The sequence below is a fragment of the Pantherophis guttatus genome, chromosome 4, assembly GCF_059756535.1.
Source record: "Pantherophis guttatus breed Tessera chromosome 4, ASM5975653v1, whole genome shotgun sequence".
Classification (NCBI taxonomy): domain Eukaryota; kingdom Metazoa; phylum Chordata; class Lepidosauria; order Squamata; family Colubridae; genus Pantherophis; species Pantherophis guttatus.
Window position 1 is genome coordinate 60778351 of NC_142066.1, and position 136493 is coordinate 60914843.

The window sequence follows — 136493 nt, forward strand, 5'->3', positions numbered from 1 at the left end:
ATTTTGTGGAGAAAAATAGCACATGAAATAAATATTACGAATAAGCGCTTACAAGCTGGTTGGAAGATAATGCTCACGAAGAGAGCCTCTGAGCCACCGCAGAGTGCTCTTCGATCGTCATCTAGCCTACTTCCCCAGGTATCTCTTGGTAGGTATACGCAGGCGCACTACCGCAGTGGAGCGCGCGTCTGGCTGCTCGGGGCAGCAGGCGGCGGCTGGCGGAGCACACGTGGGCCAGCGGCCAGGCGGCCGGGCGTCTGAGAGCGCAGCAAGTCGTTCGGCTTTGCAGCTTCACCATGGGTGGCAGCCGGCAGTTTTTCGTGCTGCTCTTCGCGGCTTCCCTGCATCTCTACAACTGCAGTTGGTTCAAGCGTGAGTGTCCCGGGACGAGGCGCGTCTCCTTTTAGCTGCATTGCGGCGGCAGCAAGGATCGGGCCGGGCGGGAAGGAAGAAATGTTGCGATGGGGAAGGGTATGAGCCTCGGGCAGAGCCTCCCTAGCGCAGGGGTGTCTGCGGCGCATTTGAAGCAGGTGGGGATGCTGCCTTTCCGCCAGCTGGGGGGATGCTCCTCAGAGACCTTGCTCACTAGGTTGCTGAAGGGACCCGAAATCCTGTCGAGGCTCTCCTTGAAGAACGTCTGGCTTCCTCCCTCTTCTGCCAAAGAGTTAGGCAAGGAGCCTGATGTCTGGGCGGGGAAATGGGGGGAGGATTCCTGATTGCTGACCGAGTGGGACTCAGGGATGAGGTTGATACATTCTAGTCAAACATTAGGAAAGGCCTGGAGGCTTTTCCAGTAATGCTGCCTCCTCATCTTGGCCTCTCCTGTGCCAATAGAAACTGATAAAAGGTGTGCCCCAACATTCCAGGGATGATTTGCAGGAGACCAGGGTTTATATTGGCTTGCCCTCACCCTTCCTTCTCTTTTACAAGACGTAAAGACCCTGGTCTCCTGCAAATGTTGGGACACACCTTTTATTCGACTCCAAGTCTTTAGCAAGTGACGTCTGTTAAATGCCTGGGGCTATAATTTTCATCACTTGTGCTAGTTATGGAGGGTGGTATTTGTAGTGTTAGGTGTAATCCCAAAATAACTTGGTTTGGTAAAGAGGGCTGTGAATTCTTTATCAGTATTGGTTACAAAGGATCTTTTAAAGTATTAGGCCTATTCTGGAGCCTTGGTTGGCAGCTTCCCTTTTCCATCCTCTTTCCATCCATCCCCAAGCTCTGCAAAACAGTAAACATTCTTGGACCATTTCTTTTCTTCCCTTTACCAAGCATCTGTTGACTTTGCATTACTTCACTTTCAAGGAATTTGATAGAAGAAGGACAGTTCTGTGTCCATTTTTGCAGAAGAGGACTTGATTCTACGCAGTTCAAGCAGATTTCTAGAGTGTGGGAGAAGGATCAGATGGCCACCTACTTGTGTCCTTCATTTACTGCACATTTTGCTTGAACCCTCACATGTGTCCATCTCCCATTATTCTCTTTCTCTCTCCATGATAACACCTTGCTGCCTCCTTGTTCTGATGTCTCATAGATGAGCAGGAGGGAGGAATGAGAAAATAATTCTTCATTTTGCTCTCCCGCAGATAAAGGCAAGAGCAGAGCCTGCAAGGGCGTGTCAGCCACTCTCTCTCTGCAGTGGGAGAGGAGGAGGAAAAACAACTAGGGGAAGAGGAGGGAGGGAGGGAGGGAGGGAGGGAGGGACCAGTACTGAATAGCTGGATGGAATTTCAGCCTGCTGTTATATTTGTGTTGTTTCACCATCACTGACAGTCACAAACCCTTGCTTTTACACCAAATTACTTTGGTTTTCTTCCCACTTATATCTTCAAAAAGTATTATATGGGGCATGCTTCTTTCTTGTGGAAATCTATACCCTAATGCAATGTAATGACAGACTAAAAAGTAAAGTCTCCTTCAAGTTGAGCTTGACACTTACTGATTTCATGGACCCATTTCTGCATTTTTCTTGGTAGCAATATGGGAGTGGAACACATGGCCACTTTCTGGGATTTTTTAAAACTTCCCAATCTTGCCTGTAGCCTGGTTTTTTCACCACCCCCAACCTAACTGGCTCCTGGCTTGGCCAGAAGGATGACTTCTTTCCACTTTCTTCTGTAGGTCGCTGTGATTATGAATTGGTTGGGCCTCTCTATGTTTGGAATCTTGGAGCATCCTCTCATTCTAGCATCTTCCGTGCTGCTACATTTGCTCGGATTTATGGTAAGTTCAACAGGCAGAATTCCTGCCTCTCCCCCCCCCACTACCAATTCTCTCTAGTTTAACTACAACTAAATTAATTACATATTACGAATTTCAGAAAGTTCAAAGGACATTCACAAGCAGAGCATGATAACATCTATCCTTTTAATTTCACATATGTGCAAAAGTCAAAATCCACATGGGGCTAATGAAGCATGATAATAAGACAAAAATATAGCCTTTTAGGATTGAGAGCTTCCAACAACAATTTCCTAGCAGTTGTTTTCTAGCTACTTTTGCTTTACTTCTTCTGACAAAGCTAAACAAATCAGGAAGCCTCCATCCTTGAATTACAATTTTTTAACATTATGTCTAGATTGAGATGTATGGCTATTCTTTTTTTTTTTGGTGCCTTCAAATCAGTGTGAACTTCTGGCAGCTGCCCGTATAAATCCCTGCTGCTTTTTTGGGCAAGATTTCAGAAGTGGTTTGCTATTGCCTCCTTCCTAGAGGAGAGAGAGAGTGACTGGCCCAAGGTCACCCAGCTTGCTTTGTGTCTAAGGCAGGACTAGAACTCATGATTTCCCAGTTTCTAGTCTGATGCCTTAACCACTATACTAAACTGGCTCCATTGTTTTCCTAGAAAGCCTGAATTGGGAACCAAGGACAAATCTTTTGCAAATCTGCCTTGTGAGGACATGTGAACCTGGCATCATGGTCTGGAATTAATGAAAAACAAGCCATGGATAAAGATTCTCTGGTTTGGTTAGTTGCTTTGCTTACAGCAAGAGCAGCCATGTAGAAGATGCCAGCATATTTGATCAATCATTATATTGTGATTGCCTGCTATTGATCCAGAACCTCCAGACAACAACCAAATCACTTTGTGGCCATGATACTCTTTTCCAGAACCTGATAGGGTTAGGACAATGGTGTCTTTGACATCATTCATTTGTGGATAATAATGACTTTGGCACTTTACTATACACCATGCTGGCACCTGGTACAAATCCAAGAAGGTTCTTCCAAACTTTTCTCCATCCTCTGCTTGCTTGCTGGATTGGATGGACACAACTATCTGATTTTTTTTTTTTTTTTGAGGAAAAGCAGTATATTATATTTTTTCATTGGTCTCTCATACATTATATATGCTGCTAAACAGTGAAGTAGAATTCAGTGTTTGCTCTGAGCTCTTTTAGTTAAAGGGGATATTGTGTTGCTGGGTAATTCTTCAGAATGCACAAACATATGGCAGAGAGTTTTGAATGGCAGCATATATGTACTGTATCAGGAATATATAGCTTCCTCTATTTCTATTCTAAGCTGTTTCTTCTGTATCTCCCTATTTATATTATGTTGTACAGGTGCTGGTGGTTGGTCACCAGATCCTCAAGACAAGCATCCATGGCTCCAGATTGATCTGACAAGGAAAGCACATATAAAAACCATTGCTACTCAGGGGACCTTCAATACCTACAATTGGGTGACACGCTACATTGTCCTCTATGGTGATCATCCCAGCAATTGGAAGCCTTATTTCCAACAGGGAGGCAACTGGGTAAGAGAGAATTCGTGGCTTCTGCCCTCAGATGGAGAAAGGGGTGCTAGCATGCAGTATAACTGGCCACTTCCAGATATTCCTGCATATATTTACATATACATTTATTCATCATCTGTTCCAAGCAGGGACGCAATACTATTATGAACTGGATGCCTTCAGAGATATTCTGTGGCACTCCAGGGTAAAATGATATTTCATCATGTTTGACTGAAAATGAATCTGGATTGGACTAAAGCTTCAGGAGCAGTAATGTTTTTGTTTTTTATACCTTTCTAATTTCTTATCTTCACATAAATTTGTATTCCATCTTTCCTTTTCTTAAAAATATTTTACTTGTACCTTTCATTTATTGTGCCTGCTATCTGTTTGTCTGCTTTGTTTGGGAGTGTCATTTCCCTGTCTTGTTTTCTTCCTAGGCTTAGCCTAAGGTGCTTTTTAAAAACCTTATTAGAACATTTTTCTATTCTGCTTTGTTCTGCTTTTTAAGAATGTTAGCAATTTTATTATAATCAGATTTACCAAGCTGGCTCGTTGGGGTCTTTTTGTGGCAGATGGGTCAAATATTTAGTTTCTGATGAGGTATGAATTTAATTTGACACTTGCAGACATTATATTGTGATAAAATGTGTATAACCAACCTTGTTAATCTTATAAAATGTGTTGTTTTTTTCACTACCTGAAGATGTAAAAGCTAATAACCTGCATAAGTTTGAAATTACAATTTCCTTTATTTTTTTTACGCAGCCCGGCTGGATGCAATAAGTCCGGATTAGTAGAAAAGCCACCCATAATGACTGTTCAAAACTTAGTCAGTTGGGGAACCATGTAGTATAATTTAATTTTTTTGCAGAAAGTGGCATGCAAATTGTACAAGCATTTAAAATTAATTCAAGAAAAAGATCACTTAATTTGCCTATTAATCTGAACTATAGTTTATAATCAATCCAGTGCTCTTCTAACAATATTGCACTACAGTGTAATATTGTGGTTATGTTATGAAACTAAAATAAGAGAGACCTAGGTTCAAGTTGAGATTCCATCACAGAAGTCTATATTTCTTAGCCAATTTTCTCACAGGATTGTTATGGGAACAAATTGGAAGAGGAAGCACTATCCATACCACTTCTTGATATATATCAAGTGATACACAATTTGAGACACTTAGGCTTAACATTTTTATTTTGTTCCATGTTCTCCTTCCAGGTTCTATTCAATAAAATGGCTGTACCAGACTGACTGTAACTGCCTTTCTGTTTCCAGAATGAGATTCTAGAATCTGTCTTAATGCCACACAGAACAATAGTAGACAGTTTTTTGGGGATTGAGATTGCATGTTTTATTTTGTTTTCAAAATGTTTTGGATTAAAATTGAAAATTAGATAAAATTAGTTAAATAATTTAATTAATTAATTAAATTTAACTAAATTAAATCTAATTAAAATAAGATAAAAATCTAATGCAAACTAAGGAAAATATAAACAAGAAAAAACAAACTATGAAAAGAAAAAATAGAAAGAAAGATAGGGAGGCATTTCCTTCTCACATATCTCATATCTATTACAAAAAATAAAACTTCATCTTTTATTCTTAATCAATAAAACCCATTAATAACTACTAGAAATAACTATAATAATAATTATATACTGGTAGTCCTTAACTTATGACAGTATCTGAGCCCCAAATTACACTTACGTTTTTCATTCAACTGGTCAACGTGGCTGTGACCAATTTTATGACTTTTTTTGTGACAGTCGTTAAGTGAATGGTAGGGTTGATAAGTGAACCCATTGTCTTGTGGTTTGTGCTTTTTACTGCAAATTGGAGCTAAATGCCAGTTTTCTAGCAAAAAAAAAGGAGAAGACATAAATTATAATCATGTGTCTTGGGATAGTGACAATAGCTGAAAATGTGGGCCAGTTGCTAAGTACCTAAAATGTAATCATGTGACTGGGGAATGTTGGAAATTTGAATCTGAGTCATAAGTACCATTTTAAAAATTTTGGTTGTTAAGTGACTGTTTTGTAAATCAAGAACTACCTATACATATTATAAACCAGTAAATCCATTTCATAATTCTTTACACAATGTCTTGTATTTTTTTTCTAAAAATAGAAAAAAAAACCTATTATAAACAATTTTTAAAAACTTCATTATTGAAACTTAATTAAGAAAAATTGGATCAAGAACTACTATGGTAGAAGCAACAAATTGAAAATATTAATCTTTAATCCCTTCAAATGATGTCCCACAAATTAATGTCTTGCCATCTTTCTTAATCTTTTCTCAATTATGATATCATAGTTTATCATTTTCCCCCAAAATACAATGCTTTGTTGTTCCCCTATCTTATCTATAAACAAATCTTTAAGGCTTCATCATTCAGTCCTAGTCAGACTGCAAGTTTAAAAAAAACTTTTTTTCATCCTCTGAAGGGTGCAAAGACATGGGGCTGAGGTAAAGTCGCTGTAAGGTTGGGTTAACCTCCCTTTTGTATATATATTTCTTCCCTCAGTATATTAGGAACATGAGAGGATCCATAACCCTATTTTTAATGGGTAAAATTTGACTCTGATTTAGATGTCAGCCTATCAGCCTGAAAAAAGGGAGCTTATACTTCATACAATTATTTTATATGACATGTTACCACTAGGTTGAAGCTAGTGACAATATCCTGGGCAATACTAAAATTGTACACACATTTCTAACGTCATCTATTCCACAGGTATTTTTATCATGTAATATTAACATTGGAACTTTCATTGCTTATGTTTACATTCCTGTGTCACTTGCCATTCTCTCTTCCCTCCCAGTGCTTCTCATGATCCATTCTTAGCTTTGCATTACCCAGCAGAATATTAATCTGATTCAGGAGATCAAATGTTGTTTTCTTTGGATGATACTAACTTGATCTGTTGGCAAGTGTATCTCAGTTCATTCTGGATTTTTCTATAAATGTGAGGGCTGTTACTTCCACCTGTGACCAATCTGTGCTTTGCCAATCAGAGCTCACCAAGATGTTATGAGAACACTGAGATGTTGTAGGCAATTCACATTCCTTTCTCGGGATGCATGGCCTTGGTGCCTCTGGTACAAACCAGTTCCGGGCTTCTCTGGTCTTCATCACCTGTCATTCCTCCCTCCCTATTTCCCATCACACACACACAATCATACTGACCATTTGTCCACCCTCTCCTCCCTCCAGCCTTGGATGGCGAGAACTGGCAGGAATTGGCAAGACCCGACATAGAGTTTTTTAAAATCAGTCTAGTAACACATTCTTTCAAAAGTTATAACTCAGACTTATAGCTATCAATCATTAGTTGTAGCAGGCTGCACTTATAGTATGGATGGGCCTTGCTTTATTACGGAATAGAACTAAGAATGGATCTTTCTGTGAGAAGAAACTTTGAAGTTTGTGAATAATGAGAGTTGGTTGTAATGCTTCACTGCAAATTGCAAATGCTTTTCATGTAGGGTACTACTTGTTAAGAGATTATCAAAACTTCCCCATTTAGCTACTGTATTCTAAAAACATCATAGCTATAATTTATATTATTTTATTTAAACTTTTATATAGCCAATATGTAGTGTCTCCTCCTATGATCGGGGCCTTAACAAGGTGAAGGGGCTTGTGTGTGTGGTCACATAGCAAGAAGAACTGATGGTAGGTAGACAAAGGCAGTCATAGAATGGATACCACTTGATAAAAGACATCCAAGAAAGAAACGTAAAACAAGATGGATTGATGACATCAGCAAGTATTGTGGGATCAAATGGCAAAAAGAAGCTCAGGACCATATTGGTTGGAAACATGTGACAGGTCTTCATCCTGCAGTGGACAGACAATGGCTAAAATGATGATGATGATATTATGTAGCTTGTAAGATTGTCCATGCTTGCAAAACGGAGATGCCTGGAAAAATAATGTATAGTAACTATGACTTTCAAATTCATAAATAGCAATTTCATTTGTTATCCAGGATCTATTCGGCATATGTGTGATTATCAGTATTTTTTTAAAATGAGAATTATTTTTTGGGGCAAAAATCATGGCCAATTACAAATATTTTAAAACTTTGATTTGACTAACAAAACTCTAGTGTTGCATGCTCTCTGTTTTAATGATATGGCCTCATGACATTTTTTTTTGGTAGTTATAATATTCTATAGAGATAACAATTTGGACACCATCAAGAACTAGACTTTGCCTGCCATAGGCAAAGAATTCAGCGCTGTGTGCATGTGAGGGCTAATAATTTTATATACAATTTAATATTGTTTGCTTCTCTGGACCAAACATTTCTGCTTCTTTTAAAAACTAAGCATGTTTTGTCTGGATGATATTTTGCATGAAGATTATATTTTATCCTAGAGAACTGTTGCTTCAAAGAATCAGTAGTCATGTTAATCCTCAGTAAAACTATAGATGAACATATAATCCATGAAAACTGAAATTCCCTCCTAGTGTTCAAGGAGTGCAGACATTTCCTTTTGGAGCAACTAGTAGTAGCAGAAATTCCAAAATATAATACTTCAAATGAAAGCTTTCAATAGAAGTTAATGAACACAATCCATGTAGGAAAATCTGGATCTTTCTAATATACCAAGTCCACAAGAAGCATCAAGTAGTAAAAATACCTGAGCATTTCCACAATGTAAAAGAATTTCATTTACAAGCATATCTTTCTCCTTTTATAGGTCTATGAATATATGTATCACATTTCTTGAGCATTGATGCTATTTGTGGACATCAGTTTGTGTTCTGTAATTGTGTTTCGATCATTCCTATTTATTTATTAATTTGATTTCTATAGCCCCCTAGCTCATATATGCCACTCTGGGCAGCTTACAATAAATTAGATAAAAACAAATATTTGTTTTTATTGTTTTAACCGTTTTATAGTTTTAGAATTGTAAGCTAAGCCACCCAGAGTCACTTGACTGAGATGGGCAGCTATAGAAATTGAATCAATTAATAAATAAAATTTAAAAATAAAATAAAATATAAAATATAAACACATAAAAGCTGAGCATTGGAAAATAACCATAAACAAAATAAAAAGTATGTTCTCAATCATACTTTTGAAGCACCAGGCACAGGCATAAACGCAAGCTTTTATGACCTTGTGAAAGGCCAGGAAAGAGTAGTCTAATTTCAAGTGGAATGATGGAATTATGTTCTATAAAATGGTATCATAGCAGAAAAGACTCTTCTTCTGAGCTTTGCCAGCCGACACTCTAAGTACATCTACTCTAGTGTGACTTCACTTTGTAAAGAACAGCAATGACATTCTAGCTGTATAGAATGTACAGGGAGCAGTTTATTGGAGGGAAACTTATGGCACCATGGAGAGTTGCTTCCTCATGACACACTAGGACACTGCAATAGATGCCTCTGAGCCCATAAAATTGCTTAACTGTCAGTAGCATGTATTTTTAATATTGTTTGAGTACTGCCTCTAAAGTACTACTGGCAATAGCAAGCGTTGCTGCTTGATCTGCAGGCAGTGTAATAGGAGATGAAGCAAGCCCTAGAAATATTTATAGATGGATTCTAAATCCATTCTTGTCAGCCTTGCTAGGTGGATCAGGGCAGGAAACCAGCTCCACAGGAAGCTAAACATACTTTTTAATTAAGACTGGCTAGTTAGAGCCGAATCTTGCAAGTCTGATTGTGCTCTACCTCCTTTTCCTTCTCTTTATAATGTAATGAATTAGAGGTATCTGCCTGAGTCATTTTCAAATGCAGTATTAGTCTTCTTATGGACTTAAAAATGGTTTCAGCCCCTTTTGCCTAGAAGTAAACCACCTGGGTATTCTCTTCCTTCCTCTTCACACAACTTTATGAGCTTTTGACTTAGCTTTTAATGCATACCTCTCAGTCATTGATTTACAATGATGCTTCCTGTGAGTTGGCAGAAACATACATGCATACAATTACTCCCCCAAATAAATGATCATTGGATCTATTTTTTTCTGCACTTTCTCTCACTGTTCAAATACAAGATAATTTGTTCCATATTCTTACATTTATGGTACATATTCTTACATTTATAGCAATCTTATCAAAATATCTTGCTCCATTTATGTATCTTTTGCCCAATAAGTATCCCTCATGCCCTTAAATTGGATGAATATAGTGCCTTAATCATGAGGTAAAGTTTTTCTTGCCTGGGTTCTTACTAGCACTCTTTTTTCAAATTAATTTGGGTGGCTAGTCTTCGATTCAAATTTCTTGATCTTAGCCCTGGGTTGCTCCTGACCCTCTCAAGCTTTGTTATCATCTGCATAGCTTCTTCCTGATTGACGTTCTTTGGGATACCTACATCCACCATGTCCTGGATAGTTTCATTTCTATAAAGTCATAGAAATCTAGTCATATCTTTCTCATTCAGCTACCTTATGCAGGCGTAGTAGGTTCCCCAGTTGCAGGTATTCTTTGATGGAAGCAAACTTACTCATGAATTAATTTTGTCTTGAGGAACATCATCATAAAAGTGGAAGGTTTCAAAATAAGTTCTGCTTTTCTGACCCCATGGCAGAAAGGAGAGGACTCAAATAATGTGTTTTATTGGGCCCAAAAAATGTGCTTTCTCTGTTGTGATACCTGCTCCTCTTCTCCCACTCCCCATAGATCTCTATAGCTTCTACTAAGTGATGTTCTAAAAATCTTTGAAAACCTGGCTGTGGGACAGAATGACTGATGGGTTGGATGTGGTTTTTGTTTTGATTTGGTTTCTATTCTCTTCTGAATGTTTATGATTTGTTTCTTAATTTGTTTTGTTCTTGCTTTTCAAGCATGTAAACCATCCAAGGTAATTTGGAGTCAGATGATTTTCAAATTAAATAATAAACAAAGCTGGATTTTTCTTTTTGCATTCAGTCTGGTAGCAGTGTTGCAGCAGGAGAACCTCTGCTTCCATTCAGGCCATCAATAAGTGCTAAATTAGCAAACCTTTGGAGTGGAAAATGTTTATCTTGCTAAATCTCAAAACTGCAGACCTTCAGGTTTCATAAGGGAATTCTGCTATAAATTCTGCTCTAGATGCCTGATACCATGGGTTTTTTTTTTTCTTTGTAAGGTGGCCTCAGATTGTCATTTGAACAATGAGAATGCAATTTTTTACTGGAAGAATAATGAAATATCCACAGTGGAAGATAGGATTATAAAATTGAAGGAGTTAATGAGAAAGGCAAAACTGGCCAGTTTGGTCAGGAACAAATCCATTTTACTTATTTTTCTTTTAATTTTAATATTTTTATTATGTGGATAAAAATCTAGTAAAAGTAATAATAAAAAGGAATGTAGCTTATTTATAATATTATTAAAGAATTCTATTTGTATTATATTTAGAAATATCTTTTCTGGTTTTATTGCTTTTAATGTTGTAAGCTATCCAGATTTCTTTGAAGCAAGATGAGTAGCAAACAAATTTAATAAACAAATAAAATAAATAACAGTTGAGGCACCCTTTCTTGCCATAGGCAGAATATTGGCATATGATGCTCCATACTGTATACTTCTATATACAGCATACAGAAGAATGATTCTGTATGAGTGATTTCTACAAGAGTGTAAACTAATAAACATTCAAAAACATGCTGGACCACAGTTGTCGGCTATAGGGATGTCCCTCCCTCTCCTACTTCCTGTGTAGCCTTCTTCCCTTACCTGCTACCACCATCAATTAATTACTATTTAGGCTGCCCACAGCTCTCTGAGCTGGGGATTGCTTCAGAGACCAGACATGTACAGGGTAGTAAGTCCAATTTGGAAAAAAAAAACATTCTCATACTTGTCAAAGTGAATTGAGTCTGGAAGACAGTATTCAGGGCATGTGCTGTGTGTGTGTGTATGTGTGTGTGTGTGAGAGAGAGAGAATAAGTGATGGACTCCTTTTGGGATCATCTGAGTATGCCACTGACAGATATCAGATTGTATCCTGTTTCAAAATAAGAGTGAAAATACTGTAATATGTACTCTTAAGGATGACTTACAGTTGCTTCTGATGTTGCTTGGGAATCAAATGAAAGCATAATAAAAAGAGAAAGAAAAGAAGAAAAGAAAAGAAAGAAAGAAAGAAAAAGAGAGAAAGAAAGAAAAAGAAAGAAAAAGAAAAAAGAGAGAAAGAAAAAGAAAGAAAAAGGAAAAGAAAAATGAAAAGAAAAGAGAAATAATAAGGTACACAAATAAAATAAATAAGGATGCAAAAAAAAAAAAAAGGATGCAACAAGAAATTGGCATGCTTCTGCCTGAGTGAAGTAATCATAATCTCCTTTCCCTCCTTTCCCTATAAAGAAACTTAGATAACACTTTTTGGTTTTGTTTTTCTAGTTCTTTCTGGAAAGATGTACAGAGAATTCTTCACTGGTTAGGGTCAAATTTCATTACAAAGTTCACAAATCTCTCATCCACAGTTTATTTTATTAAGTACTGGGGAGGACAAATTAAGACCTCAGAACAATACAGGTAGTCCTCAATTTATGATCACAATTGAGACCAGATTTTCTATTGTTAAGCAAGGCAGTTATTAAGTGAGTCCTGCCTAATTTTATGACTTTTTTTTGACATAATTGTTAAATGCAGTTGTTAAGAGAATAATGAAATCATTAAGTGTATCTAGCTTTATCCGTTGAATTTGTTGTCAGAAGCCAGCTGGGAAAGTCGCAAATGGCGATTACATGTTCCCAGCTGGCTGCAGCTGTTGTTAAATACAGACAGGTAGCACATGCCCAAACTTCAATAGTGTAATTATGGGGATGCTGCAGTGGTTGTAAGTGTGAGGACTGGTTGTAAGTCAATTTTTTCAGTGTCAATATAACTTCAAATAGTCGCTAAATGAATGGCTACCTGTATGTCACTTCAGACTGAGCTTTCTAACTATAATTATCCCAAAATAATGATATAATTTCCAATCACTTTGAAATAGAAAACATATAGAAACTGTGATTCGAGTTGTAAAACAGGCTTAACGCATGGTTTGTGTGTATTGTTTGTGTGTGTCCCAAAGGTGCTTTTTTCAAGAGGCAACTGGACTTTCTGGTTTTTCTTTGATGACCGTTTCGCTTCTCATCCAAGAAGCTTCTTCAGCTTCTGAAGAAAAACCAGAAAGTCCAGTTGCCTCTTGAAAAAGCACCTTTGGGACAACCATGATCTGGATGACTGAGGAGCTCCATAGACATTGTTTGTGTGTGTTTAAAAGAACTCCTAAACCTTTCTGAAAAACTAAGGAAAAAAATGTTCATGGACCTATCAGTTAATATATTTACGTTCCTCTGCTATTTTAGATATAGATCCTAGGCATGCATTAACATTAGTTTAGTATTTTGTATGAAGCAGCAGTTGAAGTTTCTCAGTCATGATTTATAGCTTGGTGTTATATGAAGCTAGCCAAATCTCACTTATTCAGCAAAACATGATAAACCCTATGACTTATTTGATACAAGACTTGGAAAAGAAAGAAAAGAAGGACATTTTGTTCCACTTCATTCTGCCAGTAATTGCCCAGGGGCATTTAATCCAGGATGAAATCCTTATTCTTGTGGGAAAAACCTTTGATTCTCCTGTTTTAGCAGAAACAATCTACAGTAGGATCAGACTCACGTGCTTCCTACTGCATTGCTCTGTGCAGGCAAGAAAAAGTATTGGAAACTTTTACATCTGCTTTTTGCAAAGTCAAGATCATCATTTTGATTGGAATTTTGAATCATGGTTTGTTGAATACTTCATAGTGATGCAGCATACTAAGCCAGTGTTTCTCAAACTTGGCAACTTTAAGATGGATGGATGTCAACTTCCAGAATTCCCTACCCAGTCATATCTTAAAGTTGCAAAGATTGAAAAACAATGTATAGTGCTAAGCCGTTAAAAATATACTTATTTATGAGTGAACAATACATCAAGAAACTATCATAAATTGGAATGATAAATTGAACTAAGTTTATCATTAAAGCAATTAAATTAACTATACTCTGATAGATAACTGGGCAAGGAAGTAAAGAAATGATAGGGGAGGGACAGAAGGAGAGGAGTACAGTTAGATTAATTATTCATCATCCCTGATTTTGGTCTTCTTCAGAATGGGAGGTGGATAATTACAAATTAAAGACTATGCAATCCAGTTCTCGCATTGCATAGATCCCTAACATGATGTAGCTTAATGTTATTATGCGTCAATACATTATAGGTGGTTCAGAAAGCTATAGTTTTAAAAATCCTTATATAATATTATTTATAAGTACAGTCTAGAATTTTAACTACGGATGATGGCTTGCATTCTTGTATGTTTATGTATGTGTATATGTATATTCATACAATACACACATATACATATATACACATGTATGTATGTGTGCATTCCTATATTTCCCATGTTGAAACAGATTTTTGTTGGTTTGTGTGTGAAGAGACTAATGGACAGGATTAATTCTAAAAATTTCAACTTTCATTTGAACTCAAAGTAAATGATTAATATTAATTTGCTGTTTGATAGTTTTCAGAAGAAAGAGGCAATGATTAAAGGATAAATCTTCTTTACCTTTTTTACTTTACCCAATATCTATTAAAATAAATTATTCAACCCAAAACACATTCAGTTCCTTTGTTATAATAAATTTAATACCTATTGAAAACTTATTTTAGAACCCACGAAAGACTTTTGTGATGGGAATGAATTATATAAGGAGATACCGTAAAGTGAGAATTTTAGTTCTTCTAGTTCATTGTATTAAATTGTGTATGGCTATAAGAGCTGGCACAAGCCCTTCCCCAACTGACTATACATATCTTTTATAAGTGGGATGATAGAGACTGAATGTGAAATATATGTGTTGTTTCTTATCTCTTGTTGGTCTCAGATTTCCCCACCCCACCCCCATTTGTGAAAACCAAGATTTTATTATTATTATTATTATTATTATTATTATTATTATTTATTAATTATTATTATTAATTGAATTTATATTGCGCCTATTCACCCATGGCGACGCAAGGTTACTCACAGAATTTAAAACCACATTTAAAACAATAAAAACTAACAAAAAGAATCAAATTAATATAGTACAATATAACAAAATAATCCCCCACCTCCCACTCCCCGCCCTGGTGACATCAGATCACACGAGCCATTTAATGGGCTCCATCCCACTCTGGGTTCCCCAGGCCTGCTGGCAGAACCAGGTCTTCAGCGCCTTCTGGACAAATATTAGAGTGTGGGCCATTCTAATCTCTGGGGGAATGATGTTCCAGAGAGAGGGAGCCATCATGGAGAAGGCCCTTCTTCTGGGTTTCACCAAGTGTTTCTCCCTCAGGGATGGAACCCGCAACATTCCCTGCTTCCCCGCTTGGATGGGTTGAGTAGATGTGACCGGGAAGTGATGATCCCTTAGATAACCTGGTCCCAAGCCATGAAGGTCTTTAAAAGTGACACCCAGCACCTTGAATTGCATCCGGAAGCAAATGGGCAACCAATGCAGCTCCCGCAGGAGAGCTGATACATGTACACACCGGGGTCTGTACAAAATCAAGCATTTTGCATAAACTGGAGCTTCTGGATGCTGTTCAAGGGTAGAGCGCGTTGTAATAGTCAAGACTGGAAGTGACTAGGGCATGAGTGACTGTGAGTAGAGACTGTTGGTCCAGGAAAGGGTATAACTGGCGCACAACCACAGTTGCACAAAGGCTCTCCTGGCCATGACTGCCACCTGCTCTTTGAACAGGAGTTGTGAGTTCAGGAAAACCCCTGTATTACACACATGGCCTGTTTGGGGTAGTGCCACCCCATCCAATATCAAAGGTGGCAATTCTCCCTGAGCCAATGAACCTCAAACCTAGAGCTGCTCGGTCTTGCAAGGGTTTAGTTTCAACCTGTTGCTCTCCATCCAGCCCCTAACAGCCTCTAGGCACTGTGAGAGGGATGACATGGCATCACTTAACTCACCACAGGCTGTAATTATGCAATATTAAAAGCCCACGCATTCTTAGTTACATCCCAAGTAGCATTTCCAACTTTTGCTTTTCTTCTTTCTGACCTAGACCTTTTTTGGCAATGTAAATGCTAGTGGTGTGGTCAGTCATGACCTACATTACCCCATTTTGGCTCGCTATCTCCGGATCATTCCTGTGGCTTGGAATCCTCAGGGCACTATTGGCTTACGAGTTGGCCTTTATGGATGCTACTATGGTAAGTGATTCCGCTGAGGATAATGTCCTTTAGCTGAAGTATAGAAACAAAAAATGGAAGATGTAAGGCAAAATTTATTCTCAACCCTCCCGCCATTTTTCATAAAAAATGGAGTGGGAGAGATGCAAGTGGAACTTGAAGTGCTTGTCTTTCTGTTTATATTACTTAGAAGGAGAGTAGCTAAGATAATACATGAAACAGATCAGTCTTTTACGGCAGAATTGCAAAAATATCTGTGGGTAAATTATTGAGGCACTTTTTCAGCCTTTTGTTTTGAGGTAGAACTATGATTGCCACATTTATTTTCCCATTTTTCTTCTTAAGTTCTGGGAGTGAAAAAAGTGGATGGAAAGAACTTGTTTTCAAGTTGTGTTTTCCCAGGTGGAGTGTTTTGGGTCAGAATGAGACCAAGTAAGATGGGGAGCAAATGGGACTCAGGAAATTGTATTGCATCGTGGAGAACAGGGAAAACTTGATCCCTGACCTCAATCTCTTTCAGACATGCAAGCTTAGCATTGGCCAGGATTTAAATAGTCTCATTTGGGATTATTATGATAAAATGATGGTCACTTGGGGGAAAGGATTTGACTTGTGATAACTATATATTTGTTCTTTCCTGCAGATTCTGAAATCTTATATTTTGATGGGGATGATGCCATTTCTTACCGGTTTCGCAGCAAAAAAGTTCGTTCCACTGAAGACATCATTGGGTTCAACTTCAAAACAATGGAGCGTGAAGGCATCTTAATGTATGCAGCAGGATCTCAGGGAGATTACATCAGTGTGGAACTTCAGCAAGCTCAGCTGGTTCTGAGCATAAGTCTTGGTGAGATCAGAAGGAAGAAGCATGAGCTTGGTAGATGCCAGGATTCTTTGTTGGAGGAGGAGTAAAATTGTTGATACAATTGATAAGCAAGTCAGAAGAGAAGCAGTCACCTTTCTTTCAAGTTTGAATTGAGGCTAAATGTACTTCTGAATTGTAGTGTATATCTCTATCCCAAGCAATAAGGAGTTTTGGAGCAACATTTCTGGGAGATTTTTGGGGGGGGGATGGTGAAGTCATGGGAACTGTGCATTGTTTTATTACATCAGCTGCAGATCGCAGTCAAGTAGATTTCAAAACTAGTGAGCATACCCACCAAAACCTACCTTGTTTTCCCGAAAATAAGACTCGGCCTTATTTTCTTTTAGGCTTGAAAATAAGCATTTAGGTTTGTTTTCAGGGAGGTCTTTATTTTTTTTTTGACATGCAGGAGGCAGTGAGTGTAGGGGCTGATGGGAGTGGGAGTGCAGCTACCGCTGGCCCTACCCTCTCCATCCCACTGCCTGTTTGCCTGCTGCAACGGGCCAAGCTCTCAGCATGCCCCGGCCTTCACTACGTCAGGCAGGAGCAGCCCAGCAGGGTAGCCGAGAGCAGCACTGCCAGGAGGGAGAAGACCCCACGCAAAGCCAGCAGAAGCAAGGGCAGCTGCTTAGCCACTAAGACTTGTGGATTTCAACTCCCAGAACTCCTTACAGCCCCCCCCAGTTTTTCTGCTGATCATCCTTTCCTTGTGACAAAGACGCGTGGAGTGAGATGTTAAATATTTCAGAAATGTTGCCTGCAGAGGTCTTTCGATACTACGCTCTGCCGCAGCTTCGGAGCACATCTCTGCTTTTCCTGTGCAAGATTGCAAGGCTGGAAGCTTTGGAGAGAACATTTTTTGGGATGTGCATCTATGCAGGGCTCCTCAAGGAAAGGACAATTGGCAGGAAAATGTGTGGGGGGGAGGGATTTTCCTGCTGATCATCCTTTCCTTGACGAGCCTTGAATAGACGCACATCCCAAAAATGCTCCATGCTTAATGCTTAATAACCTTTATTGTCACTGCACAACATATGTACAATGAGATTGGTGGAGCTCCCTCAGTGCACCCCCCACAACACAATACAGCTCACAGTGGAAACAGAAAATCCCTAACCCAATAAATCATATTAACAAACACCCAGTCCTGTTATACCAGTGTGAACATGTTACACATTGCGCCAGCCCTACAAGTCCATCATACTAAGAAATTATAATGTTATTTTGCACTCAGGAGTCTGACAGCCCACGGATAAAAACTGTTCTTCAGCCTGTTTGTGTGGCTGGCTATGCTTCTATATCTCCTTCCGGATGGTAGGAGGGGAAAGGAGTGCTGACCAGGGTGTGAGTCGTCCCTGAGGATTTTTCTCACTCTTCTAAGGCAGTGAGTCTTAGCGATCTCATCTAGAGGTGTGAGGGGACAGCCCACAATGTTTTGTGCTGTGCTCACCACCCTCTGTAATGTTTTTCTATCCACGGCTGTCAGTCCGGCATGCCATAATGTGATGCAATAAGTGAGGACCCTTTATTGTGGACTGGTAAAAGGAGGTCATCAATTGTTGTTCCACCCTGTTTTTACGCAAGACCCTGAGAAAATGGAGTCTCTGTTGGGCCTTCCTGGCCACCTGGATCGTGTTGTTTTTCCAGGTGAGGTCTTCACTGAGATGGACCACCAAGAATTTAAAGGAGGAGACTCTCTCTACACAGCCCCCCTCGATGTAAAGTGGGGCAGGTTCCACTCTCTTCCTCCGGAAGTCCAACACTATCTCCTTTGTCTTGTTGATGTTCAGATGCAGGACATTTTTTAAGCGCCATGTGGATAGTTTTTGAACCTCCCCCCTGTACGCAGTTTCATTTCCATCTGTAACAAGACCAATCTTTTTTTTTTTACAATAATTTTTATTAATATATTCTATACACCAATACACAAATAAAATATACAATCCTGCCACCATGGTATAATGTGATTACATTGTCCATAAATATAAAGTCATTCCTTTATACATACATATTTGCCATCATATATATACATCATCATATATCTATTCTATCCCATCTTTTCTGGACCCAATTGTACCATAATTTCCAACTGTTATAAAATTCTGAATCTTTTTTACCATTGATCAATCTAGTTAATCTATCTGATTCCGCACACTCATTAATTTTGTATATTATTTTCAAATCCATCGGTAAGTATTGATTTTTCCACTCCTGCGCATACGCTAATCTTGCTGCAGTAATAATGTGAATCAACAAGAACCATATATCTGATTTAACATTCTAAGGTTTTGCCCCCAATAGGAAAATCTCGGGCCTTAATTCCAAATTAATCTGTGTAATTTCCAAAATCCATTGCTGTATTTTTTTCCAATATTTAACTGCCTGCAGGCAGGTCCACCATTAAGACCCACCTTAAGACCCATCTTAAGCCTTCAGACTTGCAATCCTGCACAGGGAAGGTGGAGGTTTGCTCCAAAGCTGCGGGAGAGCGTTGCACTGGGAGGCCTCCAAGGGTAATAATAATAATAATAATAATAACAATAACTATTATTATTATTATTATTATTATTATTATTTTATTTCTATACTGCCCTTCTCCCGAAGGACTCAGGGCGGTGTACAGCCTATTTAAAAACACAAAACAAAACAACGATTAAAATTTAAAATCATTAAATAAATTAGGCTCAAATTAAAATCCCAGAAATTTAAAATACCCCAATTTAAAATTATTATGTTGATAGCCCGGCCTGATGGTAACATTGAGTTGTGCATCTTGCTCAAGTGAGAAGGGTGCAGCCTGGGAGCTCAGCAGCAGGGGTGAAATGCTTCTGGTTCGGACCGGCTCGGGCGAGTAGATAGCGATGGTGGTGGGCAGTTGCCCCCGCCCCCCATGCCCAGCTGAGCCGGGCAATCATCAGAGGCTTTTTTTCTTTTAAATGCCTCTGACGAGCCAAGCTCTGACAAGCCAAGCTCTGACGATCCCAGTTGAGTTGCCTGCCGATCAGGCAACTCAGCTTGGATTGTCACAGCCATTTAAAAGAAAAAAACTTTTTTTCTTTTAAATGGCTCTGACGATCCAAGCTCTGACGATCTCAGCTGAGTTGCCTGATCGGCAGAGGGTTTTGTAAACATTTTTTACATGGTTTTACATGTAAAAAATGGTTTTAAAACTAAAAAAAAAGTTGGCCACGCCCACCCAGTCACATTACCCCCCCTTCACTAAGCCACACCCACATAACTGGTAGTAACAAATTTTAAATTTCACCACTGCTCAGCAGCCAGAGAAGTTGGGGTTTTGGGGTGCAAAGGAGGAAGGGGCAATATCCCCCTCCATCCTACGTCCTGCTTCTGGTCCCCCATGGAGCTTGTGCAGGGCAGTGCGACCATTGGCAGAGGGCCCTGGCAGGCGGGCAGCAGGGGATGTGTTCCGGAGATCTGGGCTGAGTTTCCCCATGCCAGGCAGGAGCAGCCCAGCAAGGCTGCTGAGAGTAGAGCAGCCAGGAGGGCAAAGAGGCCCTGCAAGGCCAGCAGTAGCAGGCCCAGCAGCCGGGCAGAGGTGGAGGGGGGGAGCCAATTCCGATGTGCTGCATGGCTTTCTGCCTCATTGTAGCAGCAGCCTGAGCAAGACCCAAGCTCCAGGCCTGGCGTAGCGCAAACTGTAGTCACCTCCTGCTCCAGAGCCACAAGGTGAGCTGCGGAAGAGAGAGGCCCTTAGTTACGAGGTTGCCTAGGACCACAGGTAGGGCTGGGGCTGGCTAGAGTGCCTGGAAACACCTCCAGGCACCCAGAGAGACAAAATGAAAGGCAACTCCTGGCCCTTGCTGGCTCAGCTGATCCCCAGGCTGCGATTAAGGGACTGAGCCTCCATGAGGTGACCAGGGAAGAGCTGCCTCCTGTGCTTGCCATCCCCACCCCCTTCACAAGGGCTTATTTTGGGGTAGGGTTTATATTAGGCCCATCCCAAAAAATCAGGCTAGGACTACATCCCAACTATATATTTTTTTTACTGCTTATTCTCTGTTTTTCCAGTATGTCAGTTTCTAAATTAAGATTTTAATACTTTTAAAGACTCATTTTCTTCCTCTTAAAACACTTTTACATCTTTTCTATGGTCTCGTGCACTACTGGAGCTGTATCAGGATTGTGACTTCCAGAATTTCCAATTTAATTCGGAAACTTTGGGATTTGGGGGAGTACAAAAACACCTAAAAGATCCATGTTGAGAAGATTCAGAGTAAAGGTTCAAAGTAAAACTAGATAGACCTCAAAGCACATTTCACTCTTTGTCCTTCCACTGAAATCAATACTCAGAACAAGAGTTAAACATTGGAATGAGTAGAAGGCAGACTATGATTTTATTAGTAGTATTTGAAGGAAATAGGGTAAAGAAGGGGCTTGACCTGGTTTTAGGTAAGTGTAAAGTTTATAATTGGTTTCATCCCAAGGTGCAAAGGACATTTGAGAGTTCCCCAAAGGCTAGCTGTTTCTCCAGGGGAAAAGATGCCAGGTTAATTTAGCCCTTTACCTCCTTTGAATATTTCATCCATATCATGAATGAAGGAATAAAACTGAATTTTTTTTTGGCTACTTAGTCTAAGGCTATTGCTTAAATTGGGGGATAAAGCACATACTCGGTCCATCAGAAGTGTTCAGATTAAGGCAGTGGTGGGTTTCAAATTTTTTTACTACTGGTTCTATGGGTGTAGCTTGGTGGGTGTGGCTTGGTGGGCGTGGCAGGGGAAGGATATTGTAATATCTCCATTCCCTCCCCAATCCAGGGGAAAGTTACTGCAAAGTCCCCATTTCCTCCTCATAAGCTGGGACTTGGGAGGCAGAGAATAGATGGGGGCGGGGCCAGTCAGAATTTTTACTACCGGTTCTCCGAACTACTCAAAATTTCCGTTATCAGTTCTCCAGAACTGGTCAGAACCTGCTGAAACCCACCTCTGAGTTAAGATGTGTATAAAATATAATATTCCATGCTAACATGTAACTTATTGCCTGCTTCTTCGTAACAATGGAATCGGGCAGTATGAACTCAGTGTGTTCAAGCCATTTAATTGTGACAGCCTATTTAAAGACATGATTTAGCACAATTGTTAATGTTGGTGGTGTGTTGGAGGAAGGCCAAAAGGCAAGGCGGAGAGGGTGAAAATAACTTTAAGTAAGTGTTAATCAAGTAGTGGAAGGAAGCCTCCCCACAACCAGCATGTGCCAATGTCATTACATGCAGGAACGGAATGTGGGAGTGATGTATTACTGGAATATAGGAACAAGGAAATTGTGTTGAGAACTTTTAGAACCTTTGCACTTTTCCTCAGCCAGTGCATATTGAAACTCTTTGTCTTTTCCTTTTATTGTTACCAATATGGACTGTGTGCAACTTTATTTTCTTACACTGCCAGTTAGACTTCGTTTAATCTTTGAACATTGATTAGATTAGTCAAGCAGAAATATTGATAGTCTCATTCGCAACATTCCAATCAGTCAAAGTTATGCATATAGACAGCAAAAATGTGAGTGCTTTTTGGTATTACAATAAAGGCAGATAGATATAATGACCTTGACGAGGTCTGCTCTAAATACCTCCTGTTTCATATCAGGGCAAAATGCTGAAATTTTGCAAAGTCTATTTAAAGAAAATTGGCATTGAATTAGCATACACCTTTTTTTTTAGTGAGCTAGCTAGCACTGCCTAAAATTGTGAAATGATGCACTTATCTCTAAGTACTCTTGCTGAAGGCTAGATTTGTTTAATGAATTTTTTAGACAGAAATGCAAAGTCTTAGAAATGAAATGCCCCAGGATTTCTTTTCTTTTCTTTGTACAGCTTTTTGAAAATGGCACCGAGCAAAAGGGGGGGGGGGGAAGGGAATAAAAAAAGGAGCAGAAGACTTACAAGCTATATAAAACTGATTCGATTAGTACTCCATATAAGTATCATCTTATATCAATTTCATATTTTAAAATATTATTAAAATCAAATCAACATTTGATAGTTAGCAAATGCAGCCCATATGGTAAGAATAATCAATCAGAATAAATGGTTATCTAATCTGAGTATGTCCTTACAATGAATCAGACAGAATCTAGTATTCGTTGACATTATTTCTAAGGGTTTTTTTCGTATGGGTTTCTACCATCAGGTAACAGCTCATTAAATATGAGTGGAGGGGAGACAACAATGAAGCTGGGGAGCCTCTTGGATGACCAACATTGGCACCAATTTCGCCTTGATCGCTATAGAAAATATGTCAACTTCAGCCTGGATGGGGAGATTCTGCAATTGCGCCTCAATGGGGAATTTGAGCAGCTTGACTTAGACACAGAGGTGATGCGCGTTGGAAGAATTGACACTGTGATAATGTTCATTTGGGATGTGAAATTTGAAACCAACTGAATTGTACCCCTCTAATTCTCCATAGAGTTGATACCTGCTGGGAACCTTAATGACCTTTAACCCTACATTCTCTGTCTTTCATTGTGGCCACATGATCTATGTGCAGCCATTAAAAATCAGGAACCTAATTGGCTCCCAGCTGAGTTGTGTCCTCCTTGTTTTCTGCAGATCTTTTTTGGAGGAGTGAGAAACTACGAGAAACAGCGTCTTGTCTACAGGCCAAACTTTCGTGGCTGTATGGAAAACATTGCCTACAACCTGGTTTATATTACTAATTTAGTAAGACGTCGGCATCCCGCCATCCGGGTTGAGGTAAGAATTAACGTAGGTTGGGTCTAGGATCTATGGCAGCCTTACCAACTTAGAAACCCTGCAGTTATCTGGAATTCAGCTTTCAGACTTCTTCAACCTCTGTGGAAAGTTGAACTCCACACATCTGGAGGATATTTTTGGGAAAAGCTGGTCAGTGACAATGAAGATAGAAACTGGCTCTATTGTAGTTGGAGACAGGCTCTTGGCCTGTGGTTGTTAATCTCTGCTGAGTCTGTGCATAAGCTGATGTTGCTTTTGTCCTGTAATTGATCCTGCTACTGCCTGCCACCTGTTTTTCCGTTCTGATTTCATTGTAAGTGAATTGATTTTTCATAGCTATTCCTGGAAAGGAAACTCCAGTATAATCTCCTCTAGGAAAACTGATGTTATGAAAGCAGTCCTGATATTTCTACTCGGTAAGGAAGGAGAAACAAAATTGGAATATTCAGATTGGCTTTAAAATATATGTGAAGAAAACTAACAAAATATCAAAGGGTTCATGTTTTGGAGAGATTGGAATCATATTATTTTTCTGTAAAATATTCTTGCTCCAATTTTTAATGAACAAGACCTCTAGAGTACCATATATATTCCTTTAAAGTGAAAGGATGTGACTTACAGTCTAAAACCTATTATATAAAATTAATAAAAAGAAAAAAAGCAAATTCAGGCATCAATTCTTATAGTTAAATAGTAGTTTTTCTAACATTTACTAACCAACAGCTCAGGATGATAAAGTGGTCCTACTTCCCAGCCTTGTTTGCTGTACCTTGATGGAATAGTTACTGCCAGATGACAGTTCAAGGAAGAGTCTGACGGATCCAGTTACTGGCAGAAATGTATGTGTTTTGCATGCATTATTTGAGTTCTGCTGTGGATCCGTGCTAAACCTAAATGTTTTGAAAGATCTCAAATTGCTTCCCAACTCTGGGAAATTTTTCTTGGCCTTTTTACTAAACTCCTCTATTTCCAAGACTTTCCATGTTCTCAGCATGCAGTAATAGTTCTGTTGGGTTAAGTCCCTCTATTTGAATATAAAGGAAAGATATTATGATGTGCAAAATTGAATGCCTCATAACATCGCTCACCTGTGGAGTAATTTTTTTACAGCCTGATGAGTTTTGCATGTGTAGAAGTGTGTATGTGTCTCTGTGTGTGGCCCCCATACTTGCTCACAAACTTCATTATCTCCCTCCCTCCATCTTCCCTCCCAGCAACTTGCTGTACGTTGATGAATTCCTGCTGCTATTAGCAAACCAGTGATCTAGTGAGTGGGCATATGGGGACCAGACTACTTCCTCTTGCAGCAGCAATCAATCAAACAATCCAGCTGCTCCTATTGGTTAGATGATCAGGATGATCCAGCTGGCTAGTGAGAAAAGTGGATGGGGCTCTCTGTCATTCCAAGGCCTGCTCGATGGATTTATTGGGCAAGATTGCTGAATATTTCAATAGGCAACTAATGCTAAGCATGAACAAGAAAGTAAGGAAGGGACTGAAAGCTCATCTTCCAGAAGGCGATAAGATATGTAAAATAAATATTCCTTACTAACTGTGCCATGTGGAGTCTCTGGAATGTTTCTAGAGTTAGCTAAAAGAAGGTGCCCAACAGAGACCTTTTTGGTAGCCAAGGCAGCAGATTGTGTCACCGTATAGAAGGCATGTAGATATGGGAGCAAATGCATGTGGCCCTTCCTTAATGGATTCGCCTTCTCCCTTTGCTTTTGCTTTCCTCTGCAAATATCACCATGCTTTCTCTCTTTGTTGCAGGGTCATGTGGGCTATTTCTGCCGGGACAACCTCTTGTTCCCTTTTACCTTTGCTGGGGTCAACAACTTCTTGCAGGTCCCTGGATATCCTCGGCGCAATATGCTGGCAGTCAGTTTCAGTTTCCGCACATGGGATGTTGTAGGGCTGCTTATGTACACTTCCTTTGCTGATGACCTAGGATGGCTTGAGATGGTCCTGAGTGATGGACAAGTCAATGTCACAATTGCTCAGCCAAAAACCAAAACCAAAACCAAGAAGCTGGAATTTGCAGCAGGTAGGCAGTAAGTAAGGTAAAGATTTCAGTTAGTAAAAGGGCTCCAAGGTAAGACTCCAAAGCATGTTACATAGTTTGTTCCTAATGTTGGAAAGGTGCCCTATGGGAGAGGGGAAAAGAAAGGTTGGTGATGCTGGATCCACTTAAAGGTGGAATACAACTTGTTGGATTGTTTCCTTCTTGCCCAAAGACTGGACAAATTAGGGATCTAAGGCAGATATTTTTTCTTTTCCAGTTCAATAAGAAACTATAACTCTCCTTGATGCAGGTAAGCTTTCTTGGTGGGCAGATTCTCCAATTCACCCTCACAGTTGGATTTGGTGGTAGTATAGGGCAGTGGTGGGTTGCTCCCGGTTCTGTCCGGTTCTTGAGAACCGGTAGTAAAAGTGGTGGGAGGCTCCGCCCATCCGCCCGGACGTCGTAAGGTACAATCTGCGCATGCGCAGAAGTGTGTGTGTGCTCCTATTGCAAACCGGTAGTAAAGGTAAGTAGAATCCACCCCTGGTATAGGGCTAATGATGGGGAAAGCTATAGTTGCAATGTTGCCTTCTTGGTATTTATGCTAGTTTTCAGCAGAGGCTGTTAAGGATATTGAAGTCTTGCCTCCTCTCCTGTCCAAAGTTATTGGCTGGTCTCAGGTATTCTCATGCTAATTTCACCTTCTCACAAATGGATGTCTGCTTCCCAACTAATTTGTATATCAATGGCTGGACAGGCTTTGCTTTGAAAGAGGACAGGTGGTGGCTGCCAGCAGTGCTTTATGTGAAGAAGCTCTCCCTGGTTGTTAATTGTAATGAATAAAGAGTTATTGAGAGTGTGTGAGTATATGTGTGAGGGGGAGATTTCTGGTGGTAGAATCAACTAGAATGGGGAAGAATCTGTGAGGTCTGGGTGTTGAGGAGTTATCTTAAAATAAAGTGGATAAAATTTAAAAGCAAAACATTAAAAGATGGGTATGTATAAATAATGTCAAGTTTATTAAAAAGTTAATTATCTGCTCCTGCAGTAATAAGACATTCTCAAGCACTTTTGGTGGTGCTTTCCATATACCGTAGATTTAGGTCAGGATGGTCAGTGCATGATGTTTATTTGTGCCACCCAAACTTTGGCCAACTTCTAGCAGGTCAATTTCTAGTATGAAAATACCAATATAAGAATGGAACGTGGTCTGCTGCATCTCTGTATGGAAAATATAACAATTTCTTTTTTAAAAATTATTAAAAATTACAGAAAAAAATATAGCAATATGGATAGAATTGCAGAGAGTAATATAATACATACAGAGTTTTAAAGCATCAATTTTTGCCTAGAGATAGTACAAACCTCTATTAAACCAAATCATCAAAAAAAGAAAAGATTATCCAGAAGAAAGAATTCTCAACTGCCATGCAATGCTCCTATAAATATTTACCCACATTCACACTAAGATTAATATTTTACATTCTTCTTAAGATTTCTTTTTTTGCAGCCAAGCATACCACCGGTCCCAACTCCTATATAACCCCAATTCTTGTCTATCTCGCAAAAGTCCGGTAAGCTTGTCTGCTTCTGCACAGTCCATGATCTTTGCGCTTAACGTAGCCTCCAATGGATCCTGCTGCAATGATGATGTGGAGAGCGAGATACCAATTAGATTTGTTTACGTTCTCTGGTTTCATGCCTAGTAAAAATGTTTCCGGGTTCAATTCTATCCTACATCCTATGATTTCTAAAATCCATTTTTGAATTCTAGCCCAATATTCTCTTGCTCGGGGACAGGTCCACCAGCTATGAAAATAAGTTCCCATAGTGGCGTTGCATTTCCAACAAACCGGAGAGGAACGTGGAACCTGGAACGTGGTCTGCTGCATCTCCGTATGGAAAATATAACAATTTCTAAACTGCCAAATAGAGACTCAATGATAACATGGTCAAATTTTTATTTAACAATAACATTTTTATAGCAGAACAATTATAGTGCAGTGAATGATGGGCAGTGAGCAGTAATGTCTCAGGAAGAAAAATACAAATAATAAATTCACATTCAAGATCAGCTTCATGGCAAAGTTCAAAAAAGAAACAAAATTCTCTTTATTTTAACTCCTAATATTTCCACTGAACTTGAATTAAGGCTTTTAGCCAACATTAGTGAATAATATGAAATATTGACTAAAATGTATAACTGGATCATGGATGGTTTGTAGAATGAGTACTTTCATTGTGCAGGTGCTTTATTTATTTATTCATTTATGATACATGATCCTTGGAGGCTAATAATTAAAGACAGAATAAAATAACCCACAAAAATATAAGTAATGCAAATAATAGCTGAACAATTAACCTAAAACAATACTAACAATCATCTCATTTAATACAATTTAAGAAATGGGCTCACCGATTCCATTAGGACTCAAGGCTCAAAATCAGTCTAAAAGTTTATGGCAAAAGATAATATCTAAATCCAATCTCAGTGTTTGGCTGGATGAATCAGTGGTATGAATCACTGCAAGGGAGATTCTGCTTTTTCTATATATAAATATAATATGAAAATAAATCACTTGGCTCTTTTGGGTAATATGTCTTGCCCAGATTTTGAAGCCAACAAAATGTGACAACTTTGCAATTAATAGCTCAACATCCTGTATTGACTCTTTTTAAACAAGAGCATTTTGAAGAGAAGAGTCTGGTTGGCAAGAAATTGTGGCCAATTCTGTAATTGCTTACCAGGTCTATGACTGATGTTAGCATTTAATTCTGATAAAGTCTTTGGTTTCTGCCATTTGTTATTTTAAGGGAGAAACTGGAAACTGGAAACTATTAAGTAAAGTATCTTTCAAGTCAGATTGATATCCTGAGGATTTTATTAATATATCCATGTAGTTTTCTTGTAAATAAATTGGGTATAATTTGTCCCTGTCTTCTGCTTTTTTTTTTTTTTTTTTTACTGTGTATCCTCAAAAATAAGACACTATCTTATATTTTTTTGAACCCTGAAATAAGCGCTTGGCCTTATTTTTGAGAAGGTCTTATTATTTTGGGACGTGTGAAGCAAGACGGGGCTCTTCTTGTGGTCTTACCTGATTTCCAGCTCTGTCTCCCTAATCCTAACCAGAGGAAATGGCAGGGACCGGCTGTGCATGCGTTTAAATATTTTCGGGGAGGGCTTATTTTAGGGCATGTGCTCAAAAGCCCAATTGGGTTTATTATCAGGGGATGTCTTATTTTCAGGTTTCATATTCTAGCTTTGAGCCATTATTTGTATATTCCAAACTGGGCTTTTCTTATTGCTGTATGCAATAGAAATGAAGTTACATGACAAAGAAAGGTCAATATATTTTAAACAACCATTTCTTCAACATTTCTCCTTATTTCTAGAGCACTCTTAAAATGGCTGTGCAGACTGGAAATTCAGGAAGTTATTGTCCCTACAGAGCTGCAGCACAAAAAGCTACAAAATGATTAATATAATTTCTCCAGGAACAATTACAATCTTTAATCTGCTGTATGTTTTAATAAATTAGAAAAACAGAAGTTCAGTTACGTGCATATTTTTAAATTAATGCTGCTTGAATTAGGAATTAGAAAGCAGATTTCTCCAATTAGATTTTAAATTGATTTTGTGTGTATATATGTGTACATACACCCACAGATATATAGTACCCATTGTCCCTTAGATATATTGACGTGGTTCACATAATGCCACAAATTATTTGTAATGGTATGGCACAAAGTGGCTGCCATTTCCTGATATTTTTTCCACTTTGAAAAAAAAAGCTTCAAAATCTCTGCTTTATAAGATAACTGTTGCAAGATTATTATATGTATAAAAATGAAAAGATTCCGAAAGACCCACAATAGAGGAATGGCTGGTGTAGATGACAGAATTAGCAAAGATTGTTTGATTAAAGTTCACCATAAAGAATAACAGAGTTGGAAGGAACCTTGGAAGTCTTCCAGTAGTCCAACCCCCTGCTCAAACAGGATAGCCTACATCATTTCAGACCAATGGCTGCCCAGTCTCTTTTTAAAAACCTCCAGTGATGGAGCACCCACAACTTTTGAAACCAAGCAGTTTCTCTTGTTTATTGTTCTCATTGTCAGGAAAGTTCTCCTTAGTTCTACGTTGAATCTTTGCTTCATAAATTTCCATCTGTTACTTCTTATCGTGCTCTCAGGTGTTTTGAAAAATAAATTGGTCCTCTCTTCTCTGTGATAGAGAGTGTCCCTCCTTCTCTCCCTCCCTCTCTCCCTCCCTCTCATTTCTGTTTTTCTTTCTTTTTCTCTGTCTCTCATTCTCCCCCTCCATCATTTTCTCATTCTCTTTCTCTCCCCTTTTCTCTCTCTCTCTCTCTTTCTCTTTCTCTCCCTCTCATTTCTGTTTTTCTCTCCTTTTTCCTCTCCAAATCTCTCCCTCCTCTCTTTCTTTTTCTCTCTGTCTCTCTCTTTTTCACTGCCCCTTCTCTCTCTCATTTGTTTCTCTCTTTTTTTCTTCTCTCTCTCTCTCTCTCTCTCTCTCTCTCCTCTCTCTCTCCTCTCTCTCTTTCTCAGAAAGCCAAGGCTGGGCCAATCTGGCGAACTGTCCTTGGAGCTCTTCGTTACTCCTTTTCTTTCTTCTTGGCAACTTTTCGGAAATCTGGGCTGGTTGTGGAGCGAGGGTCTTTGGCAAGGGTGCTACAGCTTTCTCCGAGCAGGGCAGCAGGAAAAGGGGGCTGTCCCATCGAACCTTGCACGCCCACCCCAGGGATCAAGCTCGGAGAAAGCCATAGCGCCCTCACCAATGACACTCGCCCTTCAGCCAGTCAACCCGCCAGCTCCGCACACCTTCGCTGCACTTTGGCTGAGCCTGGCCACTCGCTTGAGGAGGGTATCCCCATTTGTGCATACCCTCTTGGACACGCAACAGCCAGCCAGGGGGTCGCTTGAGGAGGAAGCCACTGCCATGGCTCATGCTTGCTCCTCAGTTGCAGGGCTGTCCCCCTTTCTGTCGTACCCTCTTCCCAGATCCCATTTCCACCCTGCCAGCCCTCGTGTTAGCAAGGTTGGCATCGGCCATGGCTGGGTTGGGCCAGTATCTTGGGGTGGAGACCGGGTTGGCAGGGAGTTGCAGAAGAGTAGTCAAAGAGCCGCATGCTGCTCGGGAGCCCTGGGTTGCCGACACCCGATTTAAACTAAACTTGCCTAGTTCCTGCAACTGTTCATAGTATGTTTTAGTCTCCAGGCTAAAACATACTATGTTGATGATACTAAGATGATTATCTTTGCACTCTTTCTAGAGTCTCAACATCTTTTTTGTATCATGGTGCCAAAACTGGATGCAGTATTCCAAGTGTGGTCTTTCCAAAGCAGTATAAAGTATACTAGCATTTCATGTGATCTTGATTCTATTCTTTGTTAATGCAGCTTAGGACTTCGGGTTTTTTTTGGCAGCTGATGCACATTGCTGGCTCATATTTAAGTGGTTATCCACCAGGACTCCTAGATCTCTCTCACAATTATTGCTGTTCAGCCAAGTACCACTTATTCTATACCTTTGCATTTGGTTTTCTTGCCTAAGTGTTATTTTTCTCACCGGTGAATTATATTTTATTGATTAGAGTCCAGGGTTTAAATCTGTCAAGATCCATCCTTCTGGATCTTGAGCTTACCTTCTAAAATATGGGCTATTCCCCCCAGCTTGGTATCATCTGCAAATTTGATGAGTTCTCCTAGCTCCTCCTTTGAATCATTTATGAAAATGTTGAAGAGTACTAGGCCTAACACAGAACCTAACTACATTTAGTAGTAATTCCAAGCCAATAACTACATTTAGTAATGACTAGGAACCCCTTTTGGATTTTTCACTGTAAAAATTAAAAAATATATATTTTATGGCTTTAAAGTTTAGAAAAAATAGGCTATGGAAAGATGGAAATTATTGTAATCTTAGAGAAAGATGGTAAAATATAAATGTACTTGAAACTGCTGTTAAGAAGACCAGAAACTGTTTTCTTCCTCTCCTCTCCTCTCCACACCTCCCCTTCCCACCCATTTCCTGCCTGTCCTCTCTTCTATTTATTTTTCTGCACTTTTTTCACTTACTACTTTTCCTTACTTCCCTTACTTTTCTCTTTCAAACAGAGATTTGTTTCTAGTCTTTTAAATTTTTCTTTAACTTTATACACACATAAACGTGTGTGTATTTGTGTAAAAATCTGTGGTGTCTACTGGATGTTACCCTTGCAGATGGAATTGGGGAGTCTTAGTCACTTTGACTTTTTCCACCCCATTTCTATATATCCTATGTGGCCATAGGAAGTGTAATATAAAATGAGTGTTGAACTGACATTCTCAAAGAAACTCAGGTATTTAAAACTATAATTGCTTTTGGTATTAATTTCACCACTCAAATCAGATCTGTTTGGATCCAAGATGTATTCCTTTTGATCTTGCTATTGACTGGGTTTGGGTGTTTAAATGGACTATTAGCTCTCTATGATTAAACTCGTTAGGCAAACAGCTCTTGGATACTATTCTAGGCATGGAAAACTGTATAATCTTTGCAGTTCTTGTGAAATGAAAGTGTAAAATGATGGCTTACAAATACAGTGGGGATAGTGTAGGGGTGAAATATAAAATTTGTTACTACCGGTTCTGTGGGCGTGGCTTGGTGGGATGGGATAATGTGACTGGGTGGGTGTGGCCAAATTTTTTATTTTTTATTTTTAAAAGCATTTTTTCTACAACCTTAAGAGGTTGCAGAAAAAAATGCTTTTAGAAGCCTCTGACGATCAGGCAACTCAGCTGGGATCGCCAGAGGCTTTTAAAGGCATTTTTTTTCCCTACAACCTCTTCAGCCGAAGAGGTTGCAGAAAAAAATGCTTTTAGAAGCCTCTGACGATCCCAGCTGAGCAGCGCGATCATCAGAGGCTTTTTTTTTTTTACTTTTAAAAGCATTTTTTCAGCCAAAGAGGTTGTAGAAAAAAATGCTTTTAAAAGTAAAAAAAAACCAGTCTCTGATGATCGCGCGGCTCAGCTGGGCATGGGGGGGGGCACAGGGATTTTTGCTACTGGTTCTCCGAACCACCCGCTGCCATCGCTACCGGATCAGGCGATCCGTTCCGAAGAAGGAGCATTTCACTCCTGGGATAGTGCATTGTAGCTAATCTTCAAAATATATATTTCTTATAATAGACAAAAAGCAAAATGGCTAGCAAACTCAAGGAAACCAGGTTTTTTTGGGGGGGGGGCGGGCAGGCTTTATGGATTTTAAAGTTTGTGGCTTCAGTAGGATTGGTGGTGAAATCTTAAGGTCCAGCCAATTTATTCATAATCCTATCACATGTTCTTAATTTCTTGTATTCTATCATTCTTAGGATATCGTCTTAATGATGGTTTCTGGCACTCAGTGTCCTTGATGGTACGAGAATCCTCGGCTGTTATCACTATTGATGACCAGAATGATGCCAGCTTCCGTGTTGACCGAGACATTCAGTTGCGTACTGGGAACCAGTACTTTTTTGGAGGTACGTAGTAAATTGTTATGGGAAAAATGCTCAGATGAACTTCGATAACCATGTGACCTTTAGATGCGTTTGGCTGTGGGACCTGTAATCTAATTCATCTGCTGAACATTCAAATGGGGAAGACTAGTTTAAGATATGTTACAATTTGTAGCAGCTTCTCTCTGTTTTGGAGTGGATTTTTGTAGATATAGTGATTTCGAAGATAAACATTAAAAGAAATAATAAAGCATCTGCAAAGCTTGGGATGCACAGCTGTCCAGATATAGAGAGCAACCACACTACGTGTGCATGTCAATTTTGCACAATTTAGCATTTGGATTTTCAGAATGGGTACTTCATTTGATTTTAAGATGTAAATTGGAATTACTGGATGGTTAAACCTGAAGATATAGTATTTGAATAATTTCAGGGTGATGGAAAGCAGGATTGTGAACTGAGCAGGATAAATGATCATGTTATTTGTTCCTAGGAAAAAGCACCTCTCTTTAAAGAGTTGCAAATAGATATGTGCATTTGCACATACTCTAAAGCACCCTTTTGCATTCAAGACAAAGTTGCACTGCACAACCCTAATGATTAATTGAAAATTATGACGTTTCACTTCTGCAAAACATTATTTGGTTTCATTGTTTGGATTTGGGATTAGAGGAGAACCATAATAATCAGTGTCCCCTGAGGCCCATTGTTTGTTAAATACAAATTAATATGGGCCTAATCCACTGAGATATATATAATCTTTGTATCTCTTTCTTGTGCGTGTATGGCTGGGTTGATGTTCTGTAGGGTGCCCCAAGCCAGCACTACGGACTGGCTGCCTGTCCAATCAGACAGCTTTTCATGGCTGCATGCAGATGGTCAGTGTGGATCGCCAGCCGATAGAGTTGGATATGGTTCGTCAGCATCGGCTTGGCAAGTACTTTGAGGTGTACTTCAACGTGTGTGGCATCACGGACAGGTATGTCTGTGAGAAGCAAAGTCTGGGTGGGCATAATTGAGTCATAAATGATGGTGTAAATGAGAGATCCAAGAAGTTCTTCTAATTTGTAGCATTAGTATGGTGATCTTATAGGCTGTAGGTCATTCTTAGTTGAAAAGTCTCTCTGTCCACTTCATGTGTCAAAAGGAGGTTGATGAATCTAAGCAAGTTTCAATCTTGCCAATGTCCACATAGCCAAATATGTCAGGAGCATGTAATAATGACCAAAAAATATAAATAAAATTAGGAGCCTTCTCTATGCTGCTGTGAGTTAGGTGAACTAAAGGTAAGAGACAAATAAGTATCAGTTTTGCAGAAATCCTAAAGAACTTCTTCATGTAGTACTTACATGCTCCATGGAGCTCCCCACCTAGGATGTTAGGATAATAGTTGCTCTCAAGGCAGATAGTTACAGAAGGCACCTGCATTGTCCAAAGCAGAATGCTTTTGGATTTGGCAATGGGTCATAGGTCAGTTGCTAATGAGATAATATTTCAAATAAGATTACTATTAACAGGATTTCAAAATTGTTATGAGTGGATTTAAGCGCAGTTGCTACTAAAACAAAAAAGGTAAAGGTAAAGTAAATTGAGGGTTGCACAACCTGACTTCCTTTTGACACATGAGATAAAATGGATAGAGAGACTTGTTCAGCTAATCAAAAGAATGAAAAACCAAGATCTTAAATAGTTCTAACTAATAATAGAACGTTATGGAAAATAAATTGATATATGAAAAGATAAATCAATAACTCTAAGATGCCAAATTCAGTAATAAAGAAAGAACAAGAAAAATATAGTTAATGATGCCATGATTGATCAACTAGAAGTAATACAGACCAGAATCTATATAATGGTTAATGGTTAATGTTAAATCTTCAAGGGAAGAGAAAGTTGAAAATCAGTAAGGTAGGGGCAATTTTAAGTTTGTAACACAGGTAGCTGGACATTTTATAACATGTGAAAATTTTTGAAAAAGTGTCCTGCACGTGGATCAGAAAAAAAGGAGTCACATTTCTCAAAAATGTAGATCTGTGCTGGCAGAAGAGTTGCTGTGATAACTTGCTTTTTCTTTTGTCCCAGGTGTACCCCCAACATGTGTGAACATGGCAGTCGATGCATCCAATCCTGGGATGACTTCACTTGTATCTGTGACTTGACGGGTTACATGGGAGAGACCTGCCATACTCGTGAGCCTGATGGGGCGAGTGAGGGAGGATTTAAAGGGCTTCTGAACATGGATAGCTTTTTCACTTCCTTCTTTCTTTTTTAGCCGTTTACAAGGAAAGCTGTGAAGCTTATCGAATCAGGGGAAAAGTGTCTGGGAACTACACCATTGATCCAGATGGCAGTGGACCCCTCAAACCTTTTACTGTATATTGTGACATGAGAGGTACGGGTAATGGATGGGAATTCAGACTTTCCCCTTGTGTCAGGGAAATTGAAATCAGGGATGGGTTCTACTTGCCTTTACTACTGGTTCACATCGCGCCTGTGCCTGCGCACTCACTTCGCTTGCTTGAGCCCATGCTTTTCTGTGCATGCGCAGATCACCTATGATGACGTCCAGGTCAGTGGGCGGAGCCTCCCGCTGGTTTTAGTACCAGTTCTTGCGAACCAGTCTGAACCAGGGGCAACCCACCACTGATTGAAATGTTCTAGAAGCTTCTCTCCTAGAGATTTGGAGTTTGGCTCTAATTAAATTTGGGAAAGTTATTCAACAGCCACCAGAAACATGAAAGAGAGAAGAGGCAGTTGTATCTGGTAGATGCCCAATTTTCAGGCAATCTCTAGATGTGTGGAGATAAACTCCCAGATTTTTCAGTAATGCCCATTCTGTCTGGGAATTCTGGGATTTGAAGTAAGCACATCTGGAAATTTTTCAACTAGATGGAGCTGATTTTCAGTTTGAACTGTTGCCTGTCCACTTGTACTTTCCAGAGGACCGTGCATGGACCATTGTTCGTCACAATCGTCATTGGCTCACAAAAGTATCAGGCTATAGCCCAGAAAGGCCTTTCCTGGGCACAGTTGACTACTGGAATGCATCATGGGGAGAAGTATCAGCCCTGGCAAATGCCTCTGAGTACTGTGAGCAGCAAATTGAATTCCACTGTTACTTCTCTCGCCTACTCAACACCCAAAGTGAGTATGTAGAACGTTCTTTCATTGTAAGGATGGTATGGATTTGCACACATGCTATGAGCCAAGAGCTGGGAATATATTTGGATTCCTTGCTACCCTCCACTTGGAATTTCATTACTCAACTAGATAACATCATCTAGTAAGTGCGGAGTTTGCTCTCTTACTCTTTGAGGAGCTAGGAAACTCACTAGGGAGCAAATCTAACATTCAGTAGCACTGATGATGTTATCTAGTTGGTAACAAGCAAACATCTACAAGCAAACAAGCCAGATAAGAGAGCACCAAAGATCCAAAGTTCAACCATGAGGTGCATATATTACCTCGTGTTAGAGCTAAGAATATATATTGAGAAGTGATTATAGCTGTTTATTTTGGACAACTAACTTTGCTTTTCAGCTGAGAGAAAGTTGCAATTCAAAGCATATGTATATATCTCCTATACATGCAGTGTAACTCACAAAATTTGGCAGTGTGGGTAAGAAAGGATAGAACTGGAAAGAGAACTTGGAATTCTGATGAATAGCTCTTCACAGTATGAAGAGAGGAAAACATTGAATATATTCCATAAGAATGGGACTGAAACAAAATAATGGGTATATTAATGTTTCATCTATTTTTAATCAGCTAAAAATTGTGTTTTAATGCCCTATGCAATTCTGGTTGCTCTGTTGTAAACATAAATAACTAAAGTTGAAAGTCATTGAAAAAATTCACTAAAGAGCTGGATCTTTCTCTACTAAAAAACCTTCCTACTTTCCCACCCTCTAGATGTGCTAGGAATTCTGGGAGTGAGAGTCCCCATCATATCTGAACAGCTAGGCCTAAGTGTTGGAAGTTTTTAATGTAGGGGAAAAGGGTGAGTTAGGGAACATAATAAATATGCAATTAAATCAATTGTGGTGTTAAGAAAAGCAATGCAAATTATGTGTTTTACGAAATGAAGGAGACAACATGTTTTTTCTCAACTAATTTGTGATCATCTTAAAAATAACTTGATGAGAATTTAGGTGCAGCTTTTGGTCTGAATCAACAAGGGATTTTCCTCTCCAATTTGTATTTTGCCTTATTTTCTCTTAGCTGGGATGCCATTAAGTTTCTGGATGGGCCGAAATGAAGAACGTCATTATTACTGGGGAGGCTCTCCTCCAGGCCTTGGGCGCTGTGCATGTGGCATGGAGAAGAGTTGTGCTAATCCCCTTTTCTATTGCAACTGTGATGCTGAACACTTGATGTGGTGAGATCTGATTCCATCTTCTCTCAAAGGGGTCTGGGTGATGATATATTGGGAGCTGAGTATTTCTAATAAATGATGGGAGTCTGTTTATCATTCCCTATTCCAGGCGAGCAGATAAAGGGCTGCTGAATTTTGTTGACCATCTTCCAGTCACACAGGTTGTAGTGAGCGATACAAACCGTTCTGGATCAGAGGCTCAGTTCTATGTGGGTCCATTGCGTTGCTATGGAGACCGTGAGTAGTGGACAGAGTGGGAGATGATGTAATGGTCTTTTTCTATGAATCTCTCAGACTGGAGTAGGAGTCCTCAAGTTTATGGGTTGTATACCATTCTCAACCCCATTTTTGTAGCCCCCAGGAACCCTTAAGATTATGCTGATGAAATTCAATAACAAATGTTTTAAAAAATGAAGTTGATATTTCCTGTTGCTTTTTGATGGGAAACAAAAGTATGTAAAACTTCTATAGTTTTTTTTAAAAAAATTCCCCCAATCCCTTTAAAAGAAGAAAAATTGACAGTAACAGTAACATCATTATATCACAGCTCACCAACCAAGGTATAAAAACAATCACCAAAAAAATGTTTGTGCTCCATCCCTGCTCATAGTCACCCATGCTCCCTTTTTGACTATCACAACATGCTCTATATGGGACTGCCCTTGAAAAGTATCCCGAAGCTTCGGTTGGTTCAAAATGCAATGGCCTGCATGGTTTTATGCAGGCCTAAATGTGCACATGTGTCATCTCTCCTGCAGGAGCTGCATTGTCTGACAGTTTGCTTCTTGGTCCAATTCAAAGTGCTGGTTGTTACCTTCAAAGTCCTAAATGCCTTGGGACTAAGTTATTTAAAGATTGTCTTTTCTCAGTCACATCTACCCGATCCATCAGAGTGGGGAGGAAAGGAATATTATGGGTCCCCTCTCCTAAGGAGGTTCATGTAGTAGGATCAAAAAGGACCTTCTCTTTGGTGGCTCCCTCCTTGTTGAACATCATCCCTGTGGAGAAAAAATTAGTGTCCACTTTGACACTCTTTTGCAAGGCCCTGAAAATCTGGTTTTATCAACAGACCTGGGGATCTCAAAGTAGGATGATAGAGCCCATCATAAAGCTCATCTGATTGTTATTATGAAGGCATATATGTGTGTGTATTGCTTTTTTATTTTGTATTAGGCTTTTATCCTTGTAAGCCACCTGGAGTCACAGAGTGAGCTGAGCAGCCATATAAATTTTTATTCATTCATTCATTCATTCAGTTTTCTCACTATATTTTTTTCATGATTTGCAGGCAACTCCTGGAATACAGTATCCTTCATCAGGGGAACAGCTTTGCTTTTTCCTACCTTCAAGGTCAATTACAGCCTGGATATCAGTTTCTTCTTCAAGACTTCTGCACCAACGGGCACTTTCCTAGAGAATGTGGGCCCGAGGAACTATATCCGCATGGAGCTCAACAGTATGGAATTTAGGATCCAATGGGGCATACATTTTGCTTTTAACACAATGTAGCATCTTTTTTTTTTAATTAATTCATGGACTTAATTGACTAGGTCATTGAGACTGCACCTCCCAAGGGTCTTGCTGGCATATTTATAATAATATTGCTAATCATTAGCATGTGGGCTGGCAGGAAATCAAAGAGCAAGCCTCTCCAACTTGTATTTAACATAAAGGCTGGTAAAGCTGGCTTCAGTTGGGTTTTTTTGCCTCAGTGAGGGTTAATGATACTGATAATAAGGTCAATTGCTGAAATAGGAGATTCTCTGTAAAGTTCTTAGGGGTGGGTTATGCAGTGGGAGAGATTAGGGATATAAGAACAATTCAGTTCAATTTTATTACAGCCCCAAGGCCTGGTCAAAAACTATAGGAAAAAGGGAAGTTGCACTTAAGGAATGTCCTAAGACATTTCTCTATAGACCTCTAAGATATTCTTCAATATGCTGGCTTTCATGCATTGGCATAAATATCTGAATCATCAGAGATTTCTTTTTGGGCAGACCTGAAATGTTTCTGTAACTCTTCAATTTTCTCACTTCTTCATAGCTTCTCAAGACTTGGTCTTTGCTTATGACATTGGAAATGGGGATGAGAATTTAACAGTGCATTCAGAGATGCCATTCAATGATAATGAGTGGCATGAAGTGAAAGCAGAGATCAACGTCAAAGTTGCTCGGCTACAAGTTGACCGGTTTCCTTGGGTGATGCGGGCAGCTCCGGCCCAGAGTTTTATCCATCTAAACCTCACTAAACCTCTCTATGTGGGTGAGTAAGAATGTTCATGTGCATATGTATGGGAGAGAAAAATAAGCATCCCCGGGAAATAGTTATGAAGGTTAATCAAAACAATAACTTGATAAAGGATTTTTTGATTAATAGTACATCACATTTCAGATTGTGAGTCCAGTTTCCTAAAAGACAGTATTTATTACTCAGTAAATGAATTATACGTAATTATATAAATCTGTGGGTCATGGAGCAAATAACTTGAATGTACAGCTCTCTTGCATAAGCTGCACTAGCTCTCAGTTTTTCTTTTGGGTGCATTTCAAATAGCTGGTTATCACCTTTAAAGCCCTACATGGCATGGAATCAGGTTATTTGCAGGACTGCTTCTCTCTATGAATAATTGCCCACTTCACTAGAATGGATAGGATAGGATAGGCCTATACATTTTCCCATCTAGTGCAGTGGTTCCCAATCTTTGCAGCTTTGTGAACTGGCAGTGGTAATGGGGGGGGGGGGGAATAGTTCTGCACAAACAGTGGGCACATGCACTCATACAAATGGAGCGGAAGCACATTTGCCTGCTACTTTGCCTAGTTCCGAACAGGCTGTGGCCCAGGGGTTAGGGACCCCATGTAGTGGAACCTTGGGAGCTGCCTTTTCTGTTGCTGAACATCCTTCCACAGGTGATCTGGAAGTCCCACTTCCTTTGTCTTCCGGAAGACTATTAGGACCTGGCTTTTTATCCAAGCAAGGAAATGACTGAGGCACCAGGTTTTTGTTTTACAGCTTATTTATTTATTTATTTATTTATTTATTTATTTATTTATTTATTTATTTATTTATTTATTTATTTATTTATTTATTTATTTATTTATTGGTTCGATTTATATGCCGACCTTTTCCGTAGACTCAGGGCGGTTTACAATGCGTTAAGCAATAGCCTTCATACTTTTGTATATACCTCTTAGTAGGGTTTTTGGGCCCCACCCCCCAAGCGGTGTTCTTTTTTATACAAAGTCAGCTTATTGCCCCCCAATCCGGGTCCTCATTTTACCTACCTCGGAAGGATGGAAGGCTGAGTCAACCTTGAGCCTGGTGACATTTGAACTTGCAGTAATTGCAGGCAGCTGGTGCTAGTTAACAGCACTTTAGTTTGCTGTGCCACCAAGGCTCTTTTTAAAAATGTAGTTCTGGGGTTTTGTTGTTGTGAACCACCCAAAGTTGTATTTTAAGACAGGTGATCATACAAATACTTTAACTAGATTAAATAAATAAAATACATAATCTTTGGGCGTCCAACTAAAAAGACTGAAAGAACTAGCTCATGATAAAGCAGTAGAGGGCAGAAGAACTAAGGCTATGGATTATGAGGAACTAAAGCAGGCTAGACAGCCTATAGATAAATAAGTGCTTCACCCTTCCTCCATAGATTACAGTACCAAAATAGTGAGCAAAATAGGTATGCCAAGTTTCTAGTTGAACCAAAATGGCTATTTTTAGTTTCACTTTTTAACATAGTCCAGATCCTCTGAAAGCAATATAAAACTGAACACAACCTATTATTGTACTACTAGCCCTTCAATTGTCCATGAAATAGGGAAATAGAGCCTTGGTGGCTCAGCAGACTAAAGTGCTGTTAAGTAACACCAGCTGCCTGCAATTACTGCAAGTTCAAATCTCACCAGGCTCAAGGTTGACTCAGCCTTCCATCCTTTCGAGGTAGGTAAAATGAGGACCCGGATTGGGGGGCAATAAGCTGACTTTGTATAAAAAAGAACACCGCTTGGAGGGGGGGGCGAAAGCCCTACTAAGCTGGTATATACAAAAGTATGAAGGCTATTGCTTAACGCATTGTAAGCCGCCCTGAGTCTCTGGAAAAGGGCGGCATATAAATCGAACCAATAAATAAATAAATTTTTAAAAAAATCCAATGCTTAGCAAACAAAATATGCTTGAGCTAAACTAAACCACATGGATCTTCTTTGCAGAGGATAATTAGCCTCTAGGTCTATAACAGCTTAGGCCTGTTATGTAACTTGTTTAAAAAGAGAAATTCTTCTCTGTTTCCCATTAGAGAAATATAACTGGACCATTAATTTACCTCAGTTTTGCTTATAGTGGTGATAGGAACTTTGCTTTGTGGAGAGCAGAGCCAATAATATTCAGAGATGCTGAGCAAGGCGTACTGAGTGTAGAATTTTGAATCTTGGAATTTCCTTCTATTGTGTGAACAGTGTAGCTTTTACTTTAAAAAAAAATCTAATTAGTCCTGCGTATTTCTATTTCAACTGTATATTTAGGGCAAGAGTTAATATATTTTGTTCTGTTTATTAGTGTTTAAACAACAGTGAATCAGAAATCATTTCTATAAATCAGACCCAAAACCCCCTTCGAGTTGGCCCAGATCCACCTTTTATCAACTGAATAACAGATGCTTAACAGGATTTTGGACAGAAGCATTTTCTTAATTTGGGAAAGGTGGAACATTTTAAAAGCAAATCCACTGTCCTATCATTGTTCTTAGAATTGGAATCACCCCACGTATTTGGTGACAGTAGGTAAGGAGAAATACAAAAACATATTCTTCAATAGTGTATGAAGTGTGAAGTATGAAGAGCTACTACATAGATTATATAGAAGAAAACAGGTTTTTCTGAAACTTCTAGGATCCAGCCCAATGATTTTTCAAAAATATTTGGTTAAAACCTGTTGCAATAGTTTGCAGTGCAAGATAGACTTGATTAAGCTAGCTAGACTTCTATGTTTTTAAATACAGCCATTTATTTCTCCTTCTGTAGGATCTGCTGAATACAACTTGCATCCATTCTTGGGATGTTTGCGAGGTTTGCACATGAATGGAGTGACCCTAAACTTAGAAGGGAAAGCCAATGAAACAGAAGGGGTTCTGGTAAATTGCACTGGGCATTGTCGAAACCCCTTGATACCATGCCAGAATAATGGCCTCTGCTGGGAGCACTACAGCCACTACACATGCAACTGCACAGTCTCTGCATTTGAAGGACCTTTCTGCAATCATGGTGAGAGCTGGGTCTATGGGCAGGAGGGCTGGCATAATTTGCTTCAGCAGCCTTTCCTGGCCTGATGTCTTTTGGATACACTGGGCTATGCTAGCAGGAAAGTAACCCAAGAGCCACCAAGGTCAGAAAGGGAAGGCTGCAAAAGAGCTTGAGTAGCAAGGGAGGTGGGAAAAAAATTAGTTTTTTCCTGGCTTGCATTTTGTCTTCCCTTAACTGTTGCATTATTCTGTTGTTTTTTGGCAGATATTGGTGCCTATTTTGAACAAGGCATGTGGGTGCGCTACAATATCTTAACAACACCTTTGTATGTGGTACAGGAATTTGCCAACATACTCCATCAACCAATTCAGCCGCTCCCTGGCTACAATGTGACAGGGGAGGAAGTGGGGCTCAACTTCCGCACCACTTCAGCCCCTGCAGTCCTTCTCTATGTCAGCACCTTTGTCCATGACTTCATGGCCATTTTGATCCGTGAGGATGGTAAGCATGACTTGGATAGCTTCCAGATGCTTTGTGGAGTTGACACAGGGGTGAAATGCTCCCGGTAGCGATCTTGGCCATTGGTTTGGTGATCCAGTAGTGAGTGCGGAGCAAATCTCTGCCCACACGCCCGGTTGTCATTATTTCCTGGTTTTAACCATGATGCACGTGCGCGCTTCCGAACCAGTAAGGAAAGTAAGTAGATTTCACCCCTGAGTTGACACTTCCTCCTTCTTCTGAGGTTCGCACTGCACTTACTTTCCATTCTCTTCCTGCCTCTCAGGAAGGAACTCCCATCCTTTCTCACCTTCCAGGATCTTGGGACACTATCTCCACTGCCTCACCCAAAACCTTTCACAATGTTTTCACATGATGATTTAGAGAGGTCAATTAAAAATGTCAGATTGTCCTACTTAATGAGAAGAACATTTCATCAGGATACTCCCAATGATCAACCTTTAACACTAAGACTATTTGACATATGACTGTTTCACCAGCTTCTTAATGGATTTTCTCTGAAAAGAAAATAATTGAAAAAAAAATCTACATTTCTTGTAATATTCCCAAAGAATTGTGGTTTGTGTAATAAAAATATCATCCCAAAACATATGCTTACTTTTTGTTTTGTTTCTATGATGGCTTTCCTCCGGGAACTGTTGGCAGTTATTTTCTCACTAAAACAGCTTTCTGAGTTGAGGAAATGAAAAAATAAAAAGGCAGTGTCCTCCCTAGGAAACATTAAGAAATAGATTGAAAATTAAATGGAGGAAACTGTGCAGTAATATTATGGTCCGTCAGTGATATGTTCCTCTAGTCATTTTGTCTTAAAGAGTGTTGGAAAGTTAGAAAACACAATACTCTAAGTGAACAGAGGGTTGAACATCTGGATAAAAATGTAAGCCTTAAAACATGGACATTATTTTCATAAAAACAATGGCTCAATTTTTGACATGGCAGACATTTATCAAATTGTTAAAGGCTTTGATGCATTGGAGAAATTATCTTCTCCCCATACCTCTCACCCAAGCGGATTTTACTGTTAACCAACAGTGCAAAATGTGCCATTGCTATTTTTGCACTATTATAGAAGTCAGTGCTATACGATACAATGATGGTCATTTATAGAGAGATTTTTTTTCAAGCTTAAAAAAGAAATTATTGGTGGTTGTTAGTGATAATTTTAAAAATTGTGTAGATATTATAGTTCTGTTCTGTGTTAATTTCCCAAAAGTATCTGAGGGACATGTTGGAAGCAAAATGGAGTACTTGGTATATCTTTTGTCCAGATTCAGCAGAGTTCTTGGCCTCTTAAATGTAGAATTCCATTTAATAAACTGAAACTATGTTCAGTCTGCTCAGTGCTCTCAGTGGTGGTGATTTTCTTCTGACTCTGCTGAGTAAGGGTGCAGGAACCTTGTACTATTAATGCTTTTCTCATAGGTACCCTACAGCTACGTTATCAACTGGGGATCTTCCCTTTCAGCTTGACCCTGAGCACACGCTCAGTGGCTGATGGGCAGCCACATAGAATCAACATTACTCGTGTCAATCGGACTTTGTACACACAGGTAACTACAGTTTTTTATCCATCATGTGGGCGTGATAAAAAAGGATGGGATAGGTTTATAATTCTTGATTAAATACAGAAAAGGGTAGTGGGAAGTAAATTATCTTTGAACTGAAAGCATTTATGTACAAGTCTGTATAATTCTCTTTTGGATTTTAAGAGAATCCTCTTAATATCTTTCATCTTTTCTCTCTCTCTCTCATCTAGTTGGATTATTATCCTATCATGATAAATCAGTTCTCTGTCTTTGTGGACAGCAAACTTGATTCTCCCAAGGCGCTCTATCTTGGCCGTTTTATGGGTGAGTAAGAACAATAGGCCTTGTCCATTCTTGATGCCCCTGTTGCCATTTTCTTAGGATTTCTATCCATCCTTCATGTCATCCCTATCTCATATTACAACCCTTTTTATGTTTCTAAAGCACAATGCATCCTTACCTTCAACTTCGAATTTGAATTATTTTCTTCCTTCCGTTTTTCTGTATTCTTCCTATTGTTTCCTATCCTATCTTCTTTGCAGGATACCGGTGTCCCCTTAGCAAAACAATATCAGTTCCAAAACAGAACGGAGAAAACAAACGAACAAAAAATGTGATTCCACACAGGTAGTCCTCGTCTTACAACCACAATTGAGCCAAAAATTTCAGTTGCTAAGCAAGACTGTTGTCAAGTGAATTTTGCCCATTTTATGACCTTTCTTGCCATAATTGTTAAGTGAATCACTGCATTTGGTAAGTTAGTAACGCAGTTGTTAAGTGACTTTCCCATTGACTTTGCTGTCAGAAGGTTGAAAAAAGGTGATCACATGACCCTGGGACATTGCAACCGTCGTAAATATGAGTCAACTACCAAGCATCTGAATTTTGATCACATGACCATGGAGATGCTGCAACAGTCATAAGTGTGAAAAAGGATCAATTCATCTTTTTGAGTGTTGTAACTTCAAACTTTAAGAGAATGGTTGTAAATTGAGGGCTACTTGTGTACATGCTGACAATACTATTGTGTCCACACAGACCTTGTGACAATAGTGGTTTTACTGATAAGTGCCCAAAAATGCTTTGCTACTGCCTTCTTCTGGGATATGTTTGCAATTTCCTAGCATTTTCCTAATCTAGCCTATAAATCTGAGATTTTTTTGGTGATTTCCCATCCAGATACTAGCTAGTTTGATCCTATTTAGCTTTTTCCCCAAGATTTCCCACTTTTGGTTAGATGCCGCCACATCTACGAAAGTTTGAAACACACATTTTCTTCCTCTCTTTCTCTGTCACACTCTCACATACTATTGTTATTATTATGTTTGTAATGTATTGCTAGTAATGTATTCCTTTAATCTGCTATTGGGCAGATTAAAGGAAGGATTAAAAATATAAAGAAACCAAAATGGTCTAGCACAGTGATGGCTAACCTTTTTCTCGTCATGTGCTGAAAGCGCATGCACATGCCGGCACCCATAATGCAATGCGCTCCCCTGTGCATGCACGCATAAACCCCCACACTCCCCTGCCCCCCTGCATGTGCATGCAACCCCCATGCTCCCCCCACTCCCTGGGCATATGCATGTGACCCCCACCCCTGATTTTGGGCCTAGCAGGCCTCCCTGCAGCCTCCTGGGACCAAAAATTGGCCAGAGGGGATGCGCCGCACTTCCCTCCCCCCATTTTGGGCCTAGCTGGCCTCCCTGCAGCCTCCTGGGACCAAAAATTGGCCAGAGGGGACGCGCTGCACTTCCCTCCCCCCATTTTGGGCCTATCTGGCCTCCCTGCAGACTCCTGGGACCAAAAATTGGCCAGAGGGGATGCGCTGCACTTCCCTCCCCCCATTTTGGGCCTAGCTGGCCTCCCTGCAGTCTCCTGGGCCCAAAAATGGGCCATGGGAAGTGTTCCACCCCCCGCTTCCCCTCCCCCCACACATGCACACGTGACCCCCTGTGCATGCACATGCATCTCCCACATGCACCTCGCCCTCCACACATTCTGAAAATCAGCTGGCTGGTGGGAGGTGCGCGCGCATGCGCAGAGGAGCTGAGTTGGGCGACTGCTCTCGTGCCTGCAGAGAGGGCTCTGCATGCCAGCTGTGGCACGCATGCCATAGGTTTGCCATCACGGGTCTAGCAGCTAAAGAGTGAACCTATAGAATGCAATGATAGTTTTGGAAGGATCTGACATCTAACAACTCACTTCTTGGTTATATGATGCTTCACAATACACAATTGCCATCCCACAGATATAATAGGACGGAGAGAACATGCACATACACAACATATGTACACCTGACCTAGTTAGACCTTCACACCCACACATGCAATACAGGCATAGTCATACAAATTAGAACTTCCAAGGATTAATGGAAAAAGAGATACCAGATGTTCAAGCTGGCTTTAGAAAATGTTAAGCAACACAGGACATTATTGCTGATGCCCTCTGGATAATTGAGAAAGCCAAGGAACATTAAAACAAAAACAAAAACATCCTCTCACTTTGTGCTTCATTGGTTGTGTCAGTCACATTAAGCTATGTGCTCAGAAAAATGGGAATCCTGTTTTCCTGATGCTTCATTATTGTAAATATTAAGTCTGATATCTTAACAATTAAAAGGGATATAGAAATAACAAACCAAGAGAATGACCTGAATAATTTTGTTATATTGGATTTACAAAAGAAGCTTGCTAAAGCTTTGAAGATTTTTGTTAGAAGAGGCAAAGAAAAAAATGAAAAGAAATAAAATTCTAGGACCTTATTCTCTCCCCCCCCCCTGATTCTGAATTGAATCTTGTTTTTTGCACATGTGGATCAGAGGTGGGTTTCAGCAGGTTCTGACCAGTTCTGGAGAACCGGTAGCGAAAATTTTGAGTAGTTCGGAGAACCGGTAGTAAATATTCTGACTGGCCCCGCCCCCATCTATTCTCTGCCTCCCAAGTCCCAGCTGATAGGGAGGAAATGGGGATTTTGCAGTAACCTTCCCCTGGAATGGGGTGGGAATGGAGATTTTACAGTATCCTTTCTCTGCCATGCCCACCAAGCCACATCCACCAAGCCATGCCACGTCTAACAAGCCGCACCCACAGAATCGGTAGTAAAAAAATTTGAAACCCACCACTGATGTGCATAATCTGCACAATACACGCTCTCTTTGCCTTCGAAGAGATAATGCTATAATTTCCCTGTATTCTCCAGATTAGGATCACAGCATCCCCCACTGTCTTCATAGCCCTTATCATAGTCCTTTTGTTTTCAAATGGATAGTGCTCACTATAAGAGTAGACGTGGGGAGGATTTTTTCCATATTTTTTTCTATCTCGTCATCCTCATCCCTTTGGTTTCAATTCAGGCTTTTTCTGTGTGTTAAAAGGGAAAGAGAAGAATGAAGCAAGTAGTTTTAATCTGGTCCTCTTCTCTGTCATTGTCCACAGAGACAGGAGTGATTGATCCTGAAATCCAGAAATACAATACGCCAGGTTTCGCAGGTTGCATCTCAGGGGTGAAATTCAACAGCATTGTGCCCCTGAAAACCATATTTCGCTCTAATGGCAACAGTCCCATCACTCCTTACACCATCAATGGAAAGCTGGTAGAATCCAACTGCGCCTCTATGCCTTCCACCTACATTAAGATGCCTCCTGAGCTCGACCCATGGTACATAGATCCAGGTAAGGCAGTTTAACATGACAATTTTGAAGAAGCTGGGCCTGAGTTCCTATCCTGGAGTCTATGGTGATTTTCAATCATCCAGGTCATGGTTGTCCCAAAGGTGCTTTTTAAAGAACTAACTGGACTTTCTGGTTTTTCTTTGAAGATGTTTTGCTTCTCATCCAAGAGCCGAAGAAGCTTCTTGGATGAGAAGCAAAACGTCTTCAAAGAAAAACCAGAAAGTCCAGTTGCCTGTTGAAAAAGCACCTTTGGATTATCCTGGAGTGCCAACTCTATAATCCCCAAAATGAAGAGTGTGTAATTTTTTTTTTTTTTTTTTTTTTTGAGGCTAGGGGTACATCTGTTTTTTCTGTTTTTTCCTTTGAGTGTGAAAGTTTGTTAAAACAAATGCAATGATATTGCACACAAAGGGAGAGGGATTCCTATAGTGGCAATCATCAAATAAAAGGAACAAAGCATGTGCATCATCTTGGGATAACAGGCAGAATGACTGAAGGTGGAAGGTATTCTGCATGTGGAAGGCAAAGAGTTTTCTCCTAGAAGAACCTGCTACACACACCCTGCCCCTCTCCAGATGCCTTGACAGAAAAGCATGTAGGATAGCTAGGAAGAGAGGAGATAGCTCTCAAAATCTGGAATAATCCAAGGTAGCAAATACATCCCATACACCTCCCTCCTCCTACTTTCCCCACAGCAACAATCCTGTGAGGTGGGTTAGGCTGAGAGGAAGTGATTGGCCCAAGGAAACCATCCATGGATGGACTGAGCCAATGAGATCAAAGAACTGAAAGTGGAGGAGTATATCAAATCTAGTTTTAATTGTATATTTTTTTATGCTTGTTATAGTGGACTTCTTGTACATCCATGATGACGGCTGGGTTGCAGTTATTATTGGAGGTGAGTTATTAAGGTGGAAGGTGAAAAGGAAATGAAAGCTATGGGAAGAGCCCAGAGATGGCTAGATTAAGCCCTGTTAGGTTCCATCTGCAAGTACTTATGGTTTTTTCCCCCAGTTATTCTAATTCTTTCCTTTATTTCCATACTTCTGCCTTTCTTCCCCCAGTTATCTTTTTCCTGCTTCTGCTGTTGGCAGCAGCCCTTCTCTTGATGTACCTTCACCATCACCGTTACAAGGGCTCCTATCACACCAATGAGCCAAAGGCTATCCAGGACTACAACAGTGGTGGAAGTAGTAGTGGTGGCGGGAGTACCAGGGGCAGTGGCAGTGGCAGTGCTGAACCTGCCACTCTCCCTGCAGCTAAGCCTGTTGCCTCTCGGAAAGATCAAAACTTGCCACAGATCCTGGAAGAGTCCAAAACAGAATAGCCAACTGGAGCCTAAGGGATTCATCTTCTACTCGTTGGTGCTGGCTGCAGCCTCTTGGCAAGACCAAACCCAAACTGCCAATCGTGCCACTTGCTGGGAGACTGATTTCTGCCTCCACCCTTCACGGCGTAATGAACTGCCTGGTGCTTCGCCTTGTTCAACTTGCACATCCTGTGGTGTTGCTGTATTTCCCAGTTGGACAAAGTCCTTACTGGCAAGTGTCTAATCAAAGATATTTCTGCCTCCCTCCATTTCATTCAGAATAATTGTATTTAGTTATCTGTTTATTCATTCATTTATGGGACTTCCATAATGCCTCAATTGATTCCAACTGGATGTGTTTTGTATCTTTTGAAAAGTTTTAATTGGTGCCTGGGTAGCTGCCAAAACGATATCTATTTTTCCTCAAGTAGTAACCCATCCCCTACCTCTGGGCCCACTTTTTTTTTTCATATCCCCTTTCTCCATTTTGGTCCTGCAGTTTCTTCTTATAGTGGGATGAGAAGGCAAAGGTGACTAGTAGGTCCTGCAGTTTCAACTCCAGTTTGTTAGAGCAACTTATAGCTAAAGTCCGGGGCTCCTTCCACAATTTGAAAAGAGAAATGACTGTCAATATACACTTCTTTTGGGAAAATGCAATGCAAAATTCATGCTGGCCTTCTCATATGCGATGCACTAGCACATAGTCTTCCTGCTTAATTGCTTAGCATAAAAAAAGCCATTAATCAAGCCATGTAATGTAGCATATGTAGAGCCTGGCACATTATATTGTGCCCTGAAAGAAAACAATGTGCAATATAGGTATATTTGCCTGCTGATATATATAAAAACACGTATGTATGTATAGCAATAGCGCATGAAAAAAGAATCACTTGCACTTTGCTACCACTTGCTGCTTCATAAATCAGGGGTTTTGAGAATTTAAAATTCTTTCTACATTTTGTTCGTGTTTTAGTTGTGAGCTATTAGAAGGACTAATTTTTTAATGGTATTGTTTGTATAAAACACAAAATCCTGATCTGTTAAAAGTGAAGTGATAGTCTGTGCTCTGTAGTCTGTTGTATGGTGGGGGAAGGATAACATCCAGCCCTCTTCTTTCCCTAAGTTTACTTGTGGATTATAAGATTCTATAACAATGGCCAAATGTATTTATTTTATCCAAAAGCCTGGGCATCTTCCTAGGCAGTTTATTTTTTCTAAAGAGTTGTTTGGGAAAAAAGTAAAGACTAACTTGTAAAAATAAAGGAAAAAAGCAGGGTGAAAAATTATCTGGTTATATATATTTGGATGTGGGTTAGGGGAGGGAAAAATGCATTTTGAATGGTTATGGCTAGAATTTGTTTTTCTCCAAGCAACATATGTATTTTAATAGATGTACTTGCTGACAAAAATAACAGCAATCATATTTCATACTAACAGTAATTATTACTCCCGTAGCATACTGCATCCTTTCTGTGAGTGTTCAGGTTAACTTGCACATAATCCTTCCAGAGTATCTTATCAACACTAGAGTTAGACTGAGAGTGACTGGCCTAAAACTATGTTTGCTTGAGTGAGGACATGAACTAACATCTCCCAAGCCTGTGGTAACCATATTTCACTTTTCTGATTTTCTGGTTGTCCATAATTAAGGAGAAAAATTAGCCTGTTTCCAGATTATTTTTCTATTCAAGTCTAGTGAGAGTCAATTGTCTGGAGAAGCCTGTGCTTACTTTGAAGGGTTAACTTTTTCTGGGAAACCGGGGGTGGGTGGGTAAGTAGGCAGGGAGCCTGCAGGATAATTTCTAAAGATGACTTTTCATGGTAACCTTGCAAGATTGGGCATTTTTTTGTGAAAAAATTAGATGAATATTTATTTCTGGGATTAAAGAAAATGTCACCACTGTACTCAGTTTTCTGAGAATATTTTGCAAAGCATTTGAATACCTTTTATGCTATTGCTATCAGCTGAGTGGACTTATTGAGCTAAAGAAGTGACACATTCCTCCTGCAAGGCTTACCTCTTGAAAATTAGTTGTGAAAGAGTATTCCAAATTAATAAAGGAATAAGAACTTGGACCATCAGCTTGGACCACCCCACTCAAAACAGTGATCAACCGTGCATTAGGATGGGCCACAATTCATTTTGCAGCCAAAGCCTTGTTCAAAAGTAAAGCTGCATTTCATGTACAGGGAATTTAAATGCAAAAATAATTGATGCCACTGTAATTATGCAAATGGACTAGGATTGCAGTATTCAGCTGCAAAAATCTGGACATCTACTAGATTGCAGCACTTTCTGTTATTGTTGCTTGTGTTTGTTTGGACTTCAGCACACTATTTATGATAGCCTTAAAAAATATGTGATTATTATTATGTGAGGTTTTTCAAGAATTCTGAACATCCTCAAAATCCACTATAACCTGTAAGGATTAAAGTTAGATAAGGATATTCTCAAACAGCCTGTAGCCTTGCTGTTGCAACAGTACTGTGTACATGATCTGTTGTGTATACTTTGCTCCCTCCTTTACTTGAATGTATGGGAATTAGTTTGCCAATCTATCTATTCTCCAATAGTACCAATAAATTTGACACGAGGCAGACTTTATTTAGCTATCACTACACCTTTATTAAGACAAACTTTTACAAGCGATAATATAAAGTGCACATAAGTTACCAGCAGCAAAGCTAAGAGTCATAAGCAATCAGAAGATGGAGGTGCCATGCAGCTGCTGGCTCCTGAACCACCATGCCTAGAAGAAAAGCAGTTCAATGAAGTACAAGGTGGGGGAAGCATAAATGTTTTTGCTGCTATGTAAGTAACTGGAATCTTCAATAGCTGCAGTATATCAGAAGTGCTAAGCAATATATGTTTGTGTTATAAAATATTATGTTATGCAATGCAGAGGTGAAGTCTAAACGTCCATCAGCTGAAAAACCAACCAAATGCTTTGTTGAGTCAAGATGCAATCATACAGAACACCAAATACAGTATTGCAGCATCTACTGGCCTGAAGGTGGTAGTCAGTTCTGCATGCATGAGACTCCCTTTCCCTCTTCTTGTATCTACACTGTATGGATGCTAGACAACAGCTAAGCAATAAGCCTGGTTACAACTTTGCCAGAAACAGTTAAGCTGCATCACTGTGCTATGACCGCAGTAGCTAAAAACTAGGCACCTTGGTTTTTCCCTCTTCTTCCCAATTCAAAAACATAAACTAAGAACATGACTCTTAATTGAACAAAAGATCCACTACCATTTTTCATACTGTCCCTCAAACTACTTTCTTCCAGAAATTAATGTCTCTTACAGTACTAGGTTCCCTTGAGAAGACTTTAACATTTCTAACCCAACCAGGTGCCTAAGGATGCTTTTGAGAAACTAGGCTGACAGCTCTCCTAGAAAATAATACAGTATTCCAACATTAAATTGATCTCCAGAATGCATTCTGCTAGGAAGCTGCAAGTGACAAAAAGATGGCTTTAAAAAAAATCAAACTAAACCTAGCAATTATACGGCATTCTTTTCTCACACCGAAATTAAATTCACTATAGTATTTAGAAGTGCTCTAAACAATTAAGTTTCACTCATACTAGATACAAATTACATTAAGCAGATATTTTTCTCACAATTATTAAGCAGCTAGAAAAGGTGAAGCAGTAGTAAATAGGGTAGTGGAGGGCTTGCTTGCTGCTGCCACTCAATTCCTTGATTTCTAAGAGACCATGAACACCATGTTCCCCCACATTTGTATACTCATTCCCAGAAGCTCCTTCCCTTATGGTAGGCAGCAGGCTGTACTAAGCCAGCAGTAAAGGCACTCTACATATGCTCAACTATACTATTTAGCATTGTTTCATTTGTTCCAGGCTCATTTTCGGCCCAGGAAATGAACAGGTGGAATGTTGTGCGCAGAAGTGCTAACACTTTCACAATTACATGGCTAGCACGATCAAAAGCAAATGAATACCCTTAGGCCAAATAATGCTATTTGCGTAGCTAATACATGATTGTGTATACCTCATTCTACACACACCCTGCCAAGTTCCATAAACTACATTTCTGTCTTCCTTCTCTTCTCCAAGACTGACATTGGTGTTACTATGTCACACAAGGGGACTTACCCATGTAGTAAATCCAAACTACTGCTGGCACCAACAAACACATTTTATCAGTATAATAAGCCAGTTTTATAATTGATTGGTAGCTCTCATATATCAACCTATGAGAAAATCAGTATCTACAATAATCCACACAATGCAGGTGGAATCAATTTTCACTCCCTATAAACCCACAGGGAGCACAACTCCCTGTCTTCATTGAGCAAGTCATTCTAAAGTGCATGCTAATTGATTGTTTTGGACATAAATGGTGGTGGTGTTGGGGGGGAGGACAGGAATATTTTGAAAGGGGGTGACAAATTAAATTGCTCTTAAAAAGACTGTTATACTCTCCTGGGTCACATGTACCCAATTGTTCTGTTTTCATATGTACACTAAGAATACCTCTTGTGGCTTCAAAAAAACCCAAAAACAATTTAATGTTTTAAGAGAAGAGCAGAACTAAATATGTGCAAGTTCTTCAACTAACTAAGAAAAAAAAAATTAATTCACTGCTGAAAGTGCTAGTATGAAGCCCAAGAGGGAAAGAGAAAAGGATTAGAAAATGTTATAACAAGTCACTAACTGAAAGAAATGAACTATAGAGGCTTGGGAGCAAATGTTACCCATAATTAATTAATTAACATTAATTGATCTCCTCCCTTGGCCTCTGTATAATACTTTATGATTTTCTCTGCAAGTGACATTTGTGTTGAAATAATCTCTGCTCTAAATTTGCCCGCAGCCAGAGCAAAGAAATACTTTCTTCAGCTCACATAATTTTTTAAACCAATGAATCAAATTGATTAGCAAGCTTCAATATACAAAATGGTCTTAAACCACTTTGCCTTTTCACAGTCTCCTCATCTTCCTCCTAATTGTAATTCAGCAGAACTCTTCATGATGTCACTAGCTGCCAGTCAAGTGGCCTTGGAATCAGCATCTCAAGTCCATAGAAAAAACTGGACTTTTCTCTAAAGAGGAATCCAGGTGAAATGAAGCCTTCCTAACATATATATAGCAACAAAGAAAGCAGCATTAATAGGATGCAGTGATACTGGCTGGGAGCACCGAGGGCCAGTAATTTCAATCAGATGTCATCAGTTTCTCTTTCAATGCCGACATATTTGAGGGCATCTGCTTGGCTATACCTGGGAGAGAAATGAAACTGCTGTGAATAAGAGCATTGTGGTCTTTGTGAAGATATACATATGAGATACCATACCAAGCAATATCTTGGAAACTTAGAAAACTGATTTAGATTGCACTCACCTGTAATCAAAAAAGAGCTCTTCGCCTGCCTGGATTGCTCTCTTGGCAAAGATCCCAATGCGGTGATCTCCATTCACCATCACCACTGAATCGGGGCAAGAAAGAGACTGAATCAATTGCCCAGATTTTCACAAGAATCACCCCACCAAGGCTCCCATTGTCACACTCATTCCCAGCCTTCAGGAAACAAAACTTCAAATTTGTGTCATTTGCTAAACTAGAGTGGGCATTATATTCACACCTGAGAACGCAAATGTATTCAACTAGCATTGACACAATTGCTACATGATCTAACGAGCCCTTTTTGCATCTTGGAATAAGTTAGAAATGTGTGAGTTATGGTTGATTGTTACTACCAAGTATGATTATTGCTGTTACATTCTTCTTAAACTCTGAGTTCCACGCGACAAAGTAATTCTCTAGAATGTGAATGTGATTCTCAGCAGTGCCTATTAGCAATTGAGGAATTGGAAAAATAAGAAATAATTTATTTGTGTAAGCATTTATCACATCTCATCTCTCATTTAGGGTCCCGTTTCTTTGCCCTTGCCTTTTTTATGATTAAGGGATGATAGAAGCACCACTCCTATGAACAGAATTCTCTGTAACCAGATTTTCTGGTGAAGATATTTATATTCTAATTTTAAAGAAAATAAGTAATTACAATGGCTGGCAACATACCCCCTTTTTTTATAAGGAGCTGAATATACTTGATCCAGGACATACCACGTCACATTTACCTTTTAAGTTTGCATTCTGGGGTAAAAAACATAACAAGGAAACATCTGCCTAGAAAGATTCTAAGTTGGAGTCTATTTTGTCAGAATGAGAGCAGAGCTCTAAAAAGTCTCACCTTTGGCATAACAATTAGGATTGACAGAGTGGTTTGCAAAGCGGATTTTGTTGCCTTTGCGTGTGGCGTCAACAACGAAATCTGTCAGGAAAAAAAGAGCTCATAGGCCTCTGCAAAAGCTCACTTCCTTATGTAGAACCACCCTTGAAAGCCATGGAAGACAGAATTCTAGAGCCTGCTCCCCCCAAGTTGCTTCATCACCCCTTACTGGAGATCATATCATAGAGCGAAGTGCTCTACCTCACCACAGTCAATTACCATTATTGAGATTGAAGAGGAAGCTGGACATATATTTGTCATAGACCTTGCCACGGCGGTCAGCCTCATCTTGAGAGATAAGCTGGGAAAAGGCAAGACAATGGACAAGAATTTGTTAGTTGCAGTAAAGTGACCAAGTCAGACGTTAACAAAATTTATAAGACTTAGTTTCACCCAAAGAATTGGGAGATCTGAAAATAGTGCCTCCAAAGCAGACAAAATTTAGCTATCTTGCTTGGAATAGAAGTGAGATCAGGGATAAAAAGAGCACCTAAATAGAACTTTTCTTCCACTTTGCAACAATAAAGGTGGGGGCAGTAAATTAAACAATTGGATTTATTTGCCAGCTACATATTTTGACAAGTAAAACACTGATAGGCAATCAAATTAACATTTCAGATCAATTAACAGATAAGGAATGAATTTTTTGTTCTTTTTTATCTACACAAAATATATGGATTACTTGATATATTCTCAATACTGGCAATACTTAACAATTGAAATATATATTTGGTCATTCCATCCTTTGTTCTTCTCTTGTAATACCCATACAGGAGAATCAGTACTCCTTAAACTGTTGACTTCTACTACTGACATACAGCCAGAGTTAAATTTGGGACATGTCAATATGTAAAATGAAACAGAGTGGGAGAATTAGAGTTGCTGGGAATTGGGTAGCATATAAATTTAATAAACCATCACCATCATCTTCTCAACCCAAAAAAAGGCTCTAAGTTTAAGATGCTGTAATTAACGTAAGTGGAAATTGTTTTCAATGAAACACATTGGTTTCATTTACATTGTTAACAAATCATTTATAGTTGTAAAAGGAAAATCTGCTACACTGCTCTAATTTCTGTCAATGCAATGATAAATGAATGTGGGACTGCCCTAGTATTGCTCAATTCTGAACAGGAATCAATGAATGCAACAATTTCTTCCTGGAAACAGATCTAAATTTTTCAGACAAAACAGCTTTAGGAGGAATTTTCCTTCAGGGCAGCATAAATACCGTACTTTTTGGAGTATGACACACTTCCCCCCCCAAAAGAGGGTGGAAATGTTGGTGCGTCTTATACACCGAATGCAGCCATTTTTGGCCTCCCGAAACCCCACCCTGTGCATCCCGTTCTTGCCAAAAACAGGCCAATTTTTTGCAAAAATGGGGCCTGTGGAGGGTTTGGGAGACCTGCAGTGTGCTCCTGGGGGAGGGCAAAAACGTGACGCTTGGGGGGTTTGGGAGGCCAAAAGCGGGCCAGTTTTTCACGAAAACAGGCCCATTTTTTGCAAAAATGGGGGTGTTTTTGCCCTTCTGCATTTGTTAGTTGCTGTAAGCCTGCCCTTCTGCAGCAGAGTCCTGCTTTACTTTTCCAACTCACCTCTCCACAGTACTCAGAGATAAATTCATTCTTCTGCACAGACTCCTTAATGTAAGTTCCCCATCCAGCAACATCTGATGGGGCCAGCAGCAAGTGCTATGAAGAAAAGAGGCAGAAGCATATTTTATGAAGTAGATCAAGTGAACAAACCTAGAGTGTTACAAGATGGGGAGAGAAAAGAAACAAACAAATGGAAAAGGAACAAACAAACATATTCTAGGCCACCAGTCATAACAAGATATCCTGTACTTGCAGAATTCTTTGAAGGCTATCTTCAAAACCTCCAAATAAAGGTATATTATAGCCAACTTTATCTTCTATGGAGGGTCCAGTTTAAAAAATCAGTCCTCACAGTTACGGAGGTTGGCAAAGATGGCTGAAATCTCAGAGAATGAGTAGTGGTAAAAGCAACACTACTCATCAAGAACTACCTGCGTCTGAGTCCTTCCTACAGCTTCTCACATTATCTAGCAGAAGCAATAAAAAACACTAAGCTAAATCAGTTCTATGCGATTCCCAACTGGCACATTCCCATACTAGGCTCATAATTCTGATCTCCTGTCCTCCCCTGTTTTAGGACTGAAATGTACCTTCTTGAGGCCCCGCTGGATGCTGCAGTTCTTGCAGGAAACCACCTTGGAGTCCCAGTGCTCTGATGCCCCACAGGTCAGGCAGAGGTCTGGATCACATTCCCGCACAGCCAGATAGCAGGGGCATTGCTTGGTGTTGCACTGAGTCTTGCATCGGCAGCCAGGGAAACGGTTCTGGCCTTGCAAAGGAAACATAAACATACTTAAAGGGATGCCCACCCCCCCACACACAAAAAAATTGCTAGAAACCTTAGCCATTATTTGGCAGCTTGGTAGATTCTTACAATCAGGATTGCACTGGCAGAATTTCTCGCAGAAATTCTGTGTCATAATGCAAGGACAGGAGCTGTCACAAGGATGGTCTGGATGGTCACAGGGCTGGTAGTTGAACACTTGAGTTGATGAATTGTCTGCAGGAAGAAGGAACATCCATGAGTTGGGCCTAGGAAGCACGAATGCTGCATATATCATAATCCCAAAACAGCGCAAGACAGTGTTTCTAGTGCAAAAGGCCATTTCAAGTTTACCAGTCTAGTAAGTGCTGGGATACGCCAGAAGTCAGCAATCAGAATTTCTTCATTTGGAATTTTGAATTCTGCTACTTAGTACTAAAACAGAAATACCTCTCCAATTTAACTACAAACACCAGAGCTAATAAGGAAACGGAGTCTCATCTACTGATGGGAATATTCTGGAGAAAATTATAGAGATAAAGGGAGTGTTGAGGTTTCTTGGCCTAGCCTGGTCTGACTGGCCTTTGACAAACCTTCTATATTCCATTCTGTTTTCTCAGGAGGAGATGGGAATAGGAAGAACCCAGCAGGAAACACATTACCTTTCTTAAGCTGGATCTTCCTGCAGTGAGCAGCCCAGAGCCTTTGTTTGGGTAAGGGGAAGAGAGAAAAGAATGTTAATCTTGGAGACAGAAAAATTTTGGATTTCTAAAATATGCTATTTTATTCTAACTCTCCTTAGCCTCCTTTCTAGATCTCTCAGATTAAAAAAAAATGGAATTTATAGAAGAAGGAATAACTTGGTGAGAGGCAGGAGCTTTTCCAATACAAGAAAATTGAGAGGGATGAGTAGGGTACTGTTATACATTTCAGATCTTTTTCGGAAGGGAGGGTGGGTGGTGAAGAAATCCATAAGACTATGCCAGTTTTTGCCAAACCCAGTGACTAAGCCTTCCCCAAGAACATCTGTACCCAAGAACTATTCCTTGCATTGCTTCTTGTTCGCTAGATTCCCCTGAACACATACCTGTGCTTCCTCTTCTTCTTCTGGGAGGGATTCAGGAGCTCATTAACTGGTAGCTTTGTTATCAAGGATTCCTTTACAGCAAACTGAAAGACCTGCCAAGCAAGAAATGCAGCTTGTTGAAGATGGAGTTCCAAGTGAGGGAACCAGATGCTCATGTCCTGTCCTGGCCTACCAAGGCTCATACCTGCTTGCATGTCTTGGTTCCCAGAAGTCGAGCAATGGAGCAGAAGTTATTGAAGTAAGTTCCATGGAAAACACGGAAGAGAGTCTCCTCTGCCCCTGTCCACTCCACAGGCTCCAGAGGCACATCAGACATGAAGGGCTGAGAAGACGATGGACTCATCTTCGGCTTGGTTGGAGTTTGGCAACGTGAGTTTGCCTCTGGAGCAATAAAAAAAAATGAATAGATGTGGAAAGTATGCATGTACCCAAAAAGCAACTCCAAAACCTGACAACAATCTTGTTTTCTTAAAGACATCTCAAAAATGTTTACCGGTCAAGTGGCATCATTTGCCACAGGATTACTAATCACAGCTGGGCAAGGACTGTTTGTGATGACAAAAAATCATTCTGCATGTGCTTCAACACAGTGATTGAAAGCTTATGCTATCAATCTAAAATAGACTGCCAGCAAGCTCTGGTATAAATTAAATCTGGACAAATTCTGCAGAAGAAATGATTCTTCTTTGCACTTGAGCCTGCCGGAACACATCCCTTTCTAAGGGGAAATAGGCCACGATTTGCAATTTCTCCATCCCTGCTTTCTGTAAGCCATGAGCAGGGGAACCTTGCCCACCTGAGGAACTGGATGCCCAGTCATTGCCTGTATCTCTGTCACTATCGCCTTCTTTTGCTTCGGGACTTGTAGAAGCTGCAGCACTGGTGGAGGCAGTGGCACTGGGATTGGGGTTCCTGCGCCGACGCCGTCCAGCATATTTTGATCGTGGGTTATGCATCATTGCAAATTCTTTGGCTCCCTCCTAAAAAGCAAGATCAGATTAGAAAGCACACAGCCTTGTTCAGATATTACAACTACCCAGGAAGGACATGGATCCAGTATGATGGTGGTGGCACTAGTAGTGTTGAGGATGCTGTCCACTGCCCTGGGGCTAAAAGACTCAAACTCTTCCTGGATAACTTTGGTAGGATGTATCTTAACTTAATTTAACCAGACTTGCACAGCTGTAAATTGGTAAAGTTGAAAATCCTTGGAACATTCACACAATGTGTATATACCATAGATTCAAACTCCTATCCCATTTCCTTCCAAAGTGATGCATCACAGTGAACAATTAAAATGTTAACAAGTTCTCTGGATAGAAGAAAGAGATGGGCAAGTTTTTACAGGAGTCATAAGTTAGTCATGCCCATAAAGGAAGGGAACATGCACCAACCACATGAAACAAAATGGGTAGTTTACAGACTGCATAATATCTTTCTAATGAACCCCTTTTCTAATTTTATTCCAAAAATTCAAGTGACAATGGACTTTAATGTAAAATTTTGGGGCCAAAGTGCTTACTCCAGAATTTTAGGAACCCATTTAGGAACAATATTGTATAGAAACTACAGTATTGTCCTAAATACAGAAATCAAAATATGCAAAATTTTGTTTAGCATTAGGAAATATGAAGCAGTTTTCAAGAGAGAGTACAGATTGAAAATTGAATACATGAGAAACTGAAGGTGTCTAAGATATAGTATTGTTTACTGCGGTCTTCTAGTATAGGAAAATTGTCATTTTGAAGCATCTTTCAGATGCAGATTCTTTTTTTGAAACAAAATCTGTGTTTGATAGAAAGAGGTGAGGATCATGCAGTGAAAAATGTACTATAAAGACAGGGGGAATGGTATGAAACCAAGATATCCTTCCTTCCTACAATGTCACAATTGCATTTATTTTCTTTTGACTAAATGTCCTTTTAGTTTTTTTCCCCAAGGGAGTGTGTGTGTGTAGAAATTGAGGGTTTCCTAAATCCAGACTGCAAAATCTGGACCATTAATTGGCAAGATAATGCAGAAAATTAATGTTTTGCTGCCACCTGCTGGTCACCTGAATTTTTGCACTCCAGATCTAGGAAAAGCAGTTCAATTTTTAGGGTAATGGGGCATGCTGTCCTTTTAGTAATGAAGGACAGTCATATTAAAATAGATTAAAAACAAAAAAGGGGCCTATCAGCACCTTTAATACATTTATTAATGTATTATTTATTATTAGAGCATAAGTTTTAATGGGTTGGAGCTCACACAATCAGATCAGGTGATCAGGTTTGAGATATAGGTAAAGAAGATATTAACATTTACCTGAGAATGTACAATATTTGATGACAACAGTAAGTGGACGATGCATAACAATTCTTATACTATATTTTAAATGAATGGCTATAATATTGGCTTTGCACGCCCAGCAATCCCCATCCAACATACCAACCACAAAAAGCAGTCTGATCCACAAGGTTCTGTCTCAATTTTGGTCTCCATATTTTTCCGCTTATAAACATTTGGAGTTGCATGAAAAGCTGAAAAAGAATAACCATCTTGCTTGGGTTAGAATAAGAACCTAGGAAAATGTCCCTTTTCTTAAAAAAAACCCCTCAAATCTCAGGAAGGCAATAATTACTACTAGTCAAATAATTTTGCAAGAATTTGTACCCAGGATTAGATTTACCCTATATTAAATTCAGCAGAGCATTAAACATGCAGATACACAGAAGGGGGAGGGATGGGTGAAATGGGGAAGGGAGAATTTTTAGAGTGGAAATGAAGTCATAGCAAAAACTGGAGAACTACCGTGTTTTCCCAAAAATAAGACCCTGTGTTATATTTTTTTGAACCCCGAAATAAGCACTTGGCCTTATTTTCGGGGAGGTCTTAGTATTTTGGGGTGTGTGGAGTAAGCTGGGGCTCCCCTTGCTGTCTTACCTGATTTCCAGCTCTGCATTTAAATATTTTCAGGGAGGGCTTATTTTCGGGGGAGGCTTATTTTAGCGCATATGCTCAAAAGCCCAATTGGGTTTATTATCAGGGAATGTCTTATTTTCGGGGAAACAGGGTACTTGTATTCCTGTGTGGTAATGCTAATTAATCTATTATTACTACCTAGCAAACCAAACTTAAGCCTGACTATTTCAGGAAGACATTGGCATTTCAATGGCTAACCCACCTAGATTTTAATTGGAATATTTATGGGGCTTTAATATTGTAACTGAGTATAATTTAAATCATGATAAATGTTCTAAGCCATTCTGGATACTTTAGTCTGATAGATAGGAGGGTAGGTAAGATGATTTTTAAAAAATGCAGTGGGGACGGTAAATGGAGGTAGACATTCTAGGATAACTTTGAAAAGTGGTATTAACTTTGTTATGCATGCATCTTTATAGAAGGCAGGGAGAATCTGCTAACATTTCCCATGAAGATGTTGTACACTGGAACAGAATAAGCAGGAAAGAAGTAGTGATTGTATCAGGAACTTACGATGGAGGAAACAGTCATACTTGAAACAGCGCCTGCAAAAAAGTGTGTGAAAGGAATGCAGAGCCTGCTCACGCTGAACAGATTTGGCATTCGGCCCATCAATATTTGGTGTGCATTGGGGAGGGAGCACATTCATGTCGGATTCTTCTTCTGTCAGATCCCTGTATCTAAAGAAATGAGGTGGGGAAGAGTCATTTAAAGTCATATAGAAACCTTCCAAAGTTGCTGCAAACAATAGAAAGTAGCTGGCTGCAGCTACTCTGACAGTCTGTACTTATGTACTTAAAATTGTTACTTTAGAGAGAATGTCATTTCATAGTCTGAAGGCCACTGGTATATATTAGCTAACATACTGTTCAAGCAATAAAACCACCTCAAATAAAACCGAACACTTTGAGGTAGAAAGCATCTTGGGGTCTGCAAAACGCTAACTGACATTGCAAAATATGAACAGGAATTCTGTATTATGAAGATCAGATGCAAACCTCTGCATATGACAACAAGCATGGTTAGAATGCTTGAGAGAAGAATCCAAAGCAGACAGCAGGGGGAGACAATAGCAAGATCATCATGGCTGCTAACATCCCAGATCATTTTCCTGTGGTAATTAGGTTGCAAACTATACACCGGGCAATGATTCTTCTAGTCAAAATGCATACATTGTTTAACTGTACAAAGAAAGCGCTCCTGTTGTAAAACTTCAGCTGGACTGCAAGTTTGTTTGTTTATTCGTAACAGAAGCATCACAAATAAAATAAGACATACTATCTGACGTAACATTTAAAATATAAAACACAAGATTAAGGCATGTAGAAATTAAACAGGTCTTGCCCAGAAAGTAGCAACATTATTAAAAATATATTAGATTATAGTATTATTATATTAGACTATATTAAACATCTCTAAACAATTTTTTGGCAACATTAAGAGTATAGTTTGTTTTTGCCTTCTTCCGAGGTGTTTTGAACTTCTCAAACCACATTACTGTCCTGAGACTTCCTAGTAGCCTTCTGTTTTAACCACCATTAACCATATCTGACCCTGCTAGGATTTTTTTCCCAAGGCAGTATTTCCGATATCCATCTTGGAAATTAGACTACGATATGCCCAGACTAGAAAAACAAAATGATACTTGGCTTGAATTAAATAATTCTTACCTTTCTTTCATGTCTTCTGGATAGCCATTCTCAGGAAACATCGATGAAAGAGCTGTAAAGATCATGTCATTTGGAAATTGCTTCTTTGAACTTTTCTTGTTACCTACATTAGACATGCAAGAAAGCCTGCTGATATTTTATGAATTAAAATATTTCTCTCCCTGGAATACTGCTCTTCCATGATAGGATTGGCTCAGAAGATAATTAGAAAGAAACCACAACAGATAAATATCAGACAATAAACTGTACTGTAAAACACAGAAAAGACTATTTTGAAGAAAATGCCAACAGGTGCCTTTTTCTCTCAGTTTCCTTGTGTATATTGTTATGCAGTCATTATAATTTCCCCAGCAAACTAAAAGAATATACTTATGGGACTTCTGCAAAATTACAAAGGAATTGTGAATCAAAATTGTATTGTACTTTAAGGGGCTCTTAAAGTTAACCTGTGGTTATTTTGTTACTTCATTTCATTTAATAACTGAACGAAAGTGAAGTAATGGAAGAGTTATGAACTTTGAAGGATCCAGTTGAAACATGTTTCCATTAAAATCTGCTGAAGAACACAACCCAAGGACTAGATCCTAGCCCCCTTCTTGCCAATTCATACTGCCTAGTACAAGAAACTATATGGAAGAAGCACACAGCAGCAAGACTCGCTGCTTAGTATGAATGTGGCTCCAATAAGAAAGGAAATGTGGAAAAGAAGCAAGGAACATACTTTCCATTGTAAGTCGTTTCCTCTTCCGTGTGACAGGCAGGTCTTCCTTCAAAGCTTCTTGTTTGCCTTCTACAGTATCGTGTCCTTCGTCTTCTTCCTCAGAATATTGGTTTAATGCATCTACCAACTCCAGAAAAACAGCATCACTGATCAGAACAGAACCTGGGAGCAACTCTGGAAGGAAGAACTGAAAGCTAGGCATGGGAAAAAATTCAACTTCATTAAGAACAAAGTGTGCCTACAAAGACAAATCTGACTTGTAAGAACAGAATTATCCCCTCCAATTTCCACTCTATACATGATCTGGGGCCCTTCAATCCCAGTGGAAGACTCTGTAGGCTTTACCTTCTTCTCCGTGGACTTTGCCGTCGTAGTTATTAATGAGCTCCTCAATGAAGGTTTCGTCCTCTTCTTTTACTTCATCTCCCATGTAAGGAATATTGCACAAAACAGTTTCATCCTCCACCTGCAAACGGGGGCAGACACAGCCTGAGGGAGGCAGGTAGCTGTCCCTTGTCCACTCACCAGAAGAGCCTGCAAATGGCAGATTGCATGCCCACCTTAACGAGAACCCAGAGGGATGTCTGCTGATCTTACTGAACAGTGAAGACGCTCCTAGACAGCACTCTTTATGCTGACTGGAGGAGGAGCGGAGCTGTAGTCCAACATATCTGGGAGGGAACTAGATTAGGGAAGGCTGACGCAGTATGCCCCAGCATCACAAGGTCTTTCTTCATGAGCACTTACTCTTAAGGGCAAGGTCATGCCATTCAATCAGTGGTCTTTAGAGAAGGTTCTGGTGGCAGCAGTGACTCACATAATTTTATCTTGCTTATTTGCAACAGAAAAACTGGCTTTATCCCTGTAGAAGGGGGTTCAGAATGTTTTTTTCTATCTTGCATTAGGTAGTTTATGTGGGAAGGGAGCTAAGACCATACAGTATGACAGCATGACCTACACAACATCAGCTCACCAAGTTAAGGATTTTTTTTTTTTAATTTCTATCCAAAAAGAGGGAGTGCAGCCTGCAAGAAGTGCCTTTTAGCTTCAACTCAGGGAAGTCATTGGTACGTACAAAAGTACTGACAGAATCCAATAGATAAGATGCTTCTAATGTGGAGCAAAAGTCCCATGAATTGCTTTGTCCAAATGTTGTGCCCTTTGAGAGTGACTGAGGGTGACGCAGCAGCAAAAATTGTGAGCAATTATTACTGCAATAATTTCATGTACTTGTAACATGACAGTAAATTTAAAACATAGATGCACCATCACTGGAATACATGCTTCTGAAGACTCCCACTCCCCACCCAACCCCCAGACTTTATTAGTGATAAGAAGTTTCTGAGAAGGGATGGAGAAGCTCCTCATCAGAAATATTAGAATATAAACTCTGATATTGTGCGCATTTCCCTAGCTCTGGACACTGGGAAGCTGGGATTAGGGATGAAAAAGATTCATTAGAGAATGGCAGATTGTTTATAGGACACACTCATTTTGCAGAATCAAACTGGAACTTCCTTGATCTCCTGTGGAAGACATGGCCTCTAAATGCCATCTTTTCCCATCTGGAATCCAGATGTTTTGAACACTGGAGACAATGTAGACAAGCAAGAAATTTAACTTCTGTAATCAGATGAATAACTGTGCTATCTCTACCCCAACAGACAATTCAGGTATTACAAACAAGTGTGGAAACCTTAGTAAAAATACCATGTACTTCAGCTTCAAAACGAAAAGCAGAAGATGTTCTTGCACTGGGTAGTATTCCACGAAGAAACCCTGCTGTCTTCCAACCAGGCCTTAAAAGATGTTCTGGATTCAAAAGAAAATATTCACATTCAAGCTCAAGAATTACGGCACCAGCTGATTACCTACCATGAAGTTCTGCTGGAGTGGAGACCAGGAATACATGATAGGCACCAGGGCTACAGTGTTTAGAGTCCGCATGAATAAAGTCTGGGTGCTCAAAGTGGGGAAGATGCTCTCAACTGTGCACTGGAGGAGAACAAAAGTGTGCCCCATCAGAAGGAGTAATATACAAGTCACCCCTCTAAAGTCCCTCTGTGCTGAATATATTTTCATCCATTCCTGGTACTAAATGAGACAGATATGATATGCCTCAGTGATCAGGCTTTAGTATCAGATGGGAATCTTCTACTATGGTTTTCTCTCTTGCTTCCGCTAGAGGGCATCATGACCCTCTAAATTCAGATGGAAGAAGATGGATTTTTGATAGGAGCTCTGATTTGATATATAGGGCCATCATCATATCAAGTTAACAATCATATTATTTTCTAGGCCCACTGTAACGCACTGGGTACTTACCAATGAAAATCAGAATGGTTATTACCAAAACATCTTAAAGATAATTTCTTCCCACATAAATCTAGCAATGTGTTGCAGCCATTTTAGGAGACCCTAGTCCATGTTCCTCCATAATTTGCAGGTAGTTCACCTCATCCTGTCTTGTTTCTTTTACCTTCTTGGTCCAGATGGATCTTTCTTATAGTCTTTCAAGCAGATGATTAAGGATATTTTGTGTAGACATATCTTTTATAAACATGCCCCTCCTATTTGACTTATTGGATGGGGATTTTGTTAAGCATCGTATGACTGATAACAAATTAAATGCTGGACTTAGCCTGCTTGTTGGCATACCTTCTAACTTGCAAGCCCTTATCCCTAAATATAGAACAGATTATGATCAGTCAGTTGGCACATTTTCAACATGATCGGAGGCATTAATTTGTATGACTTAGAAAGTTCCAAGTATGCCCACCAGTTACAATTCTGGAAAAAATATGTAACAATTAAACTCATCCTAACCCTTGAGCCTATTTCTCTTCTGTTCCCAAAGGACACACATCAATCGATTGTAGGCTTAGGAAACAGAAGGACTGAAAAAAAATAACAAGAATCAGGAAGTTAAAAGCACAAAAGGACTGCTACAGAGGATCTTGCAGCAACTGGTATGAAGTAAAAGTACTAATTTTGCACAGGGAATATTATCCTTTCCTGTTGCCATTTGCTGGACAATCCTGAATGGGTTTTATTATTCTATAAAAAAACTTCTATTCATACTGATGACTTTACATAACTGATCTAAATTTTCTCTCTGGGTAAATGCGGAACTTCATAATGACATGAAAAATAGGGATATTATAGTGTGGGAGTGTGAATATGAACTTAGGAAAGGAAATATAGTATATTATATGTTGCAACACCTGTTTCAGAAAAGGGTTTCCTCCAACCAGCTTCATAGACTGAATAGGCTGAACTCTAAGCTTCTTCCAGTCATCGTTTAGGATGTTTATCTTTTCCTGAATCTTTGTGAAGTTAGACACAAATAAATTCTACAGGAATAGAGGAAAGAGAAAAAAACAGATCAACCTTTTGCCATCGCGGAAGAGGGATCCCAATTCGCAGGAACCCAGCAAAAGGAAATCATTTTTAAACCTGAATTACTGGCTATCAACTATCTTACATAGGTAGGCAGATTGCAATTATACCATTTCTCCGCTGGTACAATCAAAATAAAGCCTTTTCATATCAAAATACACAATCATGCCAATAGTCTACATCCTGCCTCTCTCATGATAGCATCAAATAGGTTGACTTGGTAAGTCATTTTGTACCCATAAATATGAGGAAGTGGATTTTATTTTTTCCTCACAGATATATTTTACAGTAGGGTCCTTTGTAGACATTGAGCTTGGTTGTTTGGAAATTTCATTACCAAACTAGGCAATATCATCAGTGAGAGAAGGGAATGGGGTTTGCTCCCATTTTATATTCTAGTGGCTTGCCCTGTTAGTGTACTAACAGTGTTTTACTGTTTGTCTGAGTTGATAGTTTCTTCACTGGGGTATTGCTTCTTTTTTAATTGTTGGTCTAAAGTTAATTAAAGTTGGTCTTTGTATTAATCTTTGTTCATCTGGGTGTCGATTGCGGGTGAGAAGGTATTTTGGTCCTTTTATTTTCTTTTTGGCTTTTTGATTATCTCTTTTGAATGGTATGTAAATGTTGTTTAACTCTAGTGCCTACTGATGGCTGATTTGTCTGAGTGCCAGGCTTCCAGGAATTCTCTAGCATTTTTGGAGTTGGCTTGGTCTAGGAATAGATATTCTAGATATTGTACATTTAGTTTTTTAATGTTCTCTTTTTAATCAGAGTCAACCTTTTTCTATCAGAGGCTGCCCATATTGTTAACAGGCATAGCAGTCACATTATCAGGATCTGAACTTTTGTAGCCTCATTATTTTTGTGCTTTGAGACATATTAAACTTTACCACATTTTCATGACTATTACCCCCACCCCCCCATTCCCTCAATAATTGGGTCATGTAATCTTGAAGTGTTTTGATGATTGCAAAAAAGTATCTATACATATTCAGACTGTGGCTCACCTCTGTTAGGCCAGAGGGATTTGCCTCGTCTTTGTGCTGGAAACACCACTGCCCACTACTTTGGTGAAACATAAGGGCTGAGGGGAATTCCAGGTGTCCCCAAGTAAAGTTTTCCCCCTCTCCCTCAGAAACACATGGAAGATGTTGCTACATATTTCTCCTGTAGAATCCCTCAAAAGAAAAAAAAATGAGGTGTATGACATTGATTGGATACTTCTTAGGAGGCAGGATGGATCTGTAGCAGATCAACAGTAGTAAGAAGATTAGTGGGGGAAGAGAGAGACCATCAGAGAGAAAAAGTTTCCATATGGGCACCAATGGCAGTCGCTAAAGTGGTAGGCAGTGTGCTGTTTATAAGTTTGCACGGAGTTTCCTAAACTCCATGGATATAAATTCTGGATTTGCCAAATAGAGAATAGATTGCTATAAATATATGAATAAATGATATAAATATATGAATATATAGACAGATGCAAGAAACATCTGTCTTGCAACTGACTTTCTCTCAGGAAGATGAAAGTCAGTTGCAAGACAGATGTTTCTTTCAATCAGACTTTGTCCATCCCAACGTGCAGAGGTAAAGCCTACTGAAAAAAAAAAATTCTGCTTAAGGTAAAGCGTATCTTTACCTTAGCTCCCATGTTTGCCTGAAGTCTTTTAAGTTGCCGAAGACGCATGTATTCTGACTTGACCTTCCTTTTCCAATACAGAATGCATTTTGATGTGGGTGGGCCTGGAATCTCTACTTTCCTAAGAGGAAAAAAACAAACACATTTGAAAATCTTTGAACTGTATTAACTGGAAAATTATAACTTTATTCAAAGTTTGTCAAGCCTACTTAAGAGTTCCCATAATAAAATGGAAAAATAACTATGACAGAGTTCCAAGATTCTTGGTCAATGCCTATTATTTTCAGTATTCCTTGGCTTTTAATCACTTTCCCAATTATTGCAGCTACTTTGAAGCTTTTCTTTACATTACTATTTTTTCCTTCAAAAATGTAATCTAACACTCTTGAGATGCTGTACAGGTAGAAGCTATACAGAAGAGAACCATTTGTTTAGTGATCATTCAAAGTTACAAAGGCACTGAAAAAGTGACTTACGACTTTTTTTTTCATATTTATGACTGTTGCAGCATCCCCATGGTCATGTGATCAATACTCAGATGCTTGACTAGTTCATATTTATGATGGTTGCAATGTCCCGGGGTCATATGATCCCCTTTTGCGAACTTCTGACAAGCAATGTTAATGGGGAAATCAGGTACACTTAACAACTGTGCTACTAACTTTACTGCAGTGATTCACTTTAACAACTGTAGCAAGAAAAATCATAAAATGGGGCAAAACTCTCTTAACTATTTTACTTAGTAAAATAATTTTTGGGCTCAGTTGTGGTCATAAGTTGAGGACTACCTGCATTGCCCACAGTACCAGACTGAATTGATCTGCTTTTACAACACATTGATAATGATGAGGCCCATATGTTGTCGTTTTATTTAGCATTAACACCTCCAAATGATTAGGGACATGCCCCATGGGAGGGATATATCCAGCATCCTTTGGTCCCCTCACTTTAGAGCTTTCTTTTAGAAATTATGCAAAGTGTTTGGCTAGATTTCTTCCAGATAAAGTCACTTTTATATAACACAAATATTGACTGACCCACCTATACGTTACTTAACCAAAGTATTTGTGTTATCATGTAAACAACACATAGCACTGCAAAACATATAATAAACTAAATCACCAACTTTACTTCAACCTCCTAGAAAGCCAAGTTACCTTCCTCTCAAGTGTTGTGATTAAGACCACAAGTGTTCCTTTTCCTTCCTCATTAACCCAATGAAGGAAAAGCAAAGATGCTGAGTCTCTAGACATGCGAAAAGCAACCCCAGAATTTGTTGTGGAGCCACTTACAACTTTTGGTTTAAGAGGCAAAACCAGTATCTTTTATCATTTCTCATTTAACCAGTCAAATCCCTGAGATATCAAGCAAAGGCCTTTACATTTGGCTCTAACAGGTATTATTATTATTATTATTATTATTATTATCACTCTGGGAATAGCTGAACAAAATGGGAGAGGACATTTCCACGTTTTAGCTTTAAATAGAGGAAAGGCAAGGAAAATGCAAGAACTAAGTCCAGCCAGCATGCCCAAGGCTGCTCAAAGCAACCTTTTGCCATGCCCCGCCCGCATCCAAAGACCTACGGCTGTCATGCGATATCTCAGCACACGTCTCTCCCTCTCTCGCCCTCCCATGTACTGATTTTTAGATACGTCTATATACCCTTTTCTGAACCCTCGTCCCACTTCGGAGTGAGGGACTTTGCATGACGTCATAAGTACTAATGCACCCGAAGTGCGCACTCCACAGGCATGATCCTCGCTACCCCCTCCCATTTCCCTTTAAACCCCTTCTTCGACACTCACTCCTTAGACATCGTACACAGGTGACCTACAGAAAACGCAGAACCCCCTTCCTGAGCACGCATGCGTCACACACCGCATCGTACTCGCCCTCCTCCTCCTCCTCCTCCTCCTTCCCGACGCTGCCCTCTTCCGCAAAGCGACGCCTCCGTTGTCGCAGAGATCCATAGACTTACTAATTGGAGTAAAGTAGCGTCACTTTTGGCCCAGAAAGTTTGTTTTGTTTCTTAGGCGGAAAGCTGCGTTTGGAAGTCCACGCTCATGGTGGCTATGCGGTAATAGGGTCTCCTTCCCGATTCAAACCACGTTGCACTGTTGCGTGTTTCAGCTGTCTCTACGGGTGGTCGCACAGTGCGCTCTATGTACGTTAAATCCACGTAGCTTTATACTTCAGTTAATTTTAGGGAGGTACGAATGATCACAGGTAAAACATAAAGGTGTTCCCAACAAGTAAATCGCTATTATTTTTGCCCATCACATGTGTTGAAATGACCTAAAACTTTCTTCAACCCTAGAGTAATAACGCTGAGCGCGTTACAGTCCAAATCATATGTTACGCACCAAATTAAGACCCTTTTGATGTGGAGTTTATTAACAAATAGAAGAAAAAATGTTGACATGTTGGTCAAGGAAGCAGACCAAGACCATGCAAGAACTGCATTCATTGTTATTGTAAATCATTAAGTGTATTACATGGACAAGTTTTTTACTGGTAAACCAAATCCACTCTAAACGCGATAAAGTTTTAAATTGGCAGGATTATTGGTTTTTATTAGCTAGTTTATTTAAAGCTTTTTTAAAAAGACAAAACAGCAAATATGGTACGCTCATTCACAGGATTAGGTTTTCTTTCACCCATGTTTGTGTGTTGAATAAGTTATAATGGCTGTGCAACAAACTAAGCCAAATGCTAGAGGGAGTTCTTCCAAAACAGATTTATTATTAAAATCTGCAGAGGGGCTCCCTCAGCATCTCAGACCATGAGAATGTCCTTTATTGGGGCACCTAGCTTTAAACGCACTTCTCTGGAGACCAGGCACCCACTATCAACTTTCGGTCCAGGTGTAGGTCTGAATTTTTCCCTTCACATTCCAGACTTGATATTCCCAGTTCAGTTATTCCTTAGGTTTATAGTGTCAGTCTTGTCAACATCACATGTTTATGATTGAATGTTTTAAATGTAATATTGATTGATTGATTGATTGTGTGCCATTTATAAATTATATTTATAAATGAATGTATAATTTTAATATTAATTTATCTAATTAAATATAATTATATTATCTACTTTTCTTATTTCATCTTGGTTTTATGGATGGTAACCATGGCATGGCTTCTAATAAGTAAACATAAAATTCACATTATGGCTTAACATAATTTGTAAAATCATAGAGATCACACATAGTAATGCATTATCCATTACTGCAGAATATTAGAGATGCACACTTAGAATTAGATGAAAGCTGACTAAGGAAGTTTTCGTCCTGTTGTTAATATGCATTCCACTCATCCTTAAATCATCAGAATATTATACCAGCATAAATAAGGATGCTGTGCCGATGACATTACTCTAATGGCCAAAATGAAAATGATTTGCAAGTTCTAGGAATAAAACTCAAGAGTCTAATAATAGAAGACAAAAACCAAAAAAAAAATGGAACCAAAGTTAAACTTAAAGAAGACTATATTAATGACAACAACCAGCCTTAGAGAGGACAATTAATATAGTATAATGGTGAATATCTTCACTATCTTACTTGTTTCTTAATTATTACGGCTGATAGTTAATAGTAAAAAACATAATAGTTAAGAAACAAGTAGTTAAAATACATGCCACAGACTTCGTGTTTGATACAGCAGCCATGTAGTCTTGGAAATGGTATTCAAATGTTGTGATATGCCTATATCAACAAAGATCAAAACTGTGCAAATTATTTGGAATTTGGAAGCAAATATTGGGTTTTGGAGAAGCAAAATAGAAGACCTAGCTCTCTGGCGAAGTAACCAATGCTGGGAAGGAATAAAGAGAAGTGGAGGACAACCAGCAGCAAGATGGATAGACTGGATAGTTACAGCAGCAAAGTGTACACCATGGGAAGACCTGAAATTCCACATTAGGGATAGATTTTCACTGAGAAAATTTGTGTGGTCTATGTAGTCGACTGCAACAACATGATGGCACATAATCAGACAATCAATTAGACGGTCCCTATTGGTATCTGCTATCTTATATCAATTGCCTCCCTTCTAGCTTGTTGATGAATAGTAGTGCCCTGTATTATTGTTTGCAAGTCTGCTTAAGTAAAGCTATTGGTTTATCTCTCTGTCTGTGTTTCCCTCCCTGCTCAATACGGCATCTGCATATAGACCAATCATGGCAGCGTCATAGAGATTGTGTGGATTAAAAGGAAAAAAAAATACTATTTAAAAGCAGAAAGGACAACTTAAATTTTGACACTCCACATTCTCTGTTAGGTAACAAGCTAAAGGCAAGATCAAGGGGAAGAAGAAGCAGATTACCAGATTATTTCTCATATTCTACATCCTTTGTCCCAATATTGGATCTTTATTTAAAATAATGTTAACTGTTTCATTTAAATTATTTTAATTATAATTGTATTGTAATTCTGTATGGTATATCTGTTGTAGTATATTTAGTATTATTCCTTTGACTCCAGCTGTTGCTTTTTTACAGTATTTAGAGAGGCCTTGGCTAAAGGTTTATAGTTTATTAGTGTGTGTGTAGTTGTTCCCTACTCTAGGGTTAGGGTTGTGTGTGAGAGATTTATTTTATCATTAACAAAAAAACAAATAGCCCACAAGACTTTTCTGTACTATAATTTCAGTCAATTTTTCCAAAGCATACCAATTCCCAGACATTCCAGAATATGAAACAATTCTGCTTATTTTGTTTACATTGGAATCTTTTTTGCTTTTATTTTCATTCACAGTAGAAGTAAAACATATGCTGCATGTTTAAAGAATGCTCATATTTAAAGAATGTTCATATTTTTTGTCAATAATTATTCTTTTGCCCATTATGGCAATTACATTATTCTCCGTGTCACGAGTTTAATCAGTTCAGAGTTTGACATTCTAGTGCCCTTTTTTGGTATTGTATCTGTTTTCACAATATCCTTGAAAAAGGAACACATTTTCCAAAACACCTCAGGTCATACAAAACTCTCTTACTGGCCTTCTCAGAATCGCTCAGCTCTCTTTGGTTAGAAAAAAGCTACTGTGTTTTAAAGTCTTAAAATACAAAAATTTATCATCCTTTTTATATGCTTGTTACAAGCTACCAATAATAGCTGGTAATTAGATAGAATAACCAAACTTAATAGCACAATTGCAAGGATTATAGATGACTAATGGAGAGAGAGAGAGAGAGAGGTAAGATACTTTTCAGAGTGGAACAGAAAGGGAAGGTATGCTTATACCGTAAAACAGTATAACGGTTTTAAGGGGTCCCCTCCCCCCCCCAGAAAGGGACAAAATAAACATCCACTTAGGTTTTAGTAATATGGATTCCAAAAAATGTAACTGGCTGATGTTGCACTACTTCAGAACTCCTCCATAACAACGCTACATCTCACAACGTAGAATCATTTAGAGAGCCATTGAGCACATTCAGTGGGGCCATTTCTCAGCACAGATTTCACAGCTGTAACATTCACAAAGTTTTACTCTAAATTAGGAGATACGGTTTCCAGACACATTACCTATCAACCAGGGGATGAAATCTATTTACCTACCCTACCGGTTTGGAAGTGCATGCTCTGCTTGTGTGTGTGTGTGCATCACGTGCAATTTTGGATACGCAGAGGGTCAAAACCAGGTTACTTCCTGGTTAAAACCAGGCACGTGGGCAGAGCTTTGCGCTGCTGCTGCTACTAGTTCACCGAACCATGTGCCGAACCATGCACTGCAAACCGGTAGCATTTCACCCCTGCTATCAACCCCTCATTTCCCTCTTAAAATATTGCACAGTTTTACTTTTAATGAGGTAAAGAAAAACCATTTACTAAAGACAACTTGTATCCAATTACCAATTTATTCTATTACAAGATCCAGAAGTATCATGAACGCTTGAACACTGGGCCGTATCTAACAAAATGAAATTTAAATGTGAGAAAACATAAGAACAACAGTTGCAGGAATTGGGTAAATTAAATCTAGTGAAAAGAAGGACTAGGATGCCATAATAGCAGTGTTCCAATGGTGGGTTGCTACAGGTTCGCCCTGGATTGGGTAGCGGCGGTGGCAGGAGGTACCGCCCACCTACCTGGATGTCTCTGCACATGCGCAGAAGCTTCTGTGCATGTGCAGAAGCATCGCAAGCGCACCCATGAGCAAACCGGTAGCGGCAGGATTTGAAACCCACTACTGCAGAGTTCCAATATTTGAGGGGCTGCCACAAAGAAAAAACCAGAGGGCAAAATAATGGATGGAAACTAATCAAGGAGAGAACCAACCTAGAACTAAGGAAAAATTTCCTGATAGTGAGAACAATTATCCAGTTGAACACCTTGCCTCCAGAAGTTGTGGATGCACCATCACTGGAGCTTTTAACAATAAATTAGACAGGTATTTGTCTGAAATGGTATAAAATCTGCTTGTTCAGGGGATTATAGTAGAAGACACCAAGTTCCTTTCTGTTCTTCTGACTCAACAGCAATAACTGTGAAAGGGATCTAAGAGTTCTAGTGGACAACCACTTAAATATGAATCAGTAGTGTGCTACAGCTGCCAAAAAAGTCAATGCAGTCCTAGTTTACATTAACAGAGGGATAGAGTCAAGATCAGAATAACAGTTGGAAGGGTCCTTGGAGGTCTTCTTTTCCAACTCCGTACTCAAACAGGAGACCCTATACCAGTAAGGTGTTTTGTCATGTCTTGCCAAGAGGGGGCGGACAAGAGGGGGTCGTGCACGTGTGTACCCACATGCATAATTCTATGTGCATGTGACTCCCCCGCTCCTGGCACGCGATGGCCCGGTAGGCCCGTTTTTCTCTCTCACCTGGCTCCAGAGCCTCTCTAGGAGTCTGGGGAGGGCGAAAACAGCCTTCCCCACCCCTTCGGAGGCCCTCCGGAGGCCAGAAACAGCCCATTTGCCAACTTCCGGTGGGACCGGAAGGCCCATTTTTTGCTGTCCCCAGCCTCCTAGAGAGGCTATCTTGAATTCCGGAAGGTACACTTCAAGCTATATGTATTTGGGCTTATAAATGTGTACTGTCCATGAAGGCCATGAATTATCTCTACAGCTCTGTTTGGAACTGACACTAAAGTATTTGGTTCGCCCTGGAACATGTAAAAAAAGAAGACAAAACCAAAAACACCTGGTTAGGTGTCTCAGTGGCTAAGACATGGAGCTTGTTGATCAGAAAGGTTGGCAGTTCGGCGGTTCGAATGCCTAGTATAGGTCTCCTGCGTGAGCAGGGGGTTGGACTAGATGACCTCCAAGGTCCCTTCCAACTCTGTTACTGTTAAAAAAACCTCCAAGGTCCCTTCCAACTTTGTTACTGTTAAAAAACAACCTCTCTGTGACAACTCAGTCCCAGCCCAAAAGGAGTGCTGGAGCTTTGGGATTCTATAATGCTGGCTGAGCTGGATGAACTGCCTTGTTTTTGAAACTATAGTGAAAGACATATTTTCTTTAAAGTGCAGCAGATTTGTGGAACTTGCTGACAGACTGCCAACTGGTTGACAGGAACTCCCATCTCTTACTTTCTTGAGACCTTATCAGGTAGTTTGATGTCTTTTCAGCTTTCCTGGAATTCTTCAGTATTTAATCAGACAAATACACACATAATGAAACATAGATGGGAAAAGGGATAAATAAGTTCAAGCAAGATACTTTGTTTTCTTTGTGAATGGTATGGCAGTGTCTGAATCTTTTTATATTATTCCATTGTATCCTGCCTTTATTATTTTTTTTTATAAAGAACTATTTTTACAAATAACATCAGGCTTAGAAAACAGGAGACTGAATTTAAGTCCCACTTTAGCCAAGAAAACTAGCTGGTTGACTTTGGGCCAGTCATTCTCTCCCAGTCCAACCTACCTCATAGGGTTGTTTTGTGCAGAAAATAGGAGGAAGATTTCCAAAAGCTTCACAGCTGGTTTTCATGACTAAGGCAGGACTTGAACTCACAGCTTCCTGCTTTCTAGCCTAGTACCTTAACTACTAGACCAAATTTGTTCTCTTTATAGTGAGAATCATGATTTTTGTTCTTTGTTTTGATGTTGGCAAGTTTGAAAGTGATCATGGGTTGTTTTTCAATTGCTTTTTAGGTATGGGAACTGGAAATAGTCCCAGTAAAGAATTTCTCAATTTCTGAATGTGTATACTTTATTCCAGTCAGTACACATAAGGAATTAGGAATAATACAGTACTTATTTGGCAAACTATAGCTGCATTGTTTGTTATTTATTTCATTCAGAAAAATAGCAAATACATGACAACTCTTTCACATGTAAAAAATTTGATTTCATTAGACCTGAATTGAAGAACATGAAATTCTCTCCCATTCTTTGGAGCATTGCCAAATGTCCATACATAATATAAGGGCAATAGGGGCATTAAATATTCATAGGATAAGGGTGACAAAAATGCTGATTTTTAAATTTTTATTTTGCTGGACAGTGATGAGAATGTCCTGTGTTCCCCAACTTTGTGTCCTGAATTCTTTGCTGGTTTTACTTTTCTGCAGAGGTGAGTATCCCCTCCTTTCCTATGTGGTGAAATCATTTTGATCAACATTTACAAATTGCTCTATCCCCTGATGATTAAGGTGAGATGAAATATCTTGCAAAATTCTGGCAGGGAGGTGGAATAGAGGGTGTATAATACAAAGGGAAGGAAGAGGAAATTCTTGGCTTCATTGTCTGAAAAGCCATTTAATTTGTGTCAGGAAAAGCCTAAGTGATCCAACAACTGCTCGGGTAATTGTGGTGTTGAATATATGGATGTGGATATAGATGTATGCTTTTAATTGAAAGTATATTGAAATAATAGAAAATCTGCAGATCCCTAAGAATGGTACATATGTGTGTAAATGTGTATGTGTATGTGATATTTTTGACAGGTTGTCAGTTAACTAAAATTACTATCACTATTGACATCATCAGTAAGAAAGGTATGTCTGTACGGGAAAACACATTAATGTGACCATTATAGTTGGGCTTTTTAAAAAGCTACTTTGTTCCCTTTGCCTTGGAACTACACACATACTTCAAATTATGTAATTAGAAGTACTCAAAATCATTAGATTTGGTTCCAGCACAACAATAGAGGTCTTTAGTTACCAAGATAACTGAAGAAATCAGGACTTCAAAGCTCTGGATCACAGGCGGGATAGGGAGAAGAACAAAAAAGCTGCTTCTTTTAAGTAGAATTAGTTTCAAAGAAATGAAAACAAAATGGAGCAAATGAACCTTCCTCCTTTTTCTAGCCGTTGTGCAGACATAAACAAGATATAAACAACTAAAACATTGCATTAGTGGAGACCAGGCTGAAGTGCTCCCACTAGATTTTTGTTTTTTTACTGCCGAATTGTTTCTTCTCTCACACGTTCCAGTATGCTCAGAGAGCAAGGGCCTGAAAATCAAAGCTTTAGATAAGAGCTCCCTAATAATAACTGATTATTAAGACTGTTACTCAAAGAATGGTTCTTTAGAGAGCAAAGGATTTAGGAGGTCTAAGTAAAAGAATAAGTGTAGTGCCTTAGCCTAAGGAAGTTCTGCAGTTGTTAGTGTGAAATAAGGATATTTATTGCCATGGAAGATAAGGATTAGCAGTTTAGAGATCCTTTCTATGCTGCAAGTTACCAAAAGTCATCTGCTTTGAGAATCAAAAAAAGTATTCTAAAGAAGTTAAACTAAAATGTGATTTTATAGCAACTTGTTCTTGATCTTTTAAGGGTATATATAATTTGCTTCTTTGATCATAGGATTTTTTTTTAAATAGCAACAATAGGTTGTGCTATATCTTTCCCATCTTCTCCAAGTCATTTTACTTCATTTATTGGATAGAGAAAAAAAAAAGGGGGGGGGGAATCCAAATTAGGAAACCGTTTGATGATTACAGTGAAGCCAATAGATTCCTTGAAAATTTCCACAGATTATTGTAATTAAATTTTAATTCTGAAAAGCGAACATAAAATAAAAAGGATAAGCACATCAGGGTATGCAACAGGCTCAAACAATGAAAGGCAAGTTGATGGTTCTGTAATACTTGTGCAAAGACCTTGTCTCCTTTACTTCCAGGGTGTTATAGGGCAGAACTATAATAACCTTTATAATATAGGTAAGCAAAATATGTGCTTGTTTCTAGAAACAAGAAAAAAAGTCTTTTGCAGCAGACAAATAATATCCTGTTCTTCTCACCCTTGCTTTACATTTTTCCAAATTTCTAATGCAGTATCCTCCACCCTTAACTAGAAACTATGTAAGCGTTATTTTGCTTGGTCACTATGATGTAAGAAAGAAGTAGTTAAAGTGCTAGTTTGTTATCCAGAGTCAAAACTGGTAGCAGGATTCTAGGCCTTATGAATACAGGTATGAACATTTACAGAAAAATATTAACCAAGACAAGCCACAGAGAAAAACCTCACAGTTTGGAAGCCAGGGAGTCATCAGCAGAAGACAAACAAATCTGTTAAACTGGTCTTAATAACTACATAGGCCAGTTTGCAGAACTTGGAATGAGTTGACATGAGTACAAGATAAGCCAGTCAAAATGTAAGAAGATGTAGAGCCTGATGACAGGAACAGGAGCAATAAGTAGCTCAGTCAAAATGATGAATGATAATTTTACACAAAGCTGAGACTTATTGCATTCTACTGTACTGTCAAACCTCACTCTTATTCTAGAAAATTTAGGAAATCGGCTAGACTGTCTTCTGTTTTAAAAAGTGCAAGGACCATCTTTTGCATGCTGCAAACATCATTTGCTGGTTATGGATTTGACCCTTGGCCAATATATGCCCATTTTTCTCATCATTTTTAAATTATCTATGATTTTTGTAGGAATTTAATTCCCCTCTTGCACGTCCATAAGACAAATTGGGACTCCTGACAATTTTGATAAGATAAATAATTCTGCATATGAATTGTTTCACTTCCTGTGGAGCAATCAGCCACAGTAGCTCTTCACAGGCACAAATTCCCACTGTATGAAGCTTCTACCTTTAAGATCCACCTCAATGCAGCAGCATTCCATTTCCCTAACTATGGCTGATTAGGTTGTATTTTCTTCCTTCATATTACAAAAAGGTAACAATAATATAGTGATAGATGTGGGGGCAGCACACCAACAGCCTCTTCATTTTTGTACTCCCCTGACTGACCATGCTAGGAGCCATGGCCAGCACTAGAAGAGATGGTTAGGTCAGTTGCTAGACAGCATGACAATAATTATAACAGGGGAATACAGCAACCAGACACTTGTGGAAATGAAAATTTGAAGGCAATCTATGCTTATCCTTGCTTCCTGAAACAGAAGCTTGAAGAACAGGTAGTCCTCATTTAGTGATTGATTTCTTTAATGACTATCCACAGTTATGATGTCCACGAAAATGTAACTTTATAACCAATCCCCATTTACAACCTTTGTAGGTCTGTAAAGCAAAAGAAAGCAGAAGTGAGATCATAAGCACAGATGTGGTTACCTACTGCTTCGCTAAACAACCAAGGTGCCAACCTTAATTGTGGTTATTCACTGACCACTATTCTTTATTGAGAACAAGGAGGGAAAATCACTGCACCCATCATTGAACTTCCACAAGTTCTTTAGCAACAATAATTCTCTTACTTGCATTCCAGGAGAACAGGAAATGGGAAGAAAAGAAAACAGCCACTTGGTACGTTGAACACCCATTCTTGATGCTAAACAAGCTGAAATTGCTTTGCTACCATTTACTGGTTCCTGAGGAGGAAGGATAAGGCAAGAGCTGTCTGTAATGATGAGCTATAGCTTCTTTATAAGGGGGGGGGGGAAACAATAACAATAAAAAAGTCAATGTAGAAATATTTGCTGCAAAATAAATCTAGAGCTACTTAAAAACTGGATCTGAATCCTGAAACAGAATTGCTTTAATCAGTCAACAACAACAACAATAAATGATTTAATCTTCAATTCAATTTACAGCCTGGGAGTGATAAAAACAGTTGAAGTCCTAACCAAAAACCTAAGAGCTGTTAAAATAATGTATATAGGCAGTTCTGAGTAAGGTGGGGTTTTTTTTGCAAAATCAGAATATTCAGGTCTGATAGGCTCAAAATTTCTATGTATCTAGGTAGCCCTTTGAGTATTGCTCCAAGGGCTCTTATTACTATTGGTATAACCATTGATTTCTTCCTCCACAATTGCTCAACTTCAATTTGCAGATCGTGATATTTCGTTATTTTTTCTAGCTGTTTCTCCTCAATTTATGCATCACCTGATATTGCAATATCAATGAACCAGACTTTTCTTTTCCACAATAGTGATGTAAAGTATGTTGTGGGCCAGATGTTGGACTGTTTGGATTTGAAAGTTCCACAAGATCTTGACCTGTTCAATATTCAGGAATTTTTTCAATTTGGTGTTCCCACTAATTTTTGCTGCATTCAAACCCAAACTTCTGGCAAAACTTTCAATGTATAATTTTGGCAACTCAATCATGACGTTGTAGATAATCAGTCTGTGAAATTTTGCTGCAGCCACTGGTAAGGTGATCCACTGTTTCATATTTCTCATTGCATAAGTAACATTTACTCTTGTTACTGACATGTTGAATTTTTGCTTTTATGAAATTAGTCTGCAAGGCTTGTTTTTCATAAACAAAATGAAGCCTTCAGTTTCTTTCTTCAGCACCCCTGATCTCAACCATTTCTATGTTAGCTTTGTATCTACCTTTCCTTCAATGTCCTTCAGGTATGTGCATAGGCTTCCTTTTCCAGTTAGAAACTTGTTGCTCAATTGTTTCTTTTTGATATTCTGCTTTCAGTCTTGTTGTTTTCAAGAGGTTTCTCTTTTTCACCTCCTTCAGCACAGACTCTTTTGCTTTCTTTATGTAGTCATTTAAGCTGTGTTTTTCCTCTTCCACAGTTTGTTTTACCTCTAAGAGTCCTCTGCCTCCCTGAGATTTAAGTAAATGCAATCAATCAATATCACTTTTGAGTGTAGAGCAGGGGTGTCAAACTGGTGGCCTGCGGGACAGATGTATCACATGCAGGCCAAACCCACCCCAGCTCCAACAAACACAGAAAATATCGCAATATGTTGCGATACGTCATGTGATGCAATTGAGTTTGACACCTGTGGTGTGTAGAGCATGATGCATTGTCTTTAGTTTTTGTTTTTCGATCCTAGTTATCAAGTTCTAGCTGAATCCAATCAATTATTCCAGGTCAGTATTGTATTACAGGCACTACCCAGGTATTAATTGTCTTTATGATATTTCCCTCAGTCAACTTAGATCTCAATATTTTCCGGACTCACTTTTTGTATTTTGTTGAAGTAGCTTCCTTGACTTGATAGCTGTTGTTGTTGTTAATCACCACACAGTCAGCCAGATGTTCAGACTGGGTTTGGCATTTTTGACTACCTATTGAGTCCTTACCAAAGACCTGGGATAGGCAGATGTGGGATGTTTGATGGTGTTACAGATATTGTTGCAGGATGGAAACTGTTCCCAGTAAAGCCAGCTTTTCTAATCAACTGATGGTGAATTCATCAATACCAATGGTATTCACATGGGAACAGTGTTTTGGGAAGTTTTTAATCTTAAAAAGAATTCACAACATCCCAAGAAATAAAACTGGAGATAGTGGATCTCTTGATCTGCGATATCATTATTACAAGTCCCTCTGTGATTCCTAAACTCTTACTCATCTTCCTCTTCTATTCTCCTGTTTGTACCTGGGTTAAGAAGGTTAGTGTAATGCCCTGTTCTCATCCCACCTGAATCTAATATTGCATAATTAGAAGCCTTATACTGGAGTTCATATCTTTAATTACTGGCATGATTTGCTTAACGACAATCTGATCTACATGTTCTTTTCTCCATAGCATCTCTTATGCTAAACTGCATATGTTCATGTGTGATACTAACTACCCATAACACATTTTCAGATATCTAATTCTACCGCTGGAGGAAGATCTGGGAAGATTCCGACCAGACACGACTTAGAGTTGCTGTTAAGGCCTACCTCGTGGTGGTAAGAGTGGCAAAACAAAACAAAAGTATTTTAATTGTATGTATTGATATAGTGTATATTGGAGGTGGTGACCCTTTGAGAGCTGTATGCAACCAAATTTCATTTTAATGTATGCCAATTAATGTACATTATAAGTGATAATAAAGTTATTGTAAGTCTTCTAAGTATTTCTCCACTCTTATTGTGTCCTCAGAATGCTGCCCAGAGTCTCTGTTTTGGGTCACCGGTTCAATCCTAGAGCGGGGGACTTGCGATCTTTTACAGGGCTGGACAGAAGAGTTTGTTCAGCACCTGATATACAGATTTGCTCGGATTCATTCCCAGTTGGACCCCATGCATGGAGATAGTCTGTGTGAGATGCCCAGGGAGAAGTCTTGCCCTGTTATCTGGATTTTATCCAGTTGGCCCTGATGAAGTGGACAGGACTCTTGATTCTGCCAGTGCTACCACCTGTCAGTTAGATCCGTGTCCCTCTTGAATGGTGAAAGCCTCCAGGATGGTGACTAGCAGGTGGGTCCAGTCAGTTATCAATACATCATTAGAGGAGGGAACATTTCCAGATGCTTTTAAGCAAGGTCTGGTTCACCTCCTCCTTAAAAAACCATCACTGGATCCCACCACAGTGGTGGGTTGCTCCTGGTTCGGCCCGGGACAATGTGACCCATGACAATGTGACCGCTACCGAACTGATTCTCTTTGTTTTGGAGCTGGGCTCTCCTGCCTGTCCCCGCATTATTCCTACCTTCATTTCTTCTATTTTAGCCCAGCTGATAGGCGCGGCAGAATGGATTGCCGCACCTCAGAAGGGCAGATACCTAACGTGCTTGCACGTAGCGATCGCGCGCAAAGCACGTGCACGAAGAGAACCGATGGTAACGCCGGTTGGAACCTACCACTGTCTCACCTGCCTAGACAATTTTCATCCAGTTTCCAACCTCCCATTCTTAGGGAAGGTTGTAGAAAAGGTGATGGCCTGGCAGTTACAGAGGGTATTGGATGAAACAGAGTATCTGGACTCCTTTCAGTCAGGATTCAGGCCTGGTTATGGGAAGGAAATGGCATTGGTTGCACTTATCAATGATTTCTGGCAAGAGTGAGATGGGGGAAGTACAACCATCCTCACTTTCCTTGAACTTTCAGCAGCTTTCGATACCATTGACCATGGTATCCTTTTTTTTTTTTTATTTGATTTATATGCTGCCCTTCTCCGGAGACTCAGGGCGGCTTACAATGTGTTAAGCAATAGCCTTCATACTTTTGTATATTTATACAAAGTCAGCTTATTGCCCCCACAAACTGGGTCCTCATTTAACCTACCTTAGAAAGGATGGAAGGCTGAGTCAACCTTGAGCCTGGTAAGATTCGAACCTGCAGAAATTGCAGGCAGCTGTGTTAATAACAGGGTGCATTAAACCACTGTACTACCAAGGCCCAGTTGCAAGGGATGGAGATGGGTGGCACAGTTCTGTACTGGTTTTGTCATGCCCCTGTTGGAGCCTGAATCTGTGGAGGAAGATGAGCCAGAACTGGAGCTGACAGAGATCAAGGGGGCGGCTTTGTTGGCTTTGAACGAATGTGGGGAGGAACATGCCGAGTCAGGCCAGGGCCTTTCAGAATTGGGATGGCTTTAGGCAGGGAGGAAGGGGGCAAAATGGCGGGGTCCAGGAATATAGTCCTATGTGTTTTTGCTCCTGCTCTCTTGAACATCTTGCACCACTACCACCCCTGATATGAGGTTAACCCCAACCCTCCTATCTTTTCCTAAAGGCCTAAAGTTGTGGCTGTGCCAGTCAGCTTGGAGCCCCAGTGGGGGAATAGCGCAGTGGCAGTGATTGAGTAATAACAGATCCTACCTCCTCCCATTCTGCCCCCACCTTCCCCATGTGTCTTTTAAGATTTGATTTTAGTATTTTTGTTTTAACTAGGATGTAACTGTAAACTGCCCAGAATTACCCTATGGTAAGATGGGTGGCCAACGCAAATTTAATTAGAATGAGAAATATTCAAGATATCTCCTCTAAATTCTGTCTTAAGTGTTTAAGGAAGCAGAAGAAAACCACATGGAAATATCATTTTTTTGATAAGGGATCCTGGTGTGATCACAGGAGGTTTTTAATAAGGAATTGGATAGCGATTTGGCCACAATAGTATAGGTCTCCTGCTTGGGTGAGGGATTGGACTAGAAGACTTCCAAGATCCCTTCCAACTCTGTTAGAATGGTAGCTCGGTACTCATCGTTAAATGGTTCCAGGAAACACAATGAGTATAAAAAACGATGAGTACCTAACACATTTTGTCCATTAGGAATAGTGTAGTGAGTCATAAGGGAGCTGACACTGACAAGTTCGAGCTTGTGCATTGAATGAAACAAATGATGAGTATTTGATGCAAAAATTTTGCATCAAATTGTGTTGAGTACAAAGTTTGATAAGTTTCAGAGCAGTTGAGTACCAAAGTATCACTGTATTCTGATTTTTGGTATTGTTTCTGAACATGCCTTGCATTTGCTCATTTTAATAATTCTAGAAAAATGGATTTTGGCACAGGCATATTAAGTCATAGAATTATGGTATAGACAAAGTGGATGGAAATCCTATTTTTGTCAAGTGACAAAGAAACATTCTTTCTACAACATGTGGCTTCTTGCAACAAAATATGAAGTGTTTTCTGGAAGCTTAGATGTGTTTTACAAGATATTACATAGATTTCATAAAATGATATTTTCTGTTTCTCAGTTCCAGATACAACAGGAAAAAAAACAGTTGCTTCCATGATGTAATTTAAGACATAATAAGTGCTCTGCTGGATCAGGCAAGAATGGCATTCTGTGTTATACAGCATCTAATCACATCTATTCTGAAGCTCACTCAATCGACTGTCCTAGCTAATTCATTATAGTTTGCTCCAGGTTGAGGATGATACAAACTATAATCAAATACTGTGATCAAATACTGATTTTCTCATTAGAAAGAATGGAGCAGATAGTTTGAATCTGGAGAAATGAAATAGAGAATAGCATTTTGTGGCTTCTAGTCAAATTGATGAAAGGAAATAATTGGTTTCAAGAATGAAAGACTCCTAAACAATTAAGGCAGCATTATACTAAAATGGTGATGGACAAATTCTATAGTCTGTAATTGACTGATTACATTACACATCACCAAGTCAATTACCACTTTTAGCCCCACATAGATGGATCCTTCAGGATGACCTGTCCCCAACCTTCATGTCTTCAACAGTGTTCCTACTGCGTCCACCTTTTCTGCTGATTGTATTTTTCTCTTTCCTTTCACCTTTCCCAGCATCATAGATTTCTCAAGAGAGCTAAATCTTTGCATAATGTGTTGAAAACTGGAATTATGTGGAAATCCTGATATAAAAGAAGTTGCTTGAAAACCACCAGACAGATCCCATCACTAGTCCATTTCCTTATACAAATGAAATTGTAAAGAGGTGTGGGTCTGGGTGGCTGGCATTCAGCAACCAAATTGGCTGGGACAATAGTTTCATTTCCTGCCTTCCTGTAGTAACATCCTTTGGAAATAAACACAGTTATCTGGCAGGAAATTTTTACTTCCTTGCTCATTCTGATATCCAGTATAATTTACCCTCACCCATCCATCCCCATGTTGGTGATTCTTCAGCCTGCATAATGGGCCTGTTCCCAAGACGCACTTAATTAGTAGGAGCCATTTATGTTCAAAAATTAAGTTAGTTAATGTAACCAATTAGCCCAAGGGATTAGTTTTAGCTCCAAACAGATTTGCTCTGTTTTGGAGCTAAAGCAATCCTTGATTTACTTGGCAGAATTTCTCTAAGCATCTTGTTTCTGTAATCACTCTTTTCATTCCCGAATGACAAGATGGGGTGGATCAGAGCTGAAAAAGAGCAGAATGATAGGTAGTGTATAACTCCTTGAATTGGTCAGTGGTATCACCATTAAAAAATCATTGTTTTCTTTTCCAGATGTAGGGGATTTCAGAAACAGAGATTATAGTCTCTACCCTCCTTTGTCATTTCTGCAGAAATGAAAAAATGATTTCCAGATGATTGATAGAGAAATTTGAGATCATGTGCTGTTAATGTACAAAAATTGATTGGGTGAGAAGATAGCAGGGTCATATGTGTTGTGTGAACATAACTATACTGTTCAGTGGTGGGTTCTAACCAGCTTTACTACTGGTTCTGTTTCATGCGCGATCGCCTCTTCATGCAGCGCTTCGCTCACATGCACACCAAACTTGCGCTCTGCGCAAGCACGTTACGAATCTGCTCAGCTGAGGTGCGGCAATCCACTCTGCCACACCTATCAGCTGGGCTAAAAAAGAAGAAATAAAAGATAGGAATAATATAGGGGCGGGCAGGAGGGTCCAGCTCCCAGACAAAGAGTGTCATCACCGCTACCAGCTTGGCCGAACCGGGCCGAACCGGGAGGAACCCCACCAGTGATACTATTGTGTATTGGCTAAAAGATAGACAGTTGTCAGCCATTCTTCCCCTAAATGTCTATGGAGATTCTTATCATCCAGGTCATGGTTGTCCCAAGTGTGCTTTTTCAAGAGGCAACTGGACTTTCTGGTTTTTCTTTGAAGACGTTTCACTTCTCATCTAAGAAGTTTCTTCAGCTTGGAAGCTTCTTGGATGAAAAGTGAAATGTCTTCAAAGAAAAACCAGAAAGTCCAGTTGCCTCTTGAAAAAGCACCTTTGGGACATTCTTCTCCTACTTGAATAATATCAAAATGTACTCAATTTGTTTTGTTCTTCTACCTGACATTTTGGTTATTCTGGCTGTGACTACTGGCCTACCTTGCAAGGAGGATTAGAGGACAGGGGAAGACAGCGCTTTCCTACTCTTACAAAGATCTTTGTTCTGCCTTCACTTTGGCAATGGAACTTTCACTTTGGCAATGGGATTAACTAATTAATTTCATGGGAGGTTGGGGGAAGAATTCTTTTTTTTTCCAAAAAAGTTTTTATTTTTATTTCTCATAAACACATTTATATGTACAGTATAACATATACTTGGGGGGGGGGAGAACTCTTATGATATGACTAGTATACAGAAGTGAAGACATTTCCTTTAATTAAACATCTCTTTTCAGTAATTGTTTACTTTGCAAACTCACTATTTTTATTGTTCAGTTTAAATGCTCTATGAATCCAAAGAAATCATATTGGTGTTCTCTTTCAGAGCTAGATGAAAATCTGATCTGGTCTGGATTTAGAAGATAAGTGGGTTGGACTGGAAGCCTAGCTGGCTTTTCCTAGTCCAGCCCAGCTGGAGGCTAGACAGGGAAGTGCCAAAAACATCCATGGAGTATAGGCAAAGTACTTCTGAGCTGTTACTAAGAAAGCTAGATAGAGTCATCAAGAGTTATGCCAGTGGTGAAATCTATTTATCTTCCCTACCGGTTCAGAAGTGCACGCACCACAACTCTTCTGCACATGCGCAGAGGGTAAAAAACAGGTTACTTCCTGGTTAAAACCCAGAAGTAATGACAACTGGGTGAGTGGGCAGAGCCTTGTATTACCGTCGCTACCAGTTCTCTGAACTACCCGCTGCCATCGCTACCGGTTTGGCTGAACTGGTCCGAACAGGTAGCATTTCACCCCTGAGTTATGCTCAATGCAGAGAAGGCTTTGCCTTTTTAATATTAGTTTCATTTAAAAATATATCAATTGAATGTGTGAGGAAGCTTCACAACATACATCGAGGAAGTTAGGTCTAGAATATCTGTTCAAAATAAATCCAAAAATCTTCCCCAGTAAAAATTATGTAAGAAACTAACTAGAAGAAAAAGCAGAAAGCTGATGTTCTTAGAAGAAAGAAGGACCTGAAAAACAATGTTGTGTGTTGGGAGTAAAAGTCCATATTATGCTACTTTCTGGTTTAATGTTTGTAAAAATAAAAGAAATAATCACAATATTTATATTTATTAATCCAGGTTCTGCATGGCTTTCCATCGTCTTTCTTACTTTATGGTTTCAACAGAACATGCTTTGCAATAAAAAGAAAATACAAATACCCTGAACAAACCAAATGTTTAAGGGTGGCCTTTCCCAGCCTGGTGCTCTCAAGATGTGCTGACAACAGCTCCCATACTGGCTGGGGGTGCTGTGAGTTTTTCCAACACATATGGAGGGCATTAAGTTTGTGACAAGGAATAAATGTTTGGAGTGTTTCTTTTCACATTGCCAATATGCCTTGCTCACCCTAACTTGTAAAGCAAATGTTTCTCATCAGGACAAAGCACCAGTCTGCATTTCATTACTGTTTTTTTTTCTAGGACTATTAATCTTTGAAATGACTAAATGTCTCATTGCAACAATAACCTCCATTTTAATGTCTCATTGCAACAATAACCTCCATTTTTCTTTGGTATTTAGCACAGTTTCCCCTCCTGGACACATTTTTTTCCTAGTGCTTTCCTGTCCATTGAATTGATACTTTTTTTTATCAGAAGACACTCTGGTAAAGAATTGAATTATTCTGTTGAAATCATGGCTGTTTACTACTTCTCACATATTTAGCTAGTATTTAAATGCCACTTAAAATCTCCTGCTGGATCAGATCAAAGTCCCATTGCCTCAGTGGCAGTGGCAGTGGTGGGTTGCTACCAGATCGCCCCGGATCGGGCAAACCGGTAGCGGACGTGTGCACATGCGCAGAAGTGTTGAGTGCTTGCGCCCCACACGCACGCCCACGAGCAAACTGGTAGCGATGGGTTTTGAAACCTGCTCCTGTTCAGTGGCCAGTTAGATGCATATGAAAAACCCAGAAATAGGTCATAACTGCAAAATTTCCAGCCCATTTGTGTTCCCAAACAATTTGATCCCAACATAGCATGGCCCTGATATTGGAATTGACACAGAGACGTCTAATATCTATTGATAAGCTTATGCTTCATAAATCTGATTCCTGTTCAAACTCAAAGCGCATTTAAAAATATTTCACTTAAAAAACCCTGTTCCAAAATATAAGTTTATTTTAATCACATTTTAATTGTACCTTAATTTGTATTGTTTTAGAGTGTGATGACTGCTTTGCTATTGACTAGTTTGTATGGCATCTTTATTTTGTATTTCATTTTATTTGAATGCATAATTTAACTCAAATTGTATTGTAAAACTCATTTTATTTTATAGAGCTATTGGGTAGTTAAAAATGAAAATAATGTTTTAATTACACTATTTGTATCTTTTTAAAATTTATTAAAACAATGTATTCTTCTGCTAGCCTTATTCTTTTGTCCCATCTTCTCTTATTTTTATGCAGCTGTACCTTAAGCAAATAGTAACTACTTAAGTAGTTCAGCTTTTATACCTTAGCTTTCTATTTTCCGGTACAATGTGGCAGATACTGTTTTCATAGTCATTTTTACAGGGACATGAAAAAAGCCGCTGTGAAGATTGCATTACTTTTGGCAATCATGTGTCTCCTGGGTAACAGTGTTGTCAGTGGCAAATCCTTTCAATCCCCCAGCTAATCCTTTGTAGATGCTTCTGACATGAATACAGATGGTCATTTTTACCATCATGTTTATTTTTTTAGTAAATAGCTAATTGGTTTGATTGTCACACAACCAATAATTAAATATTAATTTTAAACTAAAGATTGCTGTTCAAGATTGTAATAATAAAATGTGCAGTATTTTTAAAAATCATTTGAAATTTGATGTTCAATCAGGGGTTAGAAAAGAGGGACTATGTAGGTGAAAGCTCCAATTTTGCTGTTGGAAACCCTTATGTTTTCTTGCACAGCTAGCTGTAATCAGGATGTAGGGGAAAGGAAATAAACTCCAGAAATTAACTCCATAAACTCCAGAAATTAAGGCCTGTTACATTCTTACTTTAAGAGGAACAAATTTCATTTTATTTTTTAAAATCTATTTTGTTATATCAAAACAAATATACAGAATAACATTAGGAAGATAACACAAGCAAAACCTAATTCATATGCCAATAAACACAAAGAGTCTATTGCTACAATCCTGATTCATGTGGTCATATTCCCCAAATCATGCTAAATATTAAGCAAATAACTAAGAGTACATGCATCACATAACTACCATATCCTGTTGATTTCATCCCAAATATGGCAATAATAGGATAAAACCATTAAATTGCATCTTTGATAATAAGGTGATTGCAATCTATTAAACATTCTCTGAAATGTCCAAATTGCATGAGACATTTTTGTTATGTTAACTTCATTTCAAAATTGCTAACTTAATGTTACTTAAAACAGTCCATTCTTGGTTTAGAAGGACAAGGTATTTGTTTACCATAGTGGTTGAATAAATAAGTATTATGAATTTTATTAACTTTCTCTAAGTTCTTGAAAAAAAGAGTAATTGACTTAGGAGCCACTGTTAATTCCTCCCAATTACTCTGAAATGTCTGAAACAGCAACAGCATCTGGAACAGTGGCGGGATTCAAAATTTTTTACTACAGGTTCTGTGGGCATGGCTTGGTGGGTGTGGTGTGGCTTGGTGTGTGTGGCTTGGTGTGTGTGGAAGGGGTAGGATACTGCAAAATCTCTATTCCCACTTCACTCCAGGGAAAGGATACTGTAAAATCTCCATTCCCTCCCCACCCCATTAACCTGCTTTCCAGCTCCGTGTGCAGGGCAACAAAACAAAATCCAGCCAATCAGCTAGGACTCGATCAGCTGGGACTCAGGCAGCGAATAGATGGGGGTGGGGCCAGTCAGAGGTGGTATTTGCCAGTTTTCCGAACTACTCAAAATTTCCACTACCGGTTCTCCAGAACCAGTCAGAACCGGCTGAATACCACCTCTGGTCTGGAACAATTACTTTAATTTTTATATATTAATTTGCATTTAAGATATGAATTAAACATAGTTGCATCTTTTCTCTGTTACAATACAGATAGTCTTCTACTTAGGAACATTTGCTTAACAATTGTTCTAAGTTACAATGGCACTGAAGAAAGTGACTTACAGCTGGCACTTGCACTTATGACAATTGCAGTGTCCCTGTGATCACATGATAAAATATTGGATGCTTGACAACAAACATGTATTTACAATGGTTGCAATTCCATTGTAAATACAAGAGATTACCCTTTGCAACCTTCCCAACTATCTTCTGGGAAGTCATGGCAAACACATGATTCACTTAACAATCTCCTCACTTAAAGAGCAGATTCTAGTTTCAGCAAGATCACAAATGCAGGCAATTTGGAACAAACTTTTTGAACTACCAATATGGACATGTTTGAAGGAATTGAGAAAATGTGTGTGGGGGGTGCATTTGCAAGCAGGCTCCATGATGAGTATTATTATTATTTAGCATATGATGACAACCTGATAGAAGAGAAATAAACATATATACACAAAATTACATACAAAACTTTTGTGGGGGCATAGCAATGGCCCTATAACTGAATATCCAATTCAGTTATCCTTTTGGCGTTGCTTCATACAAAGGGATTACTAATAGTCAGGCCGCAAGAAGTACTGTGATGATCTGGGCTGGGCAAGGAAGCAATACAGCCAAAGCAATAGCTTAATTCCCTTTTGTTGCTCCAGTCTTTCCCCCAAATCTCCACAATTCATTGCAAATTCAAGAGCAGAGCTCTAAATATGCATACGCGCTTTCAATAGTTCTTGGCTACTATACATCCAGAGGAGCAGCACAGTCCTGGGAGCAGAAGCAGTACGGAAAACCTGATTATGGGGCATCCTCGTTGCTCTGAAACTTTTCTGAGTCTGCAGCAAAAACGCAGAGCAGAGTGAAGTTGTTGCAAGCTCGCACCAAGCCAGGCTAGGCAAGGTAAGGTAAGTTGAAACAAACGAGGCGAGGCGAGGCGAGGCAAGGCAAGGCAAGGCAAGGCAAGGCAAGGCAAGGCAAGGCAAGTAGCAAGATGTCAGTAATCGCAAATGTGGCTGGAAGGATACAACACTTGTTCCTGACAAATGCACCTACCACAGTCCTCCTTAAATCCTATTCCCCAGGTGAGCCTGGTGGCGAGGGGCTGGGCACTGTCCCCCAAGTCACTGGGTCGCCCTGTGCTGATCCTGCCTCCTCCATTCTCCTTGCTCAGGGATTAGGCAGGGGAGGCAGTTTCTCTTCTCTGGAGCTCTGTCACCTCTCTGCTCCTCTCTTTCCATTTTCTCCCCACTCACTCTGTTGTCCTGTGCCCTCTCTTTCTCTCTGACAACCCTTCCCAGGCCTGAGGGACCCAGGGCTGCCTCATCCTGCTCCTCCAGTCACTCTTCTGGAACCAGAGAGGCTGCACCATCTTCCTTTGTTGGCCCCATCTCTGTCTCCTCCTCCTCCTCCTCGGCTCTGGCCTCTGACAGGACCATGGCAAGTACCTTGGATCATTCCTCTCTCAAGGTTAAGTGAATAGCTATTTTCCATGCTAGCCTACAGGATTCCAATCTTGTGATGAGCTGAGCATTATTCTCATGAATAGGGAGGGCCTTGTTGTTCAGCATCCTTAACCATAGCTGAACGAAAGCTTGTTATCTTCTAATGTGCAGCGGTATGATATTGCTAAGTACTGGTAACCAGTGGTAGAATTCAACTAATTTAACAGCCGGTTCTTCCTAATGATCTGGTAGGCATGGCTGCAGTGTGTGTGTGTGTGTGTGTGTGTGATGTGACTGAGTGGGCATGGCCAACTCAATGTCACTCATGGCAAGGTGGGGCAGTGCAATTGGGCCAAAGCAATGGTGGTGATTGCTGGAGCCTTAGACTTATCCTTGTGCAGGAACAGCAATGGTGGTTTTCTGACACCTCATTTCTTGCTAGGTCTTCGTGCCCAACAGGTTTTTAAAAAAGATTTTTTCAGCAGGAAATGGCAGGTGGCTACTTCTGGCCTTTGTTGGTGCAGCTGGGCACAGCTCTGCCCCAAGACACTGGCCTGCCACTGCCGCCACTGCCTCTTTGCCAGCGTGAACAGCTTGCCACCACTTTCTCTTTGCCGGTGCGAATGGCCTGCAGCCGCTGCACAAGAGGCAGCAGCTGCAGGCTGTTCACATTGGCAAAGAGGCTGTGGCTGTAGGCCATTCGCACCAGCAAAGAAGCAGTGGTGGCAAGCCATTCGCGCCGGCACAGAGGCAGTGGTAGATTTGGACATTGAGTATTTAGTGTGGGAGTGGTTAAGTCACATGCTGGCATAATATTCAGCCATGGAATAAACCAAAGCCAAGGCTATTATTCGTAGGCTTTAGCATCAGCACTCAGGATATTCCAGCCAGTCCGTTCAATAAATTGTTGTGGTTTTTCAATTTTGCAGCTGTTTTTTCCAGGTGTCATCAGAAGGTTAGTATCTGCTCAATGTTAACCCTCAGGTACTTCAGAGAGTTATTACATTGTAAAATATGGTTCCAGAACTTAAAATTTTATAGAATAACAGAGTTGGAAGGGACCTTGGAGGTCTTCTAGTCCAACCCCCTTCTTAAGCAGGAAACCCTACACCACTTCAGACAAATGGTTATCCAATCTCTTCTTAAAAACTTCCAGTGTTGGAGCATTCACAACCTCTGGAGGCAAGTTGTTGCACTGATTAATTGTTCTGTCAACTTCACTGAATGCTGGTAATTTGGGTACCTTCATTGCTGAGGTGAAATGTAGCTACCTCAGGTTTTTTTAGGCTTGGTTGATCATTTTTTGAAATTGTCATCCAGATCTTAAGAAAGGATGTCCTGAGCATCACTGATGCTGTTTTTTTCAGCCATGAGATTGATATCATCGACATAAATACATTTAACAACCCAGTTGTTAAAGGAATCTGGCTTCCCCTTTGACTTGGGTTGTCAGTAAGTCGCAAAAGTTGATCACATGACCTTCGGACACAACAATGGTCATAAATATGAACCAGTTGCCAAGCATCTGAATTTTGATCACATGATATTGGGAATGCTGCAAAGTTTTGCGGGAAGAAAAATCCATCTGGGCTCGGTTCCAAATGGAAAGAAAGACACTGGAAACATGAAGACTACTTGGAAAGATGGTTTAATGACAGGACCACATGGTTTGAGATCCTGGGAAAAAAGAGCACATGGAGTGGAGAGAGGGATATATTTATACACTCTCTTGGGCCCTGCCTTAGAGTTTCCTGTTCCTGTACAAGAAATGTATCCCATTGGCTGTCAGAATCCAAGGGAGCAGGGGTCATAGCTAACTTTGTAGGCTGTCTGTGTCCCAGGCCTGGTTAAATCTTGCTGGGTGATGATGTAATGAAGGGGCTTTGGGCAATTCCTATTATGGCTTAATGGCTTTGTCCTGGTTTGGATCTTGAGTAAGGGCTAATTCTATCATGTCTCTCTATCATGTGAGGGCCATGTCTTTTGTGTTGTAGATAGCTGGCCCAGCCTTTTGTCTTGTAAATAACCAAAGTATCTGCTGTGGGGTAGGGAGCTGGGGCTGAGTTTCTATCTTAAGATTTCTAGTTCTCTTTTAGGAGAAATATTCTGTCTTTTTAATATTTCCTAGAATATTTCATTTTTCTAGGAGAGGGGTGGGTGCTAACTTCCTACAGTTTGTGCCTGTGGAAAATGGTCATAAATCACTTTTTTCAATGCCATTATCAATTTGAACTGTCACTAAATGAACTGTTGTAAATTGAGGACTACCTGTATATGTAAGTATGATGCTGGAACTGGAGCTTCCTGTCTTCCTCTTTATTTATTTTTTTATACAGGTAATCCCGTTTACCAGCTGCCTCATTTAGCAAAGTTATGGTAGCATAAATAATATTTCCAACCAACCCTCATATTTCTGATCATTGCAGCATCCTGTAGTTATGTGATTTTTGTGTGTTTTGCAAGTGGCTTGCACAAGCAGAGTTAACTAGAGAAGACAGAATTAAAATAAGTTAGTCACATGATGTTTCACTTAATAACCGTGGCACTTGGCTACAAGAGTTGCTGATCCCAATTGCAGTCACTAAGCAAGGACAACCTGCATATAAAAGTCAACTAGGGTAGAGACTTTGGTAGGCATTTAGAGTACAACATTGGGTCAGACAGCGATCATAATACCTACATCACTATCAGGATTTCATCTGGAATTCCCTATGTAGAGATAGAATCCTCCTGAAGCGTTTACCACATTGGTCATGGATGATGGAATTTATAGTGCCACTGACTTTGGGGAAAACTCTTTTAAGTTTCCAAATTACTTTAGTTATTTTAAGAATAGAATAGAATAGAATTCTTTATTGGCCAAGTGTGATTGGACACACAAGGAATTTGTCTTGGTGCATATGCTCTCAGTGTACATAAAAGAAAAGATGCGTTCATCAAGAATCATAAGATTCTAGTTCCAGAAATTTATGAGAACTGATTCTTCCAGATTTAGGAAGGACAGAGGCATAAGGTCTGGGGAACAGGTTTTCTTCTAGAAACATTGAACATGGGCTGAAAGACTAAAAAAGATGTAAACAGGACTAAAAAGAAAAGACTTTAAAAATCTAAAAAGTAGAGGATGCATGCTGAAGTACAAAAGTACATTTGTGCGGGACTGGATAGTTTATCCAAGATTTTATTTTCCATTTTTGCTGTTCACTGCACCAAATAAATTGTTTCCTTCTTTATTCTGTAGTTGTAACAGCAGTGTAACTCAATAATATATTTTATTATTTTTTGTTAGAAAAACTTATGTAGTTTATTTACTTTGGATTTTGTTATCTAGCTACAGAATGTTTGCATGCTGTGCAACAGGGGAAGGGGAAGGAGAGAAAAACCTTTATTTATTTGGGGTTTTGCTATCCTAGAGTAAAGAAGGCCAGGGGAAAGAAAAGTCCTTCTGTTTTGATACTTAACTCTGTTTATTATGCAAACTAAGGGGGGAGAGGGAGAAAGTCCCTTCATTGTTTTAACAGTTTAGACCAGAGAGGTTGAATGAAGAGCTGGATTCATATATCATTGTCATTATCAAATGAGATTTTAAAAAAGATAATCATTTTTTAATCATCATCATCATCATCATCATCATCATCATCATCATCATCATCATCATCATCCCTGAAATTCTCTAGGCATGTTATTGTTACTTAAAATACTACAAATAATATCATTTTTTTAAAAATCCATTTATCTCACTTTCATGGAAAGTTCTAGAAATTTGCTGTGTCTCAGAGTAGAGATTAACTTATTACTAGCTGGACTAGATTTACGAGGACTTGCTGCTCCCCTCCCTCCCTCCCTGATGCATGGCAGTAACCCTGCTTGGGCTCCTTGACTCCATGGCAGAGTTGGTGGTAGAATTTCCCAGATTGATGGTTCTGGGGCAGAGGTTGGTTTCAGCAGGTTCTGGCCAGTTCTGAGGAACCGGTAGCAAAAATTTTGAGTAGTTTGGAGAATTGGTAGTAAAAATTCTGACTGGCCCCGCCCCCATCTATTCCCTGCCTCCCGAGTCCCAGCTGATCAGGAGGGAATGGAGATTTTACAGTATCCTTCCCTTGCCACGCCCATCAAGCCACGCCCACCAAGCCTTGCCATGCCTACCAAGCCACACCCACAGAATCGCTAGTAAAAAATTTTGAAACCCACCACTGTTCTGGGGAATTTCAATGTGCCGAATTTGGGCCTGAGTCTGAGGTGACCCAGGAATTCATGGCCGCCATGGCAGCCATGGAGCTGATCCAACTTATTAGGGAACCAACTTAAAGTTGTGGGTCTCCTATTAGATCTGTTTTCTGTCTCAAAGTATTGGCAACATGATCTGGGTTAGGGGATATTAATATCAGTCCCTTATTATGGATAGATCATTTCCTGGAGGGAGTCTGGCTGAGCCTATTCAACTGCCTTGCTTTAAATGTCCGATTTACTTAGTAGGGTTTCAGATGGAAATTGAGGTTATTCCTAAGGCTCTGGTACAAAATTAGGCTGAGATCGTTCTTAACATTTGAATGAGCATGCAATAAACTTGGGTCAGATGCTCCTGTGCAAACTGTCTGCAATTATGGATCTCTAGGAATCCCTGGTTATGGAAGAGCCCTGGAATATGAGATGGTGTAAGAGATGCATAGAGGGATGCTGGAGAAAGGCTGAGGATGAACCTGGCTAATTCTTACAGGTAAGAAACTTTATTAGGATTTACCTTGTGACAGTAAGAGTGGCGAATGTGCTGACTTCTCCATTCTTATCTTATTTATTCATTTATTTTAGATAATTTATATAGCCGTCTAATCGCTCACAGTGATTCTAGGTGGCTTATGGATAGTAAAAATACAATATAGAAAAAATAAAAACAATAAAACAATAATTTGCACATATAATTGTATAATAATTATGCATATATAATAATAATTACTGCATCTGTAGATAGCTGACCAGATCAGAGATGATAACCAGATCTATTCTGGATAAGGAGAAGCTGGACAAGTCCTTGGAGGGTTGCTGGGAGGACTATTTTATGCATCAATTGGATAGAGTTGCTTGGCTTTTTTCTGAATTGAACCTTGGCTGGGCAGATCTTGTTGAAATGACTGAAGCACACCTATGCTTGGCTAACCTTCCTGGATCTCTTGGTGTCTTTCAATACCATTAACTATGGTATCTTCTGGGCTGTTTCCAGAGGTTGGGGATGAGGAGGGCATTGTTTGAAGTGGTTTTCCTCCTTCCTTTATGGCCAGTTCCAGCTAGTTTTGATATGAGAGATGTCCAGTGCTAAGCCTTTCTTATATGGAATGCCTCAGCTTTTGGATCATTCACTTCTGTTTAATATCTGTATGAAGCTGCCGAGTGAAGTAATTAGGCAGCAAGTGGTGCAGCATCCTCAGTATGAGGATGATACTCAGCTATTCATCTCTTACCCATGCTGAATGGAACACGCTGAAAAACAAGCTGAGATTCAGCCTAGCAATGAGGTTTACTCTAGAAATGGGCAGTAGCAACACAGAGAGGCTTTGGGTTTTTTGCCACTCAGTGGGTTGCCATCTTGGACTCTGGACTGGGATGCATTTCCCCAAACATAGTAGTGTGCAATTTGGAGGTCTTCCCAGTCTTTAGGTTCTTGTTCAAGGAGCAGTTCGCAGCCATGGTCAAGGGGATCTTTGCACAAATTCATGTTGTATGCTAATAGTGCCCTTCCTTATGCCTTTAGTAAAACCACTCGTAAACTATAGCTGATCCAGAATGGGGCAGCACAGGCAGTTCTATCCTTCTTTGGTTTGTATGTGTTGCACTGCTTGTTACATGAGCTGCACACATTCCCAGTTTCTTTTCAGGTGCAATTCCATGGATTGGCTATTACCAGTGGTGGGTTTCAAAATTTTTTACTACCGGTTCTGTGGGTGTGCCTTGGTGGGTGTGGCATGGCTTGGTGGGCGTGGCTTGATGGGAGTGGCAGGGGAAGGATACTGAAAAATCTCCATTCCCCCCCTCCAAGGGAAGGATACTATAAAATCTCCATTCCCTCCTCAATCCAGGAGAAGGTTACTGCAAAAGCCCCATATCATCCCAATCAGCTGGGACTTGGGAGGCAGAGAATAGAAGGGGGTGAGGCCAGTCAGAATTTTTACTACCGGTTCTCCGAACTACTCAAAATTTCCGCTACCGGTTCTCCAGAATTGGTCAGAATCTGCTGAAACCCATCTCTGGCTATTACCTTTAGAGTTCTAAACATACAGGTCCTGGTTATTTACAGAAATGACTATCCCTGAGGATATCTGATATCAGAAAGGGAGCACTGCAAATCTTTTCCCTTAAATATTGCCATTTGCTGAGATCTCATACTCCTTTTCCTTGGCAGCCCTGGCTCTTTGGAACAACCATCCACACCATCCTGGAAGCCTCCAGCCCTTTTAGCCTTTTGGATGGCCATGATCTACAAGTTAACAGTAACAGAGTTGGAAGGGACCTTGGAGGTCATCTAGTCCAACCCCCTGCTCACGCAGGAGACCTATACTAGGGATTTGAACCGCCAAACTGCCGACCTTTCTGATCAACAAGTCCAGTGTCTTAGCCATGAAAATATAGCTCTTTCTCTAGCCATTGGGTAATGAAGAGGAGTGGTGACCGAAGAAATGTTATGGTGTCATAGTGGGGGGTATGATGCTTGATGTATGGGTGGAATTGTTTATTTGTTGTGGGTTTTTTTAAAATGTGAGTTATCTAGAATTATTATATGTGAGCTAGGTGGCCATACCCTTTTAATAAATAAATAAATAAATTAGCAAGACAACCATTTCTTGATTTTTATTTCAGAAGTGGAAAACTAGGGCAAGGAACAAGACAAAGCTCCTATTTATGAAGATAGTAAACTGAGATATCAAAATGAATAATTATTATAAATAGTGTTTACTTCTTCTTGAGTAAGTAGAACTTGATTGATCATACTGAGTTTCTGTGATTTTATTTAGCTTTATGATATAGCTGCATAGTCCTTATTTATAATCACCTATGTGGTGTGGGTTACCTATAAGATACACTCTGGGCTCAGTGATTGAGTTAATTGATTTCAAATAATTAGTTTAATTAGTTTCTCACTGCCAACTCTTCAGAACATTAGTGCTAAGACTGTTCATAACTTTTTTTAATATCTTAAAAAAAAAATCGGAGGTTTTTTTTTTTTAAGCAAAGCAAATGCTGCAAGGCAAAGATCAGTATCTGCAGATCCAAGGGCATTTGCCAGAAATGGCTGGTTAGGGCTAACTGGTTTTTACAAATTCTAAGATATTTTGACTTCAGTGGCTGTGTTTATGGCAACTAAGCACACATAGGCTGCTCGACTAAGGCCTTGGATCCAGTCATTATGACCTCAGCAAATGGCATTGGTGCGGATAAGCCAGCCTCTGTCAGTAAATGATCTGTTCCAGATGTGTGGCCCTGAGAATGGGAGGGAGGGGGGAGAAGCCTTCTCCTTGTTCAGTGAAAGTACAGAGCTTTGGGAGATGAAGGTGGGCCGATAATGTTGGTGTGTGGTTTTGAGTCATACATGGAAGGGAAAAGGCAGGGAGCTTATAGAAATCAACCTTGGATACAGCTGCTGTGCCTGGTTTCAAGAGGCAGAGTTCTATTTTGCTTGGTTCTCTCTTGGATTTGGTCCAAAACCTGCATGATGTGATACATCCATTTAAAGAGGCCCAAGTTGGGAAAACAGCACTAAGCTGGGTTGAAGCTAAGAGCAAGTAACTCTGGAGCATTGCCTCTATAGTAGGTCTGCTGAGTGGTTTGTGGCTTCGGTTCTATTAAATTATCATATTTGGATAATTTAGAGGCAACTGCAATTAAGGGTTCCCAGTAAAATACTCTAGTTTAAGATTGTGAAGTATGATAATTCAAGATGGTGATGAGCTGGTTAAACATTAAATTAGAGGCTAGGTTGACTGAAGCAAAGAGCAACATTTGAAATAAATACTCCAAACTCTGCACTCTGAAACAAAATGACTGAATACATTTAACAGTAAAAGATGCTCTTCCCTAGAAACTCTTTTTGGGGTGTATGGTTGTGCTGTATGATTTTCTTGGATCTTTGGGATATGCAGTAGAGGGGATCTCTCTGTTTCTTCCTACTTGGGAATGCATTTGCCTATAGCCAGGAAAAGCTTTTTTTAAATCCCAAAGAAGCTTCTATTGTATGGAATCTATTCAAAACGAATATCTATAATATAAGAATCGCTTTACAAAAGTATCATCATCACCATCCTCATCATGATATATCTGTGAGGAAGCTAAAGGTGAAAGTAGGCAATAGTCAGGAGTGATACCCAATCCAGGAGCATTTTAGACAACACAGTCAACATAGTGAATACAGAAAACCAGAAGTGGAAACAGCGATTATAGTCCATATAACTTGACCCCCTATTAATTGTAAGAATCACACTTCCAGCAATCATACCAGCATCTGCTTGAACTCATGTGACCAAAGGAATATGGTCTTCTCCCTCAGTCACTGGTTGTTAATTGGTTGTTATACACACACACACACATACAGAACTGGTTCTTTATGGAGTATTATTAATCATTCTCACAAATATATAATATTTGAAGATACCTCTTTAATATAAAGCTTCTCGAATGAACATAACTCCCTGAAACAGGGCCTTTAGGGGGGGTTATTTTCTTAATTTCAAAATAAATCTTGCTTATTGCAAGGGACAGCGGGGAGTTTGCCGAGTTGCTATGATAGAAGATCATCATGTCTCTTCTTCTTAATTTTTTAATGGGAGAGCAAACCACTAAAAGATTGGGAGATGAAAGTGAGGTGATATGGGAATATCTGGCCATTGGTATCAGAGTAGGCCCAATACACTCTGGAGAACTGGCAATGTTTTTTCTCCTGCAGATACATAGCATTAAGTTGGTGTTAGAATTATATGATTGGTGGCTGGTTGACTAGTTCCAAAAAACAGCCATCTGAGAAAAGGATCACGAAAGTGGCAATTGGCCCTCTAATCAGGGGATAGGTCTGGGTTGCAGATTTCATGGTTGAGCCAGACTTGCAAAGGAGTTAGATAAATTATTTTATCAGGCAACAGGGTCAAACTCTTGAAGCAGATACAACATGACTTGGATTAATTCTGATATCTACTTAAGGGTGGAGGAATGCCGAGATGGGTGGAGATGTTGTTCAAATTATTGGAATGTTATCTTGACATGCGGCCTTGTTGTATCAAAATGGGAAGATCATGTGTTTTGTTGGAGTCAACAATTAACAGCTGGGCTAAAGGTATCCGGGATTTGAAAAAATCATTAAAAAAGTCAGAAGAGAGCCAAAACATTCTCACTGATTCTTGACCAAACTATCAACTTGTAAAGACTGTTCATTCTCCCGATATAAAATAAAACTTTGAAAATCATGGGCGTCGAAGTCCAGCATATTTGGAAAGAACTGTGATGAAATAGATAGTTTATGTATATCGATGTTAATTCAAAAAGAAATTATTAGTCAATTAGTCATTGTTCTGTATATGATTGTTCTGTATGTGATGTTTTATAGTGCAAGTGAATTAATGAACACTTAAAACAAGTGCTCTTAAATCAAGGTTTGCTTGGCTATCTCTAGAAGTATGATTTAAAAAAAATCATGTTAGTGACTCTCTTTCTCTCTCTCTCCTCTCTCTCTCTCTCTCTCTCTCTCATTCTCTCTCATACATACACACACACACACACACACACACACACACACACACACAGAGATTTCCATGTATCTATTTAAATGAGTTCTGTCAAAAAGTATAAGGAAAAGCCTTTGTCAAGATAATCGTAGATAATTGTTTCTACCTGGCACAGATTTTGCCAGGCTATAGAAACCAATAGGACAGGGCCGGGTTCCAAATCCTGTCGCTACCGGTTCGTGTGTGTGTGTTTGTGCGTGTGTGCGCTGCTTCTATGCATGCGCAGAAGCGTCCCGGTGGGTGGGCGGAGCCTCCCGCATCTGACTTATACCTGCTTTTGCTTACCACTACCACCACCACCAACAGTATTCATTAATTTCGCTATAGGCAGTTCTGCTTTTAAATAGCATAAGCATTACAGGAATAAAATGTAATCAACTGTTGCTGTTTTCATGATAAACTTGTTACTTGAAAATAAGGATCATTTTGTAGAAAAGGAAAAATATTTTTTTAAAATAAAACTAATGTAGGATAGATAGCACCACCACCACCAGATGGATTCTTAATATTTGTAGCCCTTGGTGGAACTACATCTACATGGAGGAAGAAAGCATTTACACGGAGGAAGAAAGCAGTGAAGTACCCCAAGGTTTTGTCTTATGTGCTCAAAATCTTCATAAAATGATTTAGACAAGGGGATAGAAGGGTACCTCATTAAATTTGCAGATGACACCAAGCTGGGGGGTCTGAAGGGAATAACTAACACTTTAGGAAATAAGTTCAAGATCCAAAAGGATCTTAATAGACTTGAATAGTGGGCCCTATTCAACAAAATGCAATTCAGTGGTGAGAAAACTAAGGTCTTACATTTAGACACCCCTGTTGCCGGTCCGTGGAGCCATGGTTGGGGATCACTGTCTTATAGACAGCCACTTAAATATGAGGCAGCAGTGTGTTGCAACTGCCAAAAAAGCAGGGGTGAAATTCAATTTTTTCCCCCTGCTGGTTCTATAACCAGGCGTGGCTTGGTGGGTGTGGCTTGGTGGGCGTGGCAGGGGAATGAAATAGCAAAATCTCCAGTCCCACTCCACTCTGGAGCCAGTCAGAGGTGGTATTTGCCGTTCTCTGAGCTACTCAAAATTTCAGCTACCAGTTCTCCAGAACCTGTTAGAACCTGCTGGATTTCACCCCTGCAAAAAAGCCAATACATCTTAGGCTGTATCAACAGAAGGATAATATCAAGATCGTGTGAAGTGTTCATATTGCTTTATACTGCACTGGTAAGACCATATTGGAATACTGCATCCAGTTTTGATCAGCATGATACAAAAAAGATGTTGGGATGGTTTGCTATTTTGAAATTATTTATTTTATTGATTAAATTTATATGTCCCCCACACAAGGGGACTCTGGGGCTGAAATTGTTCAGTACGTCATTATACTAGTGATGTATATACTGTTATGTATTTATGGCAAAATACCCAAGTGGCTACCATATTAGAACATCTTTCCCCCTCTCTCCACCAGTTGTTAGATATATATACTGTATGTGGGTGTGTATGTCTATGTACATATGTGTATGTGTATGTGTGTATATATATAAAGAGAGAGAGAGAGAGAGAGAGGGAGGGAGGGAGGGAGGAAGGGGGGGGGAGAGAGAGACCCCTTCTCTTCCTCACCCCCCCCGGTCAGGATTTAGTCCTTTTTCTTACTCTTAATGTTTAAGATTGAAGCACATTTTTGCATATTTTTTTTGTGGCATCTTTTAATTCTTAAAACTAATACATAAGTTAGTGGAGCAGTGCAGATGTTAACACTGCCTTAGGGCTGTCTGTCCTGGGTCTGGTTTTGCACAGGGAGAGAGGCAGTGTCTGCTTCCAACAGCTTGACGTTCCCTGCTCTTCCCTCTGCCCTGACTGCCCATTTGGAGCTTTCTCTTGGATTTCACAACCAAGTTGACTGAGTGAATAAAAAATTGCCAAGTTGAGGCACCCTGGGCCTTGTAAAGCTGCAGGGCTGTGAACGGCACTCTGTTGCTGGCAGGCAGGGTGACCTGAGATGGCCGTCCCGGGGTTACAGAGGTTCTGGTAATTCTGAATGGGTGGGGAACTGGGAAGGAGAAGTTAGTCTCACTGAAGCAAAGCTCCCGGGAGAAGGGCTTGCTCCTGAATCTCATTTTTCACATGTCTCCTGCACTCTCACTACTAGCCCCGTAAGAGGAAAGGAGGTGCTTCCTGTTATTCTGATTCAAATCTCAAGCTGGTCACAGGACAGAAGCAGACTGACTATGTTTCAGAGTGGCAGACTGTACAAGATGGATGGCCGTGCTTTGCTCTTGAGACTATTTTTGCTGATTTCCATAGGTAAGTGGTTCTCCAGGTTGGGTAAGATATGGCACAGGATGCTTGGGGCAGTGCGACACTGGAGAGCTCATAGTAGCTTTGATCTCTGGACTGGCAAGTACAATGAAGGTCCTCACCCAGATAATTCATCTCGGTCAGGTTGGAATGACGTTTTAGGGAATGCTGAAGGGATGGTTGGACTTTGGAATCCAATGCTCAGATCTTTCTGTGATCCTGCTTCTTACCTGAATGGGCTCCATATCTTAGGTCTAGCCCTGCTTTCTACTCTCTGCATGTGCCCAACCCAATTTATTTACTTATTCCTCCATTATTTTCCCTAATCCCACATCATCAGTATTTATTTTCTGCCTCAAAGAACCAATGAGGGTATTTTTCAGATATAAAATCCTAAGAATTGAGATGCCCTCTTGTCCCTCCCTTCAGTTTTGCTTATACTCCTCCATCCCTCCATAGGAAGAATGCCAGCCTTTGATAGACCAAGTTTCTCTATATCCAAGCTGTGTTAAGCCTTTGGCAGAATTTGTGATGCCACTTGCATTCTGACTCTGGCTGAAGTGGGAATGAATCAGAGTGTCTTGTGAAATACTTGTGGCTCTCTTTTTTCTTCTTTTTGTTTTGTTTGCAATGATTTCAGAGAAGAAATGAAAGAAATAGGTAGTTTGCTTTAGTGTAGCCTTCCATGTATGGAGACATACATGAAAGGCTACATTAGTTTCCTATTAAAAATGGTTTGATATTGTGCACAAGTTGCACTTTCCTACCATACAGGTATGAAGGGGTAAAGGACCTCTGTTGCTGGTCAAATCCATTTACTGATTCTCCTAATCCTTTTTAGAGATCAATTTATGTTTGTCAAAAGTAGAGATCAGATGCATTTTGCTTATAGAACTGATATGTTCAGAATGGCACAGAGAAGTAATCCAAATGATACACTTCACAGTTTCAAATCTGACAACTGCTATACATTATTGTGGGGAGAATGCAAAAAAACAGCAAATAAATACATTTTATAGAGTTATGCAGAACTTCTTAACACAAGATCTTGCTTTTCGTTATAGCAATTCCTCAAATTCAGAGAAGTGGCATATGTCTCAGTGGGGCAGAAATCAGTGGATTAAGTAATATGGAACAAGGCCCACTGGCAAAGTTCCCAAACACGAAGTCAGGTATGTCTTATTAGGAACAATATGTCCAAAATTATAACAAATAAGTCCAATGTCTTAAAATATATGTTAAGGACAATGTGGTTAGATGCTTAAAAAAGAGAGGGAAAGGGAATACAACATATAGAATGCTGGTTACACCTTATTTTGGGGGGGTGAGAAAACCCACATAATTTTTAAAATCCACTTGGTATAATGTAATTTATTCGATTCTGCATCTCCTCCTCTACTTTACTATATGACTCCAACAATGCATGCTTCAAAGAATCTGTATTAAATGTGCTTTTTGACCCACTTTCCTTTCCCCACTTTTTGTGGCCTTATCTTTATTAATTAAGAGTTCCGTCTTGGAAAACTGAGCATAATTATGTCTATGTTAGGCTCTTTGTAATAAAGATTACAAAGGATTTGGAGTTAAAATCATACAATGACATTCAACAGCCCAAGGCAAACAGAGGTAAAGGCTACCTTGGATAGAGAAGAGAGGATAGAGGATCGTAATGGTTAATGTTTTCTCTGGGGTGGGATTATGCTCCCCATTGTTACCCCAACTCAAAATTCCAAACTTGTATGTTAGTTTGCACTTAACCTATCTCGAAATTTTAATAGGATTTTCTGCCCTCGCCCCCAATGGTTTCAGTAAGTGTGGACTACCTTAATTCTAAATTTCTTATAGTTAGAATTTTTCCTTTGTCTCCGTTTTTTACATTGTCTCTGTTTTCTCTCAACTGTAGTGTCTATTACACTTCATGCTTATTCTGGGACAACTGAATCTCCCCAAAGTGGTACCTTCTCTTTCAAAAGTCTAAATCTTACACTCCAGGAAATTAAAGGTAAGCAAAAAATGAAACTGGGTGAATTTGGGTAAAGGTTTTTTTATAGTGCTAGAATCCAGGTTTATCCCATGACATAGAATGGAGGAAGAAATGAAATGCTTATTTTAGATAGCAGAGGGCTGAATTAAGGAATCTGCCCCTACAAAATGTGGCAATGGATACTGATCTGAAAAACTTTTGGAAAGATTCAGAAGGATGAAACTTTAAATAGCTGTTAAAATGACAGGTTATTTATCATGACAGGTTGCTTCTTTCGTCCAAGATCAGAAACAACATGCCAATGACTATTAGAGGAGGCAGTCATATTCTATATGGGGGCTTTCTTGTGTTTGAAAAACAGGATACTAGGCTAGATAGACCTTTAATTTAATGCATTGCGGGGGGACCCTTCTGATACTGCCAATTTTGATAGGAATTCTGCTAACATCTTGGCATCCTAATGATAAAACAGAAATTATCATTTTCAGAGGAACCATGGGTTTACCCATGTAGCTTAATTTGTGCTGATTTGCTTCTTCCTTCTTTCATGTCCAGAAGCTGATAGGGTGGTACACTGAATCTTATTTTGATGCTGAGAATATCTTACATTCTACCTGAAGAGAAGCACATCCATTTAGAAAGCATATGACAGTGAATAGCTTATGCAGTTCTAGCCCATAATAGAAAGAATGAGCAGGGTGGCTCAAGAGAAATGGTCCTGCCAGAATTGCTTTCAACATCTACTACCTGTGATAGTCCTCACATTGTACCTAATGAGGGAAGTATTTACATAATACACTGGGAACTGGAAAATTGGCAAATGTCTTCACATATCCTTGTTTCTTTTTATAAAGTATTTTTAATTATTTACGACAATTTGCCTCCCAACAATGGGCATGTTAATTTATTTCTAAGATCCTACAGGAACTTGAAGCTGATAGAGCTTCCCTAAGATGCAAACAAAAGCAGAACTATGCTGAGGCAATGCTAGCTCCACCCCTTGTACATCTGTCTTGATGTCAATCGCACATATATAAAAGAGACAGCTTGTGTCACAATAGTGCAATGATGGGATTGGGGGTACTGTTCTCAGAAAAGATTACTTGGATACCGGCAACAAAATAAAGGGGAAAATCTGATACTAGATTTCTCCCAATGTCAAGAGTTTTTCCTCAACATATTGTGCCTATGATCTCTTGAGTGCCAGCTCCCAAACCATAGAGTTATTTCCTTAAGAATTCTTTATATCAAGGGGTCAAGGAGATTCTATCATCATTCTTTTGCTTCTTTACCACAATTGTTACAATCATCCAGCCTTGTTCAGTCTGGAATAATAAATTGTCGTTGGTGGAGTCTAGTTGCAACTCCATTCCTCTCTTTTCTGATGATCTGGGGAAAGTTTTTACACATTTATTAACTAAGATTACCTTGAAAGTTTGAGTTAAAATTGAAAAAAGATAGTAAAAAAGATATGCGAAATTAATTTGCTTCCAACTGTTTGTAAAGACAAGTCTGAAATGGGGTTAAGTAATCCTCCTTGCCTGAGTCAAATCAGAAGGGGAACTTGGACCTATACTTTGATAGCTTTGATGGGGAATAGATCAGAATTTCTACTAAACACCTTTCTCCATTCCTCAGAGTATTCTAGCCATAGATGACCCAGGTAGATTTCTTTCTATCTCACACATCAGGGTAATTTCTTATGTTTTCCATTCTAGAATTTATATACAAATACCATACCAAACAGTGTTGGGATTTGTTTACTGAGCAGATGGCCAATATCAGCAAACCAGATTGGTGTGATTGGAAGACTATTCGCAGGTATTGTAGAGTTTCACCTTTTACTGACCATGGGAAATGGTAGGCTTGTGATTTAACCGAGGAAGCAGGTTGTATGATTTTGCCATAATAAAGTTTCATATTATTTGTATCAGAAGAACATGAAGATACTTTCTTAAATTATACTGTACAGGTAGTCCTCATTTAACGACAGCCTCGATTAGCAGCCATTCCCATTTGTTAAAGTGATGATAATGTAACTTTATGACCATTCATTTATGACCTTCACAGGTCAAAGGAAAGTTGAAATAAAATCATAAGCACAGTCATAGTTTCACTTGGCAACCATTTCACTTAATGGCCAAATTTCCAATCCCAATTATAATCATGAATCATAGACTACCTGTTATCTATTACATTTTCTTATTTCAGATATTTATACAATATTTTTGTAAGCAACTTTTTTTCTGAATTAATTGGTGGCATTCAGACTAAATTAATCATAATTAGGTTTAACTGAAATTAGTGCGATTAGGTAGCATGCAATAATGAAATGTGACGATGACCTTGGAAGATCATCCAGGGAAAGAAGTGCTGCTTAGGGAAGCATCAGATAAAAGGGAGAGGGGCTCACAGCTGAGCAACAGACAGAGAAGGAATCATAGAAAAGACCTGCCCTACCTAATCCAACAGTAAAAAAAAAAAAAAAGCAGTGGAAAATATGTACTTTCAGACTTGGAAGATTGTGTTAATGTAGTCTTACAATAAAGTAGAATTAGTTCATCTATTCATGTTTCCTGTCTGGTCTATGTGGGAAGTTGACACCTGTCCTGTCCACTTTTTTGTCCTGGTCTCACAGATGTTTTTTTGGCTGTCTCTGTTCCGTTCAAAATGAATGGTAAAAAGGAATTTTTCTAAGAATAAGCCAAGCCTATCCAAGTCTGTCTCTTTTTTGATACAAGCTTAATTATACCAAACTAACCAAACTGAATGTATTCAGAAAGATTCTGTTATAATACTTGTTAGAATAAAAATAGTACTAATGTGGGAATTTTAAATGGGTTGTGTTGTGTCTGTATCTTTTCATCTTTTGCTGAAGAAAAGATGAAATGTTGGATTCTAAAATAAGCTTAATGACAGTTGAAGTACCTACTATAGCGTAGTGTACTATCTTACTCATGGAGCTGATGTTTACTGCAATATTTTACTGCTTACGTTTAATAGTTTACTGCTATTTTTTTCCTTGAGATGCTCCCCCTTCCTTGGGTTGATTCCTCAAGGCCAAAAGAATTAACAATGTTTTCATTATTTTGAAAGTTATAATTCTAAAAAGTAACAGGGTTTTACAATATGGAGCAAGTAGTAACTGTAGGTCATGTGACATTGGGTAAAACAAACAAATATAATAACTATATTTTCTGGCCAGTAGATATATGGAGATAAAAAAGGAAATTGCAAGCTGAAATTCTGAATTTTGATATTGAAATCTGAATATTTTAGAAATATTTCTTTAAAACTCACAAAAATCTATCACGATTCATATTAAAAACATAAGCAAGGTTCCTTCTATTAAACAATGTCATCTTGTTGGATCTGGGATCATACATTCTCTGTGGCAGCAGCTGCCCTATGAAACAGCACCTCTCTGGAGTTTTGAATGGCCCTAACCTTGTTAGCTTTTTGTAAGGATTGAAGACCTGGCTATTCTCCCAGGCATTTGGGCTGGATACTTAGGTTAGCATTGCTGGCTAATGGTGGTTGATGTGCAGAGCAGAGGGAACAGCTTTGAAGGCAAGAGGAAGAGCTGCTACCAAGACAATAGTTAGATAAAAGACGCTGAGTCTGGGCCAAGAAAATAACTTGGGAAATTGTCTCAGATGAGCTTTTCCCTAGTTCGTGCATGGATAAAGGGAGGGAGAGACAAGCACATTCAGACTTTGAAAGATATATTATACTTATTATTATACTTGCTAGAATAAAAATAGTACTAATAGAGTAAAAATTTTGGGATTTTTAATGGGTTGAGCTGTGTTTGTGACTTTTAACATAGTTGTCACTTACTGTTTTTAACAGTGTGTTTCCCAGAATCACTTTTGTGAGATGGGAGGCTATATAAATTGTTTAAACAAATACATATATTTAAAACATTCCCAAAATACTGTACACCATGGAGCCATACATTTTTTAATCATAAGATATTTGACCACATTAGATGGGGAAAATATGAAAATGAAGATTAATATTATCCAAAGTCCCAATGCGTTTTGAGGAAATACTCAGACCATTCCTCCCACATATTTGATTTGTATATTTTCCTGTTTTTTACATTAGATAAGAAAACATGTATAGGCATGGGGTCTGCATGCCTATATATGTTCACTCATGTGCATGCAATTATTTCTCATTCTCTAACTTTGGAGAGTAAGTCTGAATGGACCAACAATTTTTTTCTGAGTATTTTGCTTACACTAGTAATTCTGTTCCTATCTTCTTATTTTGTTTCCTTGACTCTTGGTTATCTTTATAGGCCATACAGTCACCTGAGAAAATGCTTGGAAAATGGAGCTGATAAACTGGAGCTTAACTACCCGAATTCGATGGCTGAGGAGTACATCATCATCAGCCACCATAACTACTTCATCAATTGCACCCTGCAGAATCAACCTCTCCAAGACCCACCTGAAAATATTTTGCTGGCTCTCATCATAACCCCCATCTGCCTTATTCCTTTCTTAGTTGCTCTTGTTGTGTTGAAGAGCAAAGGTGGTGAGATGCAATTGTGAGTACTAATCTTTACAGTTCGAATCTCTAGTGCTGCATAACGGGATGAGCTCCCGTTACTTGTCCCAGTTTCCGCCAGCCTAGTAATTTGAAAGCACGTAAAAAATACAAGTAGAAAAATAGGGACCACCTTTGGTGGGAAGGTAACAGTGTTCCGTGCGCCTTTGGCATTTAGTCATGCTGGCCACATGATCATGGAGACATATTCGGACAGCGCTGGCTCTTTGGCTTTGAAACAGAGATGAGCACCACCCCTTAGAGTTGGGAATGACTAGCACATATGCGCGAGGGGAACCTTTACCTTTACCTTTTAATCTTTATGAGATGATGTGACAGGGCCTCCTAGCCTAAGCAGCATAATTATAACACTCAATTCTTGGGAATTATGAAATTCACCAGTCTAAGAACATTATCTAGCATGAGCCATTGCACTGGAGACTATTGATTGAAGTGCTGTATGAGGGCACTTTGTACTAAAAGAAGGGTCATAGAAAGAACAAAACCAAACTCCATCACCAAGACAAATGCTGATGTATGTATGCCTCAGCAGGGGTGGGTTCTACTTAGCTTTACTAACGGTTCGCAATGGGGCTGCGGGTCTCTCTTTATTTTTAACCGGTTCTCTGAACTGCCTAAGCAATTTACTAATGGTTTGAGCAAAATGGTAAGAACCAGCTGAATTTCACCTGTGGGTAATGCCGTATAAAATAGTGTGTTTCCATGTCAGCAAAGTGTTAGGATAATGTCCCTTGTCTTTCTCCCTATTAAGAATATGGCAAGGTCTGCCTATCCCAAATGTGGACTTCTTTTTGTACATAATCTGGACTAACTGGAGATGAAATGGCACCTGCCCTCACTGCCCTCTTTTCAGTTACAAATTTCACTTACTCTACTTACTTTGACCCTAACATTTATTCAATGTGCAGGAGATGTCCAAGATAACATCATGGAATTACATAAAGCTGCATTTCTCTCCTTCAGCAAGATGGAATAGAAAAAATACAGAAGACATCTGCTAAGTGGATCAAGAAAATGAATTGAAAGTTGGTTTAAGTTTAGCAAAAAGAATAATGAAGGACATTCATGACAAAAGTTAATTAAATGGTGAACAGTTAGTAGAAATGACAACATACCATGTTTTCCCGAAAATAAGACCCTGTTTTATATTTTTGTGAACCCTGAAATAAGCACTTGGCCTTGCCATGAACTCAAAAGCCCAATTGGGCTTATTATCAGGGGATGTCTTATTTTGGGGGAAACAGGGTAGAAGAGTTCAACTATGGCCATTGTGTGATATTCTTGTAACTATTTTTAAAATGCAATGCAATTACATTTTTCTATACTAGTAGTAAAGTACTATTGAGACAAACTAGAGCTATTGGCTCTTTCACTATTAACTTCCTCATTGCATCCTCTTATTTTTTTCTCTTCAACATTTTAGTAACAACATTGATTTTAACAAACCCCAACAACATAATACTATCGCCTGACCATGGCACTCTAACATAAACTCTAGAAGCTATATACATTTTTCATAAAAGCAACTTCCTTTCCATTATGTGTCCTGCAAAGGAAGACATTTAGATCAGTTCAAAAACTATGTTCAATATTTTTTGGAGATTGAAGATGTAAGGAGCAGTAAAACTTCTACAGTTCTTCAGTGCCTCTTATCTTTCACCTTGATAACCTTTGTAATGACTCCTTTTTTGAGTAATTCTTAAGTTGAAATATCCTGGCTCCCAAATGAGAAACATACAGAAATTACTGAAGAAGAACAGCAGATACAACAGATCAGCAGATGAATAAACTGGCAGTTTTACTAGACATTCATTCATTTATCATAATTGTTTTCCTGAGACACATATATTTGTCTTCCTTCATCTTTTTTAAGAAGTGAACATTTGATTATTCTTTTTCTGTAGCTTTTTCTTTCAGTATTCATAATACTATGTATGCAAAAGAAATGAAAACTGAAAGAAAATCAGTAATTAAAATAGGCCTCAATGCCAGAGAATGTTTCCTTGTCATGATTCAGATATCCTATAACTGAAATTGCCGAAAAATCACTGATTTTCAGGAGTGTGATTTTTGCATGTAGTCAGGAGTTGCTAATACGTATCCTTTCTGTGTAATTCCTTTCATAGGGAATAATTTCCCTTTTTGTGCTTCAAATGACAATGAAGGTTATGGTATTCTGTTAAAGTTTCTTTGTGCTAAACACTGCTTTCTTATTTTAATTTTATTATGACAATGTATTCACTTTAGTCTGATTTTGTTCTCTTTCATTTTTGTATACCATCTGAGGGACAGTGCAGTGATTTATTAATATTTCAGATAAAATAAACATAGAACATAGTAAGCAAAGCTACTGCTTGAATTTCATTTCTACTAATGTTTTATTTTCAGGCCGCCCATCCCACAACAGTGGGCAATGTTTAAAATCCAACAATTAAACCAATAATCTCGGTCTGACACTCTAGATAAATGACACTTTCCAATCATATCAATCAAAGGCCTTGTCCTATCTCCTGTCCTAATGCCTTGGAGAAAGGCCAGTTTTGTTAGGAATATCTAGATTTCTGGGGGAAGCTTTTTGCACAGGACACAAATCACGCCCTCTCCCTTAGGAGCATGCCCTCTCTGCTAGATCTGGTGGGTTGAGAAGAAAAAGGCAATCTTGTAAATGTGCAGCTCACAGAATAGCAATGTTACATGGGTTAGCATGAGATGCCGCAAAATTGCCTGTGTAGAAATTAACATGTGCATGAAATTATGACTGCAAGCAACCAGTAACTACTATAGTACACATTTTCAGTGTATGTATCATATAATTTCTGTATCTTGTACCAATCTAGAGGCTAAATGCCAAATTTTGTATCACTTGCAACCGCTAAATGCTTTTCAGGGAGATTCCACATAAAGCACATTGCACTTAATTCAGGGCATAACTGAGATATTGATGTTTGACTAAATCAAGTGGGTCTTGGGTATAGCTACCAAGATAGATTCAAATGCTGTTCTTTGTATAGCTGTACTGTGTAGCCAATGACTGCTGAGGTCACGAGATAGTGAGAAAGTGAACCTATTTTTCCAGGGAAAGTGGAACCCCATCCAGAATAGGTTAAACCCCAATTATCAATTATATTTTCTATAATAGCTGTTCTATTTTCATTGGATCTAATTTCAGTTTGGTCTTTTTCATTCAGCCCTTTCATTCAGAAACTTAGGTATCATTCAGAAACACTAAAGTTAGATAGCTAAAAGCAGGAGAGATTGATAATACAAGCATACTTGATGGTAATCCAGGCCAAACTCTAAATAGTCTACATAGTTTAATATAGATGCTGAACAGTATAGGGCATATAAGGTGTACATAGGACATTATAAATCAAACCCCCAGCACTAATGTATGAACATATTGCAATAGGAACCATTGCAAAACAATCTCCTTATATCCAGTCCTAGTAGATTAAACCAAAAATATAGGACGGAAAGTTTCCCACAGGCTAAACCTTGTTTAGGTTCCATTCGTATCTGTTTCAGATAGCTCAGTTTTGCTTAGTCCTCAAATGCAACTGCTGTCTTATTCACCTTGATACATAATCTTTATTTAAGAATTAGTTTACTTAGGTTCCCAGACATAGCTCGGCAAGATTATTTTTTATTATTATTTCAGAAAAGAATGAAATCATATACACGCCAGAGTTTTGTCTACTGAAGTATACAGAATCAAAGCCTTCTAGAGGTTTGCGTGCTTAGGTTCTAATCTTCACCCACCCGTCTTTCTAAGTCAGCGGTTATTTGACCATTATCCTGATGACCTTGGAAGGCATCTGATTTGTGTAGGCATAATGGGTCCTTCTAGCCTGACAACAACGGATTCCTACTTGACCAGCTTCAATCCTTTTTATTATTCGCTCTTATTAAAGAAAATGTAATTACTAAAAGTGGTATATTTGTTTTCACTCAATCCCAACATCAATGAAATCATTAATTTAATTGAGAGAGATGGAAAAAGAGGTGGAGAGATTACAAAATTTATTTTTCAGTGGAAGAGATCCTAATGCCATAAATTTATGGTATTCAGAGGATTCACTGAATATAATTTTGAACAATATAAACAGTTAATTTTATGCATGCTTTCATAGCTACTTATGATATAATTACATGAAAATCCCCTAACATGGCAGATAAAATTTCTTTTTGCTTTTGACTGATGCACTTCGTATAAGCCCTGCACTAGTCAAATGAATATAATATGCAGTGTAAATTACCTTAGTAATTCCTTAATTCAGGGATATCCATCTATGGCATAGGCTCTCATTAAGTATATTGAAAACTTGCAATAGTTTTAATGGAATAGAGCAGGGGTGTCAAACTTGATTTCATTGAGGGCCGCATCAGGGTTGTATTTCACCTCGGGGAACCGGGGTGGATGTGGCCAGGGTGGACGTGGTCAGCTTGACATCCCTCATGTTGGGGGCGCCTGTGGAGGCCTGAGTGCTCTGCCAGAGAAAACAGGCTCCCAAGCTCTGTTTTCGGCCATGATTGCCTTCTGCAGCCCTCTGCCAGTGAAAATGAAGCTTGGGTGGGCTGTGCGTGCCCCCCGGGGCCTGTTTTTGGCTGCAATGGCCACCCACAGCCCTCTGCAAAAACGGAGCTCAGTTTTCGCTGGCAAAGGGCTGCAGGAGGCACGTTGCGGCCGAAAACGGGGCCTGGGAGGGCTGCACACAGCCCTCACGAGCTCCGTTTTCATTGTCAGAGGCACCACAGGTCAGTGCTTCGCTGTTTCTAAGGCGGACCTGCGGGCCAGATCTAAGCACCCAGCGGGCTGGATCTGGCCCCTGGGCCTTGAATTTGACACCCCTGGAATAGAGGGTGAATGTATTGTTTAAAGATCTAACCAAATGGTTTCTCCTATGGATGTAAAGAGGAGCAGATGCTTCCTTGAGGAGCATATGCTTCCTGAAAAACTAAAAAAAAAGGAGTCTAAAACTTGAACTGAGCAGTTGGGTGTTCAGCTGAACACTTTTGAAAAGTCCGAGTAGAAATGTCTCCCGTAAAGAGATATACAGGTCAACTTACAAAAGTTCATTTAGTGACTGTTCAGAGTCACAATGGCACTGAAAAAGATTTTTCAGTGCCATTTTCAGTGTCATTTTTCACACATACAACCGTTGTAACAACCCCATTGTCATATGATCAAAATTCAGATGCTTAGCAACTAAATCACCATCATTATCATCATCAACATCATCATCATAGATGGAAGGGATCTTGGAGGTCTTTTAGTCGAACCCCCTGGTCAAGTAGGTGATCCTATACCATTTCAGACAAATGGATGACCAATTCCTTCTTAAAAACCTCCAGTGAGGAAGCACCCACAATTTCTGAAGGCAAGCTGTTCTACTGGTGGAGTGTTATCACTGTCATGAAATTTCTTCTTATTTCCAGTTGCTACGATCCTAGTTTCTCTCTTCTCTCTTAGTTTCCATTCATTGTTTCTTGTCTTGCCTTCTGGCCTTTGGAAAATAGATTGACCCCCTCTTCTTTGTGGCAGCCCTTCAAATATTGAAACACTGTTATCCTGTCACCCCTTAGTCCTTACACTAAATTAGACATACCAAATTAATATGTTTTAGCCTCTAGCCCCAAATCATTTTAATTGCTCTTCTCTGGATTCTTTCCAGAGTATCAATATCTTTTTGAAACTATGAAACCATCATATTTATGACAGTCACAGTGTCCCAGGTTCAAGTGAATACCTTTTGAGACCTCCTGATAGGCAAAATGGCTTAGGACCTGGTTATCTACGGGACCGCCTGCTACCACCAATAGCTTCCCACCGGCCAGTACGCTCCCATAGAGAGGGGCTCCTCCGGGTGCCGTCGGCCAAACAATGTCAGCTGGCGGCCCCCAGGGGGAGAGCCTTCTCTGTGGGGGCACCTACGATCTGGAACGAGCTCCCCCCGGAGATACGGAGGATCCCGGATCTTCGCACCTTCCGTCGCGCGATTAAAACGTTTTTATTTCATCAAGCTGGCCTGGCCTAAATCATCTCCTCTTTTAAATTTAAATTTTAAACATAAATTTTTAATCTGTTTAATTATGGGGTATTTTAAAATTCAGCCTAAATTATTTAATTTGTTTTAATTTATTTTAGATTTTGTATTTCCTGTGTTTTATCTTCTGGCTGTTCACCGCCCTGAGTCCTTCGGGAGAAGGGCGGTAAAGAAATTTAATAAAATAAAATAAATAAAATAAATAAAATAAATGGAGAAGCCAGATTCATTTACCAACCATGTCAATAACTTGACAACTGCAGTGATTCACTTAACAATTGTGGCAAGAAAACTCACAAAATAGAGCAAAATTCACTTAACATATGTCTCAATTAGCAACAGCAATTTTGGGCTCAATTGTATTTGTACATTGAGGACTACCTGTACAACAGGTGAGCACTTAATCCAAACAATCAATATAAAATATATAAAAATTAAAGTACAAACTTAGTTGCATTGATTCATTTGCAAATATAAACAATTCATAAAGGAGGCAGGATAACTATTTCATTTGTGGTACTGTAAATATTCTGTTCCTTTCTTTCTTTCTAAGCTGGTTTGATGGGAGCAAGGAGACCAGCCATTGATTCTCTCTTCTCCCTCCCTCCTGACTTCCTTTATTTCTATTGTTTTCCATAGGAAGGGTGAGTCCATCCCTTTTACAGACTCTGGTTTGTCAGATCAGCATCGAAGCTGAGGGAAACTATATTGTAAAGGTTAGGTCCCCTGCTATTATGGACAAACAGAGAAATTGAGGGGATATGTGTCTTACTCCAGAATGTTACAATAGTAGGAATATTAAATCCATACGACTAACATTTGCTTAGAGAATAGCTTAGCTGCAGCAGTACATCTCTGTGGCAAATGGCTACCATGATGGGGAGGGGGGGGAGGTAAGCTGTCAGGTGGCAGTTCAATGTAAACACCTCTAATTTTACATGTTCAATCTAATACATGAACAAAACTCAGCTATACATTAAAATCTAACTTTCTGTATACTTTGCAATGGTGTTGAAATTAAAAATAAAATATACTAAAGAAAAATCTGGCTAAAATGTCTTTATTCATAAAAATAAACTATGTAATACTGTGCAATAGGGAAACCATTGGCAAAAACGTACTCTTAGGCCCAGAACCTGGTTACCTAAAGCAGTCAAATCACTTTGATAAAATACAACATTGTTTTATTTGCTTGCACTCGATAATGCAGGAAAGTTTTGAAACTTCCTGGAGTGACCATGATCAAAGCCAGAACCAGAGCTCATATGCCTCTGGCCCCACACATTGCAAAGACAAAGGGCAGAGACAGTGGAAATCACAGCCTGACATTGAAATGCTTTAGATAAATCCATCTGTGCAACTTTATCATTATTTATCCTTTCTTCCTACTAGGTCAGCATGCTTGCCATACTATCTTTGAAATATAGTCAGTGAATAAAAACAATATGATTTACTGGATCACAGGTTTTTTTTCCCTATCGCTACTCAGGGTCACTTTAGCGTGCTGTGATTTTGTTCTTATGAGAATCTTTTAACCATTTCATGTGTATTGGAGGCATTTCAAAGGTTTAATAGTTAATGCAGTTTACAGTGTATGTGAAAGGGAGAGGGAACCTTCTCTCACGCATTTTCTTAACAGGACATTTGTAACTGAAATGTGTATGTGTCTGGAATTTTCCAAGCAAAGAAAAAAAAGAAATAAGGAATTTCCCAGCAGGAAGATGTTTTAACAGGAACAACTTTGAGGAAATGTATTTTGATTTTTTACCACATGAAGAATGTAGTAGGGACAACTATTTAGGCCCTCTGCCACTTCTTCATTTTCCTCATAGGTACTGAATAGCTTCGGTGCCCTCTAGTGCCTGACCAAAGCCTTTCTGTAGGGTTTCTGCTCAGCATTTTTAGGAGTCCTGAAAGAATTTATGATACATACTTTCTCCAGGTAAGGGGAGGCCCTGCCGTTTTCACTGCTTGAAGCACTGCTGTCTGTTTTTCAGAGTCATAAAGGTGAAGTGTTGAAAAATTACTACCCAGCCATGAAATACATGTCCATAATATATGCTGCCCAGAATTGCTTCTGGTAAAATGGGTGGCTATACAATTAGATGACTAAATAGAATCTGCTTTAAGACAGGTTGCTGTTTTCTTTCTTGTGTCCCTGTGTAGCCATGTCTATAGCTTGTGGATATATAATGTCTTGCTGCATTCCATGGCTGACTTCAGGTTTGGGAGAAACCAGGGAGTGGCGGTGGGTTTGGCAAACCTATTTGGCTATGCTCTAATCAATATCAAATGACTGGATTTAATGCATGTTATTTTTCCATAGTAGTCCAGAATGAATCTTTTTTCAGGAATGTTACGAGAGCATATTCTCCAGAGAATAGTTGCTTGAAACCTTCATTCATTCTATTGAAATGTAGGTGCCAATGTGTAATAAGGCCCAGATTTCCAAAGTGAGGGATATGGGACAAATGTCATACTTTTTAGCAGTGCTACAATTGGTATTTGCCAGCTCCTTCCCCAATTTAATATTTGTTATATTTATTTATTTTATTTATATGCCACAAATCTCACTATCTACACACACACACACACACACTGCCCAGTCATTTTTCATACTAGAATAGTTGATTCCCATAGTCCATTTGGTTTGAACATATGCCCATTTTCTAGAAAAAGTTTCATTAAGGCAGTAGTGGGCACATGGGTATGTTCTTTGTCAGATTAACAGAGTTGGAAGGGGCCTTATAGGTCTTCTAGTCCAATCCGCCACCTAAGCAGGAAACCCTACACCATTTCTGACAAATGGCAGTCCAAGGTGTGGACTCAAAGATGCCTTGTTGACTGTTTCTTAAAGCAGGGGTTGGTTCTGCTTACTTTTACTACCGGTTTGCAATGGGCTCGCTTCGCTCGCACCTTGCTTCTGCACATACGCAGATCACCAATGACGACATAAGGGGCGAAGCCTCCCACCAGTTTTACTTCCGGTTCTTGCAAACCGGTCCGAACCAGGGGCAATCCACCACTGTCTTAAAGATATGACATGAGTGCCTTCCTCACAATTCTAACTTGTAGCTGAGGTTAATTGAATTGTGCAGTCATTTTTTTAGTGTAAAATATTTGCTTCCAAATGAGGATCCTAAATTTATGTACTGTAATAATAAGGAAATTTTGTTCTCAAAAATTTTGTTCTTAGCCAAAAGCTTGTTCTTGCCAAGTTTGAAAACAAACATCAGTTTTTCTTGGAAGTATATATTTTATTGGATATGTCAATATGTCAATCTCTGTTAACCTGCATTTTCTCCAACTAAAATAATGTAGCTTTAAAAAAAAGAGAAACATGAAAAAGTGGCATGAATGAAGAGGAGACAGAAACCCTGAATTTTCTAAAGCCATGGAATTGTTGGAGTACATTCCAGATGGCCTTTATGTAGTACTATAATCCACTCTGTAAAGTGCACAAAGATGTAGACATACAATTGTGCTCATAAATTTACATACCCTGGCAGAATTTATGATTTTCTGGCCATTTTTCAGAGAATATGAATGATAACATGAAAACCTTTCTTTCTTTCACTCATGGTTAGTGTTTGGCTGAAGCCATTTATTATCAATCAACTGTGTTTACTCTTTTTCAATCATAATGACAACAGAAACAACTCAAAAGACCCTGATCAAAAGTTTACATACCTTGGTGATTGTGGCCTGATAACATGCACACAAGTTGACACAAACGGGTATGAATGGCTATTAAAGGTAACCATCCTCACCTGTGATCTGTTTGCATGTAATTAGCATGTGTGTATAAAAGGTCAATGAGTTTCTGGCCTCCTGACAGACCCTTGCATCCTTCATCCAGTGCTGCACTGGCGTTTCTGGATTCTGGGTCACGGGGAAAGCAAAAGAATTGTCAAAGGGTCTGTGGGAAAAGGTAGTTGAACTGTATAAAACAGGAAAGAGATATAAAAAGATATCCAAGGAATTGAGAATGCCAATCAGCAATGTTCAAATTCTAATCAAGAAGTGGAAAATGAGGGGTTCTTTTGAAACCAAACCATGGTCAGGTAGACCAACTAAACTTTCAGCCACAACTGTCAGGAAAGTTGTTTGGGATGCAAAGAAAAACCTACAAATAACATCAGGTGAAATACAGGACTCTCTGAAAACATGTGGTGTGGCTGTTGCAAGATGCACAATAAGGAGGCACTGGAAGAAAGATGGGCTGCATGGTCGAGTCGCCAGACGAAAGCCATTACTACGCAAATGCCACAAAATATCCCACTTACAATACCCCAAACAGCACAGAGACAAGCCTTAAACCTTCTGGCACAAAGTCATTTGGAGTAATGAGACCAAAATTGAGCTTTTCGGCCACAACCATAAACGCTACATTTGGAGAGGAGTCAACAAGGCCTATGATGAAAAGTACACCATTCCTACTGTGAAACACGGAGGTGGATCGCTGATATTTTGGGGATGTGTGAGCTACAAAGGCACAGGAAAATTGGTCAGAATTGATGGCACGATGAATACAGTATGTTATCAAAAGATACTGGAAGACAATTTGCATTCATCAGCCTGGAAGCTGTGCATGGGTCATTCCAACATGAGAATGATCTAAACACGAGGCCAAGTCGACCTGTCATTGGCTACAGCAGAATAAAGTGAAGGTTCTGGAGTGGACATCTCAGTCTCCTGACCTCAATATCATTGAGCCACTCTGGGGAGACCTCAAATGTGCAGTTTATGCAAGACAGTCCAATAATTTACATGACCTAGAAGCTTTTTGCCAGGAAGAATGGGCAGCTTTACCATCTGAGAAGATAAAGAGCCTCATCCACACATACCACAAAAGACTTCAAGCTGTCATTGATGTTAAAGGGGGCAATGTACCATATTAAGAACTGGGGTATGTAAACTTTTGATCAGGGTCATTTGGGTAGTTTCTGTTGTTATTATGACTGAAAAAGAGTAAGCACAGTTGATTGATAATAAATGGCTTCAGCCAAACACTAACCATGAGTGAAAGAAAAGTTTTCGTGTTATCATTCATATTCTCTGAAAAATGGCCAAGAAATCATAAATTCTGCCAGGGTATGTAAACTTATGAGCACAACTGTACATTAGTTGCATCTTCTATCTCAATTCTGCCTCCTTAACAAGGATGATTAATGGTGCTGAGCTAATGATTTATTATGGCACAAGCCAAGGTGTAGCTGGATTTCTCAACCAACTTGAAAAAACATCTTTGTCTCATGTGGGGTGGGGTGGGGCTGTGGCTGGAGGAGGAAGTAATTTCTGATAGAGGGCTTAAGGTTTTATCAATACCTGATCTGAGTGGGAATTCTGGAAAACTAGGGGAACCTCTCCCTGCTTATAAAGAATTTCCTACCTATACCCTTTTTCATCCCTCCATGCAGTTTAAATATTTACTTTAAATATTAAAATAAATGGATGTTCTCTGTTTCTTTTTCTGTCATGCTGCTGTTTCAAATTGCTTTGAAAAATTCCAAATTAGTGCCAGCATGAAAATTCTGTGCAATTAATACTTATCTCAGTAAACTTTGACCTGTTCTTTATATCAGTGCTATTACATTTGATTCCATGCTACATGGTTTTAGATATAGCTAATACATCAAGAATACATAAAGCATTCATGGAGCTATCAGGAATATTTGTTTAGGGGAAAGCAAGATTCTGCAAGATTCTCTGTGGTGATATCACAGAAGGACAAGGGTCAATGTTTTGAATATAGTCTTTGCCACATGGACAGTATCATTTATTACATGGAATATTTCTATATCTATGTTCAAGGATTGCTGAAGCATATAAGGCAGAGATAAGGTGAATATTTGGTGGAACTTTGGAAGAATTAACTGTAAGAGTAAGACATCAAACAACTTTCTGTCCCCACATTTGGGTCAGGTTAATCATTGTGGGAGGCTCATCCCACACAACGGCCAACCTGACCCTGGCCAAACCGGTTGTTAAATTATTTGAATCCCACCACTGGGCTAAGGAAATAAAATTAAATCATAAAACAAACATCTAGCATTCTTATAATAGGCACCACCACTTAATCTTGATTACTACTCCATATATCATGGTTTAAAAGCCACTATGACTGGGTTCACATGACATATTAAGACAAACCAAATAAACCCCATTATGACTGAGCAGAATATGTGAACCCAGAAAGTGATCAGTGATTTGCAAAGGGCTCAAGATGGCAGAGACAGAGATAGGGTTGTTGAATAAGGTATCATTAGCTGCTAAACATGCTGAAATAAAATAATAAAGCCATTAAGCTCTTTCTGAAATGATAAAAGAGTAAGAATTGTGTTTTATCTGAAGACCACTTTGGATATGAAATTTTTTCCTGTTTCTATCTCATTTGAAATTTTCCATATAGCTTGCTAATGATTAACTGCTAATTATTAGGGAGAGCTGTCCTTTTTCTCTTAAAGATTGACATTATGATGGTTAATCTTATTTATTACATCAACTCTGCCCATCCCCGGTGTATGAGAAGACCAAAATACCTTATTGTCAATCATCTCACCTTAAAACTTATAGAAGAAAATTTCTGAACATGTTATGTGAATATGACATTCCAAACATGAATCTTAAGTGATATAGTGGCCAAGGAGACAGAATAATTTGAGGAAATAACATTTTTAGATGATGGTAGAAAATCAGAGGCACATATGAGTAAGGGGACTAAAAAGCTATGATGGCAATTACAATTGAGTTATTAAAGCCCTGTTCTTTTGTATACATGTGTAACATCAGCACACATACAAAAGGTCAGTGTTCACCTTGACTTTTTGGTCCTTCACATAGATACCCTAAGAATTTGCCCAGAGGATTGGGCAAAGAGTAAGAACTGAGGGTCAAACTCTTCTACCTTGGATCACTGGGAAAATGGTGAAACAATGCATGACTGGATTTTAAAAAGCACAGGGGAAAAAAGGACACTCACAGAAACAAAACAAAAATAGAAATGTAGTATTTATAGATAATGAAACAAGATATAGCTGCCTTTTTCATGTATGCTGATTTTTTCTCAATTTTTTCCCCTTATTCTATCAAGGTTTTCAATTTACTTCTGGTAAATCTTAGGGTTCAAAGGCTTCTCAGGTGTTTTTTTCCTAGCAAAAGTTATCCCAAAGTCCTAACTACAGAATTTCCCTGCGTTATATCTGAACTCTAAATATAGTAACTAGGCAGGAACAATCAGCTTTTGATCTGGAATTCAAATTACTTCATATTGGATCCAACATGTGCTATGCAGTGTTATGCAAAAGTCATAGGTTACCATCCACTCTGTTGTTTGAGTAAAGTTTAATGACCATCCATAATTATTTTTCATTCTCTGTATTATAATTCAAAAAATATGTATATAAAATTCAAAGAATTCAAAACAAAATGACTTCTTCAGGCAAAAGTCTTTAGTGTGACCTTCCTTGTCTCTAAGCACATCCTGAACTCTTTTGGGGAGATTGTCCTGAAGTTTTCTGAGGTAATTTTCTGGTACATTATACCAGAATTCTTTCAGCACCCCCCACCCCCAGGGTTCTTCCTTAGATTTAGGCTGTCTTTTCTCTGTCTAGGTGATCCAATACTGCCTCGAGAACATTCAGGTCTGGACCTTGTGGTGGCCAATCCTTGATGTTCAGTGTTTTTTCAGCTGTTTTCCTCACTAAATGTGTTCTAATGTGCTTGGGATCATTATCATGCTGAAAAATAAACCCATTCCCAATCAGGTGCTTTCTAGAAGGAATGGTATGATGAATTAAAACCTGTCTGTACTTTTCAGCATTCATAATCTCATCAATTCAGGCTATCACCAATATCACTGACAGAAATTCAGCTCCAAACCAGGATACACCTTTCATCATGTTTCAGTGACGGCAGCAAGTACTCATTCATCCATCCCTCTCCAACTGTTCTTCTCACTATTGTCAATGATCGGACCCCAACATTTCAAACTTGGATTCATCACTTCCTAATACTTTTTTTCACTGGTCCTCAGTCTGATCTTTGTGAGCTTCAGCATATCCCTTTTCACCCTGTTCCCCCTCTGCAGTGATTTCTTGGCTGCCACCCTTCCACAAAGATCATTACTGATCAAGCTTTGTCAGACTGTAGAAAGCCCAATTTGGCATCCCGATGAGGCTGCTAGATGCTGAGCCAGGGGATCCAGCTGGACTTCCTCTGGTCTCTCAAAGAAGAAACTCTGTGAAACTTCTCATCAGAATTTGAAATTTTCCTTGGCCTTCATGTCCTTTTTTTTTGTCCTTGACCTCTCCTGATTCCTCAAATTTCTTTATAACTGCTTGAATATGCAATTTGTTTGTTGATTTCCCTTTTGAGAGTCGCCTTGCTGATGCAAAACTATGATTTTTATGTCTGTTACATCCTGTGATCTTTGGCATTTTGACTGGAATGATGTGATGGAAAGCTGGTCTTATAAGCAAGCTTCCAATGAATTACACTCAAACAACATGTATGTACTGCATCTAGTGATCAAGCATATCTTGCAGAAACCTGCTGTAACAGAACTTTTGGTCATTTGAGCAAGACATAGTAGGAGACATACAGTGACAGTGTTAGCAGCGACAGTGTCTAGGGTTGCGTTCCATTTACGTTTACAGAAGCCAAGTGTCTGCTGTTGCTCAAGTGTAAGGGAAGATAACATTGCTTATTTGCCACTTTGGCCTATAGAAGCTGTTTATTCTGCTTTTTCCTATTTTTTTGAATAGTGCATACAAATATCCTGTATTTTCTGGTTGTATTTGAATAAGGAGATTGAGACAAAATTATATATGGTCATTATACCATTGCTACAACAAAAAATATAATGGTATCTGTCAGATGTAAATGCCTTATTCTCTAATGTGTAAATAGTATATGAATGGGATATCAGGGGTTAACTTATTCTTCAATCTTTAATGTATTCATGACTCACCACTCCCACATATAGCTCCACCCATTGTATATATAAGGAGCCATCTTCACCCTTTTCCTCGCTTCTATCTGTGAATATTCAGTGAATATAGAATGCCTATTGTAAATAAAAGAAAGTATATTTAAACTTTTACTTCTTAACATCTTTATTGAGTCTGATCCAGAAAATATTGCAACAAGCTGGTAGCAGAGGATGGTTAATTGACTCAATAAAAACTTAAAAATGTCTAAGAAGGATAGGCCCAACACCAGGGCCTACAGCAAAGAAATGGAAACAGAACAAGAAATAATCAACGAATCCACAAACGCAATTTCAAGAGAATCCGAAGAATACACCACTGAAGATGAAGAAATAATAGATGAAAACGATGACCAGGAGGAAATCGAAATAAAGAATAACGAACTCAGGTCAGAGATATTAAAACTATTAAAAAGCCAGAAAAATGATGAAAGCCTCATCGCGAACCTCCAAGAAATGCTGAAGAACAGCGGAGCAGCGAGAGAGAAAAACATCACTAATGAGAAGCCTAAAGAACCAAAAATTGTGAGTGATATGACTACAGAGAAAGTCATTACGAAGAAGAAGAAATGTGATCCCGCGCGAAATTTTGAATGGCAGCCATCTTGGTTTCAACAGACCTCCAAGGTGAGCGAAGCAGAGCCAATCAAAATGCTCAGTTCAAAATTTCTGGCGCGAAAAACGTTATCAGACAACGAAGATGAAAAAGAGGATTCAAACTCCTCGGAAGAGTCAGAATCAGAAAGTGAAGATGACTCAACAAAATCCCAAGTAAAGTCAGCGATGAAAACGCTTTTTGCTGCTTTTGGGCCAAAACTAAAAATTACCAAAAAGACACCGAAGAAGAGAGCGAACAAGCCGATACCTCAAGACCTGCCCGCTCCCATCCTGACTTCGAGAGCGACGACGCCCGAACCTAGAGAGCCTTGTCGATTCCGCCCTACACCAAAGACCGAAGCAAGTGACTACACTTCCAAAAAGAAAAGAAGAGCAGCCGCCGTCGTCAGAGCTCCCAAGGCCGAAACAGAGACCGACTCGTCTGAAGAAGAGCAGCGCGAGCGAGCCGCGGTGGAGAGAACCTTCCGTAACGAAGTCAAAGAAGAAATGGACAACGCGCATGCGCGAAACTACGCAGACGACCCGGGAAGACATGAACTGGTGAAAGAGCCACGCAGACTCGTTGCGAGCATCCCCATGCCGTTTTGCGATTTTCTACACTTGCGAGACCACGGACTACCTCAGGTTGTAAGTAATGGACAAAATAATGTGGGAAACTTACCCAGTGACTTCCCAAAACTAAGGGTTGATGGCATTAATTTGCAAGAATGGTATCAACAGCTCCAGGTGGTCTTTATGAAGGAAAACTTACTATTCTTTATCACTAGTCCCCCAAAAAGACCTTGGACTTTAAAAATAGATTGTTTACACCATAGAGCTTTTTACTTAATAATATCTAGTGTGTCTCCTGCAATGTATCATAGCATCAAACCAAATCAGACTGTTTCTGAAATTATCCAATGCATGTTTAATTTGTTTCACAGCGACAGTGTAGCTACCACCACAAGAATGTCTAAGGATTTCTTTTCATCTAGAGTAAAACCAGGGGTTTCCATAAGTGAGCATTTAATATCTTTAAACAAAATAAGAGCTGAACTGCACTTGAGGGGGGAGGTGATTTCAGATCAAACAATGAAAAGTGTTATTATCAACTCACTTGATTCATCATGGGATAGCTTTATGTCACATTTAGACACTATCAATCTAGGATATTTATCCATAGAAAGTCTATCTAACAAACTGATAGCAGAAGACAATTCAAGAAAAAATCGTTCTAGCAATCACACAGAACACAAACCTTTTAGGAAAGTAGTTTTCCAAGAAAAATATAATGAAACATACAAATGTCACAATTGTGGATCCAGGGAACACAATAGAAGAGATTGCCCCAAAATTTCAAAGGAAAGACACAGGTCAGAATATAGGAACAAATACAATTATAGACAGTCATCCATAGATAGACATAGATATAGAAGCCCACCAAATTACAGAGAAAATAGAGGGGGCAGAGAAAATTCAAAAGATAGAAAATCTGGTTCACTGAATGGACTAAATAAACAAGACAGCACAAAATTACAGCAAAATGAGAACAATAATTGGCTTATTGATTCTGGAGCAACTAATCATACCACCAATAACAAAAATATACTGTCTTCATTTACAGAAGATAAATTTGTAATAAAGGTAGCTAACCAAGAAAAGGTTCAAGTATTAGGCAGAGGGAATGTAACTTTGCCTGGTCTAGGAAAAATAGAGGGGGTATTGTTAATACCTGAAATACCTCATAACATACTAAGTGCCATAAAACTAAGTAGAGATTCTGACATTAATATAGTTTTCTCAAAGGGAAAAGCGACTTTAGAGAAGAATAAAACGAGTATAGGCACTGTAACGATTAAAGGAGGCCTACCTTATTTGATAACAAAGGAAGAATGGTTGCATAACATTGATTCAAATATAGAAGATTGTATTGAAGCAGATGATGAAAATATTAGCAACAGTGACAATGATGAATGTAAAATATCTCATAATCATACAGATACACACGATAAAAAAAAACCAAAAATAGGTAAGCCAATTCATGATGAGTGTGCTCACATCTTGCATAGGAAGTTAGGACATGCCAGTTTTCCTGTAGTACAAAAAATGACTGAACACGCAGAAGGTGTCAAAATAAAAAATTGTGAAAACTATTTGGAATGCTCAGTATGTAAATCTACAAAACTAAAAACTAGTCCTAGGCCAAGAAACTCTACTAGATCAACTAACAAAATTTTTGACTTAGTACACATGGACCTAGTAGGCCCATTAACTCCATCAATCACTTATAGAAAACGCTACTTCCTGACAATAGTAGACGATTATAGCCGTTATGGTTTTGTTTATACGCTAAAACATAAGGATGAAACATTTCAAAAATTTAAGGAATTTTACAAACGCATAGAAACACAACACAATATCAGAATAAAACAAATTATGACAGATAGGGGATGTGAATTCATGTCTAAAGAATTCTCCCAATGGTTAAAGGACAGAGGAATGCTACATTACACGTCTAGTCCATTTTCTGCGTTCCAAAACGGAATTGCAGAGAGGAAAAATTCCACATTACAAACCATGATTAGATGCACATTGGAGGATGCTGGCTTAAGCAAACAATTTTGGTCAGAAGCCCTACATTATTCAAATTACACACAAAATAGAACTTGGTCCAGTATTGTAAACAAAACACCATACGAAGTAATGTATAATAGGAAGCCAAAATTAGCACACATGCACATATTTGGAGTCACTGCAGACGTACACATACCCAAACAGTTGAGAAGAAAGGGAGAAAATGTATCCAGAAGACTCAAATTCATGGGATATGAAACTGGCACCAAAGGATACAGATTCATTGATAATAATAACAAATTTATAGTTTCCAGAACAGCTGTGTTCCATGAACAAGCCAACTGGTCTAAATTACATCTTAATGAAATATTTCCAAATAAATGTAAAGAAACAAAACCTCATGAGGAAGGGACCATAGAAAAACAAAATATCAACAAACACAAAAGCAAAACTAAAACTTGGACAAATAGCCAACACAAAATAAGAACAGACACACTGACCAAAAAGGAAGCAAGATATTTACACGATAACAATAGCAAACCTGAAAGAGTCATTAGGAACAACAGGAATCAAATGCCAAACAAATACAGGGATTACATAATGCATATGGATGGTGAATCAATAACACCTAACTCATATGAAGAAGTGTTAAAACTTCCTTGTGAAGAAAAAGAAAAATGGGAACTAGCTATGAAGAAAGAGATGGAAAGTTTACAAGGATTAAATGTATTTACACCTGCAATTGCACCTAAAGATAAAACAATTATTGGTACCAGGTGGATATATAAAATTAAGAATTTAGAAGGAGGCAATACTCTATACAAAGCTAGATTAGTTGCACAAGGATATGCACAGAAATATCCGGAGGACTATACTGATACGTATTCCCCCACAGTAAGAACAGAGAGTGTCAAAACAGCTCTAGTGGTAGCATCAGCACTCAACCTTGATGTATTTCAATATGACATACAGACTGCTTATCTACACGCGAAACTAGATAAGGAAATATATGTAAGAGCACCTCACAGTCAATACACCAACAAAAATGAAATTTGGTTGTTGAATAAGAGTTTGTACGGATTAAAACAATCTGGTAAAAGATGGTATGATTGTTTGGTAAAAGTACTTAAGACTATGGATTTCAATGCTACCACTGCTGATAACTGTTTTTTTGTCAAAAAGGGTGACAACTACGTTGAGTTTGTATTGATTTACGTAGATGATATTTTGTATATAGGAAAACACAAAGAGAGAAGAGAAACTTTTGTAAATAAGTTAAATGAACATTTCTCGTTGAAATCCCTAGGTAAAGTAAACAAATATCTTGGTGTCCAAATTAATAAGACTAGAAGGGGATTCAAACTTACTCAAAGAGATAAAATTATAGAACTTTTGAATAAATGTAATATTATCAATGCCAAACCCTGTGATACTCCTATGCAAACTGATTTTCTTAGAAATACTGATGAATCTTCCCCTGAATTCAAGGATAACACATTTTATAGATCAATCATAGGTTCACTTCTCTATATATCTAATTGGACTAGGCCAGATATCGCCTTACCACTCAACTTATTATCCAGACACGTCAGCAAACCAACAATGTATCACTGGGAAGCTGTTAAAAGAATTTTAAGATATCTGAAAAGTACTCTAGATTTCTGCTTAGTATTAGAACCTAGTGATAACAAAGAACCAAAGCTTGTATGTTACGCAGATGCAGATTGGGCTGGAGACACGTCATGCAGAAAAAGTACATCTGGATATATTTTTCTCTTAAATGACTGTCCAGTTTACTGGTACACTGGTAAACAAGAACTAGTAGCCACTTCAACGACAGAAGCAGAATATGTTTGTTTATCCAAAGCTGCAAATAACCTTGTATGGTTTAACGATTTAATCTCAGATGTTTGGAAAAAACCTGCTTTGCCTTTTGTCATGCATGAAGACAATAAAGCAGCTATTGAAATATCTAGATCTGATGCCATTGGACAAAGGTCCAGACATATAGATATAAAATTTAAACATGTGAGACAGTTGTCTCAGGATGGATTTATTAAGGCAATACACTGTGATACTTCAGAACAATTAGCTGACATATTAACAAAGCCCTTACCTTCTAAACAGCACAAATATCTGACTTCTAAACTGCATATTTTATATTGTCCTGAATCTGAATGTAATTGGTGTTGTATAACGAATCGGCATTTAGAGGGGGATTTGTCAGATGTAAATGCCTTATTCTCTAATGTGTAAATAGTATATGAATGGGATATCAGGGGTTAACTTATTCTTCAATCTTTAATGTATTCATGACTCACCACTCCCACATATAGCTCCACCCATTGTATATATAAGGAGCCATCTTCACCCTTTTCCTCGCTTCTATCTGTGAATATTCAGTGAATATAGAATGCCTATTGTAAATAAAAGAAAGTATATTTAAACTTTTACTTCTTAACATCTTTATTGAGTCTGATCCAGAAAATATTGCAACAGTATCTTAAGACTTTTGCACACTACTGTATGGTATCTATGTGGAAGAAAGACTTATGTGGCTCAGTAGAACTTTCAACTTCTGCACATAAGCCATGCACTGGTCAAATGAATATAATATGCAGTGTAAATTACCTTATTAATTCCCTGTTTCAGGCATATCCATCTACAACAACAAATATCTGGTAAACTTGCAACAGTCTTAATGGAACAGGGAATATTGTTTAAAGATCATCAAATGGTTTCTCCTGTGCGTGTAATGGGGACAGAGGTGGTATTCAGCAGGTTTTGACCAGTTCTGGAGAACCGGTAATGGAAATTTTGAGTAGTTCAGAGAACCGGTAAATACCACTTCTGACTGGCCCCGCGCCCATCTATTCTCTGCCTTCCGAGTCCCAGCTGATCTGGAGGAAATGGGGATTTTGCAGTATCTTTCCCCTGGAGTGGGGTGGGAATGGAGATTTTACAGTATCCTTCCCCTGCCATGCCCACAACCAAGCCACGCCCACAGAACCGGTAGTAAAAAAATCTGAATCCCACCACTGAATGGGGAACATACACTTCCTTAAAAACTAAAGAAAAAGCAGTCTAAAACTTGAACTGAATATTTGGAGTTCAGTTAAGCAGCTTTGAAAAGTCTCCTATTGAAGGATATACAACAGATGAACACTTTAGCCAAACAATTAATATAAAATATATAAAAATTAAAGTACAAACTTAGTTGCATTGATTCATTTGCAAATATAAACAATTCATAAAGGAGGCAGGATAACTATTTCACTTGTACTGTAAATATTCTGTTCCTTTCTTTCTTTCTAAGCTGGTTTGATGGGAGCAAGGAGATTCTCTCTTCTCCCTCCCTCCTGACTTCCTTTGTTTCTATTGTTTTCCATAGGAAGGGTGAGTCCATTCCTTTTACAGACTCTGGTTTGTCAGATCAACATCGAAGCTGAGGGAAACTGTATAGTAAAGGTTAGATTCTCTGTTATTATGGACAAAAAGAGAAATTGAGGGGATATGTGTCTTACTCCAGAATGTTACAATAGTAGGAATATTAAATCCATACGACTAACATTTGCTTAGAGAATAGCTTAGCTGCAGCAGTACATCTCTGTGGCAAATGGCTACCATGATGGGGAGGGGGGGGAGGTAAGCTGTCAGGTGGCAGTTCAATGTAAACACCTCTAATTTTACATGTTCAATCTAATACATGAACAAAACTCAGCTATACTTTAAAATCTAACTTTCTGTATACTTTGCAATGGTGTTGAAATTAAAAATAAAATATACTAAAGAAAAATCTGGCTAAAATGTCTTTATTCATAAAAATAAACTATGTAATACTGTGCAATAGGGAAACCATTGGCAAAAACGTACTCTTAGGCCCAGAACCTGGTTACCTAAAGCAGTCAAATCACTTTGATAAAATACAACATTGTTTTATTTGCTTGCACTCGATAATGCAGGAAAGTTTTGAAACTTCCTGGAGTGACCATGATCAAAGCCAGAACCAGAGCTCATATGCCTCTGGCCCCACATATTGCAAAGACAAAATAAAGAAAAGGGCAGGGACAGTGGAAACCACAGCCTGACATTGAAATGCTTTAGATAAATCCATCTGTGCAACTTTATCATTATTTATCCCTTCCTAGCATACTAGCATACTAGGTCAGCATGCTTGCCATACTATCTTTGAAATATAGTTAGTGAATAAAAACAATATTATTTACTGGACCAAAATTTTTTTACCCTATTGCTATTCAGGGTCATTTTAACGTGCTATGAATTTTTTCTTATGAGAATCTTTTAACCATTTCATGTATATTGGAGGGATTTCAAAGGTTTAATAGTGAATGCAGTTTACAATATATGTGAAAGGGGGAGGGAACCTTCTCTCACACTTTTTCTTAACAGGACGTTTGTAACTGAAATGTGTATGTATCTGGAATTAAAAATAGAATAACAGAGTTGGAAGGGACCTTGGAGGTCTTCTAGTACAACCCCCTGCCTAGGCAGAAATCCTATACCATTTCAGACAAATGGTTATCCAACATCTTCTTAAAAACTTCCAGTGTTGGAGCATTCACAACTTCTGGAAGCAAGTTGTTGCACTGATTAATTGTTCTAACTGTCAGGAAATTTCTCCTTAGTTCTCAATTGCTTCTCTCCTTGATTAGTTTCCACCCATTGCTTCTTGTCCTGCCCTCAGGTGCTTTGGAGACTAGCTTGACTCCCTCTTCTTTGTGGCAGCCCCTGAGATATTGGAACATTGCTATCATGTCTCCCCTAGTCTTTCTTTTCATCAAACTAGACATACCCAGTTCCTGCAACCGTTATTCATGTATTTTAGACTCCAGTCCCCTAATTATCTTTGTTGGTCTTCTCTGCACTCTTTCTAAAGTCTCCACATCTTTTTTACATCATGGCGACCAAAACTGGTCACCTTATCAAGGCATTATAAAGTGGTATTAACACTTCACATGATCTTGATTCTATCCCTCTGTTTATGCAGCCTAGAACTGTGTTGGCTTTTTTGGAAACTGCTGCACATTGCTGGCTCATATTTAAATAGTTGTCCACTAGGACTCCAAGATCCCTCTCACAGTTACTACTATTGAGTGAGGTACCACATATACTGTACCTGTGCATTTTGTTTTTCTTGCCTAAATGTAGAACATTACTTTTTTCACCATTGAATTTCATTTTGTTAGATAACGCCCAATGTTCTAGTCTGTCAAGATCCTTCTGTATCTTAAGCCTATCCTCTGGAGTGTTGGCTTTTCCTGCCAGCTTGGTGTCATCTGCAAATTTGATGAGTTCTGCACATCTGCAAATTTATTGAGTTCCCCATCTATCTCTTCATCCAAATCATTGATGAAGATGTTGAAGAGAACTGGGCCTAAAACAGAGCCTTGGAGTACTCCATTGCATACTTCCCTCCATATAGATGCAGTTCCATTGAGGACTACACGTTGAGTGCGGTTGGTCAGCCAGCTACGAATCCATCTAGTGCAGTGGTTGGTTGCTACTGGTTCACCCCAAATCAGGTGAACCAGTAGCTGCGGTGGCAGGAGGC

General features: G+C 39.2%; 3 protein-coding genes across 17 annotated transcripts; 2 read left to right on the forward strand and 1 right to left on the reverse strand.

Moving 5' to 3' along the window:
- The first annotated feature begins 200 nt into the window (after positions 1–200).
- CNTNAP1 (contactin associated protein 1) lies at positions 201–52256 on the forward strand. The gene is made up of 24 exons (XM_034416188.2): positions 201–372; positions 2125–2226; positions 3570–3763; positions 15801–15948; positions 16571–16774; positions 22939–23123; positions 23361–23504; positions 25275–25548; positions 32880–33029; positions 33813–33984; positions 35088–35194; positions 35278–35397; positions 35946–36149; positions 37227–37383; positions 37490–37617; positions 38669–38836; positions 39424–39642; positions 42405–42644; positions 42888–43124; positions 44565–44692; positions 44899–44992; positions 48106–48342; positions 49190–49240; positions 49407–52256. Exons 1-24 carry the CDS (start codon positions 297–299, stop codon positions 49667–49669), a joined length of 4002 nt encoding a protein of 1333 aa, XP_034272079.1. The 5' UTR covers positions 201–296; the 3' UTR covers positions 49670–52256.
- EZH1 (enhancer of zeste 1 polycomb repressive complex 2 subunit) lies at positions 52253–71892 on the reverse strand. Of its 15 annotated transcripts, none has more exons than XM_087892287.1 (20): positions 71733–71892; positions 69752–69872; positions 67941–68069; positions 66592–66711; positions 65062–65182; positions 64717–64890; positions 63996–64047; positions 62839–63005; positions 61789–61880; positions 60158–60341; positions 59546–59742; positions 59362–59453; positions 58937–58977; positions 58386–58511; positions 58102–58280; positions 57512–57607; positions 56133–56214; positions 55875–55955; positions 55022–55106; positions 52253–54900 (listed from the first exon to the last, which is right to left on the reverse strand). In XM_087892287.1, exons 2-20 carry the CDS (start codon positions 69797–69799, stop codon positions 54840–54842), a joined length of 2127 nt encoding a protein of 708 aa, XP_087748413.1. In that variant the 5' UTR covers positions 69800–69872; positions 71733–71892; the 3' UTR covers positions 52253–54839. The 15 variants fall into 15 exon arrangements, with proteins under 15 accessions (XP_087748413.1, XP_034272084.1, XP_087748418.1 ...); XM_034416193.3 differs by having other exon boundaries at positions 63996–64098; XM_087892292.1 differs by having other exon boundaries at positions 63996–64098; positions 65062–65250; positions 71733–71840.
- Positions 71893–104862: 32970 nt separating this feature from the next.
- Positions 104863–115063, forward strand: RAMP2 (receptor activity modifying protein 2). Its single transcript, XM_034416195.3, has 7 exons — positions 104863–105078; positions 106007–106161; positions 107220–107327; positions 108059–108157; positions 109858–109960; positions 112446–112697; positions 113626–115063. The coding sequence occupies exons 2-7, from the start codon at positions 106086–106088 to the stop codon at positions 113639–113641; spliced, it is 654 nt and encodes a 217-aa protein (XP_034272086.1). The 5' UTR covers positions 104863–105078; positions 106007–106085; the 3' UTR covers positions 113642–115063.
- Positions 115064–136493: the final 21430 nt, after the last annotated feature.

What these genes read in the sequence shown, in the direction of transcription:
- CNTNAP1 (XM_034416188.2), top strand. Translation starts at nt 297, where the DNA reads ATGGGTGGCAGCCGGCAGTTTTTCGTGCTGCTCTTCGCGGCTTCCCTG. An exon ending in GTGTGTGGCATCACGGACAG is followed by an intron (nt 33,985 to 35,087) that starts GTATGTCTGTGA and finishes CTTTTGTCCCAG; the next exon opens with GTGTACCCCCAACATGTGTG. An exon ending in CTATCTTGGCCGTTTTATGG is followed by an intron (nt 44,993 to 48,105) that starts GTGAGTAAGAAC and finishes CATTGTCCACAG; the next exon opens with AGACAGGAGTGATTGATCCT.
- EZH1 (XM_034416191.3), bottom strand. Translation starts at nt 71,621, where the DNA reads ATGCGTGCTCAGGAAGGGGGTTCTGCGTTTTCTGTAGGTCACCTGTGT. An exon ending in GAACCAAGACATGCAAGCAG is followed by an intron (nt 59,454 to 59,545) that starts GTATGAGCCTTG and finishes CTTGCTTGGCAG; the next exon opens with GTCTTTCAGTTTGCTGTAAA. An exon ending in GAGCTCTTTTTTGATTACAG is followed by an intron (nt 54,901 to 55,021) that starts GTGAGTGCAATC and finishes TTTCTCTCCCAG; the next exon opens with GTATAGCCAAGCAGATGCCC.
- RAMP2 (XM_034416195.3), top strand. Translation starts at nt 106,086, where the DNA reads ATGTTTCAGAGTGGCAGACTGTACAAGATGGATGGCCGTGCTTTGCTC. An exon ending in GTTCCCAAACACGAAGTCAG is followed by an intron (nt 107,328 to 108,058) that starts GTATGTCTTATT and finishes TCTCAACTGTAG; the next exon opens with TGTCTATTACACTTCATGCT. An exon ending in TACACTCCAGGAAATTAAAG is followed by an intron (nt 108,158 to 109,857) that starts GTAAGCAAAAAA and finishes TTTCCATTCTAG; the next exon opens with AATTTATATACAAATACCAT.